The 122,919-nt window shown below is 38.4% G+C and overlaps 1 protein-coding gene, 17 non-coding genes and 3 pseudogenes across 18 annotated transcripts; all 21 read left to right on the top strand.

Moving 5' to 3' along the window:
* Positions 1 to 20,611: 20,611 nt before the first annotated feature.
* Positions 20,612 to 22,910, top strand: LOC140892792 (protein yippee-like At5g53940). Its single transcript, XM_073301797.1, has 5 exons — positions 20,612 to 20,929; positions 21,096 to 21,139; positions 22,254 to 22,362; positions 22,454 to 22,509; positions 22,615 to 22,910. The coding sequence occupies exons 1-5, from the start codon at positions 20,834 to 20,836 to the stop codon at positions 22,691 to 22,693; spliced, it is 384 nt and encodes a 127-aa protein (XP_073157898.1). The 5' UTR covers positions 20,612 to 20,833; the 3' UTR covers positions 22,694 to 22,910.
* Positions 22,911 to 54,772: 31,862 nt separating this feature from the next.
* On the top strand, positions 54,773 to 54,891 carry LOC140876616 (5S ribosomal RNA). The gene has a single exon (XR_012148919.1). It is a non-coding gene; the product is annotated as a 5S ribosomal RNA (ribosomal RNA).
* Positions 54,892 to 55,290: 399 nt separating this feature from the next.
* On the top strand, positions 55,291 to 55,409 carry LOC140876705 (5S ribosomal RNA). The gene has a single exon (XR_012148943.1). It is a non-coding gene; the product is annotated as a 5S ribosomal RNA (ribosomal RNA).
* A 397-nt stretch (positions 55,410 to 55,806) lies between these two features.
* On the top strand, positions 55,807 to 55,925 carry LOC140876596 (5S ribosomal RNA). The gene has a single exon (XR_012148899.1). It is a non-coding gene; the product is annotated as a 5S ribosomal RNA (ribosomal RNA).
* A 618-nt stretch (positions 55,926 to 56,543) lies between these two features.
* LOC140876712 (5S ribosomal RNA) lies at positions 56,544 to 56,662 on the top strand. Its single transcript, XR_012148950.1, has one exon. It is a non-coding gene; the product is annotated as a 5S ribosomal RNA (ribosomal RNA).
* A 403-nt stretch (positions 56,663 to 57,065) lies between these two features.
* Positions 57,066 to 57,184, top strand: LOC140876993 (5S ribosomal RNA). The gene has a single exon (XR_012149215.1). It is a non-coding gene; the product is annotated as a 5S ribosomal RNA (ribosomal RNA).
* Positions 57,185 to 57,588: 404 nt separating this feature from the next.
* On the top strand, positions 57,589 to 57,707 carry LOC140876568 (5S ribosomal RNA). Its single transcript, XR_012148872.1, has one exon. It is a non-coding gene; the product is annotated as a 5S ribosomal RNA (ribosomal RNA).
* Positions 57,708 to 58,108: 401 nt separating this feature from the next.
* Positions 58,109 to 58,227, top strand: LOC140876610 (5S ribosomal RNA). The gene has a single exon (XR_012148912.1). It is a non-coding gene; the product is annotated as a 5S ribosomal RNA (ribosomal RNA).
* Positions 58,228 to 58,625: 398 nt separating this feature from the next.
* On the top strand, positions 58,626 to 58,744 carry LOC140876636 (5S ribosomal RNA; annotated as a pseudogene).
* A 402-nt stretch (positions 58,745 to 59,146) lies between these two features.
* On the top strand, positions 59,147 to 59,265 carry LOC140876679 (5S ribosomal RNA). Its single transcript, XR_012148934.1, has one exon. It is a non-coding gene; the product is annotated as a 5S ribosomal RNA (ribosomal RNA).
* Positions 59,266 to 59,668: 403 nt separating this feature from the next.
* LOC140876600 (5S ribosomal RNA) lies at positions 59,669 to 59,787 on the top strand. The gene has a single exon (XR_012148903.1). It is a non-coding gene; the product is annotated as a 5S ribosomal RNA (ribosomal RNA).
* Positions 59,788 to 60,188: 401 nt separating this feature from the next.
* On the top strand, positions 60,189 to 60,306 carry LOC140876649 (5S ribosomal RNA; annotated as a pseudogene).
* Positions 60,307 to 60,702: 396 nt separating this feature from the next.
* On the top strand, positions 60,703 to 60,821 carry LOC140876572 (5S ribosomal RNA). The gene has a single exon (XR_012148876.1). It is a non-coding gene; the product is annotated as a 5S ribosomal RNA (ribosomal RNA).
* Positions 60,822 to 61,222: 401 nt separating this feature from the next.
* On the top strand, positions 61,223 to 61,341 carry LOC140876700 (5S ribosomal RNA). Its single transcript, XR_012148939.1, has one exon. It is a non-coding gene; the product is annotated as a 5S ribosomal RNA (ribosomal RNA).
* A 395-nt stretch (positions 61,342 to 61,736) lies between these two features.
* On the top strand, positions 61,737 to 61,855 carry LOC140876971 (5S ribosomal RNA). Its single transcript, XR_012149193.1, has one exon. It is a non-coding gene; the product is annotated as a 5S ribosomal RNA (ribosomal RNA).
* A 398-nt stretch (positions 61,856 to 62,253) lies between these two features.
* On the top strand, positions 62,254 to 62,372 carry LOC140876566 (5S ribosomal RNA). Its single transcript, XR_012148870.1, has one exon. It is a non-coding gene; the product is annotated as a 5S ribosomal RNA (ribosomal RNA).
* Positions 62,373 to 62,775: 403 nt separating this feature from the next.
* On the top strand, positions 62,776 to 62,894 carry LOC140876912 (5S ribosomal RNA). The gene has a single exon (XR_012149139.1). It is a non-coding gene; the product is annotated as a 5S ribosomal RNA (ribosomal RNA).
* Positions 62,895 to 63,297: 403 nt separating this feature from the next.
* Positions 63,298 to 63,416, top strand: LOC140876900 (5S ribosomal RNA). The gene has a single exon (XR_012149128.1). It is a non-coding gene; the product is annotated as a 5S ribosomal RNA (ribosomal RNA).
* Positions 63,417 to 63,818: 402 nt separating this feature from the next.
* On the top strand, positions 63,819 to 63,937 carry LOC140876784 (5S ribosomal RNA). Its single transcript, XR_012149017.1, has one exon. It is a non-coding gene; the product is annotated as a 5S ribosomal RNA (ribosomal RNA).
* A 400-nt stretch (positions 63,938 to 64,337) lies between these two features.
* Positions 64,338 to 64,455, top strand: LOC140876665 (5S ribosomal RNA; annotated as a pseudogene).
* A 402-nt stretch (positions 64,456 to 64,857) lies between these two features.
* Positions 64,858 to 64,976, top strand: LOC140876643 (5S ribosomal RNA). Its single transcript, XR_012148929.1, has one exon. It is a non-coding gene; the product is annotated as a 5S ribosomal RNA (ribosomal RNA).
* The last annotated feature ends 57,943 nt before the right edge of the window (positions 64,977 to 122,919 follow it).

The following is a 122,919-nucleotide window of genomic DNA, read 5'->3' as shown; positions in this document are numbered from 1 at the left end:
TCCCAAATCTCTTTTGCGGATGAGCACATCGAGATCCGGTTGTACTCGTTCATATCTAGGGAACAATGCAAAATATTCATAGCTTTAGCATTTTGAGATATTAATTTCATGTCCTCCTTTGAAAAGTCATCCATTTCCTTAGGAATTTTGACTCCCTCAACCTCTTTCGTAGGTATGTAGGGACCTTTCACAGTTACTTTCCAAAGGTCATAGTCTACGGATTGGATATATAGGAACATTCGATTTTTCCAATATCCGTAGTTTATGCCGTTGAAAAGAGGAGGACGATTTGTTGATTGCCCTTGAGCATAATCGCTAGCTAAATTTTCCATAGTGCCTTTTTTTGAAAATATTTTGTAAAAAAGTGGCTCTGATACCACTTGTTAGAACCTAATGGGGGGGATTTAGGTTTTATTGACAACTTTAGCAATTTAAAGCGATTATGCAAGTACGCAAGCGAAAGACTTAAAGCAATCAAAAATAAATGCGGTAAATAAATGCATAAAATAAATAAAACGATAAATGAGATAGGATATGTTTATGGAAGTTCGACGATAAATCGTCTACGTCTCCCCTTCTTGGTTAAGATCCATTAACCAAGGATCCACTAGCACTTCAACGTCTTGCCCTTGATGGCTCCAACACGATCACCGCGTCGATACAACTCGAACATTTGGCCTTAAGGGCTCCAAGGATAGCCTCAACAATCACACAACACACTTGGCTTCACACTCAAGTGTTTACAACAATAGCACAACCAACTCACAAACTTATTTTTACAAACACTCTCAAATATTTGAATATATCACACAAACACTTTGATAGAGAGAAGATTGCTTGCAAAGGAGAGAAGATATGAGTTGGGATGTCTCCAAATGACCTTGAAAAGCCTCTATTTATAGTTGGCAAGGATTTGAATCTGATTTGAGTGCATGGAGCGTGTGTTGATAAGTCAAGGAGTAGACATAAAGTGTTCGGCGCCGCTGCCTGCTTTCACCCAACACTGAGCGGATTTTGTGGAAAATTCATATCTCACAATCTAACCGTTGGATGGATCGGACATTTTTCATGAAGCTTTAAAACATCTTGATCTTCATTCTGAACTGTAAAGATTTGATTTGAACGAGTCAAACATTTTCAGTAATTTTCGGAATTCGCTTCATCATGTTTTCGCTTCTTGTTCTGCGCGACAAATTTGAAAAATTCATATCTCCAAATCCATCCGTTGGATTGATCTGAAATTTAGACATAAGGTTTATAACATCATGATCGTGAGTTTTATTGGTGGAAATTTGATTTGGATCCCTCAAACACGTCCAGTAAGTTTTGGAAGTTTATTCTTCATCCTTTGCTTCATGTTCTGCAGAAATAGGTACTGCGCATTGTTTGTGGAAAAATCATAAATCCATATCTAGCCGTTGGATTGATATGAAATTTGGATATAAGTTTAAAAACATCCTAATCTTTACTATGACTGATGGAGATCGGATTATGATGTATCAAACGTTTCCAGTAAATTTCATAATTTGCTTCTTCATCGTTTTGCTCCTTGCAGAAGTAGGTACTGTGCGGGGCATATTTGAAAAAATCATATCTCTCAATATAGCCTTTGGATTGCTCTCAAATTTGGATAGCTGGTTTAAAACATCCTCATCCAAATTATTATTGGTGGAGATCTGATTTTAATGCATAGAAAATTCCCAGTAATTTTCGGAAGTTGCTGCTCTATACTTTGGCTTCTTCTTGTCCTTTTCTTCATATCCACATAACAATATTCCATCCATTCAATGAGCAATAAGAGAATTCACAAATACATTTATAGCTTCAAAATAGCTTTCAAAAATTTATTTGTCAATAAATCTAATCTGCAAAATCTTACTTTAAATGGTTAGTAACAATTAACCGAGTTTTTTAATCATCAAAATATAATATTATGAGACTTATTAATGCATTGAAAATATTAATCTCATAACACGAGATTTGTATGCGTTTAAGGCGTAACACAAAGGGTGGAAATTTAACCCATAACTTGCACTTAAGACAAAATCGAGCGATTCGCCCATAAAATTTGTAACTTGCTCAATTCTTATTCAAAAAGGATTCCGCTTGAAACCACAACTCCATGACACTTAGAACTAATCAAGGAAATCATCATCAGAATTTTATTCCTATGCAATCATTTTATAAAAATTCTATTTCCGAGCAGCAAGAATAAAAGCCTAGCATTCTGCACCTTTACCTTCAAAAATCTATAACTCGACCATAACTTAACCGAATCAATTTCCGCTTTCACCGACATAATCCTAACATCTAAACCCAATTCCAGAATCAAGCCCTTGGCCAAATTCTACTTTTAACCCCGTCTTAGACTCACATTTCTGGACAGCCCCAAAGTTCCCAGAAATTCTGCTCATGAGCTCAAGTTCCAACCCAACCAATCCTAGCTATATTTCTTCCAATCTTCCAAGCCTCTAATCCTAGGACCAAGGCCAAAATTAAACCTCATTTCCAGATCTTACAACGCATCTTGATTCACCTTAAGCTAGCTCGAAGGCAGCCCACAGCCTTTATCCAAAACCGAGCCCCTACACCTCAAGTTTCGAATACACCCCCAATCAAATTTACAAGCCAACTTCAAACCATCCTAAGAGTGACCATGTGAACTACATATCACCCATGGTAACTCCTCAATCACCATCCAAATCAACACAATTAAAACACCACATTTTTTGAACCCATGCTTCAAAAAGTTTCTGAAAATTTCGGCATTCACAAGGCATAACAATTCTGGAATTTTGAAAGTAGCATGGCATCTAAACATTTCATTTCAAGTTCATACATATATCATATCTCATCGAACAATATGATTTCCCATCAAAATGCATTAAAATCTCGACTGGAAATGGGGAAGGGGAACTCGAGCAAGGCACCATCACATGTATTCATAAATACTTCAAAAATTTCCAAGAAAATGCAAGCCACATAATGCCTAATCTACAATGGGCAAGGAAGAAACCATATCCTTGCCTATGCTTAGAAAATAATAGAATCGAACAGGAAGCTACGATGAGCTATGGCCGATCGAATGTAGGGGAAACAGTGCTGGAATCGAGCTGGACACGAGCTGGATGAGCTCCAGATCTTAGACCGGCTTGCTATGAAGTGAATCACCGGAGAAGGAAAAGGAGATTGAGGAGCTTGAATGAAGAAAACAACGTAGTCGATGGGTTCTTGAAGAACAGGGCAAAGAAATCGGCTCTTGTGTGTGTTTTGGTGTGTGTGTGCATGAGTTTTGGAGTGAGTGTGAGTGTGTGGCTAGGATTTAATCCTTGAGTTCAAGTGCTAGAATAGGTAACCCTAGGAAAATGTGAATATATGAAATTCATGAAAAAGTGCAACACACTCTAAAAAAAATGCTAAACCAAACTAACAATTAAGACTACAAATTAAGTCGCACTAAATAAAAATGCAAGCTTCAAAGTCATAATAAAAAGAAATTAAATTTGATTTTACTAGTCCTGGAATTAAAATACTAATTTTCGTAAAAGTTAAAAATAATAAATTCTAATGCGCAGGAAAAATATAATATTTAGCCAATTAACACAAAAAATTAAAATAATTAAAATCATAAATATTAAAGACTAATTTAGGCATGAAAATTAAATTAATAAATTCTTGGCGTCACAAACTCTATGCCAAACTCGACTTTCCTAGCAGGCGAAAAACCCGTCTCATCAAGAAATACATCTGGGAATTCATTCAAAACTGGAATACTTTCTATACCCACATTCTCAGCGGATAAATCAACTGCATAAATGAGGTAGCCTTCCACGCCAGACTCTAGAGATCGAAAGGCTCTCAAAGTCGACACCAACGGCATCGGAGGTCGCGCTCCCTCACCATAGAAAAACCAGCTATCACCCTCAAATGGATGAAAGCGGACCCAACCTCTGATAGCAGTCCACTAAATCTCGGTAGGTAGTCAATACATCGATCCCCAAAATACAATCAAAATCTTCCATCGCAAGAACCTTGAGATTCGACATCAGAATGTTCTCTTCAAACTCTAAAGGGAAACCCATCACTAGACGTTTAGCCAACACAGATTGGCCCGTCAGAGTAGAAACAGAAATCACTACGTCTAGTGCAATGCATGGCAACTTATGCTTCTTAACAAAACGTGCAAAAATGAATGAATGAGATGCACCAGTGTCAATGAGTACATGATGTGATGGTATTTTCCTATGTTTGATTGAGTTAATTTGTGATGATTAGGTGTATTTTGATTGGATAAATTCATGTTATAGTTCCTAATCATTGTATGTGATTTGATATAGGAAAAGTGAATAAATGGAGCTAAAGATGGAAGGAAAGAGCCGAGATAAGAGAAGAATTACGAAGCAGCAATGGTCAGAAAATCATTTTTAATTTTAGAGAAATCCAAATCCAATCTTCACAATTCAGAATAAAGATCAGGATGTTTTGAAGCAGCTGTTTAAATTTGAGCTCCATCCGACGACTAGATCTTTGGATATGAATTTTTCAAAATCGCTGCTCGCTGGAAAAAAAGCTGCGCGCTTGATCCATCCAATTCAACCGATCAAGCGGGAGCATAAAGAAAGTTGGACAGAAAGTTGGCATAATTTGGGGCACTCGATCCGCTCAACAAATCAGATCGATCGCGACGAATTTTTTGGAAAAAATCTGTTAAATTAGGAATTTTAATTCTGAAGGATTCTAGCCTTAATAAAATGATATATCTCAAATTTTAGAGTCATTGGGAGGAGGATTGGACGCATAGAACAGAAGAACTCATCTGGCAGCTAGGTTTCTTATCTCTTTTCTTAGATTTAATTTTATTTCATGAAATTTTCTAGAGAATTCATGAATATTTGTGGCTAAGTTTTAGTACTTGGTTGAGGAATACGAACCCTTGAGTTATTTTATTTGTGAGATTCAGTTTTCTATTGTTTAATTCCAAATTGCGTATCAAGAGTTATTTTGGATTGATTGTCATGCTTGTATGTGAGATTTTAGGATTGATCATCTTAGGATTTTGCTATACAATCTATTGCTAAATTAGAACTCAAATTCGTAATTGTTTGAATCATCTAATTTGTGAAGCAACTATGATTAATATTTTCTGCTGGTGAATTTGTTAAATCGTAGGAACAACAATTGACTAGATTAAATACAATCGCTGGTATTTTTGTTGTCTAGATTCATCAGTTTTACTCATTTGAATGCTGCCGTGGATTTAAATCTAATCGCTGGTAGTGGGTTAATTTATGGGGTAAGGGTTAACTTAGAACGATGGTGTCTAATTAACTAAAATTAAGGTGAAACAGGAATTAAATTTCCAATGATGAATATTCAATTTGAATTAATTATTTTTAGGAATCGATGATCGAATGAATACTTTCAAGGGTGTAGTCGACCGATACCAAGTCTCGTTAGTTTATTGATCTTTTTATTTTAATTCTTGCATAGTAGTTAGTAAAATCCAAAAAACCCCTTTTTTTACTTTCAGTATTTTAAAACACTATTTAAATTTCACTTTTCTCGTGGGAACGATCCCTACTCATACTACTTCATATTTTGTTATCTGATTTGAGTTGGGTAATTTGGGCGTGACACGACTTAGCACTGCCAGTACAAAAGCAGGCATGCCATATAATAGAAATGTACCTGCGATGACCATCTCATTCTCCTCCACTGATTGATCATGCTTCAAGGCAAACACCTGACTAGATGTCCGCGGCTTCAGATGAGAACTCCCAGAAGACTGTCCCTACGATCTCTGCTGAACGGTGGTATGAGAACCCGATCCTGAACCAGAACCAAAACCACCTCCTCTAGCAAGTGGACAATCCCTCCGAAGATGACCAACCTCTCCACATAGAAAGCACGCTCCAGAAGCTTTACGGCATTTGTCCGTCGGCTGATTCTTCCCGCAATGGTCGCACTTCTCTTTCTTCCCAAAATGGGTGACGCCACCAGAACTAGAGGAAGAAGTGGATCAAGACTTCTTAAAAGACTGTGCACGAGGACCCAAGGAACTCGCAGGCCTAGACTGAGAGAAAGACCTGTTACGTCGAATGCTATCCTGCGCCTGGTGACATCGACTCACCAGCCCCTCATAAGTCATGTCATCACCAACCGCCACCCGGTCTTGAATCTCTGGGTTAAGGCCTTGAAGAAACAAATTATACTTCATCTCTGAGCTGTCAGCAATCTCAGGGCAATAGGAAAACAAGTCAAAGAACTTCTGCTGGTACTCGTCAATCGACATAGCTCCCTAACGTAGATTCAACAACTCACTCGGTTTCGTCTAACGAAGTGCATGAGAAAAATACAGCTTCTGAAAAGCTATGCGGAACTCGGCCCAAGTAGCAACTCCTCTTGAAGATCAAATAGTGACATCGCATGTGCAACCAGGAAACCATGTATCCTAAAGCACATCATGTACTCTGGCCAGAGATTTGTCACACTAATATTTTCTCAGATCGCATAGGATATCCACGCTTGCACGTGTGTGGTGAATTCTTGAAAACAAAACATTGACTCCTATATGTGTCGTAACTGCACCCAATCTCGACACATGATGACCCTCATGGAGCCGGTAAACGAATCAAAGTACAGTACTAGCATATAGAGTCTCCATGATGTTTCAAGTAGTAAGGATTAATGGTGTACAACCAAAACCACGGACTCATCCACTCGACAAGTCAGAACCACTTGAAAAGTCCGAATAGGGTAGTTCGATCATCCATCCAATGAATATTCATTTGCATGCTTTTAACATCTCCATGTTCCATACCAATGAAACGTGGTACTTGGCATCGCAAATGCTAGTCTCAATCTCGAGCGATCCTTATCCTCATTACAGACGGCTCAATTGACTAGGAACAGTTTGGAATATGCAGTGATAATAAGATGTGTTTCATGATAGTCATCCATATCCACTATCACATCTAACATGCACTCTAGTATATTCAAGGTCTTTATCTAAACTTCGTATAGTACGTCACAACATAACAATATGACAAAAGATAAAGTATATGCCAATAAAGAGTGTAAATTACATTAAACAAAGATCGTTTACAATAAGAGTCATCAAAGCCCTCAGCCACAAGTTGGCTTAGCAGGGCACCCACTCTTTCATGAGCAACCCTACTACTAAGGCTATCTCGAAGGAGAATCGGCTCAACATGAATATGCACACGCAACATAATATATCAATGGAATAAAACATGTATCATGACACATAAAATGCAACATATAAGCATGCATACTTGCTGAAAATCTCAATAAGTAATTATGTAGCTTTCTAAGGCAGTCCTAGTAGAACAAGTCTAGGGTCCAATCCTAAAAGTCAATAATCTCAATAAGTTGCTAAAGCTGCAGTTCAAAATACAACCCCTAATAAGTGTCTCCGTCCTAACAACTTACAATCTGACTGAATGCGTAAATCTTACATTCTGTCTATGATACCTTTAAACAACCCAATGGTCGTAATCCTCCTGGTATCAAATGATCTTGAACGTGAGGTTGTTGGCTGCCTCTACTATGCATCAGTGCAAACTTCTGGTAGAACCTCTTCTTCCAAAGATCTTAAAGATCTTACTAATATATCGGATCTTTCCAATATTGTGGGGTCTATTATCTGGTAGATGATGCAGGATCTTCATGACAATCTCTCCAACTTCTTGTAGAGAATTTTGAGAGGTGCCTTCCCAGGTCAAAGAAAGTTGGACAACAGTGTCCTACACATTTCTCCCAATCCTCTGCTACGCCCGAAGTTTCATACTCGATCATCACTGTAAGGCCCAGGATTATTTAATTTAATCCAGGATTATTTAATGTAATCCGAGATAATTTAATCCGAGTATATTTAATTTGGGAATATTTAGAGTTTTGATTTAAATTCTAATATTCTTTAATTATTTTGGATTGAAATTGAATTAAAAAGAGGGTCGGGGACCAAATTGCAAATATTGAAGAATTGAGGGACTAAACGGCAATTATGCTTAAAGTTATCAGATTTTAATTGATGTCTCAGCATGTATACGTGTGATATGTAAAGGGATTCAGAAAATTAGAACAGAGAAGCCGATCCTCTTCATTTCCTTTTGATTTCTTGATTTTCAAATTGCCGTAACTTTTGATCCGATCGTCCGATTTCGATTCCGAAAAGTGTTCTGGAATCCTTGTGACGAGGGCTTTTATCTAGTGTAAGTTTTTATTTCTTTCAGCATGTTTTGAGAATCAAGATATGGCAGAAATCAGTACGTTTGCTTATGATCATGTTCTTGAAGTGTTGTATCGTATATTTTCAAACCCGATCGACGAACAACTATCGATTGTGTTTTTTATGATCTCCAGCTTATGATTCATTCTATATACCTACTTTATATGGGATTATGATGATAATTTGCTGGTTTTTATAGGTTATATGCTGATATGAGTTGAGAAATAATTACGATATTTTGTCGGTTACCGATTTTCAATCGCTACGCTGTCGATTCGTGTTTTGAAGCTGTTTTGATAGCCTATGACTGAGCTAAAATCTTTGTCTAGCTCTCGATGATGTTATAGAAATTTTCTTATTCAGTTTCAGATTAGTTTCAAGCTCGATCAACTCAAGATGTCCGACTTTGAACCGAAGAAGTTTGCTTGAGGTTTGAAGAGATTGTATTGAAGTTGTATTGATGAGTTTGATCAGAATTTGGATTTATCATCTTGAATGAAGTTTGAAATGAATGTTCTGATTGTTATATTTCAGATTTGAAGTATTCATAATCGAGAAATACGAAGGTATAATGACGACATCGCAAGTCAGGGATTTGAAACTCGAGAATGACGTTTCTTGAGTTGTCCCGCCAAAACCACATACTTGTTTATTGTTTTGATTTGATTTTGGTGTTGTCGATCGATCTTAGGTAGTGGATCATTAAGTTTGAGTTGATACGATGATGATATGATATGATATTTAATTGATTCTATGCCAAGATCTGAGGCGATCTTATTTTCTAGTCCAGAATGACTAAGATAGATGGATATCCATGTCAAGATCGGTTACGAATCTTGATGGAAACGACGATATATGAATCAATTTTGGATCGATATATGCGTTATTTAATCTATTGTTGAGTCGATTATATATAGAGTTGATATGATTTCTTTAACGCTTTATATATGTCGATTATACTGAGAATGTTTTCTCACCGGAGTTTATCCAGCTGTTGCTTTGTTTTGTATGTGTGCATGACAACAGAGGGGGCAGGAGCCGATCAAAGACGACATTGACAGCTTGGGAGAGAGTTTAGCAAGTGAGGACTCGGGTTGTAGCTAAAGTTGGACTGTAGAATACATCAAACTTGTAGAAGAATTATGTCTTGAAGTACACTTTGTGTAGTTGATAGTTTAATGCCTTTATAACTATCCGTTTGATGTAATAATCGCATGGATTGATGCTTGAGACTTCATATGTGTATATATGCAAGTTCTAGAATTGATAACCATGATTTGAGTTGGTTCTTGATGATTTGGATTGATTGTTCCACGTTGTGACAGCAAACTTTTTTTCTGTTTGTTTTCTGGCAGAGAGGCCGATCGATCGGTTAAATATAACCGATTGAGCGAGGCCTGATTTTTCCAAAACAGAGAATCTAAAAATGTGCCCGATCGATCGGTAAGATCTTACCGATCTAGCGAAGCACTATTCACACAAAAAATTTTGGTTTGATTATTCTTTTTGTATATGATTAATTGTTAATGTATCATTAATTGCCCTAGAATGATATTAGCAACCCGAGGTCCCCACAACAGGTGGTATCAGAGATTTAAGTTTCTCGGACTGAGAATAAATGAGCGGGGTAGATCGAGTCTGTTCGATTGCTTTATTTATTAATTTCATACTTGTATGGTATATGACTTATTACCTTCTGATGTTTATGATCACATGATTTTGTGATTAAATGAGAAGAGTATGTAGTATAGTCTTTCAAATTACATGCTATTAGATTTTCTGAAGTTGAGTAACAGCATGTATTGAATATGTATAAATCAGAACTCGATCTCTGGAAGATGCATGAAAATGCTAATAAGAGGAGAGCCTGAAACATAAATGTGTTTGATAAGATAATGAAATGTACACTAATCTGTTGATTATCAGATATGCCTCCTCGACCTGCACCGAGAGTTAGACAGACATTGGCAGTACATCAGCCTGAACAGATTAATGCTGCACAGATACCAGTGACAGCACCTGAACCTGGATAGAGTAGTACTTCTGCTGATGTGTTTGGTGATGCTAATCCTATGGAGAAACTTCTGAATCGATTCGAGTCATTCAAACCCCCGATGTTACACGGAACTGAGAATGCTGTGGATTGTGAAAATTGGCTAGAGGATATTGAGCAGTTATTCGAGTTCCTCGACTATACAGATGATCGGCGTGTGAGAATAGTGATTCATCAACTACATGGACTTGCAAAGAGTTGGTGGATAGCGACAAAGAGGGCATTTGAACATCAAGGTACAGTTATCACATGGTCTGTATTTAAAACTGCTTTCTATCAGCGATTCTTTCCTGTTTCTTATCGTAAGGACAAGGGAGCGGAGTTTGCGAGTTTGCAACAGGGACCGATGAATATTAAAGAATATGTTGCAAAATTCACTAGCCTGTTGAAGTTTGCTCCACATATTGCTGTCAGTGATGAAGCACAAGCCGATCAATTTATAAATGGCTTGAATCCAAATGTGTTTACTCTTGTAAATTCGGGAAGACCGAATAACTTTGCCGATGCACTGAATCATGCAAAGGGAGCTGAGGCAGGGATATTGAGGCAACGAGGAGCACAGTTTGTGCCACAGCCAATAAAACCACCGCAAGAGCAGCCACAGATTCCACCACTACCTCGATTTGATGCTGGAGGAAGCAGTAGTGGTAAGAAAAATTTCTTTAAAGGTAAAAGTAAATAGTTTAAACGCCCTGGTGGTAGCTCTTCTAGTTCAAGTGGATCCAAACAGTAGAGAGTTGGACAAAAATCTGATGTGTATTGTACCAAGTGTGGAGGACTTCATACCAGTGAACAATGCCGAGGAGTTTTTGGTACTTGTCACATTTGCAATCAGACAAGTCATTTTGCACGAGTCTACCCACAGCGTGGTTCTGGAGGTGCACAGGATACTGGATCATCGAGACCAGTGGCTCAATCTGCATCTTCTTTACATTCGTTCTAACCACAACCAACAACACAGGGTAGAGCAGGAGGAGGAGGAGGAGGTCAGTCAGTGAATAAACCTCCAAGGCAGCAGGCTAGGATTTTTGCATTGACTGAGGAGCAAGCACAAGCGACACCTGATGATGTGATTGCAGGTAACTGTTTCATTTCTAGTTATCCTGCCTATGTATTATTTGATACTGGTGCATCACACACGTTTATTTCCGAACAATTTGTTGCATTACATGAATTGCCTGTTGAACCCTTAGCGATCGTAGTGTCTATTTCATCTCCTTTGGGAAGAGGTATGATATCAGTGAAGTCTGTCAGAAATTGTACACTGCAATTTGAGGTTCATGAGATTGAGCTGGACTATATTGTTCTTGGTTTATCTGATTTTTACTGTATCATCGGTATCGATATGCTAACCAAGTATAGAGCTACAGTTGATTTCTTTCAGAAAATTGTAAGGTTCAGACTGGAGATGGCTGACGAGTGGAAATTTTATGGTAAGGGTTCACGAGCTAGAATTTCCTTGATATCTGTTCTTTCCATGACTAATCTATTGCAGAAAGGGGCAGAGGGATTTCTCATTTACGCAGTTGATACGATGAAAACTAGCCTGAAATTGGCTGACTTGCCAGTGTTTAGTGAATTCACTGATGTTTTTCCTGACGAGATTCCGGGATTGCCTCCATTTCGAGAGGTAGATTTCAGCATAGAATTGATGTCAGGTACGCAATCAATATCGAAAGCACCTTACCGTATGACACCAATTGAATTGAAAGAATTGAAAGAACAGCTTGAAGAGTTGTTAGCCAAAGGCTATATTAGACCGAATGTTTCCCCTTGGGGTGCTTCGGTTTTGTTTGTTAGAAAGAAAGACGGATCGATGAGGCTATGTATTGACTACCGGCAATTGAACAAGGCAACGGTAAAGAATCACTATCCTTTAACTCGTATAGATGATTTATTTGATCAATTGCAGGGTTCGTCAGTATATTTGAAGATTGATTTACGATCTGGCTATCATCAATTGAGGGTAAGAGACGAGGATATCCCTAAAACTGCTTTTAGAACCAGGTATGGCCATTATGAATTTATAGTCATGCCTTTTGGTCTAACGAATGCACCAACAGTGTTTATGGGATTGATTAATAGAGTATTTCAAAAGTATTTAGATGACTTCGTGATCATATTTATCGATGATATTTTGATATACTCTAAGAATTTGTGTGATCATGCTGACCACTTGAGAACAGTTCTGAAGACGCTGAGAGAGGAGAAACTGTATGCTAAGCTAACCAAATGTGAGTTTTGGTTGAAACAGGTGATATTTCTGGGTCATATCATTTCAGGAGATGGTATTTCAGTTGATCCGAGTAAAGTTGAAGCTGTGATCAGTTGGCAGAGACCGACATCTGTGCCTAAAATCAGAATTTTCATGGGCTTGGCAGGATATTATCGTCGATTTATCCGAGATTTTTCGTCTATTTCAAAGCCTATTACATAGCTTACACAGAAGAATGTACCGTTTGTGTGGTCTGAAGCATGTGAATCTAGTTTTCTAGAGATGAAAAAAAGATTGACTACAGCACCAGTCTTGACAATCCCTTCAAGTACTGGTGATTTTTTTGTTTATTGTGATGCTTCTCACCAAGGTTTGGGATGTGTATTAATGTAGAGAGGACATGTTGTAGCGTATGCTTCTCGACAACTGAAACCACATGAAGTTAGATATCCAATTCATGATCTTGAATTGGCAGCGATCGTCTTTGCATTGAAGATCTGGCGACATTATTTATATGGTGAGAAATTCGAAATCTTTTCTGATCACAAGAGTTTGAAGTATCTGTTTTCACAATCTGAGCTGAACATGAGACAAAGAAGATGACTCGATTTATTGAAAGATTTCAATTGTGAAATCAAATATTATCCAGGGAAGTCGAATGCAGCAGCAGATGCCCTAAGTAGAAAGGTATGTTATTTGTCCTTGTCTACTATAGGTATATCTCATTTAATTGAATATTGCTGTATTTTTGGATTAATATTTGCGACAAATAGAAGGCCGATGAGAGTTTGTGCTATCAGTGCTGAGCCAGAACTGTTGATTCGAATCAAAGAAGCACAAAAATCTGATTTGAATGTTCAGAGGTCGATTGAAATGATCAGATCAGGACATCAGTCTGAATATAAGGTTAGTGATGATGATGTGTTGTATGTGAATAACCGAATTGTTATTCCAGATGTAGTTTTTTTGAAACAACAAATACTGAAAGAAGCTCATAGCAGTAGATTCAGCATTCACCCTAGAGGCAGAAAAATGTACAATGATCAGTACTGGTGGAAACAAATGAAGTCTGATGTGACTGAATATTTATCAAAATGTCTGAATTGCCAACATGTGAAGGCTGAAAGGAAGAAGCCTGGAGGTCTATTGCAGAGTTTATCTATTCCTGAATGGAATGAGGCCATATTTCCATGGATTTTGTGACAAAATTGCCACGATCAGCCCGAGGATGTGATGCTGTTTGGATGATCATTGACAGGTTGACAAAAGCTACGTGTTTTATTCCCTACCGAATGACTTATCATCATGATCAAATGGCAGATCTCTATATTCGAGAAGTGGTAAGACTGCACGGTGTGCCAAAATCGATTGTATCTGATCGAGATCCTATATTTACTTCGCACTTTTGTCATAGCCTACAGGAAGCCCTAGGTACGCGCTTACATTTGAGTACTGCTTATCATCCTCAAACTGACGGACAATCTGAACGAACTATTCAGACTCTTGAGGATATGCTTAGAGCTGTCGTACTTGATTTTGGTACTACATGGCAAGATTCCATACCACTTGTGGATTTTTCATATAATAACAGCCATCAAACGAGTATAGAGATGGCTCCATTTTAAGAATTGTATGGGAAGAAATGTCGATCGCCGTTGTATTGGGATGACGTATCAGAGGTGCCGGAGTTGGGAACGGATATGATTAGACAGATGACTGAGAAAGTGAAGTTGATCCAGCGGAGAATGAGAACAGCACAACATAGACAAGCCAGATATGCGAATGTTCGACGTCGGCCATTATCTTTTGAACAGGGAGATAGAGTGTTTTTGAAGATTTCACCGTTTAGGGGCACAGTCAGATTTGGCAAGCGAGGGAAGTTATCTCCGCGATTTATTGGGTCGTATGAGATACTCAAGAAGATAGGCAATCTTGCTTATCGACTCGCTCTTCCTACATCTTTATCTGGTATCCATGATGTATTTCATGTCTCGATGCTTCGCAAGTATCAACCTGATGAATCTCATATCTTGCAACCTGATGAATCTCATATCTTGCAACCTGATGAAGCTGAGTTGGATGAAACTCTTAGCTACTTTAAACAGCCGATTCAGATACTTGATATGAAAAAAAAGAAACTCCGAACGAAGACCATTCCATTGGTGAAGATTCAATGGAGTCGGCATGGAGTTGAAGAAACGACGTGGGAAGTTGAAGAAGACATGAGCAGAGAATTCCTTACCTATTCCACTGATGTGAGTTCTTATTCAGTTTTCTATTACTCTTTATTCTTATGTGTATATAGACTGCATATCTTGACTGTTTATGAATTCAAGGACGAACTCATGTCTTAGTGGGGGAGAAATGTAAGGCTCAGGATTATTTAATTTAATCCAGGATTATTTAATGTAATCCGAGATAATTTAATTTTAATCCGAGTATATTTAATTTTGGAATATTTAGAAGTTTTATTTAAATTCTAATATTCTTAAATTATTTTGGATTGAAATTGAATTAAAAAGAGGGTCGGGGACCAAATTGCAAATATTGAAGAATTGAGGGACTAAATGGCAATTATGCTTACAGTTATCAGATTTTAATTGATGTCTCAGCATGTATACGTGTGATATGTAAAGGGATTCAGAAAATTAGAACAGAGAAGCCGATCCTCTTCATTTCCTTTTGATTTCTTGATTTTCAAATTGCCGTAACTTTTGATCCGATCGTCCGATTGCGATTCCGAAAAGTGTTCTGGAATCCTTGTGACAAGGGCTTCGATCTAGTGTAAGTTTTTATTTCTTTCAAAATGTTTCGAGAATCAAGATATGGCAGAAATCAGTACGTTTGCTTATGATCATGTTCTTGAAGTGTTGTATCATATATTTTCAAACCCGAATCGACGAACAACTATCGATTGTGTTTTTATGATCTCCAGCTTATGATTCATGCTATATAACTACTGATATATGGTATTATGATGATAATTTGCTGGTTTTTATAAGTTATATGCTGATATGAGTTGAGAAATGATTACGGTATTTTGTCGGTTACCAATTTTCAATCGCTACGCTGTCGATTCGTGTTTTGAAGCTGTTTTGATAGCCTATGATTGAGCTGAAATCTTTGTCTGGCTGTCGATGATGTTATAGCAATTTTCTTATTCAGTTTCAAATTAGTTTCAAGCTCGATCAACTCAAGAAGTCCGACTTTGAACCGAAGAAGTTTGCTTAAGGTTTGAAGAGATTGTATTGAAGTTATATTGATGAGTTTGATCAGAATTTGGATTGATCATCTTGAATGAAGTTTGATATGAATGTTCCGATTGTTATATTTCAAATTTGAAGTATTCAGAATCGAGAAATACGAAGGTATAATGACGACATTGCAAGTCAGGGATTCGAAACTCGAGAATGACGTTTCTTGAGTTGTCCCGCCAAAAACACATACTTGTTTATTGTTTTGATTTGATTTTGGTGTTGTCGATCAATCTCAGGTAGTGGATCATTGAGTTTGAGTCAATACGATGATGCTATGATATGATATTGAAGTGATTCTATGTCAAGATCTGAGGCAATCTTATTTTCTAGTCCAAAATGACTAAGATAGATGGATATCCATATCAAGATCGGTTACGAATCTTGATGGCAACGACGATATATGAATTAATTCTGAATCGATATATGCGTTATTTACTCTATCGTTGAGTCGATTATATATAGAGTTGATATGATTTCTTTAACGATTTATATATGTCGATTATATTGAGAATATTTTCTCACCGGAGTTTATCCGGCTGTTGCTTTGTTTTGTATGTGTGCATGGCAACAGAGGGGGCAGGAGCCGATCAAAGACGACATTGACAGCTTGGGAGAGAGTTTAGCAAGTGAGGACTCGGATTTTAGCTAAAGTTGGACTCTAGAATACATCAAACTTGTAGAAGAATTATGTCTTCAAGTACACTTTGTGTAGTTGATAGTTTAATGCCTTTATAACTATCCGTTTGATGTAATAATCGCATGGATTGATGCTTGAGACTTCATATGTGTATATATGCAAGTTCTAGAATTGATAACCATGATTTTAGTTGGTTCTTGATGATTTGGATTGATTGTTCCACGTTGTGACAGCAAACGTTTTTGCTGTTTGTTTTCTGGCAGAGAGGCCGATCGATCGGTTAAATATAACCGATCGAGCGAGGCCTGATTTTTCCAAAACTGAGAATCTGAAAATGTGCCCGATCGATCGGTAAGATCTTATAGATCTAGCGGAGCACTATTCACAAAAAAAAAAATTTGGTTTGATTAATCTTTTTGTATATGATTAATTGTTAATGTATCATTAATTGACCTAGAATGAGATTAGAAACCCGAGGTCCCCACGATCACCTTAGGTCCAAACTTTCGAAACCTATATAAGTCGAATCTCCGACGATGATAGTGACTACGGGATATCTCAGTGTATTCTCATTCCAATGTCCATTACTGCCACAATTGTTACCATCATCTAAATCTATTATCTACAAGAAATCACAATTGTTAAACCTAACAATCTCACAAATCTCAACTATGGCCCAAATATACTAATGCATGCACTAATACCATAAATGTAGTGACCCTACCTAGATCACCTACTATAACCTTAAGAAGCATGAAATCAAGATAACTTAACCAATAGAAAAGACAACAAAAATTAAATCAATGTTTCAAACCAAACCGGCGGTATACAACCGGTAACTAAAACCAAAGGTAAAAACCGTTTAAACAACCATATCGAAAAACCAGTAATAACACTACTGAACTATTGGAACTTACTGCTTCCACAGTACCAGCTCTCAACCCTGTCTCGACCCACTGACGTCATCCAAACTGAGACCTGCCCCGTCAAATAGGGTGCCCAAGAAACAAAACACTGGATGTGAGCGACTACGCTCAATAGGATAAGTACGAGTATACAAACCTAGTATGATGCATGCAAATGACTGGGTATTGGTTAACATGATATATGCTCAGTATGGGCGCCAATGAGTATTTAGTATCATCTTGGGTCAACTCCGCTGGGTACCTCCACACACTCATCTGAAACACCGTAGAATCAGTCCTCGTCATCATGGTCGTGTCAGAAAATATTTCAAGGAATGTAGGGCTGAGAAGCCCTACTACTAAGGCTATCTCGAAGGAGAATCGGCTCAACATGAATATGCACATGCAACATAATATATCAAAGGAGTAAAACATGTATCATGACACATAAAATGCAACATATAAGCATGCATACTTGCTGAAAATCTCAATAAGTACTTATGTAGCTTTCTAAGGCAGTCCTAGTAGCACAAGTCTAGGGTCCAATCCTAAAAGTCAATAATTAACATATCATCATTACTGATCTAAAAGCCTTAAATAAACTAATAGATACTCCCTAATACTATTAGGGTTCTAGGGTTATACATGCGTCCGTCATCAGCTCTTTGTTGTCGAAGCTCTAACTCTTGGGCACAACTCTGCTACAACTTCCGTAGCATCTTGCTAATGCTCGACCCTCGAGTATATGGCTTAAACCCTAAGAATATAGACTAAAAAGTACTGAAACACCTCCAAACACTCACCAAAAGTAAGAAACTCGACCCCTATTTATAGGCAAGGGTTTAGAAGCTCCAAACTCGCACGTCTTCCATGTGCCGAATTACCTGTTCGGAAGCTTTGATCTAACCTTTCGGACGTTCCAATCTCATGCATTTGTCTATGTTTCAAAACGCTGGCAACACATCACTAGTGTGCATGACCTAACTCTTCGGAAGCTCCGATCTCTGATTCGGAAGTTCCGATCTTGCATTCGAACTCTTACGCTTGGTCCGGTTACTTCGAATCTTCCGATATCTCATGGTTCATGTTCGGACCATCCGAACTACCCGAGTCAACTTTAACTCTAGGACAATTTTCTGACATCCTGGAGTTTATTTCTTGGTCTGATTAATCGTATTAAAATCTCTTAATCATGTTTAATCATTTAAGCTCGTAAAATAGGATACGAGTTACCACACAGAAGCATGCATACTCGCTGGTTATCTCAGTCAGTACTTTACGCACCTCAACAATTGGCCTAGATGTACAAGTATCTATAGTCCATCACTAAAAGTCGAGAAAATTATGCATCACTAATATACTGATATAAATTTTTTAACTAAGCTAATACATACTCCCTAATACTAATAATAATTTCGGACTATACTTGTGTTTGTCGTCAGCCCGTTGATGTCGAAGGCTCTGACCTTGGCACAGCTCCGCTACAAGCCCCGTAGCACCTTGTTAACGACCGGCCCTCCAGTATAAGGCTAAAACCCTAATAATATAAACTTATACACACTCAAACACCTAAAACATACACTGAATTGTGATTTTTTGGCACCTATTTATAAACCTCGATTGGAAACTCCTATCCCCGGTTCGGAAGCTCTGATCTTGCATGATTTCCACGTCTCGAAATGCCCCTGATCGGAAGCTCTAATATGCATTTTGGAATCTCCGAACTCCTACTTCGGAAGCTCCGATCTACATGCTTCTCCACGTGTTTACACACACTTGACACGTCCATAGTGCGCATGGCCTAACATTCGGAAGTTCCGATCCCATGTTCGAAAGTTCCGAACTCGACCCTCTGCTTTCGAACTCCCTCACTTGTTCCGAACACTTTGGACCTTCCCCGTTTGCTCCACATTCGGACCTTCCGTACTGCCTGAGCCAACTTTGCTCCTTGGACCATTTTCGGACATCTCGGAGTCATTTTTTCGGTCCGTTTGATCATATCAAAATCTTTTAATCATGTTTTACTATTCTAAGAATATTTAACCAACTTAATTACGTAAAATGGATTTCGGGTTACTACAATGTTTCAATCAAAAAATACTCTCTAAAATAATAATATTAAATTTTAAATTAATTAATAAATTTTAAATTAATAAAATATCACCGAAGTAGAATTATTAATTTATATAAGTTTTTTATAAGCAATTTTCTAGTGTTAAATGAAAATTGCCATGCTATATAAAAAAAAAATGAAAACATATTTTGTCTTATATAAAAAGGCAAAATAGGTATAAGTTGAGCTAGAAGTGTAAAATAATCGAATAGAATATTTAAGAATATTTTAAGACTCAAATTTGATTTGAATTAGACATATTCAAACACGAATTTGATTCGAAACTCGAAAATTACAATATTTTTGCTCGAATTCTGTTCAAATATGATGGGTTATGATCAAAAAATCTACTGGATCCAAGCCTAATTATAAGGTCCAATCCAAGATTATGTAACTGTTATTTAGATTTCTTTAATGAGGCCCAAAAATCTACAAATGCTCATAATTTAAGAGGCTCAAACTCACAAAACTCTCCAAATATATATAAATAACTCAAATTACCTCATTCTTAAGGTACATACTTTTTTTAGCATAATAAGGTTCTGCTCTCGATTATTATTGTTTGAGTAATCACTGACTTGTACGTCGGAGTGCCTTTGCCGGAAGGAGACGATCATGACTGAGATCGTACCAGTTATTGTTGATACTCCGGATTCTGCGAAAGCAATCTCTTGGATACGAATATTTTTTGGCTACATCAGAATCAAACCTCGATTTAAGTTCGACTCGAAATATTTAAACATGTTCGCGACCTACTCAAAAACAAATTATCAAAATATATTTATTTAATATATAACTATATTATATTAAAAAAAATATTGAAAATCGCGAACTATCAAACAAATAATTTAGGCTCGCATTCCATTTGAAAAATTTCGAACAGATTTGAGTTTGCCTTGGAGAAGTTTTTTTTTTCTTTTTGTTTTACCTTGGATGGGAATAATTTCATATGGTAAACAGCTGTCCTATAACGACGATGTATCGATAAATTTTATCACAAATTTATGCTATTCGTGAGACATTTTTTTTTGGGTTATTTATAGAAAAATATTAATTTTTAGTCAAAAATATTATTTTTATGCTAAATAAAAAAAATAATCTCTTTCACTAATAAAACTTCTGAGATTGTGTCACAAAACATAAGAGACATGCTTACTCTAATTTTATGTTCTCGAGTGTCACGTTTAAAAAAGTAGTCGAGGTTTCTCTGTAGAAAAAAAACGGGACATTTGGTATTAAAAACAAGGCATTTCTCGAAGATAAAGCTTGATTCGTTTCATATCAATCGCCAGCTGCCCATAGTTTAAAGACCACAGAAAACATAGAAACTGGTAAAGGGATTCAGAACAAAGATACTAGGTTCGCGTGAAGCTCGGATTCAGTGCAACGCAAAAGGGTGGAGATGGGTAGGATATTTGTGGTGGATCTTGAGGGCCGAACCTACAAATGCAAATTCTGCAAAACCCATTTAGCTCTTGCCGATGATCTTGTTTCGCGGGTAAAGTTTCTTGCTTTTGGTGGGGGAGATTTGGCTGTGCTTGAAATCTTTTAGGATTTTGTGTGTTGAATTTTTGGGCTGTTTTCTTTATAGCTAAATCTTGATTTGTTCCTTTCACTTGTTCTATTTGATGCTGAAGCTTGATTTGTTTTATTCATGCGTCCAGGCCTTTCATTGTCGCAGGGGAAAGGCTTATTTGTTTAATAATGCGTAAGTTCCTCGTGGTTTTTATAAAATTCCTTGTTTAATGGGACTGATTATGCTTGTTTTCTTGAAACAGATAGTTTGATAACGATAATGATAATAATTTGTTTTAACAATCTCTTGTTCCAACAATTTGTTTTAATGATTCTTGTGGTTTTGTTTTGACAAGTAAAATTTCTGAGACAAGATTACGATTTGGGGCAAAATGTGGACTCCAACTAAGCAGAACAGTGTTTAATCCCAATTAAGCCATACGTAGGAGAAGATAAGAATTGGCAATTTCGCCACATTAAGTGAAGCTAAGAGATGTTCCGTGCATTGTAGGTTTATAAATCAGAATTAATCTGATCACAAGTGATTCGTGTAATGACATATAAGCACTAGCAAAATCCGCGGGAAAGGAATGTGGACTCGACAATTGCTACATTTTTTTTTTCTTCTCAGTCGAGGATGTGAGAACATGGACTGTCTAGTGACTACCTTGCGGTATTTGCCACTTTAATCTAGAAATCAGTTCACTACTGGATAATTGTACTCTTATTGGACCTGAAAAACTTTGAGATGATGTGTCCTGTCCATGTATCGTGCCGTAGTCGTGTACACGCTCTAGGTATTAGTCAGATTCAAAATACCATCCTATTAGGTACGAGAGGTTTCGAAATTTATCAAACACTTCATGATTTTCTGGGAACTGGTGTGGGATCATAACATAGATGATAGACCTACCTGACCTTTGTTTCCATCCATATATTCTATCTATTTTCTTCGTACCATATGGTCTGATCATCTTTGAATCGATTTAATTTCAAAACTTGAGAGTAGCTCTGTAGCTGATGAAACTACTACTACATCAACATCTTGATTTACAGCCCATTAGCATCATAAATGGCTCATGAATTGACACTCCTCCAATAGCTTTTGTATGCCACTAGCCACACCAGCCAGGGTCGACACTAAGAAATCGGGAGAAGATGATTGATTTAATGTATTTGGAAAGTGATATATGAATTTTTTGGAAAGTTACTTTTTTCAACGTCACTCCTTGTTGGCTCTGCCTGGAAAACTTTTTATGTTCGTACATGTGTTTGAGTTTTCTTGATCTCTGCAATGTTGATCTCAGAGTGAATATCACATTTGGACCTCACGAGGAGAGAATGATGCTTTCGGGAACACATACTGTTACAGATATATTTTGCTGTTATTGCGGGCAAATAGTTGGTTGGAAATATGTAATCTCGCCTGCCATATACTTTTCATTTTCACTTATTCACTCAGTTCTTTCAAGTTCTGACTACCGAACGTTTCATCCCACCCTTTCAGGAGACCGCACATGAGAACAGCCAGAAATATAAAGAAGGAAAATTTGTTCTTGAAAGGTACATTTTCATTCTAATTTCCGCCTTCTTATTTTCTTTGAACCCATGAACACAGGTGACTTGTGTTTATCATTCAACATATGCACTCGAAAATCGTGCCAACAGAGGGAGGATAATTGATGGGGCGGACTCGGAATTCTATATTGATACTCGTCCTACTCTGAGTGATGCTGAAGATGCATAGCTTTTATTTTGAACCTGGTGTAGTAGATAATAAGCAACCTGTAGATATGAAAGGATCGGACCGGTGCACGAATCGGTTACTTTAGTTTATGCTCTAAGGTTTTATGTTCGAGAAGTTTAATGTAATTGCCTTGTTGTTACCTATTGTTGTTACCTATTAGAATCCAGTAATTCATGGAGTTTTCTGAAAAAAAAAATGAAACCTCGGCTTTCTACAATCTTAAGCGAAGATTATAAATCTGTTACCTTTTATTACACTCAAAACATTTACAGATTATATAGGACGAACATGTCTATATATCATGGTATCTGTTGGTTCATCTGTTTTTTCATTAAAACAATTCTTTTTTAACTCGAAAAAAAAGCAGGTTTGAGGTTTTTTTGTCCGACTGTTTATTTACTTGCACATTTAGGCACCGTTCTGTTCACCATATTACTAATTCACCATATTACTAATATACGTATAATTCATCTCATCTCATTCCACGTTCTTCTCACCATATTATTTATTCATATATTAATTATTTATTTTACATCAATCAAATTATTAATTATTTATCTCACATCAATCAAATTATTGAACTCAAATTACAATATCACCCCTTATAAATAATATAATTTTTATTTTATTTATTGTTAAAAGGACAAAATAGTCATTTAACATTTTTATATAAAATTTAATCAATTAAATCAAATAAACCATAATCTATCAATCAAATCCAGTACTATTTTAACTATCATTTTTTATTTATTTTTTATTACATTATATTACTTATCTATATATTATTTATACCATAACTCAAACTAAACGGTGCCTTAAACAATAGTTTATAGTTCATAATGTTTTATTGTTTTATGAATGATAGATACTCCATGTGTAATACTGTTTGATTCGAAAGATGAGATGAAAAACGAGGTATAATGTATAGATTATAAATTCATTTACATGGATAATATGATGATTTATTATAATATTCATTTGTCAAACTTGAATCAAACTATAGACGTAATAAAGATGCATAGTCAATTCATGTCTTATCAATTCATACCAATCATACCAACCAGTATGATAAATATTTGTCACATTTAGGCTCAATTTGGTACCCGTGATGGGATAAATAATATATAGATAAGTAATGTAATGTAATAAAAAATAAAAAAGAAAGGATAGTTGATATTTGATTTGATTTGATTGATATATTATATTATATTGATTTGATTGATTAAATTTTATATTAAAATGATAAATTACCATATTATTCTTTTAATAATAAAAAAAATAAATAATATTATTTATAAGGGGTAATATAGTAATTTTAATTCAATGATTTAATTGATGTAAGATAAATAATTAATGATTTGATTGATGTAAAATTATAATTAATAGATGGATAAATAATATGTTGAGAAGAACGTGTGATTAAACAGGATAATTTTATACATAGATTATTAATAACGGTACCAAACGGAGGTATAGGCCAATAACGAATAGATAAGTTACAAACATCACTCTATGATATTTAAAATTAAGAAAAACGATATATCAAAAGTTAATAAGTTAAGTTAGTGTATTTTAAAATTTGTATTTAGAACTCTGCTACTGACAATTTTTTTGAAGTCCTAATGCTTAAAATCATGTAGAAAATCAAGGTTGTCAATTTAAAAATGATATTTTGAATATAAAAAAAGTCTAGTTTTTAATTAAATATTTAATGATACATTGGCTCGTATTTGAAGTGAGACCTAAATTACAATAAACTTAGAACTCTTCTTAAGCTTTTGATAGATATTTATGCACTGGATAAATATACTAAGAACTATTAATAACTCGACAACAAATATAACACTACAATGTTGTTGCCGGTTGTATTCCCCGGCCTGATTTGTATTTCTTTTTTGCTGTTTATTTTGGTACCTTTGATGTTTAACTATTTTAAGTAATTTTATGCTTAAGTTTTTAGTTAGTAGGTGATCGAAGTCATGTCACTACACACTATGTCGATCCGTGAGGTGCTCTATTAAGAGTTTTTATGCTATTTGTAAATGCATTAACGTGATTCTGATGTTTAACTTATTCACATTATTAGGTTAATTAGGTAGTGTTTGGTCATTTAGGAAAGCTTCTAGAAAGCACTTCTCAACTTTTCCTTAACACAATTTTGAAATTTTGTGAAATTTTGTTAAGAAAAAACTGAAAAGTGCTTCCTAGCTAAAAATTCTCCCAAATACTACCTAGTATTTACGTAATATGCATGAAGTAATTAATTACTAATAGCAAAATTAAAATGTATTACGTCAAATTGTATTTATCTACTCTCATGTTTATTTGAAACATTATCAGCTATCCTCTTCTAACAATCTAATATAATATTATAACAAATATTTAGATTTCATTTAAATATTTATTATAAATTATGCATTATTATATTAAAATTAATTATTTAAATTATTTAACTTAAAATATTTATAATAACAGTCTTTTTTTAAAGAAAAAAAAAGAAAAGAAAAGAACAATAAATAAATAAATTAGCATTGACCTTGCAATGCACGGGCAACTAGGGGTGTTCAAATTTCGGATAAAACCAAAAAAACCGTAAATCCAAACCGGAAATATTAAACACCGAACCGAACTGGAAAACGTATTATGTAATTCGGATATAAATCTTAAAACCGAAGTTTATTTGATTCGATTTTGAATTTCATATGTGACGCTTAAAATCCAATTTACTAAATCACATGCATTAATTTAATAAATATTAGGATTATTATTTTTAAATTTAATTGATTTAAATTCTTTAATTTAAATCATGTCTTAATAAAATTTTAATTATTTATTTAAAGATTAATTATTTATTTAAATGATTTTATTTTACTAACTATTTAATTAATATTTTTAATTATTTAAGCTTATTTGTCTAAATGATTTTATTGTGCAATTTAAATTGTTTTAATATTTTAAAGGTTTAAGCTTGCATATTTAAATGATTTTAATTTAAATGTTTAATTTATTATTTTAAATGATTTTAACCGTTTAGCTTATTTATTTAAATACTTTTGATTATCTAACTTATTTATTTTAAATAGTCTAAGTTTAGCGGTTAGTTATTTTAAATTATTTTAAATGTCTAGCTTATTTATTTAAATCCTTTTTAATTATCCGAATCATTTTAAAGGTTTTATTTTCGTTTGTGTATTTATTTAAATTGCTTTTAAACGTTTGATTAGTTTGTTTAAAATTTATTTTTTTTATCGCTCTGCTTGTTGTTTAAATATTTTACTCGTTGATGCGACATCAAAATATTTAAATTATTCATTTTTAATTCTAGAATAGCATTTTAATCCCGAGCTAGTAAAATCCAATTTCATATTTTAAATTAGGAATTCCAGCTTGTATTTTATTTAGCGCGCTTAAATTCCTGAATCCTAGTTCCTAAGTTTAGGTAGTATTTTTAGAATCGAGAAGTATTTTTTCCTTTATTTAAATAAATCCTCACGCACACTCAATTTAATATATAACGCTAATCACTAAAATTTCACACTCAAATCTCATTTCCCACACAAACAATTCACGCTCAAACTCACACACCACCATCGACTTTCATTTTTCCCCTTCAAGCCACGCCGCGCAGCTCCTCCATCTTCTTCTCTTCTCCGGCGGACCACTCCTTAAGCAAGCTGGTCAAAGTTCTTGAGCTCGGTTTAGCTCATTCTAGCTCGGTTGCAGCCCCTTCGATCCAACCTTCATTCTTTGATTTTTTTTCCAAAGTTTAGGCAAGATTATGGATTTATTTGCTCACCTTGTAGAATACTTATTTTGTGTTTCGATTGTTGTTTGATTATTGCATCTCATTTTCGAAAATCTAGTGCCCTGTTCTTCTTTCTTTTTTTTTTAATAAAAATCACGGCTAAGTTGTTTTGCTTGGTTTTCGTATGGAAAATGATCTAATCATGTTTATATGTTGAGGAATGTATGATTTAAAGCTTTGGAATGGGATTGTACATGTGCTAGCAAATTTTCGAAAATGCAGATTTTTCTTTTGGCTAACATCTTCGAAAAGTTGTGTGATTTTGTTGGTGATGGTTGGTTGGTGATTTATGAACTACCATGGGTGATATGTAGTTCACATGGTAGTGCTTAGGACGGGGAAGTTAGCTCGTAGGATTGGCATTGAGGCTTTTTGAATGGGGATGAATTGTTGGGCTCTGTTTGAGGTGGTTGGAGGCTGCCACGATGGAGCTGAGTTTGAGCAGATTATGGGCGGGTTATAGGTGTTGTAAATGAACCTAAGTGCTGGTCTTGACCCTAACTTTGAGGCTTGGAACTTGGGAGTCACGTAGTTAAGTTTTTGGTTGAGGGTAAAGGGCAAGGTTGAGTAGAATTTTGAAAGTGTTTGGGCAGTAAAGAGGCTGGTTTAAAACAGGGTTTAAACTCGGGTTTTGGTTAAGGGCTCGGGTTTAGAATCGGTCTAGGATGTTAGGAATACGTCGTTTCAAGCGGAAAGTAAGTCGGTTAAGTTTTGGTCGAGTTCTAGGCGCTAGAATGGCTAGGTGCGGATTTTTGGAAATCTTTGGAGGTTGCTGTCCGGAATCGAATTTTTATAGAATGATTGATATGGATAATACCTCGAGGATAACTTTTTTATTTAGTTCTAAGTGTTAGGGAGTTGTGGTTTCAAGCAGAATTCTTTTTGAGTGAGAATTGAGTAAGTTATTGGTTTTACGGGCGGATCGCTCGGGTTGTCCTAAGTGCAAATTTATGGTTTAGATCCCCATCTTCGGTTGTTCCCTAAATCACCATCCCGATCATCTATGTGTGAGTCATATGCATGATTATCGATTAATATTTTCATGTACGTCATATTTACATATGCATGCTAAGTCCCATATTCAAGAATGAAAGAAAATATTTTTAGGAACAAAGTGAGATAATTGTGACTATAGAAAGTATGATTTTGGACAGGCTGGGAGACGTTCTGACTTCTCTTACCAAATTTATGGGTTTGGACGGGGCGGGAGAAATCCTAGCTTTCTTTACCAAGTATGGGAAAGACGGGTTGGGAGAAATCATGACTTTCTTGCGGCATAGTGCACTGCAGCCATGATCATGATCGAATTCACAGAGTCACAATTCAAGGATCCAAGTTCAAATATTTATGTCTATGTTCCATAACAGTTTATTCAGTTACAATTACAGTTCAAAATATTTATGACTATGTATCAGTACAGTTTATGCAGTAACATTGATTAATTATGACTTAGCCATGCATATGTTATATTCATGTTCTCTCATTTTAGAAGTCTATTTTGTTTAAAGTAAGTGCACAAAATAAATGTATTTTTAGTATATGCTACTTTAAATCTGTGTGTGCTTGTATTTACGTTGTACTCGTTATCCTCCCTCCCCCCCCCCCCCACCATATTCTTGCAGAGTTTTTTAGACTCACTACACTTATTATTTTCAGGTGAGGAGTATTTCATTTAGATCGAGGGGCAAGACTATCGTGTGGACTGCAATGCGGGCACGACACATCCCTCCGACCTATGCTCGTCTTCCGCATAGTTACTAGAATTTTTATGTTAAGAAGCATTTATTTTGTTTATTTGTCAAATGTATATGTAATGTTTAGTTAGAATTGTTTTGGGCATGTAAACATTAGATTTTTAAACACTTTTGGATATTTGTTATGTCGAATCTCTTCCTTGGATTCTCGTTCTTTTCTTGGTTTAGTTTACTTGTGTCGTTGGTCATTTATTTATTTCATTTAATTTTGTTTGCTGTCTGAAACAGGCGGGTTTTCACTTAAACAAATAGGTCTTGCCGAAATTTTTATAAAATTTTCGAAAACCTTTTATTTAATCATTAATTATAAGAAGTAGTTAGAGTCGTTTCAGTTGGTATCAGAGCATGGTTCTGGTTTGGGTTGTGTCTACTGTCAATTTCATGAAACTCGAGAAATCTCGCCTCAAAGTCTGTAAGTTTCAATGAATTTTATATTATAGTCGTAACTGATTTATTACTTTAAATGTTTTGATGTCACATTCTTTTTGAGAATATTTTCAAAACTAGATGTTTAATTTATTTAAATGCATAGCTCAGTGTTTATTTTGTGTAAAAAAATGTTTTAGTAGTTTAAAGTGTATCATTCAAATGTTTATTTTTATTGCATGCGGTTTCAACTTAAACGGAGTTGGTGTACTAATATTCCTTCTACTTTTGGACAGTACGTGGATATTGTTTGAGTTATTAGGTGGTGTTAACAATATTTGGTGATATTTTTAGGAATTTTTCGGAAATATTAAACTTGCATATTAGGAGGTATTATTTGATCTATCCTTGTTGTAATGCATTCTTTTATGGATGAAATTTAGTCGAATAAAACTAAGAGAATAGTTTTCTTAGAAATTGATAGATGTATGTTTAGTCAGTTAAGTTTATGAATGAACTCATGTGAAGACTTGGGTTACGAACTTGGTTTTATATTATTAGAGATAGTTTGAGTTTTCTTTGTTTATTTGGGTAAATATGATTTTGGATTTAATGGGTCGGTTACCATGAGTCTTTCAATTATGTGAACTAATATTCTGATCGTTATTTCCTTTTTCTTCTTTTGTGCTCAACTCCGTTGCAACAAATACTTTTGAGTATCCAAAATTTCTTTGCACACCCTTTGTTCATTTAAGAATTCGTATGACATCAGTCAACGTTGTATTCTGCTACTTTGACCTTGGTTAAACTTCTTAATAAAATATTGTTTATATTTCGCACTTCTTGAAATTTTTTTTCGGTTCTAGAGCCACATGTTGATGTGAGTAAGATCCACATTGTCTTCTTTTTTGGTGATCCACTCATGTTGTGGTTGACATCTGAATATGTATTAGGACCGCTGTTTCCCCTAATTATTGACTTGTGTGGACTTCTCTCGACCGAAGTTGCACTAATTGCCTTGATTGTGCTTTAATTGTTTGAACATTGATAGAACCCAAAAATGCATGCTAAGTTAGATTATTTTGGCTTCCATTGAGCATGTTATTTGTGATTTTTCCGTGTTTCCGTCTAAAATTCGAGTTTTTGAGCTTTATAGTATCTACTCATGCGTTTAAGATGTTTTGTAAGAAAAAGACGGAAAACGGAGCTCGGAAAGTGCTATGGTAAAAGCTGGAGGCAGAAGTTTTCACGCTATAGCGCGACTTTCTTCACGCCTAGGCGTGAAATGATATTTTTTCAGAAGATGGAGGCAGAACTTTTCACGCTATGGCTTGACATTTCCTGCGCCATGGCATAAACAGAGGATTTTTAGAAGATGGAAACAGAACTTTTCGTGCTATGGCGTGATGTTTCTTGCGCCTAGGCGTGAAATGGGAAAAGAGTTTTTCGCGCTATGGCGTGACATTTCTGCGCCTAGGCGTGAGTCGCTGAATTAAAAAAAAAGTAAAATTCCTTCGAAAATCAGGGAAGGAAAGTTGCAAAGCAAGGACTCTTGGAGATATATAAGGATCGATTTTTAGGTTAGAAAAGGATCTTTTGGCACATTGCTTGGCGGCGGGAATATCACGAACAAGAGAGACGAAGCGGAAGAGCGAAGAACGATCGTGAAACAACTTTTCTTCTTCTTCCAAAATTCTTTTCTTTTATTTTTGTTTTGAATTCAATTTGTGGATTTTAGTTATGAATTCTATCCGTAGCTAAACCTCTTTTGTTGGGATTTAGGGGATCCGACCCGGTTTTCGACTCATGAATATTGATTTTTGAATTCTGATGAATGTTTAATTATGTGATATTGATTTGTTTTGCATTGTTGGAGCGTAGCTAACTCCCTCAATATTTTATATTGTGTTTTATTTCGAAAGAAAACTTCATGATAGGAACAAATAGCATGATTCATGGATCTACAATTTATATTGACATATGAAATTGGGTACATGTTGATAGTGATAGTCCAGTAGGTCGAAAGCTAAGGGATTCCACGAATCGTGAATGCAATCGTCTATGATAAATAATTGAAGACATTTAATTATTTCATAGCATTGAATTAGTTTAGCATAACTTGAAAGAGTATGTTAATGAATTAGGGAATCTTGTCAAAAACGTGAGTTGGTTGTTGGAAGTAATTTTCAGAGTATTTAGGGGAAGGTGAACCGAAAATCTCAACATTTTCTCCACTATTTGAATTTAATTTGCTAAGATTGATTTAATTCCTGATTCTTATTTTTTCTTGCATTTATTTATTTTCTTTTCATTAAGTAGTTAATAAAAACAAATATCACTTTTCGTAAAAGGGAAGTAAGGATTAGTATTTAAGTAGAAATTGTGCAACTAGTCCCTGTGGACGATACTCATATTCACATATTATTTTATAATTTGCATCGTGCACTTGCGATTATTTCGAGCATGCGAGATACATTTATTTTCTGAAATTCATAGTGCAAGAAAAGCTCGATCAAGTTTTTGGCGCCGTTGCCGGGGACTTTTTGATTTACAATTTTCTGCTTAGATATCTTCTATAATTTCACTTCATATTCTCACAAATTATCCATCTTACATTTGCAGGATTTTCTAGTGGTGCATGCTACTATCCTCGCGCTCGGAACTCGTACCCTTTGATCCAAAAATCGAGAGAACTTTTCGCAGGAGACAAAGACAACAACGAGCTGACATGGCAGAGAACGAACCACCACGCATCAATAACGGTGATGGCGATGCTAATAATCCACCTGTGTATAGATCCATGATGGACTGTGGCATACCGTCTATTGAGATGTTCGACCGATTATCGTTAGACCAACAGTAGCAGCTAATCATTATGAGATAAAGCCAGCAATCATCCAGATGATCCAGAACACAGTCCAATTCGGTGGATATACCATCGATGATCCTAATGCTCATATTGAGAACTTCTTGGAAATATGTGATACTTTCAAAAGTCTTACTCGCATAGTATATAGTATGGAATGCCTTGTTTTTCCTCTGACCCAAAACAGCACCTACAACTGTATCACTAGCGTCGCACATTACCTCGAATGGAAGATCCCAATCAGGAGCTACCAAAACAAGAGCTGTCACCAGTCGCTCCTTCAAGATCTCAAATGCCTGCACACAATTAGAATTAAAGTCAAAAGGTACATCTATCATGAGTAAAGAGGATAGGGGCTTAGCAATTTTAGAAAAATATTTAATAAATCGCCGGTAAAAACCGGTGTGCCATAAGAAACTTCTCACTCCCTTAATAGATGTTGGTGGAGGTAGATTTTTGATGACTTCCACTTTTGCTTTATCCATCATACTACCATTGCGATGGCACCTTTTGAGGCGTTGTACGGGCGACGTTGTCGTACTCCACTCTTCTGGGAAGAAGTGGGGGAGAGACAGGCTAAGGGACCGGAGTTTATTCAGCAGGTAGTAGATGTTGTTGATCAGATCAAGAAACGGATTAAGACTGCACAGGATTGTCAGGCCAGCTATGCTAACACTAAGCGTAGGCCTCTGCAGTTTGATGTTGGGGAGAAAGTGTTTCTGAGGGTGTCACCTTTCCGCAGGATTCTCAGATTTGGCCTTAAGGGCAAGTTGTCTCCCAGATTTATCGGTCCGTTTGAGATCTTAGAGAGCATTGGCGATTTGGCTTATCATCTGGCTTTGCCACCGTATCTGTCAAGTATTCACAACGTGTTCCACGTATCTCTGTTGCGACGGTATGTGGCAGATCCGTCTCATATTCTACAGCGGTCTGAGGTTCAGGTGAATAAGGATTTGACCTATGTTGAGAGACCTATTCGTATCCTGGATCATAAGGATAAGGTCTTACGGAATAAAGTCATTCCTATGGTTTTAGTTCAGTGGAAGTGCCGAGACACTGATGAAGCTACTTGGGAACTTGAAAGCAGGATGCGCACAGAACATCATGAGTTATTTTGATTTTATTTTTGAATTGTATTCAGTTGTAAACTCTGTAAATTTTGCAATTTGAATAAAAAAATGTTTCTGCACCTTGTTTTACATTTTAGTACTTAAGATCTGATTTCGAGGACGAAATATCTTAAGTGGGGGAGAATGTAGTAGCCCGTACCCAATTTTAGTAAGTAATTGCTAATTAAACCGATAAACATGATTAAGAAAACTTCTAATGGATTAACGGAGCCCGGGATTAGACCCAGAATGATCAGAAATGGTCCGGAGGGTCAGGCAAAATGGAAGAAACATTCTAGGAACGGATGCAATGTTCGTGCCATCAGAAATGCATCACTGCTTACGTACTTGATGTGACATTGGCACCATCGGAAGCAACGATGTTGAACGGACGCAACGTTCGTCAGGCAGAACGGACGCAACATTGAGGAACGGACGTTCCGTTTGTGGTCTATAAATAGAGGTGCCGAGATTCATTTCAAAGCACACCATTCAACTCTTCTCTCTCGATTCCTTAGCCTTCTAACTCAGATCTAGGGAATTCTAGGCGTCCCATTGGGAATCCGAAAGTGGCATAGCGATCCAGGCGTTGATGTGATGGTATTTTCCTATGTTTGATTGAGTTAATTTGTGATGATTAGGTGTATTTTGATTGATTAAATTCATGTTATAGTTACTAATCATTGTATGTGATTTGATATAGGAAAAGTGAAGAAAAGGAGCTAAAGATGGAAGGAAAGAGCGATATAAAAGAAGAATTACAGAGCAGCAATGATCCAAAAATCATTTTTTATTTTAAAAAGCTCCAAATTAGTTCTCCACCGTTCATAATGCAATTCAAGATGTTTTGAAGCTTCTGTCCAAATTTCAGCTCAATCCGATGGCTAGATCTTTGGATATAAATTTTTCAAAATCACTGATCGCTGGAAAAAAAATTGCTCGCTCGATCACCAACATTTAACCGATCGAGCGGGAGCAAAAATAAAAGTTGGACAGAAAGTTGGCAGTTTTATGCTCGCTCGATCCGTCAACTTTAACCAATCGATCGAGCGAGACGAAAATTCGGGAATTTATATTTTAAATAGGAAACTTTCTTGGGAAGGACTCTATACTTTAAATATCATCTAGAACTCGAAAATATATGAGATTGGACGGCTTGGAACGCGAAGAACGCTCTGGCGGCTAGGTTTTATCTTTTCAATTCTTAGATTTAGTTTCTTCTTCAACTATTTCTTAGTTTTTGTACTTGGTTTAGGAAGACGAAACCCTTGATTTTATTATATTTGTGAGATTCAGTTTTTTGGTGTTTAATTCAATTTGAGTATCAAAAGTTGTTCTGATTTATTTCATGCTTATGTGTTTGATTATTAAATTGATCACCTGATAATTCTTTCGTACAATCTATTGCTAAATTAGAATTCAAATCCGTAATTGTTTGAATAATCTAATTTGTGAAGCAATTGCGTTTAATATTTTCTGCTGTTGAATTTGTTAAATCGTAGGAACAACAATTGACTAGGCTAAATACAACCGCTGGTGTATGTGTTGTCTAGATTCACCAGTTTTACTAGTTTGAATGCTACCGTGGATTTAAATCTAGATCGCTGGTATCGAGTTGATTTATGGGGTAAGGGTTAATCTAGAACGCTGATTTCTAATTAACTAAAATTAAGGTGAAACATGAATTAAATTTTCAATGATGAATATTCAATGAGAATTAATTATTTTTAGGGATTCGATGATCGAATGAATAATTTCAAGGGTGTAGTCGACCGATACCAAGTCTCGTTAATTTATTGATCTTTCTAATTTTAATTCTTGCATAGTAGTTTTTAAAATTCCAAATCCCCTTTTATTTATTTCCAGTATTTTTAAAAATACAAATAAATTTCACTTTCCTCGTGGAAACGATCCCTACTCTCACTACTACATAATTTATTTATCTGATTGGAGTCGGGTAATTTGGGCGCGACACGACTGAGCGCTATCAAATTTTGGCGCCGTTGCCGGGGAAAGGCATTTAAATTATTTGTATTTTTGTTTTTTTTAGTTTTTTTTATTGTTATTATTCCTCCTAGTGCTACTCTGGTTTATTCTTGCGTGCAGGTGAATCTTCGTAAGAAGAAGAATTTCCATACGACCTAGAGATAGAAAGATTTTTGCATAGGCGAAAGGGGATTATTGCGGTGTGATACTTCGAGATGTCAAATCGACAAGTATTAGCAAGTTTTATCCAGCAACACGGAGAGCCATTCTACGCAGCATGGAAGAGATTCAAAGATTTGGAAACCATCTTCCGGTATCATGATTTTTCTAACTATTCTCTCCTTACATATTTTCTTAATGGTTTGGATGCAGTGACAAGAAAATGGGTAATTGATGAGCTTTCACAACCGGTAGATCAATATTTTTCCGAGATGCTGATACCATGAGACACCTGTTGGATGATATAGCGGAGTTTGACTATTACCGGTATTCGCAATCTCAATACCCGGATTTTATAGATCAAACATTTGAGCTTCAAAAGGAGGAGGGAAGTTGTTCGCAATTGATCTTAAATCCGCTGGAGGATATAATGAGCAAGCTTGTGGCATCGACTGAGGAAACTATAGAAGATCTAAAAAATTCTAGATGTCACCTTGTGGAGCACATAGAGAATATCAAGAGATCAATCGTCCATGAACACAAAGAACAGGAAGTGAAGCAAGATACTCAAGTTGTGACCAACCCAATTTGGTTTAATGATGATGACTCAGAGAACCAGGATTGGGAGTGCGATTCAATTCCTACTGAAGATTTAGAGGTGTTTGAGTCTTCTCTTCTTATTGGACCTCAGTCGGAAGATGTTCTGGAAGAAATTTCGTATGATGGAAATATGTTACCACTCGAGTTTGAGGATGACGGAGTTCAAGATTCTATCGATATGAGCTCATCGATACTATTATCATACACACATCCCCAAGATCCTTCTCTTTCATTAGTACCAGTTTCAAATGATGTTGGCGTTCGAGAGCCAACGGAGGTGTTCTCTTCCCATGTTTACCAGCTACTTTGGAGTGTTGTTGACGTGACGAGATTAACTATATACATCTAGCCAAGATTGAGGGCACATGCAACAAAGACCCATTTGTGGTGTCATATGACACTTATTTTGGGCGTCAGCCGCTCTTTGAGGAGTGCTTCTGAGGGTCAAGCTGAAGACTGGAAATCAAGCGCTGCTTGGGAGGCAACCCAAGGGGATTATTTACTTTCATTTTCAATTTTTATTTTTATTTATATTTTGCATTTTCACTTACAGTGGGGACAATGTAAGATTCTAAGTATGGGGGAGAGGACTTAGCCAGTCAGTTAGAGCATTTAGCCGTATTTTTTAAAAAAATTTAGAGCTCATAGTTAGCAATGAATATCACTGATGAAATTCACTAGCCTATGATGATGAAGTTTTGTAAAATTATTTTACATGAAAATTTGCTGTTGATTGAATATGAGAAACCGTAGGTTGAGTAGTGAATATTTTAAGCACACATGTTAAACCAGTGAACTGTAGCGATGTATTAGATGATGTTTGTGTCTGTTGGACAATTGCACGACAATAGGTGTTTGTGGAGCCTGATAGTGTTTTGTTGAACCCTGATGATCTTTTTGACTTGACATAAATGATCTTGGGCGCACCTAGAAAAAAAAATTTATATACAACTCCATCCGGGCCTAGAAAGGATTGAAATCCTAAAAGTAAATTCAAGGCTAAGTATGCGGACTAAATGGGGTTGATGCTCCATCCGGGCTATAGACGAGGGGATTGAAATTCTAATCCTATCTTAGTTATAGCTAAGTTAGCGGGTAATTATTGGGGCTAAAGTAATACCGGGTGCAAAATCCGGAGGTGCGTAATTTTATCTCAAGAGAGTTGTGTTTTTGTTTGAAGATTGTTGAGAGGAAAGGGCTCTTGATGGGGATACTCACACTTATTTGTCATAGGTCGGCGAACAGTCTTAAAACTGACTCTTTTGAAATTTCATGTATCTGGAATAACATGACACACACACACGTTCACGCTTGACTGATGGTGTATTATGGAAAATCGAGAGTATTCATAATTTTGTTTGTATGTGAAAACTTCTTTGAGGCTGTGATTTCATTATTCATTTGTGTTTATGTTTTGTGTTGCTCGAGGGCGAGCAAGGTTTAAGTAGGGGGAAGTTTGATGTGATGGTATTTTTCTATGTTTGATTGAGTTAATTTGTGATAATTAGATGTATTTTGATTGATTAAATACATGTTATAGTTACTAATCATTGTATATGATTTGATATAAGAAAAGTGAAGAAAATAAGCTAAAGATGGAAGGAAAGAGCGAGATAAGAGAAGAATTACAGAGCAGCAATGATCCAAAAATCATTTTTAATTTTAGAAAGATCCAAATCAGATCTCCACTGTTCATAATGAAATTCAAGATGTTTTGAAGCTTCTGTCCAAATTTCAGCTCACTCCGATGGCTAGATCTCCAGATATGAATTTTTCAAAATCGCTGCTCGCTGGAAAAAAAGTTGCTCGCTCGATCCGCAACATTTAACCGATCGAGCGGGAGCAGAAATAAAAGTTGGACAGAAAGTTGGCAATTTTATGCTTGCTCGATCCGTCAACTTTAACCGATCGATCGGGCAAGACGAAAAGTCGAGAATTTATATTTTAAATAGGAAACTTTCTTGGGAAGGACTCTATACTTTAAATATCATCTAGAACTCAAAAATATATGAGATTGGACGGCTTGGAACGCGAAGAACGCTCTGGCGGCTAGGTTTTATCTTTTCAATTCTTAGATTTAGTTTCTTCTTCAACTATTTCTTAGTTTTTGTACTGGTTTAGGAAGACGAAACCCTTGATTTTATTATATTTGTGAGATTCAGTTTTTTGGTGTTTAATTCAATTTGAGTATCAAGAGTTGTTCTGATTTATTTCATGCTTGTGTATTTGATTATTAGATTGATCACCTGATAATTCTTTCGTACAATCTATTGCTAAATTAGAATTCAAATCCGTAATTGTTTGAATAATCTAATTTGTGAAGCAACTGCGTTTAATATTTTCTGCTACTGAATTTGTTAAATCGTAGGAACAACAATTGACTAATTGTTTGAATAATCTAATTTGTGAAGCAACTGCGTTTAATATTTTCTGCTGTTGAATTTGTTAAATCGTAGGAACAACAATTGACTAGGCTAAATACAACCGCTGGTGTATGTGTTGTCTAGATTCACCAGTTTTACTTGTTTGAATGCTACCGTGGATTTAAATCTAGATCGCTGGTATCAGGTTGATTTATGGGGTAAGGGTTAATCTAGAACGATGGTTTCTAATTAACTAAACATAAGGTGAAACAGGAATTAAATTTTCAATGATGAATATTCAATGGAAATTAATTATTTTTAGGGATTCGATGATCGAATGAATAATTTCAATGGTGTAGTCGACCGATACCAAGTCTCGTTAATTTATTGATCTTTTTAATTTTAATTCTTGCGTAGTAGTTTTTAAAATTCCAAATTCCCTTTTATTTATTTCCAGTATTTTTAAGAATACAAATAAATTTCACTTTCCTCGTGGGAACGATCCCTACTCTCACTAGTACATAATTTATTTATCTGATTGGAGTCGGGTAATTTGGGCGCGACACGACTGAGCGCTATCAGGGGTCGTAGCGGAGCTGTGGCCTAGTTTTGGGGCAATCGATAGCAAAGGGCTAACGACGGACGAAGTTATAGCTTTTGCTTCCTAAAAATATTTAGGAGTATGCAATAGCCTAGTTAAGGCTTTTAGAGCTCTATAATGATATTAGTATCATTTGGCAGTGTAGTGCGGATTATAGGCATAGACCTAGAGCTGGTAGAGCGCGCCTAGTATTTGAGGTACGAAAGTACTGTTCGAGATATCCTAACTGAGTATGCATGTATTATGTGACTGCATGATTTATATGCCATGATTTTATGCTGCATACATTTACATCTTGAGCTATCTCTATTGAGATGTCTGTTAGTAGGGTTTACCCTATTCTGTTAGTGGATAGACTTCCATCGATTTGGGTCCCGCGTATCCACTGGTATTTCGGTATGTGAGCCACCTCCTGAAGCGACGGCACATCATGCTACATACCAGGGCCCGGTCTGTCTTTGTTATCTGATTCTTGACCTCCAGTCAGTAGACGGTACACTTGCATGCATGTATACTCATACTCTCGTAATGAGCGTTTTATGCTCACGTCTCGTACTCTGTGTTTCTGGATACCCTATTCCTTGGGGTAGGTTTGAGATTGGACGAGGCGGGTAGATCCAAGAGGGGCTAGGCAGTGGTTAGCAAGCTGGAGTTTCGTCTAGGTTTTTATTTCTGTTGTATTGGGTTGATACAACTTTCGATTTGGTTGTATAACTGTTCGGATATTTACAGATTCCTTTTCTTGGGATTGTATTATTCTGTATGGTTTTTGCAGTTTATTCTGGTTTACTGTTTGATTAAGTTAATTGCATGCCTACGTTCTGTTTAGTAGGTGATCTCGGTAAGGGTCACTACAATACCAGCACTAATGCACTGGATCCCATTAGAACTACGAAGTTAAGCATGCTTGGGCGAGAGCTGTAACGCCCCGAATTTATCTTAATTGAGTTAATCGGAGATTTCAGAGTTCAAGAGCCGACTTGATTTTGATCAGGATCCTTTTAGCAAATGTCGGATTTTTCAGGGACTAAAATGCAAAAATGGAGATTGTTAAATATTTAATGAGCTTTTGACTTTTCTTCTCCATTCCTTCTCCTTCTTCTTCCTCTCTCCCTCGCCTCTCTCCTCCATAGACGACGCCCCAAACCCATTCCAAGCTTTGTGATTTTGATTTCCGGTCGATCCGTCTGTTGGAATTTAATTCTGAAGGCAGATTAGCGATCACGGCAGCGAGAGCTCCGTTATACCGTAGGTATTTCTTCGATCAGATACGTTTTGTTTTTCGGATGTTGTTAGAATCGACTGAGTTTTGAGTATGTTATTCTTGGCAGAGTTCTGATCGTTTATTCTCAGTCAGTTTTGAATTTGAGCGTCGTTCAGAATTTTTTTGATTTTTGGAAGATTATTCGAAATTTGGGTTTTGGAGATTTGTTGGGTTTGAGCCATTTTTGGGTTTGATAGTTGATTTGAGTTTAGTGGATTGATATTATACTGTCTGTATTTCCGGTTTGATCAGTTATAGCCGTTATGTCGCCAGTTCGAGTTTTGGAATATCAATCGTTTATATTGATGAGATTTTGGATTTAGGAGTTGAAATTGAGTTTGAATGGTTGATTTGGATGGATTGCATTGGAATTCTTTTATATCTCCTTTCAGATTCAGTTGCAGATTTTGGAGTCCAGAAATTACAGAATTTGAATCGTTGACAAATTGATCGAGGTTTGATATCGAGGTTACTTTATTATTTGACTTGAATCGAATGATGTTTGATTGAGCCTTTTGTGCTTGTAGCTTGTCCGGATTTCAGCTACTTCAATCAAAGAAGAGGTAAAAAAATGACTTTGGAATGGTATAGGACGATTAACTCGAATCCGGAATGATTCGAGTGTCCTAGGAAAAATCACATACTTGCATGCTTCTTGAATTATATGTTATTTATTTTACTGGAATCAGTTGAATGAGTTTTGATTTGCATTGCATTCATATTGAGCCAATTACCTTTGTTTTGCGGGCAAGAGAGGCCCAGAAGAGTTAGATGTTCTGTGGACTATAGTTGAGTGACATTGGTTAGCAGATTTTTACCAATTGTCGAGAAACACTCTCTATATGTGCCCAGAGTCTAGAGGAGAAAAATATGCACCGTCCACCTCGATCGGGAGAGTCGGTGTGTTGGTGATATTTTGTCCTCGGGATCCCAATTGAGAAAAGAGAACTTTTACCTTGTGATTATCCAGACTTGATAATCCTTGTTTTAAAGACATGCATTGCACTTTATGCAATTGATTTGGAGTTACTAACATGCTATTGGAACTATTGTTTGGTTATTTCATATATCGCGTTCGATATATTATTTGATATGCATGCTTTGTCTCTTTTACTTAGAAATTATATTTTTAACCGGATTATTCCGGCTGTTGTCTTTGTTTTGTATGTGTAACTTGGCAACAGGAGGATCAGGAGCTGGACCGAGTCGTCCTGGTTAGCTTGGGGTGAGATTGATAGAAGTGAGACTCCGTGTCGTAGGGTCGAGTCTATTTGAAATTGTATTAGTTTTGTTGAGTCGGTGGAACTCATTTATAAAACTCGACTGGTTATTGTATTTTGGGCAGAACTTAGATTTGACATGTTCTAAATATTGATTTGTATTATGTTTGAACTTGAAATGTTTAGAATTGCCTTGTTGCTTGTTTTTGCAGGCTCCTCGACCCCTCTGCCCATTTTTCCTGCGCGCGGGCGAGGAGATTGAAGAGGCTCGGGAGATTTTGCCCACGCGCGCGCGAGCTCCCTTCTCGCGCAGGCGCGAGCCTCTGCTCGCGTAGCCTGCGTGCGCGCAAGGCTCCAAAAAAAAAATTGATTCATTTTCCGCGGCTTATTGTGTTCGATTATGTTTAATTATTCGATATTAAAGGATTAGAAACGGGGTCTCACATTAAGTGGTATCAGAGCGATAAGTTTCTTGGACTGAATTAGAGTGAGCAGCGTAGATCGAGTTCGCATGAATTGAATTCTCGCATGAGATTGAGTTATTTAATTGTTTGTTTAAATACCATGCGAGCATGCTTTATTACGTGAAGATTATTTGAATTGCATGATTTTGTGGTTTAATTTGTGAAGCATGAATTATCTGGAATATAAACTGTAATTGTTTCTCAATTGCAACTAAATCTTTCTGAGATAGAAGAAAATTATTGAATAGAGATTATGGACATGAGATGATTGAGTTGAGATTGAGATGTTGTGTCCTAATGCTCTCGAATTTGAAATATGCATTCCTCGATAAATTTTTGAACAGGAAGCATTCCGTATCGGAATTCGATTGAACGAGATTGTTCTACGACCGGAGAATGGACGTTACTCCAACGCCGATGGAAGCCTTGTTGATGAGGTTCCAGACCTTTCAACCCCCAACCCTGAGAAGTTCAGAGAGTGCAGTGGAATGTGTGAATTGGTTAGAAGAAATCGACCAGTTATTTGATTCTCTGGAATACAACGATGACCGTAGAATTCGGTTAGTTATGTACCAACTGCAAGGAACTGCCAAAATTTGGTGGATTTCTAGGAAGAAGGCATTAGAGAATCAAGGTTTGGTTGTTTTGTGGAGTTTGTTCAAAGCTGAATTTCTTAGGCAGATTCCGTTCCAAAAACCGACCGTGTACAGAGGGAGTACCAATAGAGATCGTTTGCAACCGAGAGGACGGTCATTCAAGAAGTATGGGAGTAGTTCTTCCAGCTCCAGCGGATCGAAACAGTCTGGTTCCGGACATAGTTCAGGATCTTCCGGTGTATCTTGCAATAACTGTGGAGGTCAACACCTCAGTGAGCATTGCCTTGGGATTTCTGGATGCTGCAATATCTGCCATCTGCCAAGACACTTTGCTAGGAGATGTCCTCAGCGTTATACCAGGGGGTCTCAGTCGGGGAGTTCTTTTAGACCGATGGTTCAACAGGAGGGAAAAGCTCGTGTAGTTCCCTTATTTCAACCGCCGCACGAGAATCGGCCTAGAGGCTCTTCGATCATGAATCAACCTCCGATTCAACAGACGTTGAATCTTTCTCTCCATGAGGATCCGCAGACTTGGGTTGCACCCGATGATGACACAACAGGTAATTGTTGAGTATGATTTTATGCTCTTATTCTGATAGTTCTGTTACGCTCCTTGTTCTTAACTGAGGATATTACTATGATTCATCCTCTGCCTTTTGAGATTTTGCATTCCATAGTTGCTTTTGTCTGTTGTATGACCGCTTGATTTCAGAATTGTACGGAGGAATTCTCTTTGTATGCAGTTGATGTCTTAGAATCTAGCCCGAATTGGTTGATAAATCAGTGGTTAGAGAGTTTGCTAGTATTGCCAGATGAGATTCCGGGATTGCCTCTGATTTATGAAGTTAATTTCAGTAACGACTTGAGATCAGACATCGTTATTTGAGAGTAGTAAGAAAGAGGTATGTAAGAGTGGATTCGGAATGAGGTATGGCCGCTTTGATTCTGTTGTAGTACCGTTTGAATTGTAGACTCGTCTTCAGTTTTATAGACCCTTTGAACTGAACCTATCAGAGATGTTAGATGAATTCGTAAGTATTCGATCTGTGGATTTCTCATCCGTTTGAAGAGTTGTACTGATCTTTTAGATTCTTGGTTGATGATCACTGCTTGCATGCCGAGCAGTGATACGCTATTTTACCGACGAAATTTTGATTGGTTTGAGGTGTTCTTATCAACCATGTTATCTGGAGGTGGAATTTCTGTTGATCACCTCACGACCGGCACAAAATGAATTGATCTATATCGACGTATTTACCTAGAATTTGAAGATGTTTGAGTCCTATCGCAGATTTTGTGAGAAATTCTTATCGTTCGTAAAGCCGATTACTCAGCAGGATATATTCTTATGTCTGGACTTAATCTTATGAGACCAGTTCTTATAGATTTGAATAAGATATTGACCAGCGCTTCAGAATTCTTTATTCTTCTGTATTGCATACCTTACGGTGCTTTGCACTTTTTCTTATTGAGATTTGAGGTTTATTCTTGTTTGGAAGAATCATTTATTAGCCTGAGCATCGAGACAACTGATGACGCTCGAGACTCAATGTCTGAATCTGGACTTTGATCTCGTCGCGATCTTATTGATTAGAAGATCTGCATCGCTTTTCTTATGAGGAAATTTCCGTAATCTTCCCTGATGTTGGTAGCTGTAGTAATAATTTTCCGTACAGACTGAGTATAAGAAAGAGAAGATGATTAGAAATACTGAGGAATTTCTGATTGGAATCTTTTCATTCCGGGGATATCGAATGCAGCAGCTATTGCTCTAAGCCGAAAGATATGTTTTTATTTTATCTACTATCGGTAATTCTCTTAGAGTAACGATTGATACAGTTTCGATTTTGAGATTGAAGCAGGTATGAGAATTCGTTGAAGAAATTCAGATTGGGTTACAGTTTGAGTTTCAGTTCAGTTCTGAGATCGTATGTTGGGAGTAATTGTTTTTTTTACGTCAGATGTTTCGAGAAAGCAGAGTGTGACGCCCGGGGCTGAAGAGGCAGGGAGTGATCGCCGGTGCCAAGAGGTTGCACGGACAATGAGCGGCTCCAGGTAGGCTTTTAGGCGGAGGGAGACATGAATGAACCGATCCCGTGCCGGAATGAGAGGGAATTCTGAGACTGTGTAGGTATGGGACTACATAGTTGAGGAGGGCTTAAAAGATCATATGTACTGTTCATATCAAGAAGGTGCATCTTCTTTTCGAAAGCTCATCACATAAGAACTCCAAAGTTAAGCGTGCTTGACTTGAGACAATTATAGGATGGGTGACCCCCTGGGAAGTTTCTCAGGGTGCATGTGAGTGAGGACATAAGCACGCTGAAAAGACCCGTCTTGATACAGTGGGTCATAATTGTAACGCCCAGAAATTCGTCACGTAAATCCGCATGCATAACTAGGGGATTTAATAACTTTAAAATAATGTGAAAATGTGTTAAATTCTTTTATGAGTTATTATGTGAATTATGTGATTTATTTGCATGTTTTAAATATTGTTTCGGGATTTAAATCGGTATGATGTGATTTATGAATTTATTTGAGAAAGCTTATTTTATGATCGCGTAGGCGGGACCGTGGACGGACGAGATGTTTGTTTTCACCCAAAATATTTTATGAGATTTTTAGGAGCCTTAAAATATTATTTTAAGGTATAATTTGAAGAAAATTATGGTATTTATATATATATATATATTTGTGTGTCCATTTTTATCCAAAATAAGTCATTTTAATGACTTTTAATAACTTTTAAAAATCCCCTATTTTTATATTTCGGGATTTAAGTTAAATATCAGATTTAATTATTTTGTCTTTAAGAGTTTTAAGTTTATTTTATTTTATTATATAATTAGTTAATATCTTAAGCTTGTTATATTAAAGATTTAACCTAAATTATTCTCCCTAAAACTCTATCCCTATCTCACGCCAAAACTCTCTTAGCCGCCTCCATAAATCTTCAGAAAATTTTCCATCGTCAAGAACGCATCACACACAATTTTTTTGAAGTTTTTCGGCAAGGATTTCAAGTCGTTCGTTCCGGTGAGCCCGATACGCGTTGATTTCTTTGTTTTGGTCCAAATCTTCAATAAGGCACGTTTGATTTCCTTCTTGAACACCATTTAAATTATATTACACTGATTTTATGCATACAAGATCTGATATTTCATGTGTTTGTGATTTAGAAATTGAAACATTTAAGTTCATGCATGAAACTCACGTTTTTGCACTTATTGGTTCGGTTTATGCAAGTTTCTGGACGTGGGCTGGTTCGAACTGCTGCCTTATGGTTCTTGGGTCTAGAAGGGTCTCTTAGGGTCAAAATGGCTGGGTGGTTCGACCATATAATTGGCTAGATAAATCTGGAAGTATGCTGGTGCAGAAGGTGGTTGAGCAGAAAAATCTGGAAAGATTTGGGTTCTGTAGAAGATGGGTTTGATTGGGCAATGAATTGGCTTGGCTTGGACCAGGGCTGGGTCAGGTACTTGCCCGTATATCTTTTGAAGATTTTGGTGCCGGTGCTCCGGCCATTGGTGGCCGAAGTTTGTCGGAATATGCCAAATACTAGAACTGCTACAGGATAGAGAGAAGTTTGAGCGGTTTTAGGAAAATAATTCGTACGGACTGTAGGACTCGAGTTATGGGCTGGTTTTAGCTTGGTTAGAACCCCAAGACCTTGGGAAAGGTTGGGTCAGTTGGGCTCCGGCCAGTGATGGCCGGAGCTAGGCGGCCAAAGCCCAAAAATGGCCGAGGTGTGCTGCTGCCACGTGAAGAGAGTTTAAGGAAGTGGTGTGTACTGTTTTAGGGCAAGTCGGGCAGTAGGGTCACGGTCTCGGGCAGGGTTGTTCCGGGTCGGGTTAGGATGTTTTAGGGTCATGACATATGGGTACGGGTCTGGGTTATTTTATTTTGGGTTCGGGTAATTTAATTAGTGATTAAATGCTTAAGTTATGAATATTTGAATTTGGGTTAGATAATTTATTATTTGGGCCAGATTAGGTGTTAATGGGCCAAATTAAGAATAATGGGCCAGATTAAGTTGTTAATGGACTTAATAAGTTTATTGGGTCAAGCTAAGTATTAATGATATTGAATAATATATTTGGGCTAAAAATCTAAGTTAATGGGCATAAGTTAAGTTATTGGGTCAGTCTATAATTTTATGAGTTTAAGTCTAAGGGGTTAGCAGCTCGAACAAGTCCATGAAAAATAAAAAGGGTCCGTAAATATATATTTAATTCATGCATGTATTTTATTAGTTATATAAGTATGATTTTTAAGGAAATAAATTAAATATATATTTACGAACAAATTTTCATGAAATAAAGAAATAAATGAGATTTTTTTTAAGTTCATGCATCATGTAAGAATTTTTATGATAAGTTTAAATGTATGTTAAGAAAAATATATTTTTTTTATGGAAGTTGAAGTGAAGGTGGAAAGTGATGTGGTTGGAGACCGGGATACCTGGGCCCGATGACCTTTCTAAGGATGTATAAGTATGATGAGCTTATGGATCCAGCTGAGAGGGTTGGTGAAGTGGCAGCACAGAGGTGGAAACCCCACCACCGCGTACGTTGGTTTATAGATTGATCAATCGCTTAGTATGATGCCACCGACATGGATACGACCTGTTGAGAACTAAGAAATCATGATATGTTATTTTTACGAAAATTATAAAGTATGATGAATTATGTTATAGCATGATGATTTAGAAGTATGATTATTTATTTATGTTTATATGCATATAATTTTAAGATCATGCACGTATAATTATTATTCACGTATTTTATATGATGTGTGCTTGTGTGTGGTTTCATTTTGTTATGTAAGGATAGAACGTGCTGAGCCTCTAGGCTCACTAGATTTAAATGGTGCAGGTGAACAAAATGTCAATAAGGATAATGTGTTCCCGACTGGCGGCGAGAGCGTATGAGTTTCCAGGCAGCTAGAACCCGTGACCATTGCTCTAAGATGAATTTTATGTTGAGACTAGAACATTTATTTCCGCATATGATTTATTATTATAGATTTTCAGTATATGCATGGATTTTTAGATTTAAGTATTTATTTTCTAAGTTTTCATGAATTTTTGGTGAAAGAAATATTATTTAGAAATTTTATTATGGCATTCTTATAAATTATTATTTAGTAATTAATTTAATTGCATGCGTGTACTTTTATTGTATCTTTTGTGTATTTGTATTTTAAATTAAGTAAAGTTATTTTTAAGTATGATATATATATGTATGGGCATATATATATATATATATTTATATTTATTATTTTATATTTTATCGTTAGAGAGTTTTAAAAAAAAATCAAGTAGAAGTTTTAGGACGTTTCATTTGGTATCAGAGCCATGGTCCTTGGAGGGTTACTAGCCTGCTACACGGAGCTCAGAAGCCGCACTGCCAGTCTGTAAGTTATAAGTGCTTTAATTATGATTTATGCATGGGACACAAGAGTTATGTTTTTATTGATTTATGAAAATGAGAATTTAAACTTATGACAGTCTTAAAGTTAAAAATACTTAGTTATGCAATGCGGTTACGTAGAGAATTTATGAAAATTACAGTATGCCTCTAAGATGCGTTACACACCAGGATGACTAGAATGATATATGTTTAGAAAATTAAGTTTGATAATTTATGAGACGTAAGTTTGACATTTAGATTTGTATTTGACATTTAGATTTGTAGATTAAGTTATGATTTTAGATTTAAGTATGACAAGTTAGGAATTTTTTTTTTTTTTGAGATTTAAATTGAATTTTAGATATGTAAATTAAGTTATGTTTTCGGGATTTAAGTTTGAAAATTAGTTTTGAAAAATTTTAGTCATATGTTTTTAGACGACTAAGTTAAATCAAATTTCGAGGACGAAATTCCATTTAAGAGGGAGATAATTGTAACGCCCAAAAATTCGTCACGTAAATCCGCATGCATAACTAGGGGATTTAATAACTTTAAAATAATGTAAAAATGTGTTAAATTCTTTTATGAGTTATTATGTGAATTATGTGATTTATTTGCATGTTTTAAATATTGTTTCGGCATTTAAATCGGTATGATGTGATTTATGAATTTATTTGAAAAAGCTTATTTTATGATCGCGTAGGCGGGACCGTGGACGGACGAGATGTTTGTTTTCACCCAAAATATTTTATGATATTTTTAGGAGCCTTAAAATATTATTTTAAGGTATAATTTGAAGAAAATTATGGTATTTATATATATGTATATTTGTGTGTCCATTTTTATCCAAAATAAGTCATTTTAATGACTTTTAATAACTTTTAAAAATCCCCTATTTTTATATTTCGGGATTTAAGTTAAATATCATATTTAATTATTTTGTATTTAAGAGTTTTAAGTTTATTTTATTTTATTATAAAATTAGTTAATACCTTAAGCTTGTTATATTAAAGATTTAACCTAAATTATTCTCCCTAAAACTCTATCCCTATCTCACGCCAAAACTCTCTTAGCCGCCTCCATAAATCTTTAGAAAATTTTCCATCGCCAAGAAAGCATCACACACAATTTTCTTGAAGTTTTTCGGCAAGGATTTTCAAGCCGTTCGTTCCGGCGAGCTTGATACGTGTTGATTTCTTTGTTTTGGTCCAAATCTTCAATAAGGCACATTTGATTCCCTTCTTGAACACCATTTAAATTATATTACACTGATTTTATGCATACAAGATCTGATATTTCATGTGTTTGTGATTTAGAAATTGAAACATTTAAGTTCATGCATGAAACTCACGTTTTTGCACTTATTGGTTCGGTTTATGCAAGTTTCTGGACGTGGGCTGGTTCAAACTGCTGCCTTATGGTTCTTGGGTCTATGAGGGTCTCTTAGGGTCAAAATGGCTGGGTGGTTCGACCATATAAGTGGCTAGATAAAGCTGGAAGTATGCTGGTGCAGAAGGTGGTTGAGCAGAAAAATCTGGACAGATTTGGGTTCTGTAGAAGATGGGTTCGATTGGGCAATGCATTGGCTTGGTTTGGACCAGGGCTGGCTCAGGTACTTGCCCCTGGATCTTGGGAATATTTTGGTGCCGGTGCTCCGGCCATTGGTGGCCGAAGTTTGTCGGAATATGCCAAATACTAGAACTGCTACAGGATAGAGAGCAGTTTGAGCGGTTTTAGGAAAATAATTCGTACGGACAGTAGGACTCGAGTTATGGGCTGGTTTCAGCTTGGTTAGAACCCCAAGACCTTGGGAAAGGTTGGGTCAGTTATCACTGGCCGGAGCTGAGCGGCCAAAGCCCAAAAATGGCCGAGGTGTGCTGCTGCCACGTGAAGAGAGTTGAAGGAAGTGGTGTGTACTGTTTTAGGGCAAGTCGGGCAGTAGGGTCAGGGTCTCGGGCAGGGTTGTTCCGGGTCGGGTTAGGATGTTTTAGGGTCATGACATATGGGTACGGGTCTGGGTTATTTTATTTTGGGTTCGGGTAATTTAATTAGTGATTAAATGTTTAAGTTATGAATATTTGAATTTGGGTTAGATAATTTATTATTTGGGCCAGATTAGGTGTTAATGGGCCAAATTAAGAATAATGGGCCAGATTAAGTTGTTAATGGATTTAATAAGTTTATTGGGTCAAGTTAAGTATTAATGATATTGAATAATATATTTGGGCTAAAAATCTAAGTTAATGGGCATAAGTTAAGTTATTGAGTCAGTCTATAATTTTATGAGTTTAAGTCTAAGGGGTCAGCAGCTCGAACAAGTTCATGGAAAATAAAAAGGGTTCGTAAATATATATTTAATTCATGCATGTATTTTATTAGTTATATAAGTATGATTTTTAAGAAAATAAATTAAATATATATTTACGAACAAATTTTCATGAAATAAAGAAATAAATGAGATTTTTTTTAAGTTCATGCATCATGTAAGAATTTTTGTGATAAGTTTAAATGTATGTTAAGAAAAATATATTTTTTTTATAGAAGTTGAAGTGAAGGTGGAAAGTGATGTGGTTGGAGGCCGGGATACCTGGGCCCGTTGACCTTCCTAATGATGTATAAGTATGATGAGCTTATGGATCCAGCTGAGAGGGCTGGTGAAGTGGCAGCACAGAGGTGGAAACCCCACCGCCGCGTACGTTGGTTTATAGATTGATCAATCGCTTAGTATGATGCAACCGACAAGGATACGACCTGTTGAGAACTAAGAAATCATGATATGTTATTTTTACGAAAATTATAAAGTATGATGAATTATGTTATAGCATGATGATTTAGAAGTATGATTATTTATTTATGTTTATATGCATATAATTTTAAGATCATGCACGTATAATTATTATTCACGTATTTTATATGATGTGTGCTTGTGTGTGGTTTCATTTTGTTATGTAAGGATAGAACGTGCTGAGCCTCTAGGCTCACTAGATTTAAATGGTGCAGGTGAACAAAATGTCAATAAGGATAATGTGTTCCCGACTAGCGGCGAGAGCGTATGAGTTTTCAGGCAGCTAGAACCCGTGACCATTGCTCTAAGATGAATTTTATGTTGAGACTAGAACATTTATTTCCGCATATGATTTATTATTATAGATTTTAAGTATATGCATGGATTTTTAGATTTAAGTATTTATTTTCTAAGTTTTCATGAATTTTTGGTGAAAGAAATATTATTTAGAAATTTTATTATGGCATTCTTATAAATTATTATTTAGTAATTAATTTAATTGCATGTGTGTACTTTTATTGTATCTTTTGTGTATTTGTATTTTAAATTAAGTAAAATTATTTTTAAGTATGATATATATATGTATGGGCATATATATATATTTATATTTATTATTTTATATTTTATCGTTAGAGAGTTTTAAAAAAAAAATTCAGTAGAAGTTTTAGGACGTTTCACAGAGTATCTAGAGATCGGCACTTTTGAGTTATTCAGTATTCTTTCAGATGACAGACGGATATTCAGATAATTGAGGGATTGATCTTTTCAGAACAGATGCAGAAGGAAGTTTAAAGAATAACTACTGATAATCTGGACTGTCCACAGCTGGTAGCTGAGAGAGAGATCTGATTTCGGTGGTACAGTTTATTATTTCAGAATAGAATTGGGAACTTTCGACAGGTGTTGTTGCAGAGCTACCGGTCAGTCTGAGTTTGAATTGCCATCCATGTTTGATTGACCGATTGATGAATCTGCTATTTTATTCCCTACATAATGGTTCTCAGACATGATCAGATGTTAGTGTTTCTGTCAGAACTTTTGTCAGATTGATTGAATGTCGAATTTGGTCATTTTAGATAGAGATCTTGGTTATGGCCTTTCTTTTGGTATAGTCTTCGAAGAGACTTTTGTTATTCTAGTACACCTGAGTTCAGTGATTATCCTCAGAACGACGGACAACCAGAACAGATGATATGGATTAGAGGTTTGCCTCTTGTTTAGGAAAAGTTTTTGTATGAGCAGTCGATGCCTTCTCTTAAGCTCAACCTTAACCAGACTTGGCAAATCATGGTACCGATCCTGAAGGTCCATGGTTCGAATGAGAGGAAGATATTGAAACTCCCTGATCCCGGGAGGGGAAAATCTGAAGCATGGTGCTTGACTCTTGCACTAGCTGACGAGTGTCACTAACTTTTATGAAGTTCTTGTACAACAAAAACTATCAGATGATTATCTGGATGGAATCTTTTGACGAGTTGTACGAGCAGAATTGAAAACCTCCATTGTATTGGGATGGTTCTTCTTTTGAATCACCTGTTTTGGGACCAGAATTGTTTCGAGGTTTTGATCAGTTGATGTGTTTGTGTCAAGAATGAAGATGACTTGGACTAAGCGGTCAGAGTATTCAGATTTTAGATGCAGAATTTTGTGTTTTGGTCGGAAAGATCGAATATTTCGGAAGACTCCGAGTTTCAGAAAGATTTGTCAGAGATGAGAAGAGAGATAAATAGTCTCTGAGATTGTTTGAATATCATTAGAGTCCGGAGATGATGGGCGATCTTTCCTACAGACTTGTTTATTCCGTCTCTTTCTGGTTTTCACGTAGTGTTTTCCGTCTTTTGATGTGGATTATCACCGAACCCTTGTTGTTGGGTTACCAGATCAGAATTTCTTTAGCTCTTTAACTGATGAGACCGGATTTGTTGAGATGACAAATTGCTTGAGATGACTAATTCAGAGCTTCGACCTGAATCAAAACAGTTCTGAGACAAACCGTTTCAGTTTGTATTAGTGCAGTGAAGTTGCTACGGATTTGAAGAAGCAGTTAGAAGAACAGAGTTTGTTTGGAGCAGCAAATTCAGGGTTAGTCCTGAGAGAAGACTCTTTATTGCAGTCTTGACTCTATCTAGTTCTTATGAGATTGAACCGTTTTGATTTCAAGGACGAAATCTATTTTTAGAGGGGGAGAATTGTAACGCCCCGAATTTATCTTAATTGAGCTTAATTGAGTTAATCGGAGATTTCAGAGTTCAAGAGCCGACTTGATTTTGATCAGGATCCTTTTTGCAAATGTCGGATTTTTCAGGGACTAAAATGCAAAAATGGAGATTGTTAGATATTTAATGGGCTTTTGACTTTTCTTCTCCATTCCTTCTCCTTCTTCTTCCTCTCTCCCTCGCCTCTCTCCTCCATAGACGACGCCCCAAACCCATTCCAAGCTTTGTGATTTCGATTTCCGGTCGATCCGTCCATTGGAATTTAATTCTGAAGGCAGATTAGCGATCACGGCAGCAAAAGCTCTGTTATATCGTAGGTATTTCTCCGATCAGATACGTTTTGTTTTTCGGATGTTGTTAGAATCGACTGAGTTTCGAGTATGTTATTCTTGGCAGAGTTCTGATCGTTTATTCTTAGTCAGTTTTGAATTTGAGCGTCGTTCGGAATTGTTTTGATTTTTGGAAGATTATTCAAAATTTGGGTTTTGGAGATTTGTTGGGTTTGAGCCATTTTTGGGTTTGATAGTTGATTTGAGTTTAGTGGATTGATATTATACTGTCTGTATTTCCGGTTTGATCAGTTATAGCCGTTATGCCGCCAGTTTGAGTTTTGGAATATCAATCGTTTATATTGATGAGATTTTGGATTTAGGAGTTGAAATTGAGTTTGAATGGTTGATTTGGATGGATTGACATTGGAATTCTTTTATATATCCTTTCAGATTCAGTTGCAGATTTTGGAGTCCAGAAATTACAGAATTCGAATCGTTGACGAATTGATCGAGGTTTGATATCGAGGTTACTTTATTATTTGACTTGAATCGAATGATGTTTGATTGAGCCTTTTGTGCTTGTAGCTTGTTCGGATTTCAGCTACGTCAATCAAAGAAGAGGTAAAAGACGACTTTGGAATGGTATAGGACGATTAACTCGAATCCGGAATGATTCGAGTGTCCTAGGAAAAATCACATACTTGCATGCTTCTTGAATTATATGTTATTTATTTTACTGGAATAAGTTGAATGAGTTTTGATTTGCATTGCATTCATATTGAGCCAATTACCTTTGTTTTGCGGGCAAGAGAGGCCCAAAAGAGTTAGATGTTCTATGGACTATAGTTGAGTGACATTGGTTAGCAGATTTTTACCAATTGTCGAGAAACACTCTCTATATGCGCCCAGAGTCTATAGGAGAAAAATATGCACCGTCCACCTCGATCGGGAGAGTCGGTGTGTTGGTGATATTTTGTCCTCGGGATCCCAATTGAGAAAAGAGAACTTTTACCTTGTGATTATCCAGACTTGATAATCCTTGTTTTAAAGACATGCATTGCACTTTATGCAATTGATTTGGAGTTATTGACATGCTATTGGAACTATTGTTTAATTATTTCATATATCGCGTTCGATATATTATTTGATATGCATGCTTTGTCTCTCTTACTTAGAAATTATATTTCTAACCGGATTATTCCGGCTGTTGTCTTTGTTTTGTATGTGTAACTTGGCAACAGGAGGATCAGGAGCTGGAACGAGTCGTCCTGGTTAGCTTGGGGTGAGATTGATAGAAGTGAGACTCCGTGTCGTAGGGACGAATCTATTTGAAATTGTATTAGTTTTGTTGAGTCGGTGGAACTCATTTATAAAACTCGACTGGTTATTGTATTTTGGGCAGAACCTAGATTTGGCATGTTCTAAATATTGATTTTTATTATGTTTGAACTTGGAATGTTTAGAATTGCCTTGTTGGTTGTTTTTGCAGGCTCCTCGACCCCTCTGCCCATTTTTCCTGCGCGCGGGCAAGGCATCACCTCGCGCGCGCGCGAGGAGATTGAAGAGGCTCGGGAGATTTTGCCCGCGCGCGCGCGAGCTCTCTTTTCGCGCGCGCGTGAGCATCTCCGCGAGCCTCTGCTCGCGTAGCCTGCGCGCGCGAGAGGTGATGACCTCGTGCGGGTGCAAGGCTCCAAAAAAAAAAAAAAAATTGATTTGTTTTCCGCGGCTTATTGTGTTCGAATTGTTTAATTATTCGATATTAGAGGATTAGAAACGGGGTCTCACAAGAGCAGTACTAGGATAGGTGACCCCATGGGAAGTCCTCGTGTTGCACCCCTTTTTCATTAATTCCTTTTTTTTTCTTACTCGTACTTCTTGTTCTTTCGATTCCTCACTGTCCTATTCCCGACTTTTTCAGTCCAATCTGCGGATAGAAAAGATGCAATAGACTGAATAACACGGCGTGAACGTGCGATTTGGGTGACTCAGTCCGCTTTGGTGGGTCTCAACGTTCCCTATGGGAAAAACTCCCCGAAAGTCTATCTCGGGTTTGGAATTTGAGCGTCTCCGTCTCTTAGACCGAGATGCGCGCTGTAGGTATCGAGATGAGCTTCGCGTGAGCAGGCTGAAGCTCGCGTAACTCTCATCTGGCCGAAAGTTATGTCCGGTTGAAAGTGCAACGCCTGTTCCTCCAATCCGCAATACGAGAGACAAAACAATAAAGAATTCATTCACTGTTGGGTGCGATCATACCAGAACTAATTCACCGGATCCCATCAGAACTTCGAATTTAAGCGTGCTAGGGTAAAAGCAGTACTAGGATGGGTGACCCCCTGGGAAGTCCTCGTGTTGCACCCCTTTTTCATTAATTTCTTTTTTTCTTACTCGTACTTCTTGTTATTCCAATTCCTCGCTGTCCTATTCCCTACACTTTCAGTCCAATCTGCGGATAGAAAAGATGAAATAAACTGAATCACACGACGTGAACGTGCGATCTAAGTGACGCGGGCCGCTTCGTGTGTCCCAACGTGCCCTATGGGAAAAACTACCCGAAAGTCCATCTCCCGGTTGGTATTTGATTGTTTCAGTCTCTTTGACTGAGATGCGCGCTGTAGATATCGAGACGAGCTTCGTGTAAGCATGCTGACGCTCCCGTAACTCTCAGCCAACCCAAAGTTATGTCCGTTTGAAAGTGCAGCGCCTGTTCCTCCGATCCGCAATTCGAGAGACAAAACACTAAAGAATTCATTCACTGTTGGGTGCGATCATACTAGCACTAATGCACTGGATCCCATAAGAACTTTGAAGTTAAGCGTGCTTGGGCGAGAGCAGTACTAGGATGGTTGACCCCCTGAGAAGTCCTCGTGTTGCACCCCTTTTTCATTATTTTTTTTTCTTACTCGTACATCTTGTTCTTTCGATTTCTCGCTGTCCTGTTCCCGACTTTTTCAGTCCAATCCGCGGATAGAAAAGATGCAATAAACTGAATCACACGACGTGAACGTGCGATTTGGGTGACGCGGGATGCTTCGGTGTGTCCCAATGTGCCCTACGAGAAAAACTCCCCGAAAGTTCATCTCCGGGTTGGAATTTGAGCGTCCTCGACTCGTAGACCGAGATGCGCGCTGTAGGTATTGAGACGAGTTTCGCGTGAGCAGGCTAAAGCTCCCGTAACTCTCAGCCGGCCAAAATTTATGTCCATTTGAAAGTTCAGGGCATGTTCCTCCGATCCGCAATTCGAGAGACAAAACAATAAAGAATTCATTCACTGTTTGGTGCGTTCATACCCAAACTAATGCACCGGATCCTATCAGAACTCCGAAGTTAAGCGTACTTGGGCGAGAGAAGTACTAGGATGGGTGACCCCCTGGAAAATCCTCGTGTTGCACCCCTTTTACATTAATTTCTTTTTTTTTTCTTACTTGTACTTCTTGTTCTTTCGATTCCTCTCTGTCCTATTCCCGACTCTTTGAGTTCAATCCGTGGATACAAATGATGCAATAGACTGAATCACACGACGGGAACGTGCGATTTGGGTGACGCGGGCCGCTTCGGTGGGTCCTAACGTGTCCTACGGGAAAAATGCCCCGAAAGTTCATCTTCGAGTTGGAATTTGAGCGTCTCCGTCTCTTGGAAAGAGATGCGCGCTGTAGGTATCAAGACGAGCTTCGCGTGAGCAGGCTGAAGCTTCCGTAACACTCATCCGGCCGAATGTTATGTCCGTTTGAAATTGCAGCGCCTGTTCATCAGATCCGCAATTCGAGAGACAAAACAATAAAGTATTCATTTACTTTTGGGTGCGATCATACCAGCACTAATGCATTGGATCCCATCAAAACTCCAAAGTTAAGCGAGCTGCGCGTTGTAGGTATCGAGACGAGCTTCGCGTGAGCAGGATGAAGCTTCCGTAACTCTCAGCCGGCTGAAAGTTATATCTATTTGAAAGTGCAGCGCCTGTTCTTCCGATCCGCAATTCGAGAGACAAAATATTAAAGAATTCATTCACTGGTGGGTGCGATCATACCCGCACTAATGCACCGGATCTTATCAAGACTCCGAAGTTAAGCGTGCTTGGGCGAGAGCAGTACTAGGATGGGTGACCACCTGGGAAGTCCTCGTGTTGCACCTCTTTTTCATTAATTTCTTTTTTTTTTCTTACTCGTACTTCTTGTTCTTTGGATTCCTCGTTGTCCTATTCCCGAATCTTTCAGTCCAATCCGCGGATAGAAATGATGCAATAGACTGAATCACACGACGTGAACGTGCGATCTGGGTGATGCGGTCTGCTTCGATGGGTCCCAACGTGCCTTTAGGGAAAAACGCCCATAAAATCCATCTTCGGGTTGAAATTTGGGTGTCTCTTTCTCTTAGACCGAGATGCGCGCTGTAGGTATCGAGACTAGCTTCGCGTGAGCAGGTTGAAGCTCCCGAAACACTCAGCCGGCCGAAAGTTTTGTCCGTTTGAAAGTGCAGCGCCTGTTCATCCGATCCGCAATTCGAGAGACAAAAAAATAAAGAATTTATTCACTTTTGGGCGCGATCATACCAGCACTAATGCATTGGATCCCATCAGAACTCCGAAGTTAAGCGTGCTTGGGTGAGAGCAGTTCTAGGATGGGTGACCACCTGGGAAGTCCTTGTGTTGCATCCCTTTTTCATTAATTTCTTTTTTTTTTCTTACTCGTACTTCTTGATCTTTCGATTCCTCGCTGTCCTATTCCTGACTTTTTCAGTCCAATTCGCATATAGAAAAGATGTAATAGGCTGAATCACACGACGTGAACGTGCGATTTGGGTGACGCGGGCCGCTTCGGAGGCTCCCAACATGCCCTAAGGGAAAAACTCCCCGAAAGTCCATCTCGAGGTTGGAATTTGAGCTTCTCTGTCTCTTAGACCGAGATGCGCGCTGTAGGTATCGAGACGAGCTTCGCGTGAGCAAAGATAAAGCTCCCATAACTCTCAGCCTGCCGAAAGTTATGTCCGTTTGAAAGTGTAGCGCCTGTTCCTTCGATCCGCAATTCGAGAGACAAAACAATAAAGAATTCATTAACTGTTCGGTGCGATCATACCCGCACTATTGCACCGGATCCTATCATAACTCTGAAGTTAAGCGTGCTTGGGCGAGAGCAGTACTAGGATGGGTGACCACCTGGGAAGTCCTCGTGTTGCACCCCTTTTTCATTAATTTCTTTTTTTTCTTACTCGTACTTCTTGTTCTTTTGATTCCTCGTTGTCCAATTTCCGACTCTTTCAATCCAATCCGCGGATAGAAATTATGCAATAGACTGAATCACACGACGTGAACGTGCGATCTGGGTGACGTGGGCTACTTCGGTGGGTCCCAACGTGCCCTTCGGGAAAAACTCCCCGAAAATCCATCTCCGAGTTGAAATTTGGGTGTCTCCGTCTCTTAGACTAAGATGCGCGCTGTAGGTATCGTAGCGAGCTTTGGGTGAGAAGGCTGAAGCTCCCAAAATACTCAGCCGGCCGAGAGTTATGTCCGTTTGAAAGTGCAGCGCCTGTTCATCTGATCCGTAATTCGAGAGACAAAACAATAAAGAGTTTATTCACTTTTGGGTGCGATCATACCAGCACTAAAGCATTGGATCCCATCAGAACTCCAAAGTTAAGCGTGCTTGGGCGAGAGCAGTACTAGGATGGGTGACCACCTTGGAGGTTCTCGTGTTTCACCCCTTTTTCATTAATTTTTTTTTCTTATTCGTATTTCTTGTTCTTTCGATTCCTCGCTGTCCTATTCCTGATTTTTTCAGTCCAATCCGCGTATAGAAAAGATGCAAAAGACTGAATCACACGACGTGAACGTGCAATTTGTGCAACGCGGGCCGCTTCGGTGGGTCCCAATGTGCCCTACGGGAAAAACTCCCCAAAATTCCATCTCCAAGTTGGAATTTGAGTGTCTCCATCTCTTAGACCGAGATGCGCGCTGTAGGTATCGAGACGAGCTTCGCGTGAGCAGGATAAAGCTCCCGTAACTCTCAGCCGGCCAAAAGTTATGTCCGTTCGAAAGTGCAGCGCCTGTTCCTCCGATCCGCAATTCAAGAGACAAAACAATAAAGAATTCATTCACTGTTGAGTGCGATCATACCAGCACTAATTCACTGGATCCCATCAGAACTTCGAAGTTTAGCATGCTTGGGCAAGAGCAGTACTAGGATGGGTGACACCTTGGGAAGTTCTCGTGTCGCACCCCTTTTTTATTAATTTCTTCTTTTTTCTTACTCGAACTTCTTGTTCTTTCGATTCCTCGCTGTCATATTCCAGAATTTTTCAGTCCAATCCGCGGATAGAAAAGATGCAATAGAATGAATAACACGACATGAACGTGCGATTTGGGTTACGCGGGCCGCTTCAGTGGGTCCCAACGTGCCCTACAGGAAAAACTCCCCGAAAGTCCATCTCTGGGTTGGAATTTGTGCGTCTCTGTCTCTTAGACCGAGATGCGCACTGTAGGTATCGAGACGAGGTTCGCGTGAGAAGGCTGAAGCTCCCGTAACTCTCAGCCGGCCGAACGGTATGTCTGTTTGAAAGTGCAGTGCCTGTTTCTCCGATCCGCAATTCGAGAGACAAAACAATATAGAATTCATTCACTGTTGCGTGCGATCATACCCGCACTAATGCACCGGATCCTATCAGAACTCCGAAGATAAGCGTGCTTGGGCGAAAGCAGTACTAGGATGGGTGACCACCTGGGAAGTCCTCGTGTCGCACCCCTTTTTCATTAATTTCTTTTTTTTTTCTTACTCGTACTTCTTGTTCTTTTGATTCCTCGCTTTCCTATTTCCTACTCTTTCAGTCCAATCCACGGATAGAAAAGATGCAATAGACTGAATCACACGACGTGAACGTGCGATATGGGTGACGCGGGCCGCTTTGGTGGGTCCCAACGTGTCCTATGGAAAAAACTACCCGAAAGTCTATCTCCGGGTTGGAATTTAAGAGCCTCAATCTCTTAGACCAAGATGCGCATTGTAGGTATCGAGAAGAGCTTCGCGTGAGCAAGCAGAAGCTCCTGTAACTCTCAGCCAACCAAAAGTTATGTCTGTTTGAAAGTGCAGCACCTGTTTATCCGATCTGCAATTCGGGAGACAAAACAATAAAGAATTCATTCACTATTGGGTGCGATCATACCAGCACTAATGCACTGGATCCCATCAAAACTCCGAAGTTAAGCCTGCTTGGGCAAGAGCAGTACTAGGATGGGTGACTCCCTGGGAAGTCCTCGTGTTGCAACCGTTTTTCATTAATTTCTTTTTTTTTCTTACTCGTACTTTTGTTCTTTCGATTCCTTGTTGTCTTATTCCCGACTCTTTCAGTCCAATCCGCGGATAGAAAATATGCAATATATTGAATCACACGACGTGAACGTGCAATTTGGGTGACGAGGGCCGCTTCGGTAGGTCCCAACGTGCCCTACGGAAAAAACGCCCCAAAATTCCATCTCCGGGTTGGAATTTGAGCGTCTTCGTCTTTTAGACCGAGATGCGCGTTGTAGGTATCGAGACGAGTTTCGCGTGAGCAGGCTGAAGCTCCCGTAACTCTTAGCCGGCCAAAAGTTATGTCCGTTTGAAAGTGCAGCGCCTGTTCCTCCGATCCGTAATTCCAGAGACAAAACAATAAAGAATTCATTCACTGTTGGGTGCGATTATACCAACACTAATTCATCGGATCCATCAAAACTTCGAAGTTAAGTGTGCTTGGGCAAGAGCAGTACTAGGATGGGTGACCTCCTGGGAAGTCCTCGTATTGCACCCTTTTTCATTAATTTTTTTTCTTACTCGTACTTATTGTTCTTTAGATTCCTTGCTGTCCTATTTCCGAATTTTTCAGTCCAATCCACGGATATAAAAGATGCAATAGATTGAATCACACGATGTGAACGTGCGATTTGGGTGACGTGGGATGCTTCGGTGGGTCCCAACGTGCCTTACGGGAAAAACTCCTCGAAAGTCCATCTCCTGGTTGGAATTTGAGCGTCTCCGTCTCTTAGACCGAGATGCGTGCTGTAGGTATCGAGACGAGCTTCGCGTGAGAAGGCTGAAGCTCCTGTAACTCTCAGCCGGCCGAAAGTTATATCTGTTTGAAAGTGCAGCGCCTGTTCCTCCGATCTGCAATTCGAGAGACAAAACTATAAAGAATTTATTAACTTTTGGGTGCGATCATACCAGCACTAATGCATTGGATCCCATCAGAACTCCGAAGTTAAGCATGCTTGGGCGAGAGCAGTACTAGGATGGGTGACCACCTGGGAAATCCTCGTGTTTCTCCACTTTTTCATTAATTTCTTTTTTTTCCTACTCGTACTTCTTGTTCTTTAGATTTCTCGCTGTCCTATTCCTGACTTTTTCAGTCCAATATGCATATAGAAAAGATGCAATAGACTGAATCACACGACGTGAACGTGCAATTTAGGTGACGCAGGCCGCTTTGGTAGGTCCCAACGTGCCCTACGGGAAAAACTCCCCGAAATTCCATCTTCATGTTGAAATTTGAGCGTCTCCGTCTCTTAGGCCGAGATGCGCGCTATAGGTATCGAGACGATCTTCGCGTGAGCAGGATGAAGCTTCCGTAACTCTCAGCCGGTCGAAAGTTATGTCCGTTTGAAAGTGCAGTGCCTGTTCCTTAGATACGCAATTCGAGAGACAAAACAATAAAGAATTCATTCACTATTGGGTGCGATCATACCCGCACTAATGCACCGGATCCTATCAGGACTCCGAAGTTAAGCGTGCTTGGGCGAGAGCAGTAATAGGATGGGTAACCACCTGGAAAGTCCTCGTGTTGCACCCCTTTTTCATTAATTTTTTTTTACTCGTACTTCTTGTTCCTTTGATTCCTCGCTGTCATATTCCCGACTCTTTCAGTCCAATCCTTGGATAGAAATGATGCAATAGACTGAATTACACGACGTGAACGTGTGATATGGTTGACGCGGTTTGCTTCGATGGGTCCCAATGTGCCCTTCGGGAAAAAAGCCTCGAAAATCCATCTCCGGGTTGAAATTTGGGTGTCTCTGTCTCTTAAATCGAGATGCGCGCTGTAGGTATCGTGACGAGCTTTGCGTGAGCAGGCCGAAGCTCTCGAAACACTCAGCCGGCCGAAAGTTTTGTCCGTTTGAAAGTGCAGCACCTGTTCATCCGATCCTCAATTCGAGAGACAAAACAATAAAGAATTTATTAACTTTAGGGTGCGATCATACCAGCACTAATACATTGGATCCCATCAGAACTACGAAGTTAAGCGTGCTTGGGTGAGAGCAGTTCTAGGATGGGTGACCACCTGGGAAGTCCTCGTGTTGCACCCCTTTTTCATTAATTTTTTTTTCTTACTCGTACTTCTTGTTCTTTCGATTCCTCGCTCTTCTATTCCCTACTCTTTCAGTCCAATTCGCGGATAAAAAAGATGCAATAGACTGAATCACACTACGTGAACGAGCGATTTGGGTGACGCGGGCCACTTCGATAGGTCCCAACGTGCCCTACGGGAAAAATGCCCCAAAATTCCATCTCCGGGTTTGAATTTGAGTGTTTCCATCTCTTAGACCGAGATGTGCGTTGTAGGTATCGATACGAGCTTCGCGTGAGCAGGCTAAAGCTCCCGTAACTCTTAGTCGGCCGAAAGTTATGTCCATCTGAAAGTGCAGCGTCTAATCCTCCGAACCGCAATTCGAGAGACAAAACAATAAAAAATTCATTCACTGTTGGGTGCGATCATACCAGCACTAATTCACCAGATCCCATCAGATCTTCGAAGTTAAGCGTGCTTGGGCAAGAGCAGTACTAGCATGGGTGACCCCCTGTGAAGTACTCGTGTTGCACCCCTTTTTCATTAATTTCTTTTTTTTTTCTTACTCGTACTTCTTGTTCTTTCGATTCCTCGCTGTCATATTTCCCACTTTTTTAGTCCAATCCGCGGATAGAAAATATGCAATAGAATGAATAACACGACGTGAACTTGCGATTTGGGTGATGCGGGCCACTTCAGTGGGTCCCAACGTGCCCTACGGGAAAAACTCCCCAAAAGTCTATCTCTAGGTTGAAATTTGAGCGTCTCCGTCTCTTAGACCGAGATGCGTGCTGTAGGAATCGAGACGAGCTTCGCGTGAGAAGGCTGAAGCTCCCGTAACTCTCAGCCGGCCAAAAGTTATGTTTGTTTGAAAGTGCAGCGCCTATTCCTCCAATCCGCAATTCGAGAGACAAAACAATAAAGAATTCATTCACTGTTGGATGCGATCATACCCGCACTAATTCACCGGATCCTATCAGAACTCCGAAGTTAAGCGTGTTTGGGCAAGAGCAGTACTAAGATGGGTGACCATCTGGGAAGTCCTCGTGTTGCAACCCTTTTTCATTAATTTCTTTTTTTTTTCTTACTCGTACTTCTTGTTCTTTTGATTCCTCGCTGTCCTATTTCCGACTCTTTCAGTCCAATCTGCGGATAGAAATGATGCAATAGACTGAATCACACGACGTGAACGTGCGAGCTGAGTGACGCGGGCTGCTTCGGTGGGTCCCAACGTGCCCTTCGGGAAAAACCCCCCAAAAATCCATCTCCGGGTTGAAATTTGGGTGTCTTCGTCTCTTAGACCGAGATGCGCATTGTAGGTATCGAGATGAGTTTCTCGTGAGAAGGCTGAAGCTCTCGTAACTCTCAACCGGCCGAAAGTTATGTCCGTTTGAAAGTGCAGCGCCTGTTCCTCCGATCCGCAATTCGAGAGACAAAACAATAAATAATTCATTCACTGTTAGGTGCGATTATACCCGCACTAATGCACCGGATCCTATCATAACTCCGAAGTTAAGCGTGCTTGGGCGAGAGCAGTACTAGGATGGGTGACCATCTGGGAAGTTCTCGTGTTGCACCATTTTTTCATTAATTTCTTTTTTTTTCTTCCTCGTACTTCTTGTTCTTTTGATTGCTCGTTGTCCAATTTTCAACTCTTTAAGTCCAATCTGTGGATAGAAATGATGCAATAGACAGAATCACACGATGTGAACGTGCGATCTAGGTGACGCAGGCTGCTTTAGTGGGTCCCAACATGCCCTTCGGGTAAAACGCCCCGAAAATCCATCTCCAAGTTGAAATTTGGGTGTCTCTGTCTCTTAGACCTAGATGCGCGCTGTAGGTATCGAGACGAGCTTTGCGTGAGCAGGCTGAAGCTCCCGAAACACTCAGCCAGCCGAAAGTTATGTCCGTTTGAAAGTGCAGCACTTGTTCATCTGATCCGCAATTCGAGAGACAAAACAATAAAGAATTTATTAATTTTTGGGTGCGATCATACCTGCACTAATGCATTGGATCCCATCAGAACGACGAAGTTAAGCGTGCTTGGGCGAGAGCAGTACTAGGATGGGTGACCACCTGGGAAGTCCTCGTGTTGCACCCCTTTTTCATTAATTTCTTTTTTTTCTTACTCGTACTTCTTGTTTTTTAGATTCCTCGCTGTCCTATTCCTGACTTTTTCAGTCCAATCTGCGTATAGAAAAGATGCAATAGACTGAATCACACGACGTGAACGTGCGATTTGTGTGACGCGGGCCGGTTCGGTGGGTCCCAACGTGCCCTACGGGAAAAACTCCCCGAAAGTCCATCTCCAAGTTGGAATTTGAGCGTCTCCGTCTCTTAGACCGAGATGCGCGCTGTAGGTATCGAGACGAGCTTTGCGTGAGCAGGATAAAGCTCCCGTAACTCTCAGCCGGCCAAAAGTTATGTCCGTTTGAAAGTGCAGCCCTGTTCCTCCGATCCGCAATTCGAGAGACAAAACAATAAAGAATTCATTCACTGTTGGGTGCGATCATATAAACACTAATTCACCGGATCCCATCAGAACTTCGAAGTTAAGCGTGCTTGGGCAAGAGCAGTACTAGGATGGTGACCACCTGGGAAGTCCTCCTGTCGCACCCCTTTTTCATTAATTTCTTTTGTTTTCTTACTCGTACTTATTGTTCTTTTGATTCCTCTCTGTCCTATTTACGACTCTTTCAGTCCAATCCGCGGATAAAAATGATGCAATAGACTAAATCACACGACGTGAACGTGCGATCTGGGTGACGCAGGCTGCTTCGGTGGGTCCCAACATGCCCTTCGGGAAAAACGCCCCAAAAATCCATCTCCGGGTTGAAATTTGGGTGTCTTTGTCTCTTAGACCGAGATGCGCGCTGTAGGTATCGAGACGAGCTTCGCGTAAGCAAGCTGAAGCTCCCGAAACACTCAAGCGGCCAAAAGTTATGTCCGTTTGAAAGTGCAGCGCCTGTTCATCCGATCTGCAATTTGAGAGACAAAACAATAAAGAATTTATTCACTGTTGGGTGCGATCATACCAGCACTAATGCACCGGATCCCATCAGAACTCTGAAGTTAAACGTGCTTGGGCAAGAGCAGTACTAGGATGGGTGACCCCCTTGGAAGTACTCGTGTTGCACTCCTTTTTCATTAATTTCTTTTTTTTCTTACTCGTACTTCTTGTTCTTTTGATTCCTCGATGTCCTATTCCCGACTCTTTCAGTCCAATCCGCGGATAGAAATGATGCAATAGACTGAATCACATGACGTGAACGAGCGATCTGGGTGACGCGGGCTGCTTTGGTGGGTCCCAACGGACCCTTCGGGAAAAACGCCCCGAAAATCCATCTCCGGGTTGGAATTTTTGCGTCTCCGTCCCTTAGACCAAGATTTGCGCTGTAGGTATCGAGACGAGATTCGCGTGAGCAAGCTAAAGCTCTTGAAACACTCAGCCGGCCGAAAGTTATGTCCATTTGAAAGTGCAGCGCCTGTTCATTAGATCCGCAATTCGAGAGACAAAACAATAAAGAATTTATTCACTTTTGGGTGCTCATCCTTTAATCTTAGGTTTTCATGCTCCTTAGATTCTAATTCATTTTTGATGTTTCTATTTTCCTTTCTAAGAGATTTAGTCATGTCAAACATAAGTTTATATGCATGTATTAATTCATCATAGGAAGGTACCTCATCATTGTTGTCGAAGACTTAGTCATCATCCCTGGCCATGAGGCAGATGTTGGCTTCCTCCTCGTCATCATCACTGTCGCTCCATGTTGCTATTAGGGCTTTCTTCTTCCCTTTGTCAATCTTCTTCTTGAGAGGACACTCATTTGCATAGTGGTCTTGTTGTTGATAGTTGTAGCATGTTACTTCTTTCTCCGGCTTCTTTTTCTTCTTGAATTTGTTTTCTCGCATAAATCTTTTGAATTTTCTTGTGAAGAGCGCCATGTCATCATCTTCTTCTTCTTCAAATTAACTGGATATGGCAATTCCCTTTTCCTTGATCTTCTCATCCTTTTTCTTTACGTCCTTCCTAGTAGACAATTCTAACTCATGGATTTTTGGGGTCCCATGTAGTTTATCAAGATCGTAGGAAGCAGTATCGCCTTTGTTAGACTCAATGATGGTCGTTCTCTTTGCATCCCACTCTTTGGGTAGGGCGCGTAGAGCTCTTTTCCAAACTTGCTTGGATGGATATTGTTCTCCAAGTTGGGCTAACTCGTTGATGATTTGGGTGAGCCTCCGGAACATTGTATCTATATCTTATTTGGGATCCATCTCAAATGTCTCGTATTTGAGTTGTAGTAGGTCAATCTTGGTTTCTTTGACTTGGTTGGTCCCTTCGTGACATATCTCCAATTTGTCCCATATTTCTTTCGCCGAGCAGCACATCGAGATCCAGTTGTACACGTTCATATCTAAAGAAAAATGCAAAATATTCATAGCTTTAGCATTTTGAGAAATTAATTTCATGTCCCCTTTTGAAAAGTCATTCATTCCCTTAGGAACTTCAATCCCATCAACTATTTTCATAGGTATATAGGGACCTTTTACCGTCACATTCCAAAGATCATAATCTATGGATTGGATATATAGGGACATTTGATTTTTCCAATATCCGTAGTTTATGAAAAGAGTAGGATGATTTGTTGATTGCCCTTGAGCATAATCACTCGCTAGATTTGCCATTAGAACCTTTTGAGAATTTTTCAAAAGTGTGGCTTTGATACTACTTGTTACAACCTAACAGAGCGAATTTAGGTTATATTGGAAACTTTAGCAATTTAAAGAGATTATGCAAGTACGCAAGCGGAAGACTTAAATCAATCAAGATAAATGCAGTAAATAAATGAGTAAAGTAAATAAAGCAGTAAAAGAGATAGGATATGTTTATGGAAGTTCGACGATAAATCTTCTATGTCTCCCCTTCTTGTTTAAGGTAGATTAACCAAGGATCCACTAGCACTTCAAATGTCTTGGCCTTGATGGCTCAAAGGATAGCCGTACAACAACACGATCACCGCGCCGATAGCTTTACAACTCGATACAACTTGGCCTTAAGGGCTCCAAGGATAGCCTCAACAATATCGCAACAAACTCGGATTCACACTCGAGTTTTTACAACAATAGCACAACCAACTCACAAATGATTTTTACAAACAACTCTCGATTTTTGAATGAATATATTGAATAACTCTTGATAGCACACTTTAAGGAGAGAAGATTGCTTGAAATGAGATGTAGAGTGAATTGGATGGTTTGGAATGACCTTGGAATACCTCTATTTATAGATGTTGATTCGAGTGAGTTTGGACCGTACGAACTGGCTTCGGAGCCTTCAAACATAGCTGATTCAAATTCAAATAACTGCGGCTGTGAAACTGTTCGGATGGCCCGAACCTGACTTTTGATCGTCCGATCGGCTGCATTAAATTCATTTCGGTAAATTTCTTCTGACAAAATCTTTCAATCACCGTAAAGCAGTTCGAACCGTCTGATCTGTACTTCAGATCGTCCGAACTATATCTTCGTGCCCTCCGAGCGTGCCTCCGAACATTTCTTAATTCATGGAAAATCTTCGGACAGTCCAAACTACCTTCGTATCGTCTGAACTCAACTTCGTGGCCTCCGAACTGTGCATCCGAAGAATTAATAAATCCTTGAAAATCATCGGATAGTCCGAACCTGACTTCGGACCGTCCAAACTCTGGCAGTTTCAAACACTTCAAATTTTTCTTCAATATTTGGCTTACCGGTTCTTGCTTCCAATAATTTTCTTAGACAAGAAATTTTTATTATCTACAAATTTCTCACTTTAAATTATTAGTAACAATTAACCGAGTTTTGTAATCATCAAAACATAATATTTTGATACTTGTTAATGCATTAAAAACATTAATCTCGCAACATGAGATTTTTATGCGTTTAAGGCGTAACATTATGTAAATATTATGCCAAGAGATTATGTTTTATGCGCGGTAAATGCACTACATAAATCTCTTGAAGAGATATTAAATATGTTGAAAATACTTTGATCAAGTATCTTGAGCAATGAGATATTATGACGTGAAGAGTTTTGATATGGTGAGTAACCATCATGTGCATTTATGTGTGCACCGCAGACGTAGCATCTTCTACATCTAATAGGTGAACACTAAATCAGCCGGTGTACAAATAAGTGCATGTGATAGTTGCTCACCATATCAAAACTCTATGACGCGAATTTCTCATTTGTTATTTTTGTAAAAAAATGTTTTCAACAATGAAGGGGAGAAATTAGAAGCTACAAGAAAATTTTTGAGATCAATCCCAATGAAATATAAAATGAACATGATGTTCAAAATTTGAATCTCAAATTATATTATTTGATCTTGTGTATAAGATTGTTTATATTATTTTGCTTCATTTATGTTTAAGATAAACAATGTATATAAATCATATTTAGTAACGAAGAACTCCTTTAAAGAAAATGAGTGAATATCTCAATGTGAAAAAAATAACGGAGGCTGGTCGTTATGAAAGAAATCAATGTCCTACGGGATCATATCTTATATTACCTGCAAGTAAATAAAAAAGGACGATAAAAGCGTGAACGACCAATTATTTCAATGAATTCAATTTGGATTATGTTATTCTTGAAGAATAACAAGTATATAAGAGAGATTGCTAGCTCGGTAAATAAGAGAGATTCAAGTTGCAAAGATAAAGTTTCAATGATTTTCCCTCTTCAAGTAAGCTCTATTTATAGTGTACTTTGTATGGAGAGATACAACGTTCATCTGAAGATCATTAATGAAAATGCACTTTGGACGTTGTCTTTTCTTGAAATGTAGTACGCTTTAATAAATGCGAGATTTGGATCTTTCCAAATCGAGAATGCAACGGTCACAGACAGTCTTTGATAATAAGCTCATCAGTGAACATTTCGTGAAAACATTCTAATTTTCCTGATTTATTGTTTGCCATGCATCTCTTGATAATATACTTTTATGAAAATGAAAGACAACTCTAATCAATGTGTAGCTTGAATCAAAAGGAATCCCTTAAGGCCTTTGTAAAAATATGCTTGTAATAATGAATGGTCGAGGACTATCTAGAGCAGGCGAGTATATCTTTTTATGGTGGTCAGTCGAGTGATTTTATTTTTAAGACCGGGCAAATGCCACTTTAGATGTAACCATGCGAGTGATCTTCAAAGCAAGTGGTCGATAACCTGTTTTACAAAGCAAGATGGCAAGATCTACAAAAATGAATTATTGTTTCTTATCACCAAAACATAGAGATTTAATATTGAGGATTACTCAAGTGTGGGCATGGTTTGTCGGGAACATAAGGGAGTATTTTTTAATGGCTTTTTGAAGGTTCTTACGTGGATGTTTTTCCCCTCATCTTGCGGAAATGCAGACAATTAAGGAGGCCCTTTAACTAACAACACGCCTTTGTTGAACTCACTGGTTTATCAAATTGGATGCCCATCTCGACTCGTGGTTCAAGCAATACATTCATTGTTATAACCCGGTTCCATTTTACAAGATTAATTTTCTAATCATGTTTAGATTTAATAAAACATGGTTAAGGTTTATTTATATAATCTAACGGACCAAGGATTTGGGTCCAAAATGCCCAAAATATGCTTAATAGACTTAATTGGGCTCGAGAAGTTCGGAGGGTCCGAACCAGATCAGAACCAGCGGAGGAGTTCGGAAGCTATGGGGAATATCGGAGCGTCCGATCGTAGTGCCATGCACGTGTCAACAAAAAATTGAACATGTAGCTGGATGCATGGGATCGGAGCCTCCGAAGTGTGATTGGAGCGTACGATCTTGGCCGATCGGAACGTGGCATGCATGCACAGATCGGAGCGTCCGGTCTCAGCCTATAAATAGGGGGTCCAAGGCTCTCATTTGATTGCCAATTTTGAAACCACTCCTCTCCCTATGACTCTATTTTAAGGGCTTCAGGACTTCTTATTTAAGAGTTGGAGCAGGTAGTAGTATTTTTATAGTTAGCGGACAGTTTCCATAGTAGTGTCCAAGAGGCGGAGCTTTGGCGAGGTGTCCAGGAGTTGTAGCAAGGTTGTGCCCAAGCTTTGAGACATTTGACATCAGCGGGTTGATGACGAATGGAGTGCTGCATGGTAGGCTTGGTACCTAAATGGTATCTTCTAGGATCTACCTTAAGAAAGGTACGATAGTACTGTACGAGATACCCTGACTGAGTATGCATGTATTATGTGTTGCATAGTTTACTTGATTATATGACATGGTTTTATCTGCGTATATTATGAAATATTATTATGCTGCATTCATGATCATCTTGAGCTTGTATCTTTGTGATATCCTGTAGTATGGTGTTTACCCTATCTTGTTAGTAGATGGTTGGACACATGGACTTGTGTTAGGTCACCATCAGTTGGGTATGTAGGTCACCTCCTGAAGCGATGGCACAACATGCTATATACCCAGGGCCCAAGTCTGTTAATGATCAGATATTATTGACCTCGTGTATTGGTACTCATACACTTGCATACGTGCACATTTAATATTGTATACTCATACTCTCGTACTGAGTGTTTATGCTCACATCCTCATACTATTGTTTTTGGACACCCCATTCGACGGGGCAGTTGCAGGTAGTTTTCCTAGAGGTCTAGAGATTAGGTGGTGACCAAGGCAGGATTACAGGGTCAGTCACTAGATTTTTCTATGCTGGTATTAGTTATTTTAGTTTCTGCAATTTATCTCTGATTTTGATTATTTATTGTTTAATTGCATGTCTAAGTTTCTAATTAGTATGTGTGTTGGAAAATGCGGCTCTCAGATCAATCGGTATTGATACCCGGTGCAGCGGAAGTTTAAAAATTTTATTATGGAACAATTCCATAGTGTGGGTATCAACCCTTTTACGATTAAATTATAAGTGTGTGTAAAATTAAATAACAATTATTAAATTTTACCTTCAATCTCGAAGCGAGATTATTGGACTCCAACAGATTTCTCTGCTCTTGTTGTCTCTCCCAGGAACTGATGAACTCCTTCAATCAGGTCCACGAATGGAGGTTTAATCCCTCTGATAGATTGCACTAGAAAATCTATCAGAAGTTTTCTGCGAAGAGAATAACGAATTTGATTCGCTATTCCAGACTGCAATTCAAAATCACAGACCGGAATTTCTCAGACAGAGAAGGGAGGGGGGCGGCCGAATTTCTTTTGAGAGAGAGCTAGGGTTTTCGATTTTCTGTCTCTCAAATTATGACCAGTTATGTGTAATTTCTGTACTGCAATAACTTATTTATAATGCAGGCCACTAACACCTTAGGGCCCATTAGTCATAAGTTGAGGCCCGACAAGCAAAGCCCGCATGTTCAGAAATTAATATAAAATTCATCGTGACTCCGATTGATGAACCGATTTCACCAATGTGCACAGAAACCATTTCTGCACATTTTAAAGTCAAGATAAATTTTCCTGAATCCGAATTCAGTGATTTCCAAAAAATGTCCATCCCTATGTCATTTTAGGAAATCCTACTCCCTTACTCTTATTTAAGAAGTCCAACTTCTTTATTCATTAAATTTAACTCTTTAAATTTAACTATCTCAACGGGGATTAAAACTCCATTACACTGTGTGACCCTCAATGGTTCAGGGATACAGCTAGCCGTGGGCTCACAACTCCTTGTGACTCGGAACAACGATTTCCGACTTGCCCAACGAATCATGGTAAAGCGCCTAGCAACATCGCCCCATGATTCCCTAGGTATCACTGATAGTGCCTACAAGAACCAGTAGATTTTGGTTAGCGTACAGTACGGTCCCTTCATCCATATATCCCGATCGAATCAACAACCATTGGTATATCGAGAGTCGCTCAAGATTCGATAACTATGCAATACATCTTGAAGATCAAATTAGTGACATCGCATGTGCTACTAAGAAACCATTTCTTAAATCACATCAAGTACTCTGGCCAGAGATTCGTCACACTAATATCTCCTCAGATCGCATAGGATATCCACACTCGCAAGTATGTGGTGAATCCTTGACAACAATGCATCGACTCCTATATGTGTTGTAACTGTACCCAATCCCGACACCTGATGACCCCCATAGAGTCGGTAAACGAGTCAAAGCACAGTACTAGCATATAGAGTCTCCATGATGTTTCAAGTAGTAAGGACTAATGGTGTACAACCAAAACCGCGGACTTTATCCACTCGATAAGTGATAACCACTTGGAAAGTCCGGATAGGGTAGTTTGATTATTCATCCTATGAATATCCATTTGCATGCTTCGAACATCTCCATGTTCCCTACCAATGAAACGTGGTACTCCGCATCGCAAATGCTAGTCTCAAACTCGAGCGATCCTTATCCTTATTATCGGACGGCTCAATCGACTAGGAACAGTTTAGAATATACAGTGACTATAAGATGTATTTCATGATAGACATCCCCATGTTCTACCACATCTTACATACACTATAGTATATTCAAGGTCTTTATCAAAACAACAATAGTATATCATAATATAACAATATGAAGAAAGATAAAGTCATTGCCATTAATAAAAGTGTAAATTACATTAAACAAAAGATCGTTTGTACAAAGAGTCATCAAAGCCCATAGCCACAAGTTGGCTCACTGGGCACCCACTCTTTCAATCTCCCACTTGCCCTATAGCCAACTAGTCATACTACGTAGACCCATTGCTTCGCGATGTTTGTCAAACAATGGTCCTGGCAAGGGCTTAGTAAGCGGATCAGCGATATTGTCTGCAGAGGCCACTCGTTCGACAGTGATGTCTCCTCTTTCCACAATCTCCCGGATGATGTGGTATTTCCTCAGTACGTGTTTGGATCTTTGATGAGACCTTGGTTCCTTTGCTTGAGCAACGGCACCCGTGTTGTCACAGTACACCGGGACTGGACCAACAAATTCAGGAATGACGCCCAACTCTTGGACGAACTTCCTCATCCAAACGGCCTCTTTAGCAGCAGCTGATGCTGCAATGTATTCAGCCTCAGTGGTGGAATCCGTTGTGGTGTCCTGCTTGGAACTCTTCCAAGAGACAGCACCGCCATTGAGCATGAACACAAATCCAGAGGTTGACTTTGAGTCATCCACGTCACTTTGGAAGCTAGAGTCGGTATAGCCTTCCAATTTCAGTTCTCGTCCTCCATATACCATGAACATATTCTTAGTCCTTCGTAAGTACTTAAGAATGTCCTTCACGGCTTTCCAATGCATTTGACCGGGATTAGCTTGATATCTGCTCGTGACACTCAGAGCAAATGCTACATCCGGTCTGGTAGATATCATCCCATACATGATACTACCTATAGCTGACGCATATGGTACATGTGTCATATTCTCTATCTCTTCATCAGTCTTGGGACACATAGACTTGGATAGAGAAACTCCATGACACATGGGTAGATGTCCTCTCTTGGACCCATCCATTGAAAACCGTTTCAATATGGTGTCGATGTAGGTTGATTGAGTGAGTCCTATCATTCTCTTAGATCTATCTCTATAGATCTGTATCCCAAGAATGTAGGATGCCTCACCCAAATCCTTCATCGAGAATCTACCTGATAACCATATCTTTGTTGACTGCAACATCCCTACATCATTCCCAATGAGTAGGATGTCATCAACATAAAGTACTAAGAATGTCACAGCATCCTTAACTACTTTCTTGTACACGCATGGTTCCTCCGGGTTTTTGATGAAACCAAAATCTTTTATTGTTTCATCAAATTTTTGGTTCCAACTTCTTGATGCTTGTTTTAGACCATAAATTGATCTCTGAAGCTTGCATACCTTATGCTCGCTTCCCATGGATGTGAACCCCTCTGGCTGCTTCATATAGATTTCTTCCTTAATGTCTCCATTAAGAAAAGCAGTCTTCACATCCATTTGCCATATCTCATAGTCATACCATGCAGCTATGGCAATAAGGATTCTTATGGACTTGAACATTGCAACTGGTAAAAAGGTTTCATCATAGTCAACTCCTTGTCTTTGAGTGTAACCTTTCGCCACCAATCGCGCCTTGTAGGTCAATACCTTACCATCAGGCCCAAGCTTTCTCTTGTAGATCCATTTACACCCTATTGGAACAATTCCATCAGGAGGATCTACTAAAGACCAAACTTGGTTTGTATGCATTGAATCCAATTCAGACTGCATAGCTTCAAGCCATAAATTTGAATCCGCATCAGAAATTGCTTCCTTGAAGTTTCTTGGATCACATCCAATGTCGGGTTCATCTTGATCCCCTTCAAGAAGAAGACCATATCGAACAGGAGGTCTAGAAGTCCTCTCGGATCTTCTAGGTTCAGGCGTGTCCAGTAATGGTTCCTGAGGCGTAGGATTGTTATTTTGTATTTCGGGTTCTTCTCGAACTTCTTCGAGTTCCATCATCTCGCCTTTCTTATCCAATAAGAACTCCTTCTCCAAGAAGGTGACATTCCTAGAAACAAACACCTTTGTTTCAGCAGGATAATAGAAATAATATCCGATTGAATTCTTCGGATACCCTACAAAATAACATAAGCTGGATCGATTATCCAACTTATCTCCCACTGTCTGCTTCACGTAAGCAGGACATCCCCAAATCCTTAAGTACGAATACTTAGGAGCTTTGCCATTCCATAACTCGTATGGTGTTTTGTCCACTGCTTTAGTGTGGACGTTGTTCAACAACAATACCGCCGTTTCAAGCGCATAGCCCCAAAACGAAGGTGGAAGCTCAGTGAATCTCATCATGGATCAAACCATGTCCAACAAAGTTCGATTACGACGCTCCGATACACCATTAAGCTGTGGTGTCATAGGAGGAGTCCACTGAGAGAGAATCCCATTCTCTTTTAGATAGTCCAAAAAAACGGTACTTAAGTATTCTCCACCTCGATCCGATCGAAGTGCTTTAATACTTTTACCTAGCTTATTTTCTACTTCAGCCTTGAATTCTTTGAACTTTTCAAATGCTTCATACTTATATTTCATTAAATATAAATACCCATACCTTGAATAATCATCAGTAAAGGTAATGAAGTAGGTGTGGCCATGTTGAGTCCCAACTCTAAATGGACCACAAACATCTGTATGGATCAAATCCAACAGATTTTGACTACGCTCAGGTTTCCCCTTAAAAGGAGATTTAGTCATTTTCCCTTTTAAGCAGGATTCACAAGTAGGTAGAGAGTTAATATCAGACATATCAAACATGCCCTCTCCCACTAGCTTGTTCATCCTCCTTGAGGAAATATGACCTAGTCTAGCGTGCCAAAGATTTGCCGGGTTTTGACTATCGATTTTCCTTTTGTTTGTTGTTGCCGGTTTATCAGCATAATTTATTGGAACGTCTTTTAGTTTTAAGTTGTATAGATCGTTTTCAAGTTGTCCATTTCCTATCAAACATTCATTCTTGTAAATATTGCAAATCCCATTCACAAAATTGCAAGAATAACTATCTCTATCAAGCATAGAAACAGAAATAATGTTTTTAATCAAATCTGGAACAAATAAAACATCTCTCAAAAAAACTTAAAATTGTTCTGCAAAAATGTCTCCTATAGCTTTGGATTTATCTCTGGAACCATTCCCGAGCCTTGACTGGGTCTCACCCATCCTTAGCCTATTACTTCTTGTCATCATTTTGCAACTCATTGCAAATATGAGATCTACATCTGGTATCCAATACCCAAGAAGTAGTATTAAGAAAAACATTTTAATGTAAAACATACCCTTTGCAGTTCGCAACTGCTTGAGGTATTCCTTGCAGTTACGTTTCCAATGACCGGGTTTCTTGCAGTGATGGCAAACTTGTTTAGACTTGTCCAATTTTGCATGTAACATTTGGCCTTGAGATCATGGTCCAACCATTTCTCTAGTTCGGCCAACCTTTCGGCAGTTACATCAGCCGGGGCTGTTTTCGGAGAAGCCTTTTCTAACACTTTAGAAAATCTTTTCCGAACTTAGGACAATCTTAACTTATGGAATCATTTTGTATTGTTTGCGCCAATAAGTTTGTTTTGTTGGAGAATAGAAACATGTGGATTACTGAGATGAAACAGACAATTATCGATGATTGTTTAAGCAATTTACTAAGACATAAAATAGGCGAATTTAATTTTATGAATCTCACTCCCACTATTTTAACGATTTCACTACCCTCTAGTGAAAACGGAAAACTTTTTCCTTAGTGAGAACATGGAGTCCAATTGACAAACTTATGGTCCCGAATAATATCAGCCAACCATAATTCTCAAAAGGTAGAGCCCAATTGCTTCCAAAGCAACCCCCATGTATTTACCTCATGTCCAATAAGGGCCCAAAAATATGACGCCGTTTATAGTGACATGTCAAGATGACCCATCAATATTAAGTTGTGATGGACGGTCGCCATGTGGATCCCCCAATAATATGAGCCGATCCCATGGGAGTTCCACCCAACTTACAACATGTGTCGATCCAATGTACAGCTTTCCGACGGACGGGCCCCCCCAATAATATGAGCCGGACCGTATCCGCGGGTAGCATCACATACATTGACCGTTGATGGAAGGTAGGAACATTTAAACAAATTTAAATTTCCTTTATTTATCTTGATATCAATTTTAAATCATATTTAAAATGAGAGATTTTTAATTATGAAAATTTGTCTCATCATTTTTCAATTTATTGTATGCTTGCCGGATTCATACAATTATGTCTAAAACATGCATACAATCATAATATCATATATTATATATAGGATGATCGATTCCATTTCTAATTGACTCGTGGTTGCCAATCACGAGTCTTAGTCCAATCCTAGGTAATATGCAGTATGCAATGCAATCCTATTACATTAGCTTCCAATTTACATTTCTTCGTCTTTATTGTCTGCTGGGCCCACCATCTTCAAATCTTGATCTCCCACTAAATCTAATGTATTTACAATAAATAGCAATGACAAGTAGGGGATACATTTTAGGGGTGGGAACGGGCCATAAACCAAGCCCACTTTTATTACATATGACATTCATATTGGGCCATAAACCAGGCCCATTAATAAAACCAACAACAATAAAACAAATGTAAATTCCTAACATACACCTACAAAATTGGTCATGGCAATCGATCATCCTTATCCAATAACATTTAATTCAAAATTAATTTATTGGATATCATGCATATGGCAATTTAAATTTAAACAGGATAAAATCATATTTTATATATAAAATCATATTTTACATATAAAATCATATTTTACCTTTTATTAAATAAAATCATATTTTATCTACAGAATCTAATTTTATAGATAAAATCATATTTTACTTAATATATACATAAGATCAAATCTTATCATCAATTGTACCAAAAATAATTGATTTCAAAATTCAATTTAAGGATAAAATATTAAAATTTTCCAAAAATTCAAATTTATCCAAAAATCAATTTTAAAATTTTTGGACTCGAACAATTCGATCCGATGCCTCGTGAACCAATCAAAAACAATTTTTGACCGGACCAAAAATAAAATTTTAACACATTAAAATTAATTTAAATAAAAAAAAAATAATTTTTTTCCCGCGGGCCGCCCGGGACACTCCCGGGCCGGCCCGCACCCATGGGCGCGGGCCGGGGCAGCCCGGCTGCCCCTTTAGGGCAGCGACAATCGCTGCCCTGGCGGCGCCGAGCGCCGCCCCTGGGCGGCGACGTGCGCCGCCGTGGGCAGCGCTGTGCGCCCCCTTTGGGCGGCGCCGTGCGCCGCCCGGGGCAGCGACCGTCGCTGCCCCACCGGGCAGCGATCCAATCGCTGCCCGGGTTTTGCCCGAAAAAAAAAAAAAAAAAATTTTTTTATTTAAAATATTTATTTTGTTTTAAAAAACCAAGACTCAAAAATTTTTGTACAATCGATTAATTTAATCGTTTGATCTGAGCAACCTGGCTCTGATACCACTGTTGGAAAATGCGGCTCTCAGATCAATCGGTATTGATACCCGGTGCAGCGGAAGTTTAAAAATTTTATTATGGAACAATTCCATAGTGTGGGTATCAACCCTTTTACGATTAAATTATAAGTGTGTGTAAAATTAAATAACAATTATTAAATTTTACCTTCAATCTCGAAGCGAGATTATTGGACTCCAACAGATTTCTCTGCTCTTGTTGTCTCTCCCAGGAACTGATGAACTCCTTCAATCAGGTCCACGAATGGAGGTTTAATCCCTCTGATAGATTGCACTAGAAAATCTATCAGAAGTTTTCTGCGAAGAGAATAACGAATTTGATTCGCTATTCCAGACTGCAATTCAAAATCACAGACCGGAATTTCTCAGACAGAGAAGGGAGGGGGGCGGCCGAATTTCTTTTGAGAGAGAGCTAGGGTTTTCGATTTTCTGTCTCTCAAATTATGACCAGTTATGTGTAATTTCTGTACTGCAATAACTTATTTATAATGCAGGCCACTAACACCTTAGGGCCCATTAGTCATAAGTTGAGGCCCGACAAGCAAAGCCCGCATGTTCAGAAATTAATATAAAATTCATCGTGACTCCGATTGATGAACCGATTTCACCAATGTGCACAGAAACCATTTCTGCACATTTTAAAGTCAAGATAAATTTTCCTGAATCCGAATTCAGTGATTTCCAAAAAATGTCCATCCCTATGTCATTTTAGGAAATCCTACTCCCTTACTCTTATTTAAGAAGTCCAACTTCTTTATTCATTAAATTTAACTCTTTAAATTTAACTATCTCAACGGGGATTAAAACTCCATTACACTGTGTGACCCTCAATGGTTCAGGGATACAGCTAGCCGTGGGCTCACAACTCCTTGTGACTCGGAACAACGATTTCCGACTTGCCCAACGAATCATGGTAAAGCGCCTAGCAACATCGCCCCATGATTCCCTAGGTATCACTGATAGTGCCTACAAGAACCAGTAGATTTTGGTTAGCGTACAGTACGGTCCCTTCATCCATATATCCCGATCGAATCAACAACCATTGGTATATCGAGAGTCGCTCAAGATTCGATAACTATGCAATACATCTTGAAGATCAAATTAGTGACATCGCATGTGCTACTAAGAAACCATTTCTTAAATCACATCAAGTACTCTGGCCAGAGATTCGTCACACTAATATCTCCTCAGATCGCATAGGATATCCACACTCGCAAGTATGTGGTGAATCCTTGACAACAATGCATCGACTCCTATATGTGTTGTAACTGTACCCAATCCCGACACCTGATGACCCCCATAGAGTCGGTAAACGAGTCAAAGCACAGTACTAGCATATAGAGTCTCCATGATGTTTCAAGTAGTAAGGACTAATGGTGTACAACCAAAACCGCGGACTTTATCCACTCGATAAGTGATAACCACTTGGAAAGTCCGGATAGGGTAGTTTGATTATTCATCCTATGAATATCCATTTGCATGCTTCGAACATCTCCATGTTCCCTACCAATGAAACGTGGTACTCCGCATCGCAAATGCTAGTCTCAAACTCGAGCGATCCTTATCCTTATTATCGGACGGCTCAATCGACTAGGAACAGTTTAGAATATACAGTGACTATAAGATGTATTTCATGATAGACATCCCCATGTTCTACCACATCTTACATACACTATAGTATATTCAAGGTCTTTATCAAAACAACAATAGTATATCATAATATAACAATATGAAGAAAGATAAAGTCATTGCCATTAATAAAAGTGTAAATTACATTAAACAAAAGATCGTTTGTACAAAGAGTCATCAAAGCCCATAGCCACAAGTTGGCTCACTGGGCACCCACTCTTTCAATGTGATCATGGTGTGGGTCACTAAATTTATGGTATAAGAGAATTCAATAAGATTCTTTGGGACTTAGTATTGACATTTGGGTTATCCTTGTAGATTACAAGTCGGATACAATGACAATAGCAGTAACAGGAGTTGGAATAGGAGGATATCTAGGCTTTTCCAAAATCGTCATTTCCAAGGTTGGCATCAGAGTTTTGTATTATGTGGATCCCAGCAGGATGTAGTTGGAAGAGAAGATCTAGTTTTCAACGTCAGTCACTTCTCGGGATTATTTGGAGCGCATGGAACGATGAGGTCCATCCAGCTTTGACCCGGGAGGATATTCTAGAGACTCTCCACTAGTAGTTGGAGCGATTGTTAAAAGGATCTTGTCTCATGACTCATCTACTAGATAAGGAACCCAACAATATTGGAAGGATCCGATAGATTAGTAAGATCTTTTAGATCTTGTGAGGAAGAAGGTCTGCTGACATGCCTTCATCGATGCTTTTGTGTATGGAAGATGGGAAACCTCATGTTCAAGATCAGTAGACGGAATGAAATATTTCCGCATATAGACAGATTGTAATATTTCAGTTGTATTGAGTTTTAAATACTGTATTAAGTTTTTTTGTAAATAGTATTTGATCAGTTGTTAGCATTTGAATCAGATGTATTAATGATTTTAGACAATTTGATGTATCATTTATCATTTTATTGTAAATCTTCTGATGTGATTGGATGTAATTGTTTATTACATGGGATTGTAATAAAGATTGCATAGAACCTGGGTTATTGGTTCAAGTATTGTAATTGTAATCTTTGGGATTATCTTTATTTTATTGAATAAATTATCATACTTTTGTTTAAACATGTGAATAATTAGGATTGAATTATGCATGTTTTCAGTTTTATAGTTCTAGATGTATTTCCTAGAATATTCTATCGAGACATAATGTTTGCCAAGGATGGTGTGTTTTCATTTGGGGCACAATGATGAATTATACCAAGTACCGTGGGCTGTGTGGATATATGACTAGACGGAGAAGAAGTACAACCCCCATGCTTTTATTACTCTGGGAGGAGCCTTTCGTGCTTCAGAGGGTGTCTGGGAGCTTTTTTTGTTTCAGATGGATATTCTGGGGGAGGTTACCTCGGTCTAGTAATGTTGAAAACAGTCACAGTAAAGGGGTATAGTATTTCGACTTTGTATTAATATAGTTTGATACCGGAGTTAGTATCATAAAGAATTAGTTATCGTCTGACTTTGTCAAAGATAAAGATCGAGAATTTATGTTGTCAGAACAGTCTTAAAAGGAATTTTCATCGACAAGTGATCGTTCTAAGCAGAGAGGTTTTGACTTTCGATTTGGGATTTCAAGATTTAATTCCAATTGTAAATCGGTATTCACTGGGTTGATTTTTCAGATGTTTGCAGACACGGGATTTGAGTTGTGCTTTTTTTTTCAGATGAATTAATCATAGGGGTTTTCCTAGACCAGTAATGAAACTCTATCCCGGATAAGGGTGTTGCTCTGTAATAATAGATTTTGATTTCATTAGAGATTCAGAGGTGAGTTATATCAGGTGCTGAGGTGTAACACCCCAAAAATTTATTACCGAATTAATTGGTAATTTGAATAATTATGGAGTGGATAAAATATTTATTGCGGCCAACTGAGTTACAGAGTGTATTTATAAAATTCACGTGCCAATTAGTCAATGGGTTTGACTATTTCTGGATATCTGGTAATATTGGCATTTTTGAGATAATTATTGAGATATCGGAATTAAAATAATTATTTATGCCAGATAATTTAATTTAGAAGAATATTTGACCGAGTTGACTGGTAAAAGTTTTTGTTGACTAGTAATGGTCTAAGTGAGACTCAATAATTAATTTGAGAAATTATAAGTCTAATTGACTGGTCAAAGTCAACAATTTCAGAAAAGAGTGTTAATAGTTGTGGGGTGTGTGTACTAGAAAAATATCAGAATAGAGACTAATTTTACCAGTTGGATATCAAACAAATTATCTGGATCAGAAAATTATTGATTTGATATAGATCGCAAAACTCACACTAAAACACACTAAAGAAAACACAGATCAAAGATTTTCTCCCGAATTTTCCCGGAATTCTCGACTTTAATGTAGCAGTCCACGTTTTTTTTGCCTTCGTCGGCCGTTCGCCGGAGCTTTGATGGAAAATCCGAATGGTCACTTTGTAGCTAAGATCATGGCGATTCTATTGGTGCTAATAAATCAAAGATCAGACGGTTGGATCGTCGGGAAAATGATGAAGAACAGTCGGGTCTGCGCAGGTCACTATTCATCGTCTCTTCGCGCGTATTTGACGGATTTTAGCTTGATTGAGTTGGTTTTTGAGCTGCTATTCGGTAGTAGGATGTGTAAAGATCATTTCCCAAGCTTTTTTCAGCATTTGTCGTGAGAAAATCGGATGGATCTGAGCTCGAAAGCTCACGTCGCCGCCGGATGTTTTTCTCCGATCTACGTCGCCTCGATGGTCCGATCCGGTCGTGGCCTAGTGCATTGGAATCGTCTCGTTGAGATCTACAACCCTGCCGAATTTTAGAATTTTTGGATTTGATTTGCTCATCGCCGCCGTGTTGCCGCCGTCGCCACCGTCTCTCCCACTTTTCCGGCGACCTCCGACATGTGAACCATTTTTGATTGCCTCGACGTGGTAGATCCGAATATCCAAGTTTCGAGTCAATATTCAAAATTGTTAAGCGGTGAGAGCACAATAAAGTTCGCTAATTTTTTGTCAAAATTTGACAATAGTTGACCAGGGTTGACTTTTGACCATTGTGTGATTTTTCGCAGATCGGAAGCTAGTTGAGGATATTTAGAGCAGAATCAACAGTTTAGGGATTTGAGCTTCCAGATTTGGAAGTTTTGAGATTCTCGAGTCTCGATACATGCAACCGCAACCGTATGAGTTTTTCGTGCGTATTAAACGCAAAGTCATGTTATACCCTTTCTCTATCACACCATTTAGATCAGTATATTCACTGTTTTGATGATTAAATTGTGTTGTTGCATTTGTATGTGGATATGGTAGCTCAAATTTAATTCATGCATCATTCGTGTTTTTATGTATTGTGAATGATTTTTCTGTCATGGCTAGTTCTTAGCTGTTGTTCACTAGTTTGATGGCTGGGTCAGGTTTCTTTGGGTATTGGTTTAAGATTGCTTGAACTAGTGTCGGCTAGGTGAACAGTGTGATGGTTGTAAGGTTGTCTACCTAGCAGGCAGCTAGGGCAGGGCTCGGGCAGGTAGTTTGTCTAGGTCGGGTCAAGTGAATTAGGGTCATATGTATGGGTCTGGGTCCGGGTTATTTTATTTTGAGCCGGATAATTTATTTAGGAGTCCAAGTGTTTGGTTTATTCATTGGGCCAAGTTTGTTATTGGGCCTAAGATATTTATTGGACTTAATTTATTTATTGGGTATAAGATGTTTATTGGGCTTAATCTATTTATTGGGCTTGAGTTGTTTATTTGAGCTAAAATGTTATTTGGGCTTGAATGAATTGATTTAGTTATTGAGTCAAGCTTATTGAGCTTAAGATAGTATTTGAGGGCTTAATTTATTAATTAGGCTAAATTCGTTAATTGGCCTAAGTTGTTTAATTTTTTTGATTGAGCTAAATTTTAAGTCGGACTAAGTACTATTGGGGCCAATCTAAGTCTGATCTGGGTCATTTTAAGTGTGATTGAGCTAGTTTAAGTATTTTTCGGCCAGTATAAATGTTAATGAGCCAGTCTATGTTTATGGGCTTTAGTTAAGGGGCAACAACTCGAACTAGCCAGTGACAAACAAAATAATCCGTAAATATATATTTAATAGATGTATATGTATATTTTGTTATAAGTATGATTTTTATTATGAAAAAAATGAATTAAATATATATTTACGGGCAAAATTTTAAGGAAAATGATATTTTTTTAAGTTCATGATTCATGCATGTATTTTATGATGAGATAACGGGCATGTAAAGAAAATATTTTTGGAAAGTTGATGTGATTTGTGACACTTATGTTTATGGGCCTACGGATCCTCCAAAGGTTTGGGTGAAGTGGCACTTATGTTTATGAGCCTTCGGAACCCCAGAGGTTTGGTGACGAGGCATAGGAGGCGTAGGGAAATCCCACAGGTTTGGTGACCCTCGCCGCAACGTACGCTGGTTATAGATTGATCAATCGAATTAGGTTACACTTCACTGATATGACCCACAGGAAAATAATTTTTATGTTTATGACATGCCAATGCTTATGTTATGTATTATGTTACGTATTATGTTATGATTTAGATTACGACGCAGTTTATGCATACGATTTTATGATCATGCATGCATTAGAATCCTGAGGTTATTTTTATATAAGTTATGTGCTTGCATGTGGTTTTATTTAGTAGTACTCGTTATTAAAGGTAGAGCATGCTGGGTCTTTAGGCTCACTAGATCTAAATGGTGTGCGGGTGAGTTTTATGTTATTTAGGAGGTTGTGGTCCCGACTGGTGGTGAAGACCTCTGTGCATCCGCGGCGAGCTAGCACACCCGTGACCTTCGCCAGCTCATGTTTCAGTTGATTTAGTTTATGATGAGATATTTTATGTATTGAGCTATTTTCCGCACATGTTAACTATTTCTCATTAGTTTGCATACTTTTGAGATTATAGTCGTCTACATGGATTTTAACCTGTTCGAGTTTTTTAAACTTTTAAGATGCAATCGATTTTTATTATGCATTAAATTTTATGAAAATCTATTTTAAATATAGATGCATATATGTAATATTCTTAAAAAAAAATTCCTTCGAGTTTGGCTCGTTTCATGAGGACTGTGATGGATTATTCGAGACGGGAAGAGAAGTGCGACCTACGTCAGTGTTCTCTAGAAGGATTGTTTCAGATAAGCTATTGGGGAAGGCTACTTTAGTCTTAATTGCGCAACCTTAGCAAAGAATATAACCACCAGAAGGACGATGTTCAGCGATACTTGGAATCCTTTGGATTTGGTTTGGGTATTGGAATAGCGCCAAGGAATTTGAATTGTTATTATTTGATTCTGTCAGAAATAGGAATGTTGAGTTCAGTGCGAACTTTGTAATTCCAAGTGTTTGGAATTAGCAGACTTATGGCAATGAGATCAGAGTTATTGATCAAGACATACATGTAAATTATCAGTGATCATTATATTATCGTCTGACTTCGTCAGAGATATGGAATAGGATTTCCATGATAATGGAGCCACTACAACAAAAAAGCTAATAGACAAGGGTGAAAAAACGTTGTAAAAAGGGGGTCTAAAACCGATGTTAAAACCATGTTGTTAAAAGTGTGGTAAAAAACCATTGTCTTTTTTAGCCAACGACAATGGTTTTACAACAGTGAAAAACCGTTGTCATTGGCTTACAAAGACAACAGTTATTTATCGCATTTTTAACAACATGGCCTTTAACATCAGTTTTAAAAACCTCTTTAACAATGGTTTTTCACCCTTGTCGTTTTTTAGGTATAAAATTAAAAAAATACATTTTTCAGTATTATAAATTCCACAAAATTTGAAATTTGAAAATAAAATTTAATATACAAATTTTCAGTATAATTACTCAATATTCAAAATTTGAATCCTAATTTCATGCACACTAAAAAATAGAGTTATGCTAATATTTTGATAAACTTGAAACCGCATCGATCTTTTTTCTTAAATAGAGATTCTTGATGAAAGCCGCATCCATATTTTTCTTCTACTTGGAGTAGAGTAACTTGTAATCACTTGTATAACAAAGCATATAACAATATCTATTATCTATCACAGAATAAAAATGAACATGCATGCATACAGTAGTTTTGACGAACCTTGGGAACCTATAAATGTATTTCATGAGGGAACCGAATTTCATAGAGTGATCCCATGTACCTGCAATTAAAAAAAAAAAAAAAACAGTACATAGTCAGTGGTTATATATGAATATACATTGCTTTGAAGCAGCCAAAACTCATCACCATGATTTTATTTCAGGTGTGTTTTTGCAGACAGATGTTTGAGTGGCTCATTTTCCTCAGTGACTGACAAAAAGAAATTTTTCATTATCTCATACATAAAAGGTGAGCTTAAGAAAACCAACAAAAAATGCAAAATTCTTGTCACCTTGACTTCTCTCAGGCTTATAACATTCTTCCCATGAGTAATATTTCTTCTTCATTTTCTTAATTGCGACCTATGAAATGAATTAGTTGGGTCAATTTAATTTAAAAAATCTCATAGATTCAACATTGAGAGCAAAAATTAATTTAAAACGGAATGCGCCCAACATCAAAAGTTAAAACTAACATATATAAACCTACCACTTCACAACGCTCGCCATACAGTTCCAAATGTACATTACCAACTTCCCTAATGATCTTGTATCTGCAAGGGAAAATATTTACAGTAAAAAACAATAATCAACGAAGTAATAATCCGTGGAAAAAAAAGATTCAGGATTAAACACACAACACCTTTCTATTTTCGCAGTTCCACTTCTTGTGGCACCCTCACTTGGAGAAGAGTAGACAACAAAAGTTATTGAAGCTTATAGCTATATTCACTAAATTACTTAATATAACTAGAAAGGCCTAGCTGATTCAGCAATCTCCACCATCAAATTTTTAGCTTCACTCCACTGTGTGTAGACCAAAAGGATTATGATGTGCGAGCAACCCCTCGAAGAACTTCTCTGAAGTTCCGACAGCTATTTTATTTTAGAATAAATGCACGTTCGGTTTCCTATGCTACTCATTTAAGAGAAGTTGTCCACTAAGAGAAATTAAAGTAAAAAATGCTCAGAGGACAAAAACCCGTCATTTGACCAGAGGCTAACGTGCTCCATGTCCTAGATAATTTTAATCGGTTCAAATTAAAATCTAGCACAACCTGAAAGCATAAAGAAACAAACTAAGTTAGATACTTGGAAACTTATATTTATATGCAGTTAAAATAGCTTCAATCATATAGCGGACATGGGTATAAAGTACACAGACATTATAATGCATGGACATGGGCAGGAGGATTGAAGAGAAATTTAATGCATGGACACTATGCATACTTTGGAAGAAGGTCCGGGCACCTTCGAAGCAATAATGATTTGAAGAAAAATATTGCACGGACCCGGGTACCATCTGGAAGAGGGTCTGTGTACCGTCGACTTTGGAGAAGTACTTCACCACAGAATAATACACGGACCCCGTGCATCGTCTGGAAGAGGGTCCGTGCATCTTCGTAAAAATGTTTGGCTTGGAATTTTAAATACACACGGACCTAGGAACGGACCATGTCCGGGGTCAGTGTATATCGCAGATATGGAAAAAATTAATTCGCGCAGAATTTGGGAATTTTGGAACTCTGATTATTTTGGGCAATATTGGACATTATTTTGGACGAAAAATAGGGCTTTTTGGAGAAAAATATAAATAGAATTAAGCCTTAATTGAGAAGGACTTTTGACTTCTAAACTTTTGCCATATTGGATATTTGACGGCTCAGAGCAGAAACGAAGAACACAAGCAAGATTCGGCGCCATCGCTGAAATTTTCTTCATTCTTCTTCTTCTGATTTATTTATGTTGAATTCAAACATGAGAATTTTGTCTCTTTTTGATATTATGGAGTAGTTGTCTTTTGACCGGGGCCACGATAGAGCCAGACTTTTGATTTTTGTTCATTGAATGGATTGATTGATTTTTGATTTATGAAATATTTATTGATTAATATTTGTGCGTATTTTTTGCTTTTAATCTGGCCAATTAATTGCATGTCTGTTGTTCGATCTGGACTTGAAAAATAAAAAATTGAAATTAGCTTCAAAAATATTAGTCAACACATGGTTAAACCGACTAGAAATAGTATTCGGTTTCAGTGTGCGATTTTAGGAGAAAGCTGAAATTTCATAACTCGTGAATGCGTTTTTGTTTAATTAAATTCAATTAGAAATAATTGGACTGTTAAATGAAAATAGGTTTATTAATTCTAGAAATAGATTAATAATTATTCTAGGGAATTTCGTCGTGAATATGAATGATTCTTGTTTGATTAAATCCAATACGTCACAATTATCGATGTCTGGTACCGTTGTGTGTTCCTGGTCATTTTTCTGAAATTTGAATCAATCTTAAAGTTTTTTCTGCTCATTTAATTTAATTTAAACTTCTGCTTTAGAATAATTTAGTATATTTTCATTAGTTAAATAATTCGTAAAAATCCTTTATTTTAATTAGCCTAGATTAATTTGAATAGTCTATATCTTAGTATTTAAACAGTAGTCTCTGTGGGATCGACTTGGACTCAGTCCAACTATATTATAACTTGACCTAGTTCTCTTGCTAGAATTTTCCCAACCGAAATTGTCGATCAAGTTTTTGGCGCCGTTGCTGGGGACTATTTGTTTACTATTAGGATTGATTATTTATTTGAGACTAGGTTTTTATTTCATTTTGTTTAATTTTTATTCAAGTGGTTGATTTGTGCGCTTTATTTTTTCAGGAGTATATCTCATGTTATATGAGCCGTGCTCAAGATTCTGACGACCTCATACAGCTTGATTTGGAGATTTAAAACACTCTTCGTCGTATACGTAGAGATCGAAGGAAGCATAACTTGGCTCTTAATTTTGAATCTAAAGAGGAGTTTGAAGATACGGCTGAAGAAGAGAATAACCGTACTCTGATGGACCTTCATCGACCATTAATTGGAGGATACGGATCCATCATTTTTTGCCCTGGAGTTCAGGCGAACACTTTTGAACTTAAACCATTCATTATCCAGATGATTCAAATGCAAGTCAGATTTGGAGGGACGCCTTCTGAGGATCCGAATGTTCATCTGGAGCAATTTTTGTCAATCTGTGACACCTTCAAATTTAATGGAGTGACTTCTGATGTTGTTCGACTGAGGCTATTTCCATTTTCGTTACAAGGAGAAGCAATTGAGTGGTTTCGAGATTTTCCAGAGGGATCAATTACTACTTGGGATGGTCTGGTTGAAGTTTTCATGCACAAGTATTTTCCACCAACCAAAGTTACACAACTGCGGAATGCAATAATGTCTTTTAGGCAAAAATATGGAGAATCACTGAATGCCGCATGGATGAGATTTAAAAAATGTTGAGAGTATGTCCTGTACACGATCTCTCTATAGGCCAACAAGTAGAAACTTTTTACTACGGGGTTGATTCATCTGTGCGTTCCATGCTTGATGCAGCTGCCAATGGCAGCCTTTATAGAAAAACTCCTGCAGCAGCACTCGAAATCATTTCAAATATGGCTGAAAGCAATGTTGGTTGGCAAGACAGTAGGATAGAAAAGAAAGTTTGATTTCTGAAAATGGATGCTCTGACAGCAATTACAGCAAAACTTGATGGACTGACTCATCAAGTATCTCAACTGCAAGCAAATAAATCTGCACCATCAAAGTAAGTGAATCAAGTCCAAGGAAGCATTGAATCAGTTGAAGGATCAGCGATTGGCATTCCATTCATGCCAGATTCATTTTTTGATGGGCCGCCAGTTTTTGAAAGTGATTCGGTGAATTATGTGGGAAACCAAGGGCGACAGCAGTATAATCCATATAGTTTCTCATATAATCCAGGTTGGAGAAGTCACCCAAATTTTGGGTGGAAACAGGCTAAAAATTCTGTCGAGCCTCAATGTTTTACTCCATCTCAGCATCCTGCACAGCAAAGGCCTCCTCAGCAAACAGTTAGACCTCCACAGGGTGCTGGACAGTCTATGCCACCGGGTTTAAAGCCATCTGAGAATAAGTCAAATCTGGAAGACATGCTTGCAAAGTACATAGCTGGGAACGAGATGAGATGGCAGAATCATGATGCCATGATGCAAAGAGTGGAAACCCAGTTGGGACAGTTGGCAAACCAGTTCGCTACACGGGCGCCAGACTCACTTCCTAGTGACAAAGAAAAAAAATCCAAAGGGCGTCAATGCAGTCATAGTTGCTGAGCAGGTGAAGAAGGAGGATGTTGATGTTGAAAAAGATAAAAAGGAGAAAGAATCAGACAAACAGCAAGGCGAGAACTCGAGGGAGAAAGGTAAGGCTCTGAACTCAAATGTTGATATTGATATAAATTCTCTCCCTTTTCCCCAAAGAGCATAGCAACTACAACTTGATACGGAATTTTCAAAATTTTTAGAGATTTTTAAGAAGTTGCATATTAATATCCCTTTTGCAGAAGCTTTGGCTCAAATGCCTTCATATGATAAATTTTTAAAATAATTTTTATCAAACAAGAGAAAATTAGTGGATTTTGAAACTGTTAAGCTTTCGGAGGAATCATCTGCAATTTTAAAAAATAAATCACCTCCGAAGCTTAAGGATCCTGGTATCTTCTCTATTCCTTGCACCATAGGAAATTCATTTTTTAGCAAAGCTTTGTGTGATCTTGGTGCAAGAATTAATTTGATGTCATATTATTGTTTTGAGAAGTTAGGAATTGGTGAGGTGAAACTAACTACAATTTCCCTACAGTTGGTTGATAGATCGATTAAATATCCTAGGGGAATTGTAGAGGATGTCCTGGTTAAAGTCGATAAATTTATTTTCCCAGTAGACTTTGTTGTTTTGGATATGGAAGAGGATCGTGAGATTCCTCTTATTTTGGGTAAACCATTTTTAGCCACTGGAAAATCTTTGATTGATTTCCAAAAGGGTGAATTGGTGCTAAGGTTGAATGTTGAGATGGTAGTATTTAATTTGTTTCATTCTATGAAATATCCATCCAATGTTTCAAATTGTTTCCGAATAGATGCTACTGATGGGTTTGTTGAGTGTGATGTGCATGACTTTATTTGTGAAGATCCCTTGCAGGTATGTTTGACACATATAGCACCAAAAGAATTGGATAAGGAGGAGATTGAGGAATGCATGCAGTATTTGGACGCCGACAAACCACTCTCAAGGATGGTAAACTCAAGGATTGGGGAGCTTGGACATGTTCCAAGAGCATTAAAGCCATCAGTTGAAGATGCCCCAATCCTTGAGATGAAACCTCTTCCTTCGCATTTAAAATATTTGTTTTTGCTTGATAATGATAAACTGTCTGTAATTATTTCTTCTACTGTGACAGGGAATGAAGAACAAAAATTGACTCGCGTGTTGAGGGATAATATCAAATCCATTGGGTGGAGCATAGCGGATATAAAGGGGATCAGCTCTTCCATGTGCATGCACAAAATTCTGATGGAAGCTAATCACAAAGCATCAACTCAACCTCAAAGGCGGCTCAATCCCGCCATGCAAGAAGTGGTCAATAAGGAGGTAATTAAGCTTTTGGATGCAGGTATTATCTATCCCATCTCTGATAGTAAGTGGGTTAGTCCTGTCCAGATTGTTTCGAAAAAGGGTGGGATCACTATTGTGAAAAATGAGAATAATGAGTTAATTCCCCCTAGAACTGTTACGGGTTGGCGTGTTTGCATAGACTATAGAAAACTTAATGATGCAACCCGTAAATATCATTTTCCCCTACCCTTCATTGATCAAATGTTGAAAAGATTAGCCGGACATCCTTTTTATTGTTTCTTAGATGGCTATTCGGGTTATATGCAAATTTCCATTGATCCTGAGGATCAAGAAAAAACCACTTTTACATGTCCTTATGGGACTTTTGCATATAAACGAATGTCATTTGGTCTTTGTAACGCACCGGCTACTTTCCAACGCTGTATGATGGAAATTTTCCATGACATGATTGAGGATTTTATTGAAATATTCATGGATGATTTTTCAGTTTTTGGATCTTCCTTTGATGCTTGCTTGATGAATTTGTTTAAGGTGTTAGAAAGATGTGAAGAGTCCAATTTAGTATTGAACTGGGAAAATGTCATTTTATGGTGAAAGAGAGAATAGTTTTGGGACATAAAATTTCTGAAAATGGAATTGAAGTTGATAAAGCAAAAATTGAGGTAATTAAGAAACTTCCTCCAGCATCAAATCTGAAAGGGGTGCATATTTTTTTAGGACATGCTGGATTTTATAGGCGGTTCATTAAGGATTTTTCTAGCATCGCCAAGCCGATGACTAATTTGTTGATAAAAAGATGTGTCGTTTGATTTTTCTGCTGAGTGTGTGTAGGCCTTTCAGATTCTAAAGAAAAAGTTGAATACTGCACCGGTGATTGTAGCACTTGATTGGGAATCACCTTTTGAGGTGATGTGCGATGCGAGTGACACAGCTCTTGGAGCAGTTTTGGGGCAGAAGCGAGACAGATGCATACATGTCATTTACTACGCCATTATGACGCTATCAGCTGCCCAACGAAATTATGCTACAACTGAAAAAGAGCTACTCACTGTGGTTTTTGCTCTGGATAAATTCAGATCTTACTTAATAGGGAGAAAAGTGATAGTGCACACTGATCATTCGGCCTTGAAATACTTGATGGATAAGAAAGATGCAAAGCCCAGACTAATTCGTTGGATTCTTCTCTTGCAGGAATTTGACTTGGAGATCATCGATAGGAAGGGCACAGAAAATCAAGTGGCGGACCATCTTTCATGTCTGGAGAATCCCGCTCAGAGCAACAATATTATTCGTGATGAATTTCCTGATGAACAGCTCTTTGAGGTGAACAATTTACCATGGTATGCTGATTTTGTTAATTACCTCTCAATTAAGTTCTTACCTCCGCACTTTACTTATCAGCAAAAGAAGAAATTCTTTTCTGACTTGAAATACTATTTGTGGGAAGATCCTTACTTGTTTAGAATATGTGCAGATGGTATAATTAGGAGATGTGTTCCAACGAAAGAGGTAAGTGAGATTCTATTCCATTGTCATAAGAGTCCAACCGGAGGTCACTTTGCTGCGACTAGAACCGCATCTAAAGTACTCCAATCCTTCTTTTATTGACCCACTTTGTTTAGGGATGCGCATGAGTATGTAACCAAGTGTGATGAGTGTCAGCGTAATGGTAATATCTCTAGGAGACATGAAATGCCACTTAATAATATCTTGGTTTGTGAACTTTTTGATGTGTGGGGAATAGATTTCATGGGTCCGTTCCCAGTTTCTTTTGGGAAAAAATATATTTTGGTTGCTGTAGACACTGTGTCTAAATGGGTAGAGGCGAGTGCTTGCGAAAATAATGATGCAAAGGTTGTCATTCAGTTTCACAAGAAAAATATTTTTTCGCGTTTTGGCACACCTAGAGCAATTATCAGTGATGAGGGTACTCATTTTTGTAACCGTCAGTTTGACAGCCTGTTAGCTAAATATGGGGTTAGGCATAAGGTGGCAACACCTTACCATCCTCAGACCAGTGGCCAAGTCGAGGTGTCAAACAGAGAAATAAAACGCATTCTGGAGAAGACCGTTGGTACTTCAAGGAAAGAATGGTCTAGTAAACTCGACGATGCACCGTGGGCTTATCGTACAGCTTTTAAAACCCCAATTGGAATGTCTCTATTTCATCTAATGTATGGAAAATCATGTCACTTGCCTGTAGAACTTGAACATAAGGCTTATTGGGCTACTAAATTTTTGAACTTTGATGTCAAAGCCACAGGAGAAGAGAGGTTGCTGCAGTTACAAGAATTGGAAGAGTTTCTGCTTGATGCTTATGAGAATGCCAAACTTTACAAAGAAAAGACCAAACGTTGGCATGATCAGAATATTGTGAATCGAGAATTCGAGGTGGGACAACAGGTATTACTGTATAATTCTCGTTTGAAGTTGATGCCAGGTAAGTTGCGGTCGCGTTGGTCAGGCCCTTACACAATTACTCAAGTTTTCCCATATGGCACCGTGGAAATCACTAGCAAATCAACTGGAAAATTTCAAGTGAATGGCCATAGACTTAAGGTATATCGAGGTGGCGAGGTGGTCGATGAGCAGATCACCGTGAATCTGCAAGATCCAAATTAAAAGGGAAGCAAAGTCGGGCTATAAACTATAAATTTAGCGCTGGCTGGGAGGCAACCCAGTTTCTTTTCCTTTTGTTTATTTATTTTGTTTCGCTTTGTTTTGTTGTTTAATTTATTTTAGTTCTTCTTTAGTAAATCTCAGCGAATTTTTGTGGGTGCAGATATTTTACTTAAACTGATCTATCATTGGTTGCGAAGGAGAGCGCATATATTGTTGGGAATCAAATCATTCAGGGGAGTCTCTTTACATTTATGCATCTTGCGTGCTTGAGTGTTTTATCTGAAATTTTTAGATGAAAACTAATTTGTGCGGTTTAAATTTGTGAGTTTTAGGGGTTATTTTTTCGTGCCTTATTTTGAGCTGAAAAGAGTGGCACGAACCCTGTGTAGGGTCCGTATATTTAAAATTCTAGATTTTGTCAAAATGCGAAGCTACACGGACCCCCGAACGGACCATGTCTGGGGTCCGTGTACTTTGATCACCGTAATCGTCAAGGCACCGAGGTTGCACGGACCTGTTTCCAGGGTCCGTGCATATTTCCTTCGGACATTTTTTTTTAAAATGCGTGGATGTACGGAGGTGGCACGGACCTGTTTCCAGGGTCCGTGCATTTTTCACTCGGAAATTTTTCAAAAATCCGAGGGAACACGGATGTAGACACGGACCCTTATCCGGGGTCCGTACATATTGTTTGCATTTTTCAGCTATTCAAAGCCACACGGATGTAGACACAGACCCTTATCCGGGGTCCGTGCAATTCACTTTTGGGTTTAAATCTTTCAGAATCGTGATTTCTCTCTTTCACATCCCTTTCCAATCCTTAAATCCACAAATTCGTTCTTCTCTCATTTTTTCTCTCAAGACCCCATACGTCGATTCTCCAGCCTCCGTCATCACCTCCGTCATCTCACCTCCATGCCGTCGTGATTTCACCTCCGAGCCATCACCTGCATCATTTCCGGCCGCCCCTGATCTTCTCTGTCCGGGTTTCTGGTTCTGCTTCTGCTCCGCGCGCCGCCCCTGCTCATAGCTTTCTCATAATTTGTCCGGGCAAGTTTTTTGGGATATACTTTGGTAAGCATGGCTTTCCCTTCTCCTTCGCTGATGGAATCTACTTGGTTTTGGGTTTATTGATATCGCCATTGTGTTTGTATCGTGGTTCGTAGGTTGTCGGGTTTGTGTTGAATTTATGCTTGGAGTTGATTTTTATTAAATTTTTGAGGAATTGCTTCGTAGTTTGTGTAGCTGCGAGGAGTTTAGTCGATGATTTCAATTTACTGTGGTGTCGATTTGAGAAAAAGTTGGATTACTGTGATGGTTTAGTTGTTGTTGGTGCTTAATTTGGTTGTTTTGTTTGTTTTGGGGAGATTGGGTTGTCCTACTACTTGATCAGTGGTGGTTGTCTGTATTTGTGATTGAGTTTGAGTAATTTTGGTGGTGTTGGAATTGTTTATTATTTTGATATGGCGCCGAGAAAATCAGTTAGTAAAGCGTGCGAGGGGTGACGCTTCTTCTTCTCGTAGTGGTGAGGGGGCTGCTTTTGATAATAGACGGTTCACTAGTTTGGAAAATTATCAGTGGTATGAGAAGATGAAGGGTAACTCCATGATTGTTGAGAAGTCGATCCACCCGACTATTGATGATCAGGTACCACTGAGAGCAGAGTTTGATAGATTTGGCTGGGGTTCAATTCTGGATATCCGAGGGGATTACTATCCCGAGTTGGTTTGGCAATTTTTTGCCAACATTGAGGACAAGGACAAGACAGGGATGCAAACAATTCAGACTTATGTGAAGGGTGTCCACATAGAGGTGACGAGTGATTTTCTGGCTCAGCTTCTGCACATACCTAATGAGGGCCCTCCGGTGGTTTACAACCAATACGATGCTATCATGTCTGACCCGACCTACAATTTCAACCTTGCTATGTCACGCCTCACCTACCGCAGGGTCAGAATGGGTTCTCGTTATAGCATCCTCCCTACATCTCTCCCTCTGCTTGATCGCCTCATTTGCTACTTCATCAGTGCAAACATCATCCCTCGGAAGTCTGGGGACAATGAGGTGTGTAACCTGGATATGTATTTGATTGATAAGATGGTGTACGGGTTGGGAGATGTTCCTGCGATTCCATTGGCGACCATCTTGATCACACATATGCGCACTGTCGCTCACTTGGCTTGTGCTCCGAATGCAAAGCAGCACGCTCCTTTCGCCATTACAGTTTCGAGGATTTTGGCTTCTTGCGGCGTCGATTTTACTGGCGAGGCTTCTCTTGCACCGGCGCCGAAGCACGTGCTAACCGCCCATGCGATGACTGGTATGTATTTTATCTTTCTACATGGTGGATGGTACAAGAATCATGTGAGCCGCAACACTCATTATCATGCAAGAGATCCCCCAGTCCCTCCTCCTACAGCTGCAGATGAAGCCCGAGAGGCTCGAGTTCAAGAAGAAGCAGCTCTTGATCAGGCTGCTGATCATCACGCCGGTGCACCTGTACACACTAGAGCTCCGAGAGGCACACGTCGCGTCTTCTCTGCTCTATTTGACTGAATGGATTATCTTCGCGCACGTCTGGCTCGACTAGAGCATCACGCCACTTCCAAGTCCTACTCCACTTACATACGTGCGCCGCCCTTTGATCGTTCGCGCATGGATGAGTTTTCCGAGTTGGCTTCTGCTTCGGAGGAGGAGTATTTTAGCATGTTTTCTGCTGTGGTTCTTTTGGATATTTTGGGCATTTTGTTATGGGTTTTGAACTATATGTGTTTTGGAGTTTATTTGCTGTGTAGCATCTCTTTTGGCATGTTTTTCGGATACTCTAGCCTATTTTAGTTATGTCGTGTGTCTTAACTGTTATTGCACTCTATAAATTTTATTAGTTGGCGTTGTTTTAATGGATATTGTGGTTATTCCCTCAGTTGTGCTTATTCATGTTGAATTTAGTTTGAAAGATTATATGTGTGCTTGTGTGCTTACTTTTTCTATATTACGCACTTTGGTTGGTTTTGTTAGTTTCTATGCTCAGGCTACCACCCGCTCATTATTTTTGCATGGTTGTTTACATTTTTCAGAGAAGTGTTTTTGCTATTGCTATTTGTCTTGCTTTATTTTTCTATTAGCTTAACACTGAGGACAGTGTCGCGTTCTAAGTGTGGGGGGGGGGGGGGGATTGGTTCATTGCACTCTGTTTCATATCACTTAGCCAAAAAATTTTAAACAGCGCGATGAGTATTTTTTTGAGGCACCGCACTTGTGGTTTACATGACATACCAATTAGTTTGCTAGATTTTTTATCGCCTAAGAAATTGTTTTGTGCCTAGAAGTGAATGAGATTAGCTGTAGTTGCAAGGAGAGACTTTGATATGAACTAGTTTTGCATTGAATTTATGAGACATCATTCATGCACTTTTGTCAGACTTATGCAAGTTAGTTGTGAATTGGTAAAAGGTGTTCTCTTAGAAAAAAAAAAGAAAAAGAAAAGAGATAGCAACCCCATCCGGGCCATGGATAAGGGATTGAAATCCTAATCACCAAATTCAAGGCTAAGTATGTGGATGAAATGGGGTTGACGCTCCATCCGGCTATAGACGAGGGGATTGAAATCCTAATCCTATCAAAGTTGTAGTTAAGTTTGCGAAAAAAAATATGGCGCGTTGAAAATAAAATTTATGAATAAATATGAGAGATCCTTGAACCGAAAAACTTTTGAGGAATATAAGTTCTGACACTCACACTACACACGTCTCATTCTGTTGATTTTTTTTGGGTAGTGTTCGAGTTTTGAATTGTAACGAAAGCGAGGCTTGTGATTTTCAAAGTATGAGCTTTTGACTGGGTGTGACGAGATTTGATATATTGAAAGGTTTTGATTGTGTCACTCTGTGTTGTAAATCATTGTTATTTCTCATCTCTAATTTCTTCTGATTTATTCGAGAACGAAAAAAAGCTAAGTGTGGGAGATTTGATAAGCACAATTAAATCTTATAGCTTATTTGGCACTTTATTTTGTCGTATTCGTGCTTGCTTGGCATTTTTATTCAGAGTTTTGCGCTTAAATCGTCATATTTTCTGTGTTTGTACGTTTGACTAAGATTTTAGAAGAATTGAATATTGAAGAAAAAGTTAAACATTTCAATGCCACGTTGGAACTTGGCCGGAAGACACAGAAAATTCATAAGAGGGCAGGAGGATTGAAGAGAAATTTAATGCACGGACCCTGTGCATACTTTGGAAGAGGGTCCGTGCACCTGCACCTTCGAAGAAATAGTGATTTGAAGAAAAATATTGCACGGACCCCGGGTACCATCTGGAAGAGGGTCCGTGTATCGTCGACTTTGGAGAAGTTCATCACAGAATAATACACGGACCCCGTGCACCGTCTGGAAGAGGGTCCGTGCATCTTTGTAAAAAATTTTGGCTTGGAATTTTTAATACACGAACCTAGGAACGGACCATGTCCGGGGTCCGTGTATATCGCAGATATGGAAAAAATTAATTCGCGCAGAATTTGGGAATTTTGGAACTCTGATTATTTTGGGCAATATTGGACATTATTTTGGACGAAAAATAGGGCTTTTTGGAGAAAAATATAAATAGAATCAAGCCTTAATTGAGAAGGACTTTTGACTTCTGAACTTTTTCCAGATTGGAGATTTGACGATAGAGAGTAGAAACGAAGAACACAAGCAAGATTCGGCAACATCGCTGAGATTTTCTTTATTCTTCTTTTTCTGATTTATTTATGTTGAATTCAAACATGAGAATTTTGTCTCTTTTTGATATTATGGAGTAGTCGTTTTTTGACCAGGGCCACGATAGGGCCAGACTTTTGATTTTTGTTCATTGAATGGATTGATTGATTTTTTATTTATGAAATATTTAATGATTAATATTTGTGCGTATTTTTTGCTTTTAATCTGGCCAATTAATTGCATGTCTGTTGTTTGATCTGGACTTGAAAAAAAAAAATTGAAAATAGCTTCAAAAATATTAGTCAACACATGGTTAAACCGACTAGAAATAGTATTCGATTTCAGTGTGCGAGTTTAGGCGAAAGCTGAAATTTCATAACTCGTGAATGCGTTTTTGTTTAATTAAATTTAATTAGAAATAATTGGACTGTTAAATGAAAATAAGGTTATTAATTCTAAAAATATATTAATAATTATTCTAGGGAATTTCGTCGTGAATATGAATTATTCTTGTTAAATCCAATACGTGACAATTATCGATGTCTGGTATCATTGTGTGTTCCTTGTCATTTTCCTGAAATTTGAATCAGTCTTAAAGTTTTTCTACTCATTTAATTTAATTTAAACTTCTGCTTTAGAATAATTTAGTTTATTTTCATTAGTTAAATAATTCGTAAAAATCCCTTATTTTAATTAGCCTAGATTAATTTGAATAGTCTATATCTTAGTATTTAAACAGTAGTCTCTGTGGGATCGACTTGGACTCAGTCCAACTATATTATAACTTTACCTAGTTCACTTGCTAGAATTTTTCCAACCGAAATCGTCGGTCACATGCCTTATGTGATTGAATAAAAAATCAAAACTTGCGTCACGACAAGCAATTATAAACTTGTTTGTAATATTCTCTTTATACTATAGAATAATACTATTTGCCATTGATCGCATATATACATACCAATTGATGTTTCTAAAGAAAGTGCTTACCCACTAAAGCTGGCTAAGCTAATGTGTTGAGACTATGATAACTTGAATTGGAAAGAGGATTGCACGAGATGTTACCCAAGGTCATATAATAATATATATATATATATATATATATATATATATATATATATATATGGTATTTCATATGTTTTAAAATCTTATTATTATTATGCATGTATTTTCAACTATAATAACTTGATATCACCACTTTTCTTCAAATTTCCCGTGCCATCATCATAAATTATAAGACTAAACTCATTTACATTTGTTTGGATTTGGATTTTAATAATAGAATCCATTCATTTTATCAACCTAAGGGTTGAGTTATCCTTCTCGTAATAGCCTGCAAGAAAATGTCAAGAAATTACCAAGAGGAAGATATGATGAGGGAGACATCGCGGGGAAATGTCATTGGACGAGCAAATTATGCTGGTTCGATCAGGGGAAGGGTGACAACAAGAAACATGAAGCCAAATGAAAAATAACATGGAAAAAGAAAAGAGCAATAGGGGAAACTTTAAGTTTTACTGACAGAAACTATCGAGCCAAGGGACGAATTATAAATCGCCATAAAACTTACTTTGATAAAACTCAAGAATACATAATGCCAGTCCACATGATACTTTGTCCATAAATCTCAAAGATCCATACACAAAGGTGCATCCGTTGAGATCTGTGCCAACAAGAAAACTCTGAATGCTCACCCCAGAAACCTATTATGCCAAAAAGAATTTGTTCAGAGTCGCAAAATTCCAGGAATGCTATAAATATTCGTCTGAACCATACAACAGAAACCAAGAGTGCAAATAAAAAGTAAAAGATCCTCCTCGTCGCTTTTAGGCGAGTCGTGGTCAAATATAGTCTCAAATTTCATAATAAATCCCAACGTTTGTTATCTACTATATATTCCACTAAATATTGAACTGAACTACCACATATACCTGATCACAGTGCATCCCGCCGCTCCATATGAATTAAATTTCTACTAAGCATACAAGGAGGAATTATGAACCAAAATGAATGTATTGAAGTGAATTTTCCGAGCATACTGAACAATAAAATGTTCTGATCCAAATGCGTAAGTTAGAGAGGAAACTTGGTCCTGTTATGGATTATACCGAAGTGAACATGACGATAATAGAAATTGCATAATAAAATAATCAACAAGAACACCAAAGATTTACGTGGTTCACCCAATATAGGCTACGTCCACGGAGCTGCTGCAAATCTTTATTACCGGAAAAATATTACAAGTGTATACAAAACACTATATTTCTCCACACCCAAGCCTCAAGTATTACCGAGAAAATATTTCTCTAACTCACACCGAAAAAAACAACTCTTTTTTCCTCTCTTTATTTTCTTCTCTAATGTCAATACAAAAGAAAAGAATGAGATACAATAACTGAAATAAGGAGCTCTATTTATAGGAGGTCTTCTCATTCAGTTTTGATAATCTTCCGATGTGGGATTTTAATATGGGCCTCACCATTAACAATTCTCTCACTTGAAGACTTGATTTCAATCATGGCTTCACACAGTCAATGCAGCAGCTCATGCCTCCTTGCTTATACTTGCAATCCAACTGAAGTCGAACATAACGTCAGTTTGTCAGTGGTCACCGCCTTTGTGAACATATCAGCTGGATTTTTACTTCCAGGAATCTTTTCAAGCATCAAGATTCCATCTTCCAAAACTGATCTGATGAAATGGTATCGAACCTGTATATGCTTCGTCCTAGCATGATAAACAGGATTCTTTGTCAAATGAATAGCACTCTGACTGTCACAGTGTAATGTGCTATCCTCAAGCTTCTGACCCAATTCCTCAAGGAATGATCTCAACCAAATCATCTCTTTGCTTGCTTCCGTGACTGCAACGTACTCAGCTTCAGTAATCGAAAGTGCAACAATCTTTTGCAACTTGGACACCCAACTTACTGTCGTACCACCTAATGTGAACACATATCCAGTAGTACTCTTTCTGCCATCTAGGTCACCACCCATGTCGGCATCGACATATCCTTGTAAGCCCTGATTAGTCCTCCTGAAGCATAGAAATAAACCAGCAGTACCTTTCAAGTATCTGAGAATCCACTTCACTGCTTCCCAGTGTTGTTTTCTCGGATTGCTCATAAACCTGCTCACAACTCCCACTGCATGTGCTATGTCTGGTCTAGTGCACACAATTACATACATGAGGCTTTCGATAGCAGAGGCATAAGGAATCTTATTCATATAAGCATGCTCCTGCTCCGTCGATGATGATTGAGCTTTGGTTAGTTTAAAGTGACTAGCCAGAGGAGTAATCACAGCTTTAGCTTCATCCATGTTGAATCTGCTAAGCACCTTTTTCATGTACTCTGCCTGAGATAACTTCAAGACTCCGTTCACCCGATCTCTTGAGATCCTCATTCCAAGGATTTGCTTTGCATCTCCCAAATCCTTCATTGCAAATTCTTTTGATAACTCTCTCTTGAGTTTATCAATCTCCTCCAGACACGATCCTGCTATCAACATGTCATCCACATATAGCAGTAGAATGATATAAAAACCATCAATCTTCTTCATATAACAACAGTGATCCGCCTGACACCTCAGGAAACCGTTGTTATTCATAAATCCATCAAACTTCTTGTACCACTGTCTTGGAGCTTGTTTGAGACCGTACAAGATCTTCTGAAATTTGCATACCATTTTCTCCTTCCCTCGTACTTCAAATCCCTATGGCTGCTCCATATAAATTTCTTTATCCAAGTCACCATGAAGAAATGCCATCTTTATATCCAACTGCTCTAGATGTAAGTCTTCCTTAGCCACTAGTCCAAGTACAGTTCTGATAGTTTTTAACTTCACCACTGGAGAGAAAATCTCGGTATAATCAACGCCTTCCCGCTGTTGAAAACCTTTCACAACAAGTCTCGCCTTGTACCGCTTGCTACCGTCAACTTCTTCTTTGATCCGGTACACCCACTTGTTGTGTAATGTCTTTTTGTCTTTCGAAAGTTCTGTTAACTCCCAAGTCTGATTGGATGACAGTGAATCCATATCGTCTTTCATGGCTAACTCCCACTTGATTGAATCATCATTTTGCATCGCTTCATCAAAGGTCTCTGGTTCACCTTTATCTGTCAGCAAAATATAATGAAGTGCAGGGGAGTACTTATCAGTTGGTCTTATTGTTCTCGAAGATCTCCTCAGTTCAATCACCGGAGTTTGTGGATTAGCTTCTTGTGCAGTTTCTTCTTCCTGGTTACTATCCTCCGATTCATTCATAGGAATATCTATCAATGGCACTTCATTTGTTTTCTTGACTTCGGGACATTTATCTCCAGCTGGAATGTCTGATTTGTCTTTGTACAAAACTTGCTCATTAAAAATGACATCTCTGCTTCGAATGATCTTTCGATTTTGGTCATCCCAAAACCGATAACCAAAATCATTATGTGAGACCCCATTTCTAATCTTCTAAACTCGAATAATTAATCATAATCGAACACGAATAGCCGCAGAAAAGCGAATCAAAAATTTTTTTTTAAAAGAGACTCGCGCCCGCGCGAGATCATCATCTCGCGCGCGCGCAGGCTACGCGGCCAGAGGGCTCGCGAAAAGGCTCGCGCCCGCGCGAGGTGCTAGGCTCGCGCGCGCGCGGGCAACCAAACCGAGCACCCCTGGCCTTCTCGCGCGCGCGCGAGGGCAAGCCTCGCTCGTGCGCAGGCCAAAAGGGCAGCACGGTATCAACCTTACGATTAAATTGTGTGTGTGTAAAAATTAAATAACGATTATAAATTTTTACCTTCAATCTCGAATCGAGATTTTGGACACCAACAGATTGCTCTGCTCTTGTTGTATATCCCTGGAAATGATGGACGAACTGTTCTTCAATCAGGTCCACGAACGGATATTTAATCCCTCTGATAGATTGCACTAGAAAATCTATCAGAAGTTTCTACGAAGAGATTAAAGAATTTGATCCGTTAAACCAGACTGCAATTCAAAATTCACAGACTGGATTTTCCGAGCAGAGGGGAGAAGGGGGGCGGCCACTACTGAGAGAAAAATAGGGTTTTTTCGAAAATTGTGACCTGTTGTGTGTAATTTCTGTACTGCAATAACTTATTTATAATGTAGGCCACTAACAGCTTAGGGCCCATTAGTCATAAGTTCAAGCCCGACAAGCAAAGCCCGCATGTTCAGAAATTAATATAAAATCCATCATGACTCCGATTGATAAACCGATTTCACCAATATGCATAAAAACCATTTCTGCACCTTTTAAAGTCAAGATAAATTTTTCTGAATCCGAATTCAGTGATTTCCAAAAATGCCCATCCCTATGTCATTTTAGGAAATCTTACTCCTCTACTCATAATTAAGAAGTCCAACTTCTTTGTTCATTAAATTTAACTCTTTAAATTTAACTATCTCAACGGGGATTAAAAATCCATTACTCTGTGTGACCCTCAATGGTTCAGGGATACAGCTAGCCGTGGGCTCACAACTCCTTGTGACTCGGAACAACAATTTCCGACTTTCCCATCGAATCATGGTAAGAGCGCCTAGCAACATCGCCCCATGATTCCCTAGGTATCACTGATAGTACCTGCAAGAACCAATAGATTTTGGTTAGCGTACAGTACGGTCCCTTCATCCATATATCCCGATCGAATCAACAACCATTGGTATATCGAGAGTCGTTCGAGATTCGATAACTATGCAATACATCTTGAAGATCAAATAGTGACATCGCATGTGTTACTAAGAAACCATTTCTTAAAACACATCATGTACTCTGGCCAGAGATTCGTCACACTAATATCTCCTCAGATCGCATAGGATATCCACACTCGCAAGTATGTGGTGAATCCTTGACAACAAAGCATCGACTCCTATATGTGTTGTAACTGTACCCAATCCCGACACCTGATGACCCCAATAGAGTCGGTAAACGAGTCAAAGCACAGTACTAGCATATAGAGTCTCAATGATGTTTCAAGTAGTAAGGACTAATGGTGTACAACCAAAACCGCGGACTTTATCCACTCGATAAGTGATAACCACTTGGAAAGTCCGGATAGGTAGTTCGATCATTCATCGTATGAATATCCATTTGCATGCTTCGAACATCTCTATGTTCCTTACCAATGAAATGTGGTACTCTGCATCGCAAATGCTAGTCTCAAACTCGAGCGATCCTTATCCTTATTATCGGACGGCTCAATCGACTAGGAACAGTTTAGAATATACAGTGACTATAAGATGTGTTTCATGATAGACATCTCCATGTTCTACCATATCTTACATACACTATAGTATATTCAAGGTCTTTATCAAAACAACAATAGTATATCACAATATAACAATATGAAGAAAGATAAAGTCATTGCCATTAATAAAAGTGCAAATTATGTTAAACAAAAGATTGTTTATACAAAGAGTCATCAAAGCCCTTAGCCACAAGTTGGCTCACCGGGCACCCACTCTTTCAGTCCAGATCCTGATCCTCCTGTTTCCAAGTACACATACAAAAAAAGACAACAACCGGATAAATCGGTTAGAAATATAATTTCTAAGTAAAAGAGACAGACATGCAATAACAGATAAACACCTCAGATTGAAATGCAATAATCAATAACAAATCAAAATGAGAATGAATGTGTGCATGAATTCAAAACTCGGGACTATCAAATCAGATAATCGGAATATCAATCGGTATTTGGTTGGGATCCCGGGGCAAAGTCTTCACAACAACTCACTGACACACCCATTCGGGGTGGATGTCGTTCAACTCAACCCCTAGACTTCAGGGCAACTATAAGAAGTATTCTGGCATTTGAAAAAAATCGAAATCCAAGACAACTTCAATATAGCTCCCTAAATCGTCTAATTTCAAAATGAATCGAGAAATCGGTTCAATATGGATGCAAGTGTAAATAAAATGATCAATCAAATTCACACAAGCAAATAAACATGCAGTATGTGATTTTCGGGGCTCGAGAATCAATCGAACTCGAGTATTTAACCCCATTCGAATCAATGTCATCTTTTACCTTTCAAGTCCGTCGAGGATTCAAATCTGAAATAACAACGAACTCAAATAAATAATCAATCGAATCACAACAAATCGAAACAAGGAAAACTCAATCAATATACCGTCTTCGATTCTCAATTCGATCAACTCCCAAGTTCGATCCAAACCCGAATCCAATCCAAATCTGAAAATGAAGATTATACGGATTCGGTGTCAATCCAACAACTCAAACAAACCGGGAATTGAACCAAACAAACAATCGATAAACCAAAACTCGATTTCGACGGCATAACGGCCATAATCATTCAAACCAAAAATCATCAACATAATCAAACCATTCTATACCATCCATATCAACTTCTCAACCAACAAATCAATCAAAATCCAACCAAAATCTAACACCCCATTTTTGAAATATACCTCAAAAATTATATAAAATCCAAACTTCGTTCTTTTTCCAAACCGACTTCGAATACACGATCTAAGCTAACTCAATAATAACATACTCGAATATTATCAAGTTCTGACAACCCAACAAAAATCAAAGTTCGAAGATCGTAGAAAAACTTACGTCAGAACGAAACCCTCGTTGCGGTGATCGTGAAACTCGACTCGAAATCAAAATCTGACGGTCGGATCGTGCGAATCAGACGGAAGAAAAGCTTGAGAAATTGTTGGTTATGGCTTCCGGAGGAGAGAGAGAGATCGAGAGAGGGAGGGTAGGGAGGAAGGAGATGATGAATGATTAGCCAACTTGCATCTTATAATATAAATAAATCCAATTTTGCATTCCGGTCCCTGAAACTTTCAATTTAATTTGATTCAATCCCGGCTCAAAGAATCTCCAAAATAAATAATAATCAATTCTAATAATCACGAAAAGTAATTAATTTCAGGGCCTTACAATTCTCCCCCTCTAAAAATTCGATTTCCTCCTCGAAATCTGACAGATCACAGACTGAACAAGAAAGAATCACACTGAAGATGAACTCACCTCATTCGAACAATTCTGGAAATCGCTGCCTCATATCAGATTCGGTCTCCCAATTTGCTTCCTCAACTCCGTGACGACTCCACTGAATCTTCACCAATGGAATCGACTTGTTTTTGAGCTACTTCTCTTTTCTATCTAGAATCTGAATCGGTCGCTCGAAGTAACTCAGAGTCTCATCAAGTTTGGCCTTATCTGGTTGAAGAACATGCGATGGGTCGGGATGATATTTCCGCAACATCGAGACGTGAAACACATCGTGGATGCCTGAAAGAGACGGAGGAAGAGAAATCCTATAGGCAAGATCGCCTATCATCTCCAGAATCTCATACGGACCAAGGAATCTCGGAGACAACTTTCCTCTCTTCCCGAATTTGACAGTGCCTCTGAACGGAGAAATCTTCAGAAACACACGGTCTCCCTGATCAAAAGACAGTGGTCTGCGTCTGACATTCGCATACTTGGCCTGTCGATCTTGGGATGTCTTCATCCTGATTCGAATCAACTTCACTTGCTCTGCCATATTGCGAATCATATCTGGACCCAACTCAGGTGATTTTAAAATCTCATCCCAAAATAACGGAGATCTGCACTTCTTCCCGTACAAGGATTCAAAAGGCGCCATGCCAATACTCGCTTGGAAGCTGTTATTGTACGAAAACTCCACTAGAGGTAAAGACTCTTGCCAACCAGAGCCAAAATCAAGCACTACTGCGCGAAGCATTTCCTCCAATGTCTGGATCGTACGCTTGGACTGACCGTAGGTCTGAGGGTGATACGCTGTGCTCAAGTGCAAACGATTACCCAAAGCCCCCTGTAGACTGTGCCAAAAGTAAGAAGTAAACCTCGGATCTCTGTCTGATACTATCGACTTTGGCACGCCATGTAATCTCACAACCTCTCTGACATACAACTCGGTCATCTGATCGTGACGGTATGTCATACGGTATGGAATGAAACAAGCAGATTTCATCAACCGGTCAATCACTACCCAAATTGCATCACAACCTCTTACTGAACGCGGTAGCTTCGTGACAAAATCCATAGAGATATGATCCCACTTCCATTTTGGGACACGTAAACTGTGCAATAATCCACCTGGTTTCTTCCTCTTGGCTTTCACTTGTTGACAATTTAGACAACGGGATACAAACCTCCTTTCAACTGCTTCCACCAGAACTGAGTCTTCAAGTCGTTATACATCTTCCGGCCTCCTGGATGAACACTGAACCGACTGCAATGCGCCTCTCGAAGAATACGCTGTCTCAACTCAGAAACATTGGGCACAACAATACGGTTATTCACGAATAGCATATCATCCCTAACCTGAAACTCTGACTGATGACCTGATCTAACATTCTCTATAGAACTCTGACTGGTCGGATCGGATCTCTGTGCCTCTCTGATCAACTGAAACAACTCTGGCTTGGCCTGAATCGCAAAAACTCTGATGGATCTCCTATCGGTCTCAAACTCCAAACCAGAAGTACAACAGTCTTCAATAAATTGAGAGACACCAATCGTAGCAATAGATAAGGAACAAAGCTTCCGACTAAGAGCGTCTGCAGCTGCATTCGACTTTCAAGGGTAATACTTGATCTCACAGTCGAAGTCCTTAAGCAAATCCATCCATCTCCTCTGTCTCATGTTAAGCTCGGACTGGGAAAACAAGTACTTCAGGCTCTTATGGTCCGAAAATATCTCAAACAACTTGCCAAAAAGATAATGGCGCCAGGTCTTCAAAGCAAACACAATCGCCGCAATCTCAAGGTCATGGATCAGATAACGAGTCTCGTGCGGCTTCAACTGCCTCGAAGCATAAGCTATGACATGCTTTCTCTGCATAAGAATGCATCCAAGACCACGGTGAGAAGCATCACAGTAAACAGAATAACCTTCCGTACCTGATGGAATAGACAAGATCGGAGCGCTGGTCAATCTCTTCTTCAACTCAACAAAACTGGCCTCGCACTCCTCGGACCAAACAAACGGTGCATTCTTCTGGGTCAACTGGGTAATCGGCTTTGAAATGGAAGAGAAAACCTCGATAAAACGGCTATAATACCCCGCTAAACCCATGAAGCTTCGGATTTCTGGCCCTGATGTCGGTCTCAGCCAATTCATAACTGCCTCGATCTTACTGGGGTCAACAGAAATTCCATATCCTGATACAGTGTGGCCTAGAAAAACAACTCGGTCCAACTGAAACTCGCACTTCGATAGCTTAGCATACAACTGTTCGGCTTGCAAAACCTGCAATACAATCCTCAAATGCTCTGCATGATCTGAACGGTTCTTCGAATAGATCAAAATATCGTCAATAAAGATAATGACGAACTCATCCAAATACCGCTGAAAGATACGATTCATCAGATCCATAAAAACTGCTGGAGCATTTGTCAAACCAAACGGCATGACTACGAACTCAAAATGCCCATATCTGATTCTGAAAGCCGTCTTTGGCACATCCTCGTCGCGAACTCTCAGCTGATGATACCCTGATCTCAGATCTATTTTCGAATACACTGAAAAACCCTGCAGTTGATCAAAAAGATCGTCGATCCTAGGTAGAGGATACTTGTTATTGACCTTCGCTTGATTCAACTGGTGATAGTCGATGCAGAGTCGCATTGAACCGTCTTTCTTCCTCACAAAGAGCACTGGAGCACCCCATGGCGATACGCTATGTCGGATGTATCCCTTGGCAATCAAATATTCTAACTGCTCCTTCAACTCCTTGAATTCTAACGGAGCCATTCGATAAGGTGCTTTCGAAATAGGTTGAGTACCCCGTGCAAGTTCGATGTTGAATTCGACCTCTCGAATCGGCGGCAAACCAGGAATCTCATCTGGAAAAACATCAGGAAATTCGCTATCCACCGGTATCTCAGTCAACTCAGGACTAGACCTTTGAACATCTACTACATAAATCAGGAATCCTTCTGCTCCTCTCTGAAGCAAACGAGACATGGACAACACAGAAATCAAAGGAATCCTGGATCGAGAACCCTTACCGAAAAACTTCCAATCATTTGCCATCTCAGGTCTGAAACGAACCATTTTCTGAAAGAAATCTACTGTCTCCCTATACTTGGTCAGAGCATCAATCCCGACAATACAGTCAAAATCAGATAATCCAAGTACAATGCAGTCAATCTCAATCGAATTCCCCTCGGATTCTAACACACAGTTTCGGACCATTCTCACCGAAATAATTCCTCCACCCAAAGGTTAAGTGATAGAAACGACATCAGATAATTTCACGGCAAATAAATCATGCATCACGACAAATATTTCAGAAATAAAATAGTGAGAAGCACCCGTATCAATCAAAACAAATGCAGGATAACCAAAGATCGAACAGTTACCTGCTATCACGTCATTCGGAGCTGCATTGGCCTGATCCTCTTTCAGGGCAAACACCCTCGCCTGCTGTCGAGGAGGTTGGTTCTGATTTTGGTTACCTCCCTGACGAGACTGCTGCTGGGGCTGAAAAAAATGGACTGCATAAGCTGATATCTCGGGCTGAGCTGGCGGTCTAGAAGAACTGCCGCTCTGAGCTCTATTGGATTCTCGCTGAGGACAGACTCTAGCAAAGTGACCCGGCTGCTAGCAGATATTGCAACTACCAAACACACCTCGATAGTGATCACTTGGATGGCGTCATCCACACTTGCTACACGATGCTCCTGAAAACCCAGAATTCTGTCCGGAACTGAACTGCCTAGAGCCACTAGAGCTCGATGATTTGCCCCCGGACTTCTTGAACTGTTTCCCCTTCGGTCTATACTGATCTCGCCTGTTTCTGCCACTGTTGCCTCCCTCAACCCTCTGAGACTGATTCGACTGCTGAGAAGTTTGGTACTGATACTGGGATTGCTGAGGCTGAAATTGAACAGGCTGATTCTGAAAATATCTCTGCTGCTGCTGAGGAGTTATCTAATTTCCTCGTTGCATCAAAAGTCCCGCTTCGGCTCCCTTTGCCTGATCCATAGCATCTGCAAAGTTGTTGGGTCTCCCGGTATTGACCAAGGTAAAGATCTCAGGATTCAAGCCATTGATAAAATGATTGGCTTTGGCTTCCTCGTGATCTGCAATGTAAGGTGCAAACCTCAAGAGACTGTCAAATTTACTCACGTACTCCACGATACTCAGATTCCCTTGCTTTAGATTGGCAAATTCGGCACCCTTTTCCTTACAATCGAGACATGAAAGAACAACTTGTAGAACTCAGTCTTAAATAAATCCCAAGTGATAACGGTGCCTCGATTCTCATCGGCCCTCTTGGTCATAGTCCACCAATTCTTGGCAACACCCTAAAGTTGGTGAATGATTACCTTATCCTGCGATCATCGGTATAGTCGAGAGAATCAAAGAGCTGATCAATATCCTCTAGCCAACTCTCACAGTCAATGGAGTTCTCGGTACCACTCAAGGTAGGCGGTCGGAAAGATCGAAATCTCTTCAATAGAGTCTCCATCGGGGTCGCAGTTGCATCAAACTGATCTACTCCAGTACTATCCTGATCATTCAGAGGAGTTAAAACTGGCGGCGGATTCTTAGTAGAAGGAGGAGTCAAAGGTGGTGGATTCCTTCTCAAAGATCAACGAGGTGCCATCTGATATCAAAGGTTAGGACACAATATCTCAAACTCAATCTCAATCTCAAAACCTCGGTGTCCAAACTCTGCTCTGAGTACTCATGAATCTCAAAGATATACGAGAACAGATAATAGCACAAGGTAGATATATATCACATAATTCATGCTTTATAAATTAAATCACAAATCATGTAATTCAATTAATTCAAGAATCAATAAAGCATGCTCGTACGTATTTAAAATAATCATTTAAATAAATCAATCGCATGCGAGAATTCAATTCATGCGGACTCGATCTAGCCCGCTCACTCTAGTTCAAATCCAAGAATCTTATCGCTCTGATACCACTTAATGTGAGACCACGTTTCTAATATTCTAAACTCGAATAATTAATCATAATCGAACACGAATAGCCGCGGAAACGCGAATCAAATTTTTTTTTAAAAGAGCCTCGCGCCCGCGCGAGATCATCATCTCGTGCGCGCAGGCTATGTGGCCAGAGGGCTCGCGGAAAGGCTCGCGCGCGCGTGGGCAAAACTTCCCGAGCCCTCAAGAAAACTCGCGCCCGCGCGAGGTGCTAGGCTCGCGCGCGCCCAGGCCTTCTCGCTCACGCGCGAGGGCGAACCTCGCTCACGCGCATGCCAAAATGGCAGCAGGGTGCAGGGCTCAACCAAAAACGCTCCAAAGGTAGCCCGATTCAAAACCAAACTCAAGCACGCATATAAACGATATATAGAGCATACAACGGGTTCTAAGTTCTGCCCAACAAATAAAACCAAAAGTAGAGTTATAGAATAGAGTTCAAAAGTGTAACGCCCTCAACCGATGAAGATGTTACCAAACTAACATGACCATAAAACACTGTGCGGAAAAGAAAATTTTTGAAAGATGTATGCATACATCAAACCTTACTTAAAAACATTTCAAAATAGTTTACAAACCAAATCATAACAATTTGAAACAATTAAAGCGTATTTTCTTCAATCAACCTAACAACATTTAGTTCATTAACTTGACACAAACATACTCAGTACGTAACACACTCATCACATAACACACTCATGCATCGCCCGCCGGTCCGACTCCTTGCTCTTCTTCATGTCCGACATTGAACTCGTCGACATATGCATAAATGTCTTCCTCATTACCTGCACCATTCAAGTATAGTGAGTCTAAAGACTCAGCAAGAGTATGCAGTAAAAATCATGAGATTTCAATTATCAATTAAACGTAACATAACATAACATAACATAACATAACATAACATAAACTTATCATTTGGTGACGAATTATGCGAAATTGTGGCAACCGTCATAATGGGCACATTCATCTTTTCTTGTTGATCAACAATCATATGGCATTACGCCTCGTAACATTCTTTCATTTTCGGAGGCCCCTCCGGAGCTCATCCCGGAGGACCTAACCCGTACATTGAGCCATATTTGGAAAGGTCCCTCCGGAGCCCAAACCGGAGTACCAGTCCCGTATTGCCACCACAAAGACACATAAAACATCAAAATATTTTCATGCATCAACATATCATATCTTCATGCTTCATCATAAAATTATTCATCATCATTCATTTCATCGTCATATCATTATAACATATCATTTTTTTATGAAGCATCATCATATCATCGTAATTTCTGTCATAACTTTCATTTCATTAACATTAAACTTTACTCGATAACTTCATGCACGTCATAAGTGATAAAAATCATACTTTCATATTGAACATAGGTTTCATGAATGAAACATAGACATGTACATGCGTCACATAACGTAATCGATCCACGTAAGTCGTTCTTGACTTAAAACTTGAAACTTTTTGCATAAGAATTCTTAAATATACTTTATAAGCCTTTAAAGATCATAACCATGAATTTAGGACCCCAAAATAACATAAATAAAGCTTCAAATCAGAAGGCCATGCGCGGGGGCGCATACCCTACTGATGGGTCTGCTTGTTCATTCTTAAACTCTATTGTGCAGTCGGAATTCGGAAAAGTGGTAAACATGAAAGTTTTAGCCCTTGATCTTGGCTTTCTAATGCCGAAAACTGCACCTTAATTGGAATTTGCAGTAAAAGGTTATGCTCATTCGCCCCAGATATGTCACTGTCGGGAAATCAAAACACTCGACACACTTTGGGATTATTTTGACCAATCTTCCAAAATGATTTTGACAAAACTCAAAACATTAAAGTTGTAGATAAATAAGTTGTTTTTCAAATACAATTGGCGTCATATCATTTGGATCAATACACTAATTTTGATCTTCAAAATAGTAACAAGTGCCGCTAATCCGGAACAATCCAACATAAGTAACATTTCAAAACTTTCACTCAAACTAATTCAATAATTCAAAATATGATATTTTCTACTCCTCCAGCTATATCCTTTAAATAAAACATCCCTTGAAACTTCAAGAACACATAAAAACTTAGATGAAACATGTAGCTCTTGAATCAAATTCAAGAACATGACAAGAATATACTTCACGATTTCATACTATCACATAACATGCTCTTCAAACCCTTAAAATCTAAACTTCATGCTCTTGAAATTCTTGAAAATCATGCATACATATCTCAACATACATATTTTCATATAAAAATAATTATAATCTTGAATGGGTTTCAAAACCTTAAAATACTAGTTGAAAAACTTGCCTTGAAATGAAGATGGAGTTGATCCGGATTTTTGGCAACAAGCTAACCACGGCACGAACGAGATTTGGAACTTGGATGGTGAAGATCTTGAAGAAATCGATTGATGAACCAAGAAGAAGAAGGAAGCAGAAAGTGATGAAGGAAACGTGAAGTGAAGGAATGAATAAGTCAAGGAGACATGCAATTGATGATGGGGTAAGTGGTGGTTGAGTGCAATAATCAAAATTCAATACGTAATGTGTGTCGGCTACTAAAACGCAGTCAGCCCAACACGTCTCGACTCGGGCTGATAATATTTCCTTTCTTGGTTCGTACATTATAAACATATGAATATTATACTTGAAATTCTCGTAATAATATTTTTTATGATCTCGTGCATAGGTTAGTCTCGTTCCATGAATCCAGAATCAAACTCGCCCTGAAATCATAAACTTAATTGAAAGCGTTAAACATAAAATAATTATATCATGAAACCATAATCATTAAATCATAACTTAAATAATTTATGGCATAAAACCATAAAAATTATTTAAAAATCATCGTAAGTGAGTTTAGTGGATTTGGACCTTACAACTCTACCCTCCTTAAAAGAATTTTGTCCTCGAAATTCGACTCACCAAATAATTTTGGGTATCGGCTACGCATATCTTGTTCAGTCTCCCAAGTAGCCTCTTCCACTAATTGATTGCGCCATAAGACCTTTACCATCTTGATCTCTTTGTTTCTCAACTTTCGGACTTGTGTATCCAAAATTTGGATAGGTACCTCTTCATATGACAAGTCTGGCGTCCACTGAACTGGTTCATGACGAATTACATGGGAAGGATTTGAGATATACTTACTCAACATCGAGACATGGAAGACGTCGTGTACTCCTTCTAGATTTGGAGGCAATGCTAATCGATAAGCTCTTGCTCCAACCTTGTCTAGGATCTCGAAAGGTCCTATATATCTCGGGCTCAGCTTTCCTTTCTTCCCAAATCTCAAAACTCCTTTCCAAGGTGACACTTTCAAGAACACATGATCACCTACCTGAAACTCCAAGTCTCTACGCCTCTTATTGGCGTAGCTTTTCTGTCGACTCTGTGCTGTCAACATTCTGTCCTTGACTTTTGCTATCAAGTTGATTGTCTGTTGCACTATTTCTGGCCCCAATATAGCTCTTTCTCCAACTTCATCCCAATGCAATGGAGTCCTACACTTTCTCCCATACAAAGCCTCATAAGGAGCCATTCCAATAGTAGCTTGATAACTATTGTTATATGTGAACTCCACTAAAGGCAACTTCGATTCCCAATTTCCTCCGAAGTCAATCATGCAAGCCCTAAGTAAATCCTCCAGTATCTGAATCACTCGCTCAGATTGTCCATCTGTTTGTGGATGAAAAGCTGTACTGAAGGCTAACTTTGTCCCCAATCCATGATGTAGACTCTTCCAAAAGTTCGATGTGAACCTGGGATCCCTGTCAGAGACTATCCTTGCTGGAACTCCATGCAATCTAACTACCTCTTGAATATACAACTCTGCATATTGATTCATCGAGAAGTTATTTCTAACTGGTAAAAAGTGAGCTGACTTCGTCAACCTGTCAACTATTATCCATATTGAATTCATTCTTCGTTGTGTAATTGGCAGTCCAATCACAAAGTCCATGGTGACATCTTCCCATTTCCAAGTGGGAATGTGTAATGGTTTCAGAAGTCCTGCTGGCCTTTGATGTTCAACTTTGACCTGTTGACATGTCAAACATTCGCTAACAAACTTAACGATGTCTTTCTTCATACCTGGCCACCAGTATAGCATCTGTAAATCCTTGAACATCTTTGTACTCCCTGGATGAATAGAATATGGTACAGTGTGAGCCTCAGTCATCACATCTTCCCTCAGTGAATCTACTGCTGGTAACCACTTTCGCCCTTTGTGATGCACGATCCCATCCTTCACTGTATACAATGCACCCCCTTTAGCTTCATCTTTAAGTTTCCAAGTTAATAATTGTTGGTCTGAAGCCTGACCTGTTCGAATCTTGTCGAGCAAACTTGGAACCATTGTTAAGGCTGATAGGGCACAAACTTCCATCGGCTCAACTACTTCCAATCTGAGTCGTTCAAAATCTGCAATCAACTCTTGTTGAGTTGTCATTCTGTTCAAGGTTGCAGATTTACGACTCAAAGCATCTGCTACTACATTAGCTTTACCCCGGATGTTAGCTAATATCACAGTCATAATCTTTCACCAATTCGAGCCATCTTCTCTGCCTCATGTTCAACTCCTTCTGGGTGAAGAAGTACTTCAAACTCTTATGATCAGTGAAAATCTGACACTTCTCACCATAAAGGTAATGCCTCCACAGTTTGAGTGCGAAGACAACTGCTGCCAATTCAAGGTCATGGGTAGGGTAATTCTTTTCATGAATCTTCAACTGTCGTGAAGCATATGCTATCACCTTTTCATCTTGCATCAAGACAGCCCCTAATCCACTCTTGGAAGCATCTGTATAAATTATGAATCGACCTGTTCCTTCTGGTATGGCTAGTACTGGTGCTGTCATCAACTTTTTCTTTAACACTAAAATGCTTTTCTCATACTGATTAGACCATTCAAACTTCACACTTTTGCGAGTTAATGACGTTAGTGGCAGCGCTATCTTGGAGAAATCCTGAATGAATCTCCTATAGTAACCCGCTAATCCCAAGAAACTCCGTATCTCTGTAGCATTCTTTGGAGTAACCCAATTTTTAAGTGCTTCTATCTTTGTTGGATCAACCTCTATTCCCTTAGCCGAAACTATGTGACCCAAAAATGCAATCTGTTCCAGCCAAAATTCACACTTACTGAACTTAGCAAACAATTGTTTTTCTTTCAGAATCTGCAAGACTGTAGTTAGATGCTGACGATGCTCATCTGAACTACAAGAGTAAATCAGTATGTCATCTATGAATACTATGACAAACTGATCTAAGAAAGGCTGGAACACTCTGTTCATAAGATCCATGAATACTGCCGGTGCATTGGTAACTCCAAATGGCATGACTAAAAACTCGTAGTGGCCATAACGAGTCCTGAAAGCCGTCTTATGAATATCTTCATCTTTAACCTTCAATTGGTGATAACCTGATCTCAAATCGATCTTGGAGAATACTACTGCCCCTTGTAACTGATCAAACAAATCATCAATCCTTGGCAGTGGATATTTGTTCTTCACTGTTACTCGATTCAGCTCTCTATAATCGATGCACAGTCTCATAGACCCATCTTTCTTCTTGACAAACAATACCGGTGCACCCCAAGGCGATATACTCGATCTAATAAAGCCTTTATTGAGTAGCTCTTGTAGTTGCTCCTTCAATTCTTTCATTTCAGTCGGTGCTAATCTGTATGGTGCTTTGGAAGCTGGTTGGGTTCCGGGCATTAATTCAATCCCAAATTCTACCTCCCTAGCTGGAGGTAATCCTGCAATATCATCAGGAAATACTTCTGGGAAATCTCTCACTACCTCGACGTCTTCAAGTTTCGATCGAGGTAATTCTTGGTCGCAAGTGACACTTGCGAGGAAACCTGCACATCCTTTATTCAACAGTTGCCATGCCTTACCTACTGAAATTAAAAGAGATGAATTATTTTTCGGTGTGGCGTGGAATAGAAACGTTTCTCCATCCTTAGTTTTCAAGGAAACCGTCCTCCGTTTACAGTCTATGGTAGCCTCGTAACAAGACAACCAATCCATACCAAATATCACGTCAAAGTCCGACATTTTGAGGATAATAAGATCAGCATACAACTCATGACCTTGCATCTGTATACTGCATCCTCTGATGATCAAATCACTACTCAATTCTTCCCCTGAAGGCAAGGATATACTAAATCTCGATATTGACTTATCCGGTACTAAACCCGATTTATTAACAAATTCAACAGATATGAATGAATGTGTAGCTCCAGTAACAATTAAGACATGAGCGGGATTACTGGAAACATTAATCATACCTGTAACTATAGCTGTATTCGGATCCACTTGATCATGTGCCATTGCAAAAACTCGTCCTCTTACTGGTTCTTTGGATTGAGGGCAATCTTTTCGATAGTGCCCTGGCTTTTTGCAAAGGAAACATACTCCAGTCCCTGCCATGCATTGACCTGAGTGAAGTTTTCCACATTTTTGACAAGCTGTTTATGCAATCGCCGGTTTTGGTGCTGGTAGAGCCAATTGTTTCTGCCCCTGAGGTCGATGCTGCTACTGTTGGTATGGTCGGTGTTGGGGTGGGGCTTGGTACGGTCTCTTTCTGTTAGCATTTCCTTGTTGGTCCCGATTCTGATAACTAGATATTTTTGCTTGTGACTCTCTGATAATGTCGTTTCTGTCCTTTTCGGACAGCATGGCCTGATCCACCGCATCTTTGTAATTTTTCGCTCCACTTAGTCTAACATCCTTTCTGATGAAGGAATTCAATCCTTCTGTGAAATGTTTCAACTCTTCAGCAGGATCACCAGAAATCATCGGTACAAAGTATCTTCCCCTTTCAAACTTCTTTACATACTCCGCAATTGACATGTTTCCTTGACGGATCTCCAAAAACTCTCTAGCCAACCTGTTTCGGGTGCTCACCGTGAAATATTTGCCGTAGAACACATCCTTGAATCCATTCCAAGTAAGGGTGGTTAGGTTCAACGCTGCTTTGGCTCCATTTCACCAAACACGAGCGTCATCACGGAACATATAGGTAGCACATCTCAATCTATCCGCATCCGTGATCTGCATGAATTCAAAAGCAGTCTCCATAGCTTGGAACCATTGTTCCGCAATCAAAGGATCAGTCTCTCCTTTGAACTCAGGTGGTCCCAACTCTAAGAACCTTTTGTAGATAGGGTTTTGATTAGCCGCAGGATGGTTATTTCCGGCATTAGCTGTCTGGGCTTGAAGCAACTGTTGGATTTGAGCTCCCTGAGCACGGCTTTGCTCTTGAAGCAGAGCAGTTAATCCCGTCAAAAACTGGTTGTTTTGATTGTTCTCACTATCTGGCCCGCAATCATTATGGTTGTTGCTAGCGGCATTGGCGTTGGCGTTGGTGTTATTTCCCCTACGTGATGCCATAGTCCTAAAGTCCAATATTATCCACACCGCTCAGTCATAATTCAATACGTAAATATACTTTAACATGTAACATGCATACATTATCTCATCGCATTATCATACACATGATCGAATAAACATCATAACTTACAGACATGAAGACGGAGCGTTGGAGTCGTGGCGAGTATGCATGAGTGTTTTAAGAAAACCCAGAGCGAACTGCTCTGATACCAAACTGTAACGCCCTCAACCGATGAAGATGTTACCAAACTAACATGACCATAAAACACTGTGCGGAAAAGAAAATTTTTGAAAGATGTATGCATACATCAAACCTTACTTAAAAACATTTCAAAATAGTTTACAAACCAAATCATAACAATTTGAAACAATTAAAGCGTATTTTCTTCAATCAACCTAACAACATTTAGTTCATTAACTTGACACAAACATACTCAGTACGTAACACACTCATCACATAACACACTCATGCATCGCCCGCCGGTCCGACTCCTTGCTCTTCTTCATGTCCGGCATTGAACTCATCGACATATGCATAAATGTCTTCCTCATTACCTGCACCATTCAAGTATAGTGAGTCTAAAGACTCAGCAAGATTATGCAGTAAAAATCATGAGATTTCAATTATCAATTAAACGTAACATAACATAACATAACATAACATAACATAACATAAACTTATCATTTGGTGACGAATTATGCAAAATTGTGGCAACCGTCATAATGGGCACATTCATCTTTTCTTGTTGATCAACAATCATATGACATTACGCCTCGTAACATTCTTTCATTTTCGGAGGGCCCTCCGGAGCTCATCTCGGAGGACCTAACCCGTACATTGAGCCATATTTGGAAAGGTCCCTCCGAAGCCCAAACCGGAGTACCAGTCCCGTATTGCCACCACAAAGACACATAAAACATCAAAATATTTTCATGCATCAACATATCATATCTTCATGCTTCATCATAAAATTATTCATCATCATTCATTTCATCGTCATATCATTATAACATATCATTTTCTTATGAAGCATCATCATATCATCGTAATTTCTGTCATAACTTTCATTTCATTAACATTAAACTTTACTCGATAACTTCATGCATGTCATAAGTGATAAAAATCATACTTTCATATTGAACATAGGTTTCATGAATGAAACATAGACATGTACATGCGTCACATAACGTAATCGATCCACGTAAGTCGTTCTTGACTTAAAACTTGAAACTTTTTGCATAAGAATTCTTAAATATACTTTATAAGCCTTTAAAGATCATAACCATGAATTTAGGGCCCCAAAATAACATAAATAAAGCTTCAAATCAGAAGGCCATGCACGGGGGCGCTACTTTTCGGGCGCGGGCGCGCATACCCTGCTGATGGGTCTGCTTGTTCATTCTTAAACTCTATTGTTCAGTCGGAATTCGGAAAAGTGGTAAACATGAAAGTTTTAGCCCTTGATCTTGGCTTTCTAATGCCGAAAACTTCACCTTAATTGGAATTTGCAGTAAAAGGTTATGCTCATTCTCCCCAAATGTGTCACTGCCGGGAAATCAAAACACTCGACACACTTTGGGATGATTTTGACCAATCTTCCAAAATGATTTTGACAAAACTCAAAACACTAAAGTTGTAGATAAATAAGTTGTTTTTCAAATACAATTGGCGTCATATCATTTGGATCACTACACTAATTTTGATCTTCAAAATAGTAACAAGTGCCGCTAATCCGGAACAATCCAACATAAGTAACATTTCAAAACTTTCACTCAAACTAATTCAATAATTCAAAATATGATATTTTCTACTCCTCCAGCTATATCCTTTAAATAAAACATCCCTTGAAACTTCAAGAACACATAAAAACTTAGATGAAACATGTAGCTCTTGAATCAAATTCAAGAACATGACAAGAATATACTTCACGATTTCATACTATCACATAACATGCTCTTCAAACCCTTAAAATCTAAACTTCATGCTCTTGAAATTCTTGAAAATCATGCATACATATCTCAACATACATATTTTCATATAAAAATAATTATAATCTTGAATGGGTTTCAAAACCTTAAAATACTAGTTGAAAAACTTGCCTTGAAATGAAGATGGAGTTGATCCGGATTTTTGGCAACAAGCTAACCACGGCACGAACGAGATTTGGAACTTGGATGGTGAAGATCTTGAAGAAATCGATTGATGAACCTAGAAGAAGAAGGAAGCAGAAAGTGATGAAGGAAACGTGAAGTGAAGGAATGACTAAGTCAAGGAGACATGCAATTGATGATGGGGTAAGTGGTGGTTGAGTGCAATAATCAAAATTCAATACGTAATGTGTGTCGGCTACTAAAACGCAGTAAGCCCAACACGTCTCGACTCGGGCTGATAATATTTCCTTTCTTGGTTCGTACATTATAAACATATGAATATTATACTTGAAATTCTCGTAATAATATTTCTTATGATCTCGTGCATAGGTTAGTCTCATCCCATGAATCCAGAATCAAACTCGCCCTGAAATCATAAACTTAATTGAAAGCGTTAAACATAAAATAATTATATCATGAAACCATAATCATTAAATCATAACTTAAATAATTTATGGCATAAAACCATAAAAATTATTTAAAAATCATCGTAAGTGAGTTTAGTGGATTTGGACCTTACAAAAAGACTCAACAAAACTAATACAAGTTCAACGGGCTCGACCCTACGACACGGAGTCTCACATCTATCAATCTCACCCCAAGCTAACCAAGACGACTCGGTCTAGCTCCTGATCCTCTTGTTGCCAAGTACACATACAAACAAAGACAACAGCCGGATAAACCGATTAGAAATATAATTTATAAGTAAAAGAGACAGGTATGCAATAACATATAAACACCTCAGATTGAAATGCAATAATCAATAACAAATCAAAATGAGAATGAATGTGTGCATGAATTCAAAACTCGGGACTATCAAATCAGATAATCGGAATATCAATCGGTATTTGGTAGGGATCCCGGGGCCAAGTCTTCACAACAACTCACCGACACACCCATTCGGGGTGGATGTCGTTCAACTCAACCCTTAGACTTCAGGGCAACTATAAGAAGTATTCTGGCACTTGGAAAAACTCGAAATCCAAGACCACTTCAATATAGCTCCCTAAATCGTCTAATTTCAAAACGAATCGAGAAATCGGTTCAATATGGATGCAAGTGTAAATAAAATGATCAATCAAATTCACACAAGCAAATAAACATGTAGTATGTGATTTTTGGGGCTCGAGAATCAATCGAACTCGAGTATTCAACCCCATTCGAATCAATGTCATCTTTTACCTTTCAAGTCCGTCGAGGATTCAAATCTGAAATAACAACGAACTCAAATAAATAATCAATCGAATCACAACAAATCGAAACAAGGAAAACTCAATCAATATACCATCTTCGATTCTCAATTCGATCAACTCCCAAATTCGATCCAAACCCGAAACTCCAATCCAAATCTGAAAATGAAGATTATACGGATTCGGTGTCAATCTAACAACCCAAACAAACTCGGAATTGAACCAAACAAACAACCGATAAACCAAAACTCGATTTCGACGGCATAACGGCTATAATCGTTCAAACCAAAAATCATCAACATCATCAAACCATTCTATACCATCCATATCAACTTCTCAACCAACAAATCAATCAAAATCTAACCAAAATCCAACACCCCATTTTCGAAATATACCTCAAAAATCATATAAAATCCAAACTTTGTTCTTTTTCCGAACCGACTTCGAATACACGATCTAAGCTAACTCAATAACAACATACTCGAATATTATCAAGTTTTGACAACCCAACAAAAATCAAAGTTCGAAGATCGTAGAAAAACTTACGTCAGAACGAAGCCCTCGTTGCGGTGATCGTGAAACTCGACTCGGAATCAAAATCTGACGGTCGGATCGTGCGAATCAGACGGAAGAAAAGCTTGAGAAATCGTTGGTTATGGCTTTCGGAGGAGAGAGAGAGATCGAGAGAGGGAGGGTAGGGAAGAAGGAGATGATGAATGATTGGCCAACTTGCATCTTATAATATAAATAAATCCAATTTTGCATTCCTGTCCCTGAAACTCCCAATTTAATTCGATTCAATCCCGGCTCAAAGAATCTCCAAAATAAATAATAATCAATTCCAATAATCACGAAAAGTAATTAATTTTCAGGGCCTTACAATTCTCCCCCTCTAAGATTCGATTTCGTCCTCGAAATCTGACAGATCACAGACTGAACAAGAA

Source organism: Henckelia pumila, chromosome 1 (assembly GCF_033568475.1).
Source record: "Henckelia pumila isolate YLH828 chromosome 1, ASM3356847v2, whole genome shotgun sequence".
In the NCBI taxonomy this organism is placed as follows: domain Eukaryota; kingdom Viridiplantae; phylum Streptophyta; class Magnoliopsida; order Lamiales; family Gesneriaceae; genus Henckelia; species Henckelia pumila.
This window is presented reverse-complemented; position numbering and strand designations above follow the sequence as displayed.

Excerpts from the sequence above, each read along its gene's own strand:
- LOC140892792 (XM_073301797.1), top strand. The coding sequence starts at position 20,834 with ATGGGTAGGATATTTGTGGTGGATCTTGAGGGCCGAACCTACAAATGC. Across the intron at positions 22,363-22,453 it reads AAATAGTTGGTTGGAAATAT|GAGACCGCACATGAGAACAG; the intron begins GTAATCTCGCCT and ends CCACCCTTTCAG. Across the intron at positions 22,510-22,614 it reads GGAAAATTTGTTCTTGAAAG|AGGGAGGATAATTGATGGGG; the intron begins GTACATTTTCAT and ends TCGTGCCAACAG.